Genomic DNA, 144,179 nt, shown 5'->3' with positions numbered 1-144,179 from the left:
AGTATTGTCTCTAGATCTAATTTCAGAGAATGAAGTGAAGAATGAGAGAAGGGAGACCAAGACTGATTACCCTAAGAGGAGGAATTTAATAGCTACCAGCTGGTATCTTTGTACCCACTGCCAAATAGTTGTGCACAGATGCATAAAACAAGAAAGGAAAGCTCCAAGGTTCCTCAATCTCCTTCCTATAGGAGGACACCTATGACTTAAGTAAAATGGTATGTGAAAATGCTGAACTAAAGGTTTCTCTTAAAGCTTCTCCAAATGATAATTGAGAATTGAAATTGTGGTTATTAAAAATCCAAAGAAGCTTCTCCTTAAACTCACGCCCACATATTAGCAACAGCACTAAAGACCCAAAGTCAAAAATAACACGTGTGTTTGGACCGGGAGAAGGGTTGAAGGTGTGGGTTGTATGAGCATTGTAACCATGCAACGTAATATCTCTCTCACATCTCCACCATCTCCTCTTTAATTCTTTTTGACATTTCTCTACACCCGATAATTAGCTGGTGGGTTAATTAATCTATTATGAGGGGGAAACCAGACAACACAGTGCAAAGCCTATGTGTCGAATGATGCTCCACATCAGCACCTCGTGAGGTAAGTTTCCAACCAGAATCCCTGGAGCCGTGAGGTAGTCGCATTTGCTGCCATTAACTGCTACATCTTTCTAACATTGTTTCAGTAAAAATATCTTTTAACAAACATGAACATTTATTTTTAAATGTACTAGAATAATTATTTTGAGGTTTCCAATGTTGTGAGTGAAGGAAAATGGAAAGGGAAGAAAAAAGAATGTGAAGGGATTTGGTAATTTTAACACAACCAGAGTAGCTAAAGGTGAAACATACTCGCTAGGGTGCAACATTATGTGCACAGTATGTCTGTGTCCCTATACTTGGCCAAGCTGATTTGGTCATTCACCTCAATCCAGACTGACAGTAATGCCAGAGACACAAGAGAATCTGCTGATGCTGGAAATCTTGACCAACACACACACGCAGTGCTGGAGGAACTCAGCAAGTCAGTCAGAATCTATGGAGAGGAATAAACTGTAAATGTTTTGGGCTGAGACCTTCATTTGAACTGGAAAGGAAGGGGGCAGAAGCCAGAATAAGTTGTGGTGAGGGGAAGGAGTGCAAGCTGGCAGGATCTGAGCTCTCTTATCAACTGCCAGTTTGTACTCATCACAGCTTTTTATTCTGGCACCAGACATCTTACTTTTGCATCCCTGTGAAGGATCTAAGTCCAAAATGTTGATTGTTTATTCCATAGATGCCGCCTCACATGCTGAGTTTCTCTGGCCTTTAGCGTGTACAGTATTGTAATGCCAGAGTTTGTGAATGGGATGCTGTTTGATTCTAAGATTATGCCTTTCATGACACTTCCTCAGATGTCTTTGTTCCTTTAGTATAAAATAAATGTTTTGCTCCTTTAATTTAGCCTTTAAAAAACCATGACAATGGAGCCTAGATTGAAATCTCCTTCTCAGCCTTGATCTCTGGACAGTACGTTTGTGGTCATCAGGAACTACTGTTAATTGGTTCTTGGAGTTTGTGTGGCAACACTTACAGATTGAAGGTTGCTCATTTGTTCGTCTGGTTCTCTAACATTATTCCATGTGGTCATGATGATTGATCTTAAATGACTTAGAGATACTCTCCACATCTAGCCACAATTATGCAGTATTACACAGTAACCTGCCATGTATATCATAGACAATAAGGCACTGTGAAAGCAAATAAATTTAAATTATTCCTCACTTCAGTCTCAGGAATCATGTGGAATAAATAAAATAGTAAATTACTTCAAGACTAAATCCCATTGTGAATAGGTTTATACAAAAACTACCTGGGAAAGTGAATTGCTAAGGGTATTATTAAGGGTATTATTTCATACTGGAAACATTCATGGCTTTTAATAGACTAATACATAGTTTTTTGTACAAGTCATCCAGAGGCATGTTCAAATAGTCATATAGCTAAATAAACCTGAATTTTTACTCAGTAAAGATGACCACAAAACCACTAGATGTTTTCTGAAATTCAAGCAGTGACCACTGCAGCTGAGTCTTGAGTGACGCCTCTGAACAGGGTGATAACAAAAATGAGCAGTGAAGATCTGACATGGACATTGACCTGAGGTCTGATTCTTAAAATAATTTCTGAGACAAATAGTAGACTATCATATTGACATTTTAATGGATCTAAAATGGAATGTCAGAGATAATAGACTTGATGATAGATGACAGATATGACATCCATGCACGTATTTGCTCTGAAAATGATGAAGAAACTGCAATAAATATTAGCATAAAACGAAAAGCTGCCAAAATGAACTCAAAAAGTCTTTCAGCTTGTGGCCTCATGGCAGTAAAGCCTTCCAATATGTTATAAAAGAACAGCTAGTTTGCTAATGGTCTTGACACAAGGGACTGGCTGTTCCCATCTGGAATTGCCTGGTTAATTCATAATGGAACCAGCAATTATTTAAAGACATAGGCTAACCAAGGAGGCAGAATCAATATAGCCTCGTCAGTTACAGCAACATATTGTAAACAGAAAAATTGTCCAGGGCTTCATAACTCAGATGAAATACTGCTGTCTACATCAATGTATGTGGCTATATGGACCATTACAGCCAGAATTAAGCAATGTTCCCCTGACTTTATGGTTACAGTTAATAGGTCTTCTATAATTCATCTCCTTTTGAATAGCATTCAACTTTATATTGGCACTAAATTGTATTTTTTTTATTTTGCATCACAGGAAAGAAAATGCAGTTATGAATAATGTTAGAATTGAAATTGCTTTGTTTTGCTCTTTGGTGCTTTATTACTGAAGTGCAAAGTGCATTAGTGAATTGAAAGAACAGGCAGGACTCAAATCACCTGAAGAATAGGCTCTGCTATTTTCCTGCGTGACTTTCAAACACCACCACAGATTTTGATAACTTTCACCTGTCACTGAGCAAGCTAACATGAAACAGAATACATCATAGTGCTTATAAAGGCCAGTATCTTTCTAATGCATGACATTTTGGCATATGGAATTCTTCAGGAGTTATAGCACCTTCTGATAAGGTGGGGCATTGTTTCATTTAATGGGGATGATTGAAAGAGAAGATCTTATCAGCACGATGTTATGTTCTTGTCTTTCCTCTTGCATCTCAGATCTTCTGATCAACTTCACAAAGGACAGACTTGTATATACAGAGATCAGGCAGTTCACTTTAGCACCATTGCTGTAGGCCGCACCAGAAACCAATCTCCAGATTGTGATATATTTAGACTCTGATATGACACTAACACTCGGGAGAACATCACTAATGGCAAAAAAAATACTGTGGCATAAAATGCAACTGCATTAGTCCCATGTCACGGTGCACAGAATGGTTCTTAAATGTGTTCCAGAGACGGTTGCAAAGACTATTCTGATGGGTCACATTTTAAGCACTAGTTCTTGAGGCTGCTGTTTGCCTCCCTCTGTTTTAACAGATTCTCCTTTCATCCACCATCCCCACACAGCATTCCGGCTGGCCAGTGACTGGAAGGCAGCACTGTGCACTCGCAGGAGGGAGGTTTCCTCATGGGGTGTTTCGGGAATTTTATGCTAGTTTGGAGGCCAGGATCAAGGTTGGAGGCAGAGAGGCAAGAACAACTGGTATTTGAATGGGGGGGGGGGCCTCAACCCACGAAGGAACAAAGAAGGGGAGAGAGGACAGTGGGAAGGGCAGAATGAAGAGGGGTGTGTAATGTATGGATCTCTTAGTGAAATGCCTCCCCTTAGCACTACTTATTGACTGATAACTTACCCATGTGCATTGACCTGTTGTTCTCTCTCTACAAAGTGAATATACCAGTTAACCTCACCTCCATGTGTGCTTTTATTTAATTGATATGCAGTTGTACAGACACAAAAAGGAGAGCAGTATTAACTGGTAAATGGGTGTAATGCCCTGGTTCACATCTTTAATGTTATGTTGTAGTGTAGTTCATAGAGCAGTTTGTCTGCTTTCAACCTGTTGTTGAAGATGAGGGATAAAGAGGAATGTGTGCCATCCAATTAGGATGGTGGGACTGGGGGGAGGCTTTTTTTGGTGAGGGACACTAAGGTTGGTCTTGGGTCTTTTATTCAGCAGGAGATGAAGAGTGAAGTTGCTGGGGGAGAACCAGTCATAGGGTGTGATCCAGTGGGAGACCGGTTTGTTTGACATGGATTGCAAACGACGTTCAGAAGGTGGTGTGCGCTTTCAAGTTGACCAAGGGGCCCAGCGTGTGAGTGACAGGTAAGTTCAAGATGAGCTTCAACTTGTGCACATTTGACTGTTTAATTAGAATGGGCCCTTTTTGTCTTTTCCTCACTAACCCTTCAGTTAAATAAGATTCCTTAAACCGTATGCTGTGTACTGTCTGGTATTTCTTAGCACTGAGTTGTAACAGGGTAGCAAATTACACATCATCAGGGTTTGGAGTGGGAGAGCATCCCAGTCTCACGAGTTCAGCGGGACCGGACTGTGTATTCCCTAGACTTACGCAGCCAAGGAAACCAGCGGCGTTTCATTTGTGGGGCTATCATCCCGGATTGATTTCATTGGGTGCTGTGTGATTGCCCTGAGCATTGATCTGGTGGGTTGTGTGTTTAAGCCTGTGTGAAACTATTGTCTGGTAAAATGATTACCTCTTCGTGGGTTGAGGGCCCCCATTCAAATACCAGTTGTTCTTGCCTCTCTGCCTCCAACCTTGATCCTGGCCTCCAAACTAGCATAAAATTCCCGAAACATCCCATGAGAAAACCTCCCTCCTGCGAGTGCACAGTGCTGCCTTCCAGTCACTGGCCAGCTGGAATGCTGTGTGGGGATGGATGCTGCAGAGGTTGAGCGGTGTTGCGAATCCATGGGGTTACCGGTAATGAATGCATGTGTATTGAGCGGGGTAGACATTTGTATTCCCAATGAATTGCTACTTCGGACTTTAAGTACCGTTAAAGCATTAGGAACAGTTACGATTAAGGAGAAGTTTGACAAAATAGTGGGCAAAGACTTAGTTTTAGTTCAGACTAGCGCTGATGTAACAACAGTGGATCTGCCTGGTACTGCTGGGGCCCCCAGGAGAGAGGAGGGCCATGGGCTGTCCATACTTTCCGGGAGGAGGGGAGTGTAGGTGAGCGTGCTGAATCAGAAGCAGAGTTTCCCGTAGCTGGGGCCGGAGACTTTAAAGACAAGTTGTTCTCATTTCTGTGGAGTGAGGGGAAGGAGTGGTCTGATGTGGAAGGTCGAATGAGTCCTCCAGCAAGGGGTGAGCATTCTGAGTTGGTAGCGACCATTGGCGCCACTCAGTGCGATAGAGATCTGGGGTCTTAGTACGGATGACTATCCATAATTTGGTCACTTGTCCTCGAAACTGGTGTTTTCAGAGGTAGCTGTGGGAGTAGCTAAGGTCCTTGGATACATTTCATGTTGGTTTGTCCAGACCCGGTTGAGAAGGCTGAAGCTTCAGTTCTTGTGGGGACAAATACTCCTATTGTGAGGAGGCTAGTGGGAGCCTGCAAGGAGAAAGTTGGAAAGAGCTTTCTGAAAACATTGTCCATTCACCCTGTGCTCCAAGCCACACTGGGCTGGATGATGAGCATAAACGAGGGACTGTGAGGTACACCAGTCCAAACTGGTCCTGTTATGCCCTGGGAAAGCAGCTAGAGTGACGGGAAACCCCAAATTTCCCAGAACGCTAGATGCCGAGGCCCTCTTAGTGGATGTTCCAGAAAACCACAAACAGGAGTCATGATTAGCTGCTGGGGTACTAGTGAGACCTCTTTCCAGTGACAGTAATGTCTGGTGTCCCTGTGAGACAAGCTGGGCGAAACTCTCTGAAAAAGGGAGAGTTAACTGCCAAGTCATTCAACGGGGTTTCATGGGATATGAAAGAGAGAGAACAAGGATGTAGAGGGGAAATCAGAGTGGGAATAAAGAGATGGGAAGGGAGCAGGCAAGAGCAGCAAGGAGAAATAAGATAAAACACATGGAAGGAGAAATGGTGTAAAGTAAAATAGACATTAAGAGGGAGTGGTTTAACAGAAAAAGGAACTCTGTGAATGTTTGTGCGCATGTGTGTGTGTGCTTGTGTGTTAGTGGATGTATTTATGCGGATATGTGCATGTGTTCATTCAGTGTTCATCTGTATGGAGATATGCCTACACTGCAGCTCTGATACCAGGAGCGTTCCCAATCGAACATTTGCCTTCTTCATACTTTCAATTTCCCTGTTCTGTTCCTACCAATCCTTAATGTCAATACCGATTTTTATTTAGACAGAGATCTGTAATACTAAATTGAACATCAAATGAAATCATCCCAAATAGCTTCAATGCTAAAATACCTGATCACATAATTAATACAATGAAAGGTATCAAAGCAATTGAAACATAGAATGTAGACATAGAACATATGAGATAGAGCATAGGACAGTACAGCACAGTATTGACCATTTGGCCCACAATGGTATACCAACCTTTCAACCTACTCGAAGATCAATCGAACCTTTCCCTCCCACATGGTACTTCATTTTTCTTTCATCCATGTCTACGAGTCTCTTAAATGTCCCTAGTTTATCTGCTTCTATCACCATCTCTACTACTTCTTGTGTAAAAAAAGCCTATAATCCATACTTCCCCTAAGTCACATTAAAATTATACACCTTTGCATTAGCTATTTCTGCCCTGGGGAAAAACGTCACTTTTTCATAGAGTACCTATGCCGCACATCACCTTGTACACCTGTCATCCTGAGTTGCTCTGAGAATACCCCTAGCTCACTCAATCTATCCCCATAATACACGCTCATTAATCCAGGCATCATCCTGGTAAATCTCCTCTGCACCATCTCCAAAGTTGCCACTTCCTTCTAAATCAGGTGATCAGAACTGAACACAATACTCCAAGTGTGGTCTAACTAAAGTTTTGCAGAACTGCAACATTACATCATGTATCTTGAACTCATTTCCAACTAATAAAGGCCAACACTCCGTGTGCCTTCATAAACACACTAACAATTTACACTATAACTTTGAAAGATCTATGGATGTGGACCCCAAGACCCTTCTGTTGCTCCACACTACTAAGAATCCTACCATTAACCTTGTACTTTGCCTTGAAGTTCAACCTTCCAAAGTGTGTCACTTCACACTTTTCCAGATTGAACTCCATCTGCCACTTCTCAGCCCAGCTCTGCATCCAGGTAACAAGTTAATGAAATAGTCCACCAAGACCAGGATTGAGATATCTCTCTCTCTCTCTCTCTCGGTGGACTATTTCATTAACTTGATATATATATATATATATATATATATATATATACACACACACACACACCTTAATGTGCGTGCACTATTGTGTGTTGTTTGGCAATATGCTAATCATTTCTCCTCACAGTGAGGAACTTACATCACTCGAGTAGTAATATAAGCTAAGATCATGCCCTCACAGTTCAAGAACAAAAAATGGAAGGTAGTCAGGAGTAAAACATGTACACAACTCAGCAATGAACATACACGCAATGAAAGCATCCGGATTTGAAAGGTGACCAAAATGTGATGAAAAATATCACATAAATCTATGACTGGACTCGATTTAGAGTGAGTGGAAGGATTATTAAGATACAGCAAAAGTGGTTAGGGATCATGTCAGAGAAATCTGTCTTGGATCTTACTTAGGGGCTAAGTTTAAGTTAGAGATCAGTTTGTGCCTTTGATCAGGATCAGAATTGAAGGAGGCCAATAAAGTCAAGGGAAGTTGGGAGGCAGATTCAGCCAGCAATGCATACATTTCCCTTGACATAGTTGGACTACTCAATGTTATTCTCTGTCTTTATTTGTGATTTTATATGAAATCTGGATGGAATAAGACTGCAGATACTGGAATTTGGAGCAGAAAGCAAATGTTATTCTCTGTCTTTATTTGTGATTTTATATGAAATCTGGATGGAATAAGACTGCAGATACTGGAATTTGGAGCAGAAAGCAAACTGCTAGAAGAATTCAGCAGATCAAGCAGAGGTAAAGGATCAGTCAATGATTTGTGATTGAGAGGCCAGTATGCAGATGTGAGAGGGAGGGGTGAAACAGATGCTGGTGTGGGATAAATAGAATGAGATGAAAGGGGTGATGGACACATGAGGAGGGAGAGGTGATGAGACAGAGGTTGGTTGGTGATAAGCGGAAACACATTGGGTGGGGGAGGAGATTAAACAGATATATAGTGGGTATCTTCCCTTTACACTCTCATTTCTGAAATAAGCTTAGCTTGCTGAATCATTTGACTTTCAAAGGATTTGAGAACTTCTTATTAAAAGTTTTAGGGTATGAGAGTGTAACACTAGTTTTAGCAAAAAAAAAGTAGTGGAAGGCCAAGCACATTAAATGCCATGGGCATACAAGCTGATTTAATTGCAGCAGATGATGTGGAATAGCTCAAGAGAAACTGCTAGTGACAGGGGAAATGGTAATAGATTACAGACATAGGATAATACAAAAATGAAGTGGGGAGAATAAGCAGGTATTTTTATACATGGTGAATTGCTATCATTAGAATCCATTGGTGAAAGGATGAAGAAAACAGCTTTCTAAAGAGAATTTGACCTACCTTCAAAGGGAGAAATTCAGGACAATGGAGAAAGAGTCAGGGAGACAGGGAATGAGATGAATTGGGTCACAAGTCCAATGCCCCATCATTCTGGTTGAGGAAAGCAATCTGGCTAATCAAAGAATTGAAGGATCCCACTGCAAAACTCTCAGCCAAGCATAGAATTTTTTGATATAATAATAGAGCTGAATACCAGAAAAGCTGTCAACTCTGAATTAATTATGTCTTTCAGAGAAGTTCTAGATTAGTACTTATCAAACCAGAACAGGCTGTCACAAATTATCTTCATCTTCTTAGACAATTTCTCTAAGGATTAACCATAACCTGCTTCCTTTCAGTTTTGTGACCTCTAAGGTGATAATGAGGCCAATGTAGGAACCGCAAACCCTTCCACAGATGGGGCAATTAGTGCTGGACAGAACTATCAAGTGGGTAGTTTGGAGCATTCATTCGACCCTTTGTGCTGTTCATCTCTGCATTACCGAGCATGGACTCAAGATTTCCATTCTCCTCCCAGATATTTAATCTCCATATTGAGTAGTCATGGGCTGGGATTCAATGGGAATGTTGCACTTTCTCAAGTTGGTTTTGAGAACAGCCTTGTACTTTTACCTCTATTATGTTGGCATTGCCTCCTGTGACAGATCTCGAAATAAAGTACGCATTTCGGGAGTCCAATGCCAAGTATGCAAACAACAGACCCTGCCCAACAAAGCCAATATTCAGGGCTCCACTGCTGGGAGCATTAACCTATGAGAAGGCACTGACATTACTCAATGGTAGGTTTCTCCTTGAAGTCTCCACAGGTATATTGACGATGGTTAATGAATTTCATCTTTTAATCTGGCTTTAATGAGTTGTGGCTCCAGATATACAGGACTTCTGTCTTGCAGGCTTTGAGTGTAAGGCTCCTGTTCATATAAACTTCAGAGATGGAATCAACAATGACTTGGGCTTATCAAGTACTTCAGTCTATATTAGTTTCATCAAGTACACATTGTGGATATGATGAATATCATATTGGGAGCAACACAAACCAATATAAAGGGAAACAACAGGAATTCTGCAGATGCTGGAAATTCAAGCAACACACATAAAAGTTGCTGGTGAACACAGCAGGCCAGGCAGCATCTCTAGGAAGAGGTGCAGTCGACGTTTCAGGCCGAGACCCTTCGTCAGGACTAACTGAAGGTCTCGACCTGAAACATCGACTGCACCTCTTCCTAGAGATGCTGCCTGGCCTGCTGCGTTCACCAATATAAAGGGCCTTTTTTGTCCTCACCAAATCCTTGATTCTGTCAGTTAAAACTGGCTGTCCACAGAAATTTGTCTCCATTTTATGTTTGCTTTGTAATGGCATGCCATGACTCTAACCAACAAGTCCGGGTTCCCAATGAAGACCAGCGTCACGCAGGTTTTGAGTTTCCAGCAGTAGGTCATAATATCATTCGGCTTCAAAACTTTACTCAGTCATTTTTATTGCTGCATCTCATCTCCAACAAACACTGCAGACGGGGAAACCAACTGACAGAACAAATAGAAAACTGTTCACGCATTGGCTCCTCAATTACTGATCCAACATCACCTCGAACTTAGTAGTAGAATTGCAGTACACAATCAGTGTGAATGAATATATCTGTCCGATTCGTATTGAATCTTGGAAATTAATGCTAAAATCTTAGGCCTGAGGAGGAGAGCTCTACCATTGAAATAGTCATGTATTGAATATGGATAGGATGTGCTTGTTAAGCTAAAAGTCATTTTTCGTTCCATCCTTTCTTAGTATCTCAAGGTTATATGAGTGAACATGAATTAAGCTAATTCAATATTATCTGAAGGTTTCCTTCATTCTATAATCAGGAATTGATCTGTTACCAGCTATTGTGAAACAAAATTATAGTCATAGTCAATGAGTCATAGAAGTGTACAGCACAGAAACAGACCCTTTGGTCCATCTAGTCCATGCCAAGCCATGAAAGCTGCCTACTCCCATCAACCTGCACTGTGACCATAGGCCTCCATACCCCTACAATCCATGTACTTATCCAAACTTCTCTCAAATATTGAAATTGAGTCTGCATGCATCACTTGTGCTGGCAGCCTGATTCACACTTTCACAACCCTCTGAGTGAAGGAGTTTCTCCTCATGTTCCCTTAATCCTTTCACCCTTAACCTCTAGTTGTAGTCCCACCCAACCTCAGTGGAAAAAGCCTGCTATCTATACCCCTCATAATTTTGTGTACCCCTATCAAATCTCCCCTCAATCTTCTATGTTCCAAGGAATAAAGTCCTAACCTATTCAATCTTCCCTTATAATTCAGGTCCTTCAGACCTGGCAACATCCTTGTAAATTTTTTTCTGTACTCTTTCAACCTTATTTACATCTTGTTGTAAGACTATTAGCAATGCAGCTTCACTTAAAATCTTAAAGGCTGGATCTTGGAGAACCATGTTGTATTTTTGGAGGAAGTTCAGTAAAAATCTTAGTGTCAAGATGTGCACTGATGCTGCAGAAATATAATTAGATATAAAGTCATCACTTACAAACATCACATGCTTCTCTTAATCAAAGCCTCTTTTGTTTTGCCAAAAAATGTGGTCCATTCAGGAAATGACACCAGGCCAAAAGCACCACCAAATGTCTGTGAGTTATTTACCTTTCTCTGATAATATAGTGGCAATGCAGGCTTTATTAGCTAATGAAATGTGAGCCTTTTAATACCATTCACTTTGGGGAAAATATCTAGTTTGCAAGCAATTAATGATTTAAAGGGACATCTCAATTTCCCTTTTCAAATCAATACACGTCTTTAAATTATCTGTAATTTCACGATTGTTGTATATGTTATGAAATTGCATCTCCCACTTTCTAATATTTGGTATGATCAAATAACACAGTGTTGTGTCAGACCTCCAGTGGTATGAATAATTCCATGCAATAACCCTGTACACAGTAACTCATAATACAATGATTATTAGAAAAAATGGAGTGGAATTCCACCCCACCCCATGTTTCAGGATGGAATGTCAAGGATCCTCTAAAGCAGGTTTAAAGCAAATTATAATTGAAGAATTCACCAAATATACAATGGATTCTGAAAAACTTAATAAAGATTAAATTCTGCGTTTATGATTTAATTTTTCAAGCATGTATCAGCTTTAACTTGAATAGGTAATATTTAATTACAAGAGATATAAATTACTGCTGGGTGGATTCAGAACTCAGCCATCAGCAAGGCAGTAGTTGGCAATGGGCCAGGAGGGCCTACAGGATGTTTAAAGCACTGATTTTTTAGAGTCAACATCATTTCCACGACGTGAAAGCTTTCTCAACCATTGTCAGGCCTGATATTGGCAACTTACCATTTGGTGAGATGGGTGGAACCATTAAATCATTTGCCAGACATCGGAAGACAAAGAAAAAAATGTGACCACACAAGGCTTTTGATTTTTTTTTTATTGTGTTTTACTTAATCAGTTCAGGTTAAAATATTGGCTGGCAAAATCTGTTTAGCACAATAATTTTAGCAGCAGAAAATCTTGAGCTTGATTTTTTTTTCTCCACCAGAATTGACTTTAAAGGCTATTTAGCTGACACTTTTCCTAAGTCTCAGTGAAAGGGAAAGTACAGAGTGGTGCTTTGGTTCTGTGGCGGCACAGCAAAAGTATTGAATTTCACACAGCAAATCATAATATCCCTCTGCTCCTTCATTAGGGGAGGCAGATCGCCTTAACAAAACAAAGGAATCAGCTATGTTTGCGCTGGAGATATTTGAACCATGTTAACTATTTTGTATATTTTGGAACATGCTTCTGCCTGGTTATTTCTGCTGCGATTCTGAAGTTAACAGTTTTGTTGCTGAGCCTCATAATCATGGCTCCAAGTTCAACACATGCTCAAAAGTCTAGAATGACATGCCAATGGCTTAAGTAGAAGAGTGCTGCGCCATCAGTGGTCTTTTAGATGAGGTGATACCAGGACACTGTCTTCCCTCTCATGTCGATGTGCATTATTTTATCGAACCATGCCAATGAAATGCCAAAATGTTTGGCCACTATTTAGCTTTTAACCAATGTCAGTAAAACAGGATATCTGCTCACCTTGTTGTTTGTGAGGCAAAATGTGTTGGTGTGGTTCAAATATCACAACTGAAACAAAACATGAAAGTTATTTAGTTACCTATAAAGATCTCAGAATGTCCTGAGATTTTTGAAGGTGCTGAATAAATAAATGGCCAACCTGTGGTGATGTTGATCACATTACTTATAATATTAGTTAGCTGAAAAAATTAATCTGTCTTTTAAATTCACAACAGATTGAGGACAAAGTAGTCATAGTGACCATATACTGCTTTATATAAGCCCCCTGTGACAGTTTTTATGCACTAATGGTCTGTCCACTTGGACCAGAATAGGGTTCTGAATCATAATGCCACTTACTTAAATGTAAGCAAACTACTTATTAATGATATTAACCTAAGTGTAAATGTTTGACAGCAGACCTTTTATGTTAAATTGCACACAATGAAGGCATTCTGTTCCTACTAAAGTTGCACAAAGAAGCTTGTATTTAAGCAATATGACTTCTGATTTTGCTGATGCATGCTCTTTCAATTTAAAGATTTTTCAACAAGGCTGAGCAGATTTTTATAAAGAGAATAAAACATTGCTATCAATTGAAGCAAAATTAGCCAGATTAAAATTGTTTGGTTTAGCAACATGGGGCTAAATTATTATAGATAGTGCGGGTGGAGAACTGAATAGAAATGGGAAGAGGGTGTCAAGGAATCTGAAAAATTGTACAAAAGTAAAGAATTAGAATAAATCATTAAATGATACATTAGTGAAATGCCTCAAGTTGAAAATAGTCTACTCTTCTTTCTCTGTTCCTGTAACTCGCAATAACCCACCCTCGCTTCACTGATTATGTCACTCATAACTTACTCACCTCTTTCCTATCACAAAGTCCAAACTTGCAAATACCCCTGTCACTGCTCACCCTATCTTCACTCAATACAATACTAAAATTTTAATGTTTTGATACTTGGAAGTGGAATGGGTGCAGAAAGGTTTCAGGAGAATGTTATAAGGACTGGAAGAATTAATTTTTTTCCCTTGCAGCAGAGGCAACTGAGGGGCAACCATAAAGAGGCATGTAAAATCTTGAAGGGTGGCCCTATAGAATTATGAGATGCTCAGTCTTTTTCCAGTGGAGTCTAAAACCAGAGGTCATAGATTTAAGGTGAGGGGGGAAGATTTAAAAGGGATCTGAGATGAAACTTTTGTACGTGGAGGGTGATGGGTATATGGAACAAGCTGCCAGAGGAAGCTGTAGAGGAGGGTACAATTGTAAAGTTTAAAAGACACTTCAACAAACACATGGATAGAAATAGTTTAGAGGGATATAGACACAAGCAAATGAGACCAGCTTGGATGGACATTGTGGTGGGCATGGTTGAAAGACCGGTTCCCATGCTGTATGGCTGTATGACTCTGTGAATCTAGATGCTATCCAAAATCCTTGCTGCAGCTACTGGGTCTATGAGCTTTAATAAATCAAGTACTGAGTAATGTTGTAAAGTAAGATATTTCAAAGGCAAAAAAAAAATTGGAAACAAATCTCACAAGAACCATTCAAATAGTTTTGAAAATAGTATGTAGCTAAGATTTCAGAACTGACTGCCTCTCCAAAGTTAAAACATCAGTGAAAGACCACACACAGATGGAATCAGAAATGGCACATGCACAGATAGCAATATATCATTAGAACACCTTTTGCACAACATTATGGATCATCTCAATTAAGTAGAGAAAGAGAACAGGAGTAGGAGAATTAGCGGTAGAGGATGATAGAATCATAAGAGAAATAAGGCGATTTTGAATATTTGATGCAGTTGGAGGCTGATGAAAATATGAGAAAATGATAGGGACAAGTCAATAGAAGGTCAACTTCCTCCACCTTCCTTAAGCAGGACACTCAGCCAGGATTTCTTCTGCTACTTTTATAAACTAAGTTCTGTTGACACAGGCATGTGTGGACAATAGATAACAATAGGATGAATGTATAGGGAACTCTGGATGTGGAGGGATCTCTAGGGTTAGATAAAGAGCAAAAGGGAAGTATATGGCAGCTGCAGAGAGCTAAGCACAGAGAATATAATCTGTAGAGGGGCATGCATAAAGGAAATTAGGAAGGCAAAGAGGTGTCACAGAATGGTACAAGAAGGCTGAATTATTGTCTGTGTTTTGTGAGTATACTTAGGGCAAAAGAATAAACAAGGGAGGAGTTGAGCCCATTAGCAATGTCAGGAGCAGCCTGCGCCCAGAGCCAGAAGACAGAGATGAGGCTCTAAATGAATTCTTTTCATCAGTATTCATAAAGGAAAACGACTTTGTAGTTGGATAATGCAGGGAAAGGGAAGGCGAAATTCCAATGTAACTCTCATAAGTAAAGAGGAGGTACTTGGTGCCATACTAGACTTAAAGGTGGATAAATCCTAGGGCCATATGGGATTAGTCCCAGGTTGCTATGAGGAACAAGGGAAGAAACTGCAGTTATAAGATCCATATAACTTTTATAAAGTTGCAACATTACCTTCCAACCGGGACCAGCAAAGGCAAGCATGACATGTACTTTTCTTATCTATCTGCATCTGTCGCTACTTTCAGGAACTATGGACTATTCCCTTTCTGACTTCCCAGAATGACTTCTCAAACTTATTGGGATCAGTACTCCATCAATTTTCTAACTGATCTGCTGCTTATTCTGCTGTAGGCTTAGATATCCTTCCACACAAAGCACAATACCAATTTTCATGACATCCACAAACTTCTGATGTTCAATTTATAACATTGATAGAGGCCTCTTATCCTGTCATATCTGTGCAAGTCAAATCGTAAAACCTTGCCAAATCCTATTGGGACTTCAAGGACATGTTCAAGTACTTTATAATTGTGATGAAAACAAGGACAGTAAAGGTGGGGAGAGCCAGCCTTGGATAACTAAGGAAATAAAAGAAGGCATCAACCTAAAAGCTCATGCATACAAAGTTGTCAAGAGTAGTGGGCAACTGGAAGACTGAGAAAACTTTAAAAAGCAACAAAGTACCACTAAGCGAGCAATAAAGAATGGGAAGCTAGATTATGAAAATAAACTAGCACGAAATATAAAAACGAATAGTAACAGTTTTTATAATTATATAAAGTGGAAAAGGGTGGCTAAAGTGAACGTAGGTCCCTTGGAGGACGAGAAGGGGGAATTGATATTGGGTAATGAGGAAATGGCCGAGGTTTCGAATGACTATTTTGTGTCGGTCTTCACAGTGTATGACACACCTAACATGACAAAGAGAGATATTATGGATGCAATGGGAGGTGAGGATTTTGATACAATAGCTATCACTAAAGAGATAGTGATAGGCAAACTTGTGGGCCTGATGATAGATAGGTCCCCTGGTCCTGATGGTATGCATCCCAGGGTACTGAAAAAAATGGCAGAAGTTATAGTAGAGGCTTTGGTGATAATTTACCAAAATTCTCTGGACTCTGGGCAGATCCCAGCAGATTGGGAGATGGTGAATGTCACACCACTGTTCAAAAAAGGATGTAGGCAAAAGGCCCGTTAGTTTAATACCTGTAGTCGGGAAAATGATTGAAGCTAATATTAAAGAAAAATAGCAAGGCACCTGGAAAGAAATGGATCCATCAGGCAGATGCAGCATGGATTCACCAAACTTGCTGAAGTTCTTTGAGGATATAAAGAGTGCAATGGATAAAGGAGAACAGATGGACGTTATTTACTTGGATTTCTAGAAGGCGTTCGATAAGGTGCCACATAAAAGACTTATCCATAAGATAAGGATGTATAGAGTTGAAGGTGATGTATTAGCATGGATGGAGGATTGTTTAACTAATAGAAAGCAGAGAGTTGAGATACAAGGGTGTTACTCTGGTCTCAGGTTGGCAATCAGTGGTGAGCGATGAGCCACAGGGGTCGGTGCTGGGCCCGCAACTGTTCACAATATACATTAATGATCTGGAAGAGGGGACCAAGCATAGAGTATCTATTTTGCTGATGATACTAAATGGGGTGGAAAAGCAATTAGTGCACAAGATACTGAGAGCCTGAAGAGAGATATAGATAAGTTAATGAGTGGGCAAGGGTCTGGCAGATGGAGTACAATTTTGGTAAGTGCGAGGTCACCCACTTTGGAAGGAAAAATGAAAGAGCAGATTATTATTTAAATAGTAAAAAATTGCAGCATGTTGCTGTGCAGAGGGACTTGGGAGTGTTTGTGCATGAATCACAAAAGATTGGTTTGCAGGTGCAGCAGGCCATCAAGAAGGTAAATGGAATGTTGACCTTCATTGCTAGAGGGATTGAAGTTAAGAGCAGGGTGGTTATGCTGCAACTGTACAGGGTACTTCTGAGGCCGCACCTGGAGTACTGCATGTAGTTCTGATCTCCTTACTGAGGAAGGATATACTGGCTTTGGAGGTGGTGCACAGGAGGTTCACCAGGTTGATTCCGGAGATTAGGTGGTTAGACTATGAGGAGAGATTGAATCGCCTAGGACTTTACTCACTGAAATTCAGAAGAATGAGAGGAGATCTTTAGAAACATATAAAATTATGAAAAAGATAGATAAGATAGAGCCAAGAAAGTTGTTTCCACTGGTAGATGAGACTAGAACATGGGGACATAGCCTCAAGATTCAGGGGAGTAGAGTTAGAGCACAGATGAGGGGGAACTGCTTTTCCCAGACAGTGATGAATCTGTGGAATTCTCTGCCCAATGAAGCAGTGGAGGCTACCTCAGTAAGTATATTTAAGACAACGTTGAATAGATTTTTGCATAGTAGGGGAATTAGGGGTTATGGGAAAAAGGCAGGTGGGTGGAGATCAGTCCATGGCCAGATCAGTCATGATCTTATTGAATGGCAGAGCAGGCTCGACAGGCCAGATAGCCTACTCCTGCTCCTATTTCTTATGTTCTTATGTTTCTGTCTCTGCCATCTCTTTAGGTAGTGAGTTCCAAACCTCATCCACTTCCTGGGTCAAAAAGACTTTCTTCATCTCCCCTCAGATACTTTAAGTCAATTCTCCACTCTGTTTGATCCTTCTGCTAATGGAAAGAGCTCCTTTCCATTAACTCTGTCAAGAGCCCTCATAATGTTGCATATTGTCTCCCCTTAGCCTTTCTTCTGTTGACTTTTTCTATATGCAGCCCTCAAACGGTTCAGAAAAGTGTTGAATAACATCCCCTTTCATAATTTTGTGCTTTATTTAATAAATGAAAGGCATCCTGCAAGCCTTTAGAATCACCTTATCAATCTGCAGTGCAACCTTGGAGGATATGCGAACAGTGCATTGTCTCTGTGTTCCTCCATGTATCCTCCCAATTATTCCCTTGCCTTGTTGCACCCCCCCCAAAGTAGATTACTTCATATTTCTCTGGATTAAATTTCATTTAAATTTTCAGACCAACCAAAAACTGGATCTCCAAGGCATAGTGCTGGTAAATTATTGGAGTAGAGATGGGTTAGAATGGACATGCTGGGCCAAAGGGCCTTTTGTGTTCTAATGTCTTCCTCCCATTATCAAACAAGTGGCTATTTTTGCATTATCTGCAAACTTCTTTATTATGTCCATTCATTTTGTCTAAATCATTAATATACTTAATGAACCAACTGGAAATATTCTTCCAGTCTCAAAGCATCCAGCAGCCTTTCCTCTTTGTTTCCTGCCAGTGAGCAAGTTTTAAATCAAATGTATCACTCTCCCTTGGATCCCTTGAACTTTAACCGTTTTGACTTTGTCAAAAGTTTTCCTAAACTCCAGTCATCATATTTACTCCCTTCATTTGTACTTGCTCAAGTTAATCAGACACGACTCCGCCTTAACAAATCCATGCTGACCCTAATTAATCTATGAATATCTAAATAAATGTAACAGCATCCCTCAGATTTGATTCAAACACACAAACCACCACCAAAGTTACTGCTTGTCCTTTCTTCCCTATCCAAACAACATTAGTGGTCTCCCAGTTCTCTGACCCCACGCCTGCCGCCATCGTAATTTGTTTCTATCATTTCCACCTTTGTCTCCTTGGTACAGCCAGGAATAAATCTTATCTGAACCTAGTTGGTTATCTGCTTTAAATGATGATAAACTGTCTAATACTCGCTCTCATACCAAGTTCAGGAATCAACATCCACACTCCTTCTCTCTAATTGTCTACAAACAAGAGAAAATCTACAGATGCAGGAAATCTAAGCAACACACACAAAAGGAACTCAGCAGGCCAAGCAGCAACTATGGAAAAGAGTAAACAGTCGACGTTTTGGGCTGAGACTCTTCATCAGGACTATTTTTTTAATATTCTTTTGTGATAACAACCACAGATTGTTGATTAAGAGCCTTACCCACAGCCTCGGCTACTACATTTAGATTAACGTCTTTCCCTAATTGGCCTTCCTCTTCCTTTCATTATCCTTTCACTATTTTGTTCATTATAAAACAGCATAATATTTTCTTTAATTTTAATCTCTAGTATTTTTTTGTAACTTATCCCTGCTTTTCTAATTTGATGTTTAATTTCAAACCTACACACTGTTTGCAGAAACTTCCATTTTGCACGGTGTTGTCGACAGTCCTCCTTGTCACCTTCTAATCTGGGCAGCGTTAAGTTTTTATCCTTGTGAGAGTAACTTGTAAGCCTCATCATTGTAGACCTTGATAGATCAAAAAGAAACAGCAGAGAAACGAGGTCTCCTGATCTCCTTCTGATCTACCTGGTCTTTCCTTCCAACCTTGCAACCCGTCCTCCACCAACACCCAGTTTCTTTCACTTCCCCCACCTACTCCATCTGCCTATTATTCGCAAAAACCTCCCACTGGGTCCCCTATTCCCTCCCTGTATTGTTTCCGTCCCTCTCTTGGTTGATTCATCATATGTAATCTTACCTTTTTATTAGGTTCCATAATCTACAGCTCTTTGTTGCCTCCACCTAACACTTCCCATTTCCACCCTTCCCTTCCTCTGGAAGGAGGATCATCAAAAGGGTTAATGAACTAAGGAGCTAACTTGCATTTTTATATTTGAACTTTGTAACCCAACGTCCTAAGCTGAGATCTGAAGACAGCAGATGGTCTTTCATAATCAAGATGCAGCATTGAGTGCAGATGGCCAAGAAACGGAACATGATTTAGTCACTTGCCTGTCTATGATTAAAAATACTTTCTGCTACAGATGTATTTCCTTGCATGCCAGTAGTCAAGAATATCCATCTGTTTAGATGTAGAAACATATAAAATTATGAAAGAGAAGGATAAGACAGAGGCGGGAAAGTTGTTTCCACCGGTAAGACCATGGGACATAGCCTCTTGATTCGGGGGAGTAAATTTAGGACAGAGGTGAGGAGGACTACTTTTCCTAGAGAGTTGTGAACCTGTGGCATTCTCTACCCACTGAAGCAGTGGAGACTACCTCAGTAATATATTTAAGACAAGATTGGATAGATACTTGGATAGTAGGGGAATTAAGGATTATAGGGAAAAGGCAGGTGGGTGGAGATCAGTCCATGGCCAGATCAGCCATGATCTTATTGAATGGCGGAGCAGGCTTGATGGGCCGGATGACCTACTCCTGCTCCTATTTCTTATTTCTTATATAAGTCTGATCTCTAAAGTCATTTTCTTCTACACTCCCGCCCCTGCCCTGACTCCATCTGTCTATCAGCTCTTCGGACAACTTTACACTACTCTTAGGTTGCCAATGTGTCATACTATGGAAGAGCAGTTACCATCATGTTACTTAAAGTCAAAACAGAATTAACTGTAGACAAAAAATAGCCAATTTTTGCTGAGCTGATGCCTTGCACAAAGATGGAACAGTTCCAGTAACCATCTGGACAGTTGGTAATCTAGGGTTCAACAAGACAGGTAAAAACCCCCACTGTGTGAACATTTACATCTGCATCCAATAATATCTTGGCAAAGAATCATCAATGCAGAGAAAAGAGGTTCTTATTCATCTCGTTCCACCAGGATTTAATATTTATTATTCACCAGTTGGATTGGGAGCAATTATGTCATTGAGATTCAAACCATCTGCTTGGAGGTGCTGTGAAAGCAAGTTTTCTGTTCTGTCCTTTTCTACCTACAAATGGGTGTAAGGTTACAATAGCATTTTCTCACACCATTATTTATCCTCACCTTTATGATTTTCATTGCATTGCACATGCCTGCCTTCCCAAAGGAATGCTTAGTCATATGTTGAACTGAAGGGAACTTCAGAAAAATTGCTTTGCTCACATCTGACTAAGATAAAAATATAAACCTAAAGATACTGCCGCAAATTGGTTAGACCCTATTAAGAAAGAGATTCACTTATTAATACTGAATTATACCAACTGCATATGAATAATATATTATTAGAACAAACTGATTTATTTTTATTTCTCTTTATGGACGGCAACATATGGGATTCTGTTGAGCTGGGTAGAACATCAGGGCCATTCTATCAGTGTGTGTGAGCTTCCGTGCTGGGGAAAAAGGGATATAAATTTAATACTGCAATTCCAAGGTAAAATAAGTTTTTATCCCCCACTTTTCAATTAGCAAATATATCACTGCATTAAAGCCCACATGTAATATAGCTAGTGATGATAGAGGGAAAGAATTCCTACTAGATCAGCTGGAGTTGTCAAGCTAAATCAATATGGTCAGTTTGAAACAATGAGCAAATTTTGTTAATTAAGCTTTTATGTGGATGGACGTAAGAGGAGAAGTAAGTCAAAGGCATAGAGTGATGGTCAAACGTTACAGAAACAGGTCCTCTGGCCCACCATGCTGATGTCAAATACCCATCTCTTCTCATTTGCTAGCACTTCGTCCCTATGACTTGGCAATTCAAATGCTCTTCAAGATAAATTTTGTGAGTCTCTGCCTCCACCAGCTCTAGATTCTAACCATATAATGGGTCAAAAAATATTTTCTCAAATGCTTTCGAAACCTCCACCAATGCCCTCATTTTTTAAATTGAACAGACAGAATCCGTCTCCAAAAAGGTAATTCCTGTCCTTCAGAATTTAGGGACATGAATCATTTCCCTACCATTGAAGTCAGACTCACATCTCTGTAGTTACCTGGCTTATCCCTGATACTCTTCTTAAGTAAAAGTAACATATTTGTTTCATCCCGTCATCTGCCACTTCTCTATAAAAAATATCTTACAACATCCCAGTAAACTCCTCTCTGGCCTCAAGTAGCAACCTGTGGGGTTATCCAATCTTCAATCTGCTAAGAATCTAATACCTCTTCCTTTTTAGTGGTAATCTGTTCTAGAATTTCACTGCTTCACCTCCAACTACAATGACCTTCTGTAAGGGCAGTGGCTCTTCCACCATGTGGCACTTTTCTCAAACTATTGGTTGTGCACCTGATCCGTGGATCAGAAATATTTAAATTGCCCTTTACTGTCCTTCTGGTAAGCAGCTGCTCTGTTTCACCATCATGTATGTTGGCCCAGTCCTATTGGAACATCTTTTCCTTTAATGAACCAGCTTCCTGCTTTGGAATAATGGCAAAATAATGACCACTTGGTTATGTAAAACATAAACCTTAAATTCCTCAAACACAAGGAAATCTGCAGATGCTAGAATTTCAAGCAACACACATAAGAGTTGCTGGTGAACGCAGCAGGCCAGGCAGCATCTATAGGAAGAGGTACAGTCGACGTTTCGGGCCGAGACCCTTCGTCAGGACTTACTGAAAGAAGAGCTAGTAAGAGATTAAATTTCTGCGGGTCACACAGTCAAAGAATCTAAGAGATATGCAGCAGAGTAACAGGCCACTTGACCACTAGGTCCATGTTAACCCTTTTGTCCATCTACACAAATCGCATTTGGCTGCATTAAGACAATGTCCTTCGATGCTCTGCCTATGTAAATGTCTGATGAAATACCTCTTAAACACAGTATTTGAACCTGATTTCACAATATTCTTTGGCACATTCCAGATATCAAAAACTCTCTGCATAAGAGACTTACCCCTATGATCCCCTGTAAAACTCATTGAACCTGTGCCTTCTTAGTTCAGGAAAAACAAGGATTTTGAGTATCTACAGGTGCTGCCTGACCTGCTGAATTCCTCCAGCATTTTGTGTGTGTTGCTCTGGAATTCCAGAATCTGCAGAACTTCTTGTGTTTTTGATTATGTACTCCATCTGTGCCTCTCATAATCTTATCCACTTCTATCAGATCACCCCTCAGCCTCTTTTACATCAGAGAAAACAACGCCATAACTAAGGTCCTCCAATTTCTGGTGGATTTTCTCTGCACTCTCTCCAGCACAATTACATTCTTCCAATAATATGGCAACCTGTGTTTTGTAAAGTTGAAACATGACATCCCAACTCTTACATTCCATGCTCTGGCCCTTGAAGACCGGCATGCCATATTCCCTTTACACTATCCTATCCACCTATGCTGCCACTTTCAGGGAACTATGGACGTGAGGAGTGCTGGATTCCAGGCTAATCTCGGTGTGCCTGGGACTGAACAGAACCAATACAACATCACCTCTCTGTAGTCTCTGTTCCTCTAATTCTGACTCAAGTCTCACTTATCCCTCACTAACTATACTGCTTTCATTTGCCAAGAGACCACATACTCTCCAAAAAGCCCTTTCCTTTTCTCCCTTTCCCTATTTATTTCATACACCTTCCTTGGGTATATAAATTGTTGAGAGTTGATAGTCAGAATCTGTTTTTTTCCCCCAGAAGGGAAAGGACAAATGCTAGAGGGCATAGATTTAAGTGAGAGGAGTAAAGTTTGATGGAGATGTGTGAGGCAAAGGGTTTTGCACAGAGAGCCTGGAACCCACTGCCAGAAATAGATACTATAGTGATGTGTAAGAGGCAATTAGGTAGACACACGAACAGGTAAGAAAGATACATTCTGTGTGTAGGTAGAAGAGATTAGTTTATATTGACACTATGGTCAGCACTCTATTGTCCAATGTTCCATGTTCTATAACCAGTCTTCAGAATCAGAATAAGAATCAGAATCAGGTTTATTATCACCGGCATGTGACGTGAAATTTGTTAACTTAGCAGCAGCTACTACTACTACTACGACGTCGACTCAGGCCTAGGGGGCCGGCGTTGGGCAGCAGCAGTTCAATGCAATACACATAACCTAGCAGAGAGAAAAAAATAAGAAGAAGAATAAAATAAAACATAATAATAAATAAACAAGTAAATCAATTACATATTTTGAATAGATTCAAAAAAACCATGCAAAAACAGAAATGTTGTATGTTAAAAAAAAGAAGTGAGGTAGTGTCCAAGCTTCAATGTCCATTTAGGAATCGGATGGCAGGGGGGGAAGAAGCTGTTCCTGAATTGCTGAGTGTGTGCCTTCAGGCTTCTGTATCTCCTACCTGATGGTAACAGTGAGAAAAGGGCATGCCCTGGGTGCTGGAAGTCCTTAATAACGGATGCTGCCTTTCTGAGACACTGCTCCCAAAAGATGTCCTGGGTCTTTTGATTATCTTTCATAGTATATCCATTCTTGAACTAAAGGGGCAAATTTCTCTTGCACTTTTGAAGACCACTAGACAGGTCTTTTCCCACATTAATCACATTGCACAGATCCAACCTAATGAAGGCTCTAGAATGTTTTACCACATTAAAGAGAAATTGCACATAAATAGTTGATTTTGTTATTGTCAATAACAGTAAGAACTTGCGGCAAAAACTAAAAACTGTTCTTGGGAATGATCTCCCTAGCAGTTAGAAGGAACTTTATCTCTCGGTTTGTAATAAAGAGAGACAGAAAAAGGAAGTTCACAATAAGAATGAGGATTGTACATCAATTGGGTGGGAATCCTTAATTGACAAGGAAAAGAGATGGGGCGACTCTCCAACAGGGTTCAAAGAGCTGGAGAAAGCCCAGCAATAGTAACTAGGCAATTGAGATACCTCAAGCCACTGACTGGAGGAAAAGATATTTGAATGCAAAGGAAATCCTTCACTTTTTCTGTTGTAACATATAAGAAATCTGATCCATATTTTCTTTTAGCTTACCACTCCTGGATCTGGTTTTGCCTGATGGGGAAGCTATCACTTGTAGGCACCACTCCCCAATGTTCAGACTTCTGGTTAGTGTTGCAGTTTAGTCCTGGATGACATCTATAACATTGATTTTCTTTTCATTACTAAGCTTTCACTGAGAAGTAAAGATGTCAGATTTCTTCTCCTGAAATGCATCTCTCTGAACAAGCTTTGACCAGATCAGCGCACACAAAATGCAGGAGGAACTCAGCAGGCCAGGCAGCATCTATGGAAATGAGTAAACAGTTGACATTTCGGGCCGAGACCCTTCATCAGGACTCAGCATGAAATGTCAACTGTTTACTCTTTTCCATAGGTGCTGCCTGGCCTGCTGAGTTCCTCCAACATTTTGTGTGTTTTGCTTGGATTTCCAGCATCTGTAGATTTTCTCATGTTTGTGAAGCTTTGACTAGAGTTTAGTAGTTTTGTGACCCTGACTCTAAATGACTCATTCTTATTAAAAGTCTGGTTTAATAAGTGATTTTAAGTTTTGCATTTCCATGCTAGGATTTCAACCTGAGTCTCTGGATTGTTTGTCCAGATCTCTTGACTGGGAATTTAACCATCACACCAAAAACAAAATGATCTGTGTATTTAAGGCAGAATTCCACTTCTTAACTGTGGCTGCCTGCTGAAGCAAATAGATTGGTTCAACATACTGCCAGAAAAGCAGCAAGGTCATGGTGGGTAATTGATGGGTTTATTTTAGCAGCCTCTGCCTGGCTTTCACCAGAATGGAAGAATTAAAACCAGATCACTCTCTGCACAAGGCACATGTAGCACATACAGAGAGCAGTAAATATACAATCACACAAAAAATATAATATAGCCCAAATCCCTGAGTGTCATGTCCTGTAGATAAATGGTGCATAGACATTGTCAGCAAGTATAAGCCAGCAGCAGCCCACAGACGAATTCTTGTATTCCACTGAGCAAACACTACAGAGCAGTGTCATTGGGAGGGACCAGTCCCAACACAGCTTGGATGCCATCTCACACCACTTCCAGCATCACCCCTTCTGGGCAGATGCAACAGGCGAGCCCATGGCATGAGGCCTAGTCTGAGGTACAACCAAGGCCATGCAGCTCCTCTGCCATCGGTCTTTCCAATTAACCAGTGAACCCAACTTGCAGTATTCTGCATTACCTATGCCCAACAGGGTCTTGCGATCACCAGAAAAATGTTGAAGACAATCACTCGCAGTTAGACCTCACACCGCCTTTATACATCGTCTCTAAGACCTTTCAGTAGCAAGCAGCAACACAGTCCGCATCAAATGCAGATCCTCTGCTGTCAAGCAACTTACTGATGGGGTAAACCTGCAGTAGTAGAAGGTTTTAATATCCAGCAGTGTATTGCAATCGTAAAAAGACATTTACAGAAGACAATAACACCTTTGGTTGAATGCAGAAAGGCCACTGCATTAGAGCATGCTGCTATTTTTCCAGATTCGTTTCTGCTTGGAATGACATTTGCCTTTCATTGCATCCGTCAGTGCCTTCAAATGACGAAGAAGATTTATCTCAGATGAGAGTAATTGCCTAAAAATATCTATCTGTCTTACCTTTGGGGAGTTTAACAAAAATGTAACCATTATCTCTCTCCAGCAGCTGTCAGAATCAGAATCAGGTTTATTGTCAATGACATATGTCATGAGGTTTGTTCTTTTGTGCATCAGTACAGTGCCAGACATAAAAACCACTAGAAGTTATGATAGAGAGATAAACAGATAGTGAAAAAGAGGAATAGTGAGGTACTGCTCATGGGTTCATGAAACATTCCAAAATCTGATGGCGGAGGGGTAAAGAGCTGTTCCTAAAACAGTGAGTGTGGATCTTCAAGTTCCTTTTCCACTTTCTTAAGGCACTGCCTTTTGATGATGTCCTCGATCGTGGGGAGGTGTCGTGCCCATAGTGAAGCTGTCTGAGCCCACAACCCTCCACAGCCTCTTTCAATCCCGGGTTTTAGAGCATCTGTACAAGGCAGTGATGCTGTCCACCATGCATCCATAGAAATCTGCAAGAGTCTTTGCTGACCAAATCTCTTCAAGTTCTTCATGAAGTATAGGCTTCAACCTTCACACTCTGCTCTCCCCGCCCCCCGCATTTTGTTCCATCTGCCACTCATATTTTTCTCTTAGTCTTCCTCCATCTAGTATTTGTTGCGATTGTCTCCCAACTCTACCCTACTTCCCCTCGCACATCTGTCATCTTACACCCCCTCCTCAGTCCACCAACCATCTGACACACCACTTCTCTTCACTTCTCTATACTGGCCATCTCACCTCACCACTTTGTCCTAATGCAGTGTTTTGGCTCGAAACATCAGAGATTCCTTTCCTCCCACAAGTGCTGCTCAAACTGCTGAATTCCTCCAGCAGGTTGCTGGTTGCTGCTATTCCATTATCGTTCAGGTCGACAGGGAGGAGAGATTCAGTCATCTCCACTCTGTTCAGGTGGAGGTCCGGCAAAGACTCAGCACGGTGCCCATGGTGGCGGCTATTAGGTGGTGAGCGAGGATGGGGAAATGAAGGCGCACAACCTGCAACAATTCCAAACAGAATAGGTCACAGAATTATTCATCCTTTGTTCTTAAGTTGCCTCACATATAGGATTTCATGGTTACAATGCTACATGCTGAAAGAATGCACACAAGGGAGATCATTAGATATCAGATCATGTCTACAGATGTCCAGTCTATGTTCAAGCAAAACTCCTCAGCATACTGTGAATTACCAGGGAAGAAATTTGCCATCTACATCCAAAGAGCAACATAGAAATTGTCTTATCAGTGGTTGCTATGGTCACCTTACACATGTGACTTATTTCTGACCAGCAATGTGATATCAGCTAACAAGCAAGCCACAGCTGGATGTAAGTGTCAATGTCGTCAGCACTTCCACTTTCTTTTGTAGTAAACAGCCGCCCTTTGTCATTGCATTGGACCCTTTCTCAAAATACCAGTGAATTTCAACAGCTGGTCTTTTCCCAACTAATCCTGTATGTCAGTAAATGAAAACATTTCCACTGCAATAATGCACGAAGCCAACGCAAGACATGAATGTCGCTTATCTGCTGATTATGAGACAGTAATAAGTTCATATGCGTGTGACTATTGATAGGGAAGATATTATGATACAACAATTCCAACATGAATTCTCAAGTTACTTATTCAATATATGTAATTTTGTCTAACTCCTTAAAGTGTGGCATTTTTTTTTCTTGCAGCTGTTCCCAAATGCTGCAGACAGTAAGGAAGCTATTCTGGAGTTTCAGACATTTTATGGAGGGAGAACTTCTATTCTATTGGCCACTAAATAGGAGTACAAGGAAGAATAACGATATATTTCCCTCATTTACCCTTGGACTCTATTTCATGCCTAGATGTTCAGTTTGCCATCCTTCCATCCTTTCTCACTTCATGTGCTAGAGTGAGGGAGTTCAGGTTTTGGCTCATTGGCAAGGAGAGGTGGAAGCTGTAGGTAGATTATTTCCATTTAATTTTTCTTTCTTTCTTATTGCCCAGATAGATCAGTGGTGATGCCAGGCAGTATAGTGGAATGCTCATTTTGTGCGATGTTGGAAGGCACGGTCCCTGACAACTACACCTGCGAGAAGGGCATCCAGCTGCAGCTTCTTTCACACCGTGTTAAGGAATTGGAGCTGGAGGAACTGGATGAACTCTGGATCATTTGGAAGGCTGAGGGGTTGATCAATAGGACAGACAGGGAGCTAGTTACACCCAAGGTACAGGACTAGGTAACTAAGTGACTGTCAGGAGAGGGAAAGGGGACAGGCAGCCAATGCAGAGTACCCTGGTGGCTGTTTCCCTTAACAACAGGTATACCATTTTGCATACTGTTGAGAGGGGGAATGGCCTAGCAGTCAAATGCCACAGTGATCAGGTCTCTGGCACTGAGTCTGGCTCTGTGACACAGAAGGAAAGGAGAGAGAAGGCATGGGTTGCAGTGATAGGGGATACGTTGGTTAGGGGAACAGACAGGAGGTTCTGTGGACAAGAATGAGACTCCTGGATGGTATGTTGCCTCCCAGGTGCCAGGGTCACCAACACCTTGAATTGAGCGCACAGCATTCTAAGGTGGGAGGGTGAGCAGCCAGAAGTCGAGGTTTTCATTGGTACCAACGACAAGGGTAGAAAGGGTTACGAGGCCCTGCAAAGCGAGTTTAGGGAGTTAGGTGCTGAGTTTAAAGGCAAAACCTCCAGGGTTGTGATCTCAGGATTGCTACCCATGCCATGTGCTGGTGCGGCCAGAAATGAGAAGATCATACAGTTTAATATGCGGCTAAGGGGCCAAAGAAGGAGGGAGGGCTTCAGATTTTTGGACCATTGGTCTCTTCTAGGGAAGATGGGACCTGTACACTTCAACTGGAGGGCTCTCCTTGCAGGAAGGTTTGCTGGTGCTTCATGGAGGAGTTTAAACTACAGTTGCAGGGGGGTGCGAACCAGAGCACTATGGAGTGGGTCATGGAGTGCGGTGGTTGCGGGGAAAAATTTTGTTAAGCTTCCATGCAAAGAGGTTTCGAAAGATTGAGCATGGTGGGACTGATGTTCTATGTATATTTCAATGCAAGGAGTATAGTAGGAAAGGCTGGTGAGCTTAGGACATGGATCAGCACATGGAATTGTGAAATTGCAGCCATTAGTGAAACCTGGTTGCAGGAGGGGCAGGATTGGCAGCTCAACATTCCAGGGTTCTGTTTTAGACACGATACAGCAGGAGAAATTAAAGGGAGAGGAGTGGCATTTCTAGCCAGGCAAAATGTCACGGCAGTGCTCAGACAGGACAGACTAGAGAGCTTGTCTACTGATGCTATATAGGTGGAACTCAGAAAAAAGGAAGGGATGACCACTCAACAGTTCATGGGAATTAGAGGAGCAAATCTGTAGAGAGGTCGCAGTCTGTTGCAAGAAACATAAGGCTATAATAGTAGATGATTTTAACTTTCCACATATTGACTGAGACACCCATACTGTAAAAGGGCTGAATGTCAATTGTATTCAGGAAACTTTCCTTAATCAGAACATAGAGGTCCCAACTAGAGAGAATGTGATCTTAGATCTTGTATTAGGGAATGAGACAGAAATTTGTGTAGGGGAGCACTCTGCATCCAGTAATCATGATGCCGTTAGCTCCAAGATAATTATCCAAGATAAGTCTGGTCCGCAGTTAGGATTCTAAATTGGAGAAAGGTAAATTTTGATGGTTCCAGAAAGGATCTGGCAAGTGCTGATGGGGACAAGTTGTTTTCTGCACAGATGTGAGAAAAGTGGGAGGCCTTCAAAAGTAAAATTTTGAGTGTACAGAGTTTGTAGGTATCTGTCAGAATAAAAGACAAGGATAACAGGAACCTTGGCTTTCAAGAGATGCATAGCAGAGATAGGCAAGCAGGAAGAAATGAGGTAATTTAGGAGTATAAGAAATGCAAGAGAACACTTACAGAAATCAGGAGGGCTAAAAGAAGACATGAGGTTGCTCTCGTAGACAAGGTGAAGAAGAATCCAAAGGGTTTTGACAAATATAGCAAAGGACAAAATTGCTCCCCTAGAAGATCAGAGTGGTAGTCTATGCATGGAGCCAAAAGAGATGGGGGAGACCTTAAAAGGGGATTTATGTGCATTTGTATTTACTTGGAAGATGGACATAACAGAATTGTGGCAAAGCAACAGTGAGGTCATGGACCCGATATGGTTTACAGAGGAGGGGGGGTGTATGTTGGCTTGAGACAAATTATGGTGGATTAATTCCCAGGGCCAGACAAGGTGTTCTCTTGGACCCTGTGGGAGGCGAGTGCAGAAATTATAGGGGAGCCTATCAGAGATAGTTAAAACGTCCTTTGCCACAGGTGAGGTGCTAGAGGATTGGAAGAGAGCTAATGTTATTCCATTGCTTAAGAAAGGCTCATAATGTAAACCAGAAAATTATACGCTGATGAGCCTGACATCAGTAGTGAGTAAGTTATTGGAAGGTATCCTAAGAGACTGGATATACAAGTATTAGGATAGATAAGGACTGAGAGTCAAAATGACTTTATGCATAATAAGTCATGTCTAGCCAATCTTATAAAGTTTTTCGAGGATATTATCAGGAATGTTGATGAAGGCAAGGCAGTGGATGTTGTCCACATGAATTTTAGCAAGGTCTTTAACAAGGTCCCTAACAAGGTCCCATATGGGGAGGTTGGTCAAGAAGGTTCAGTCGCATGGTGTTCAAAATGAGGTAGTAAATTGGATTAGACATCGGCTTCACAGGAGAAGACAAAGTGTGGTAGTAGATGGTTGTTTATCGGACTGGAGGCCCACAACTACTGGTGTGCCCCAGGGATCAGTGCTGGGTTCATTGTTTGTCATCTACATCAATGATCCAAATGATAATGTGATTAACTGGATCAGCAAATTCGCAGATGACATTAAGATTGGGCGTATAGTGAATAGTGAGGGAAACTATCAGAGCTTGCAACAGGATCTGGACCAGCTGGGAAAATGGGCTGAAAAATGACAGATGAAATTTAGTCCAGACAAGTGTGCAGCATTGCACTTTGGGAGGACCAACCAGGATAGGTCTTACACGCTGAGTGGTAGGACACTAAGGAGTATGGTAGAACAAAGGAATCTAGGAATACAGATCCATAGTTCCTTGGAAATAGTATTGATAGAGTCACAAAGACAGTTTTTGGCACATTGGCCTTCATAAACCAAAGCACCGAGTACAGGAGTTGGGATGTTATGTTGAAGTTGTAAAAGAGATTGGTGAGCCCTAATTTGGAGTATTGTGTGCATTTTGGTCACCTACCTATAGGAAAGCTGTCAATAAGATTGAAAGAGTACAAAGAAAATTTACAAGGAGGTTGTCAGAACTTGAGGACCTGAGTTATAGGGAAAAGTTGAATCAGTTGGGATTTTATACCCTAGAACATAAAAGTGATTGAGGGGGAGATTCGATAGAGGTATACAAAATTATGAGGGGTATAAATAGGGTAAATCCAAGCAGGCTTTTCCCACCCATGATGGGTGAGACTAGAATTAGAAGTCATGGGTGAAGGGTGAAAGGTGAAATGTTTAAGGGAAACATAAGGGGAAATCTCTTCACTAAGAAGACAGTGAGAGTGCGGAACGAACCACGACCAGAAGTGGAGGATGCGGGTTCGATTTCAACACCTAAGAGAAATTTAGATAGGTACATAGGTGGGAGGGGTATGGAGGGCTTTGGTCCAGATGCAGATCAATAGGTCTAGGCAGATCAATAGTTCCTCATGGACTAGTTGGGTCAAATAGCCTGTTCTGGTGCTGTAGTGTTCTATGACTCTCTGAAGACTTCCCCTGTTGAAGACTTTGCATTGGTTGCAAACTTTTTCAAATTAATTTTCGGGCCTTAGAAAAGGGAGCAGCTTCTCTAATCCTCGAAATGGGCCATTGGACTCATATGGGAGAAACCCTTCAATTATGAGCTGGAGTTCTTTAAGGACAAAAATTTCTTATCGTTAGGGTTCCTGATCTTGTGTTTTTTAAGGCTTAAGTTGCATTAGAATAATGATATTCAAAAGTTTTCCTCACTCTGTCAGGCTAACTGGAATGGCTTACCCTTGGGATAAGATGATGTTTTATGAGACGGAAATTATTCACATTTTTCTTTTCACATGCATTTTTTAATGTTGTTCCATTGGGATTTATATGATGTAGTAAATGTGACTGTTACTTCGGACGTGGGTTACATTTGCTGGATTTCTGACTGTCTAATCAAAGTAATTGAATATTAGACTTGGATACAATTCACCCATTTGTTTTATATATTGCTTCCATGTTGTACACATGCCTAAAATTCCTTTGATGATTATAGCAAAAATAAAATTACAATGTAGATAAAACATGAATTGTGCTCACACTGAGATTATCATTAAGTGAAATTTAATTTTCTATGTTCCCTCCCGAGTAACGCACAAAAAAGATAATTCTGCAAATGAAAGTATCTATAACACATCAATTGCACTTCAGTCATATTCTGAGCCACAAGATATGTTGTCAGACATAGGCAAGATTTATTAAACTGCCAGAGGCAATGTCAGATTGTAGTTTTGAATCTGACTGGTACTCAATATCTGAAAGTGGAAGTATACCAAGCAAATGTCCTATGAATGATGATTAAAACGTTGAAAATGGGCTATTGTTAATAAATAAGCCATACTTCTAACAAGTTTGTTGTGCCTTTTATATGACCATGAGTAGGGTTTCCTCAGCAAGTTTTGAAGTATTGACATGTTCCATGCTATGCAGAAAAAGATCAATATAGCATGTGTAACCTACATTAAATCCCTTGTCAGCAAGGCGATCGCATTTAAAATGACTAAGCCTTGAAACCAGAATACTTTCATGATGGAAGACTGAGTGAGTGAAGGAGAATATTTCCAACACAGTTTAATGAAGCATTATATTCATGTGAGGAATGAAAAAAAATAACCTGGAGTCTGGTAAAGCTTTTAGTAAAAAAGTAAATAAATCAGCCTTCATATGTCGTAACCAATTAGACATTTCTGATCCAATGATTTTTAGGATTACTTTGCAAAGCATCCTTGAAATTTAAAGATCTTACACAATATCACAAGGTCATCTCATTTACAGTCTGCTGGACTCGGACTTTGAAACCATTTTGAGAATAAAGATGGCAGCTGAGGACTTTCAATGAGCCTGTTGCTTTTTGCCACAGACACTTTCTGAGCAACAGAAGAGATAAGATTGAAATTTGTCCTTGATCCTTGTGCTAAATATACACTATGGTTGAGTTCAGTGGTGCAGAATTTTGTAAGCTGAGCTCAGTCTCCTGCATCTCTATATTGCACAGGATGAAATTACCTCCGTTACTTTTTTGTTGATGATTGTTGGCGCCTTGGTGGCGTAGTGGTCAGCACGGTGCTATTGCAGCTCAGTGCATCAGAGTTCGGAGTCCAATTCCAACGTCATCTGTAAGGAGTCTGTATATCTTCCCATGGAATGTGTGGATTTTCTCCAGGTGCTCTGGTTTCCTCCCACAGTCCAAAGATGTACTGGTTAGCAGGTTATCTGGTCATTGTAAATTATCCTGTGACTAGGCTCCGGTTAATTCACAGCAGCATGGCTTGAAGAGCCGGAAGGGCAAGTTCTGCACTATGTCTCAATAAATAAATAAGTCTGCCCTAGACAGTTACATGGCAATGTACACCTCCTTCCTCCTGGTGTATATCTAAGTTATGGACTGTGTCTGTTACCGTCCTCCTAGATTCAGGAGAAGTCAAACATTGAACAGATTTATGGTCTGTATTTCTTGCTATTATTTACTCTCAATGAGTTTGCTAGGGCCAATTTGTCACCGTGAATTGTAGGATGGAGGAGAGAAATGAATGAGATGGATACTGCTTACTTGCTGCACTGTTGGACAGTATATCAAACAGAGTCCATAATCCCTTTCAAACTAACCCTGAGTCTTAGGGTCAGAGTGCAATCCAGCATAAAAACAGACACTTCAACCCAACTAATCTTTGCCACCCAAAGTGCTGACCTAAGCTACTCCCATTTATATGCATGTAAGCAATAACTCTCGATAACTTTAAATGTCATTATTGTACTACTGTCACTAACAAATTTGTCAAATAAAATTAATTAAGTTAGGGTGGATAAATCCCCAGGGACTGAGATAAATCCAAGGAGATTGCTGGGTCTCTGACAGAGAATTTTGTACCAATATTAGACATGGATGAAGTCCCAGAAGACTGGAGGATGGCTGATGTTGTCCCCTTGTTCAAAAAGTGCAGTACAGATAAGCCTAGAAACTAGGGAGACTTATATCAGTGATATGGAAGCTATAGGAGAAGATCCTGAGGGACAGGATTCTTGTTCATTATAAAGTCACGCTGATTACGAAGAACCAGCATGGTTTTCTGCAGAAGAGATAGAGTCTCACAAATCTGACTGAATATCTTGTCAAATATCCTGCTAAAGTGCCTAACGTGGACTTTAATAGAGCTTTTGACAAAATCCTGCATGGAAGGCTGGTCCAGAAGGTTAACATACATGGCCAAGGTGTGCTGGTAAGCTGGATCCAAAATTGGGTGAGTAATAGGAAGCAAAAGCTACTGGTGGTTAGGTATTTTTCTACTGATGTACCACAGGAATCAGAGCTAAGACCTTCGTTGTTAGTAATATACAGTATATTAATAGAAACATAGAAAACCTACAGCACAATACCAGACCCCTCGGCCCACAAAGTTGTGCCGAACATGTCCCTACCTTAGAAATTACAAGGCTTACCCACAGCCCTCTATTTTTCTAAGCTCCATGTACCTATCCAAAAGTCTTCTCTTAAAAGCCCCTATCGTATCTGCCTCCACCACTGTTGCCGGCAGCCCATTCCACACACACACCACTCTCTGCATAAAAAAAAACTTACCCCTGACATCTCCTCTGTACCTACTCCCCAGCACCTTAAACCTGTGTCCTCTTGTGGCAACCATTTCAGCCCTGGGAAAAAGCCTCTGAATATCCACACGATCAATGCCTCTCATCTTCTTATACACCTCTATCAGGTCACCTCTCATCCTCCGTCGCTCCAAGGAGAAAAGGCCAAGTTCACTCAACTTATTCTCATAAGGTATGCTTCCCGATCCAGGCAACATCCTTGTAAATCTCCTCTGCACCCTTTCTATGGTTTCCACATCCTTTCTGTAGTGAGGCGACCAGAACTGAGCACAGTACTCCAAGTGGAGTCTGACCAGGGTCCTATATAGCTGCAACATTACCTCTCAGCTCCTAAATTCAATTCCACGATTCATGAAGGCCAATACACCTTATGCCTTCTTAGCCACAGAGTCAACCTGCGCAGCTGCTTTGAGCGTCCTATGGACTCAGACCCCAAGATCCCTCTGTTCCTCCACACTGCCAAGAGTATTACCATTAATACTATATTCTGCCATCATATTTGACCTAGCAAAATGAACTACTTCACACTTATCTGGGTTGAACTCCATCTGCCACTTCTCAACCCAGTTTTTCATCCTGTCAATGTCCGCTGTAGCCTCTGACAGCCCTCCACACTATCCACAACACCTCCAACCTTTGTGTCATCAGCAAACTTACTAACCCATCCCTCCACTTCCTCATCCAGGTCATTTATGAAAATCACGAACAGTAGGGGTCCCAGAACAGATCCCTGAGGCACACCACTGGTGACTGACCTCCATGCAGAATATAACCCGTCTACAACCACTCTTTGCCTTTTGTGGGCAAGCCAGTTCTGGATCCACAAAGCAATGTCCTATGCCTCCTTACTTTCTCAATAAGTCTTGTGTGGGGTATCTTATCAAATGCTTTGCTGAAATCCATATACACTACATCTACTGCTCTTCCTTCATTAATGTGTTTAGTCACATCCTCAAAAAATTCAATCAGGCTCGTAATGAATCCAACAATCTTATATAACACATATGAATGAATTGTATGAGATTTCTGTTGGTCTACTTAGTAAGCTTGAAAACGATATGAAAACTGATGGAGTTGCAGATAGTGAAACGTTTTGTCAAAAGGTTCAGTAGAACATGAATCAGCTGGAAATATGGGTGAAGTGTGGGCAGATGAAATTTAATCCCGACGAATGCAAGGGAATGCATTTCTGGTAGTCGATTTCTGACAGGTCATACAGTGTAAATGGCAGGGACTACAGGACCACTGATGTAAAAAGAAACCTTGGGGTACAAGTCCATAGCTTGCTGGAAGACATGACACAGGTGGATAGGATAGTGCAGAAGGCAGTTGATATGCTTGCCTTCATAACCAAGGCATTCAGTATAAGAGTTGGTTCAGCATGTTGCAATTATATGAAAAATTGATAAAAACCTCATTCGGGGTGTATAGTACAGTTCTGGTTGCCACACTACAGAGAGTATGTAGTAGTGATTAAGCGAGATTAAAGAGACAATTCATCAGGATGTTGTCTGGAATGGAGTGGTGTAGATATAAGGGGAGACTGAATACTTTGTTTTGTTTTCTTAGTAGATCATGGATGGCTGAGGATTAGCTTACAGAAGTTTATATAATATGAGGGGCATTTATCTCCCTGGCTTACACAATTTACCTGCCTTGTTGAAGTGCAATTGGCCTTACTTTTAGTGCTCACATAATAGACCCCACCATTACTGAGAATGGGCATATAATTTTCTTCCCTAGTTCATAGCTCGATGGGCTAGCACTGTGGCGTTTCAACTGATCCATTGGTTGTGAGAATGCTTCACTCTATCCTCTTTATTTCTCTTATTTACTGCACATGTATTACATCTTCATTAGACTGCCATCTCATTTTTAGGAATGCAGTTGTACGTTCCTAACTCAGGTTTGATCCCTACCTTGATAGTAATGCTAGACTTAGGGGACAAGTCAGGCCATGAAGTTAAAGATTGTGACGGTGTGCATTTCGGCGGCTGAATATGGTCCACACCACTTCATGGATGCCCAGTTCTGAAATGCCAGATCCGTTCTGAGTATGTCCTATTTGCCACAATTGTAGACCCTCCACACACCGCAATGGAGAGTATCTTCAGTGGGAAGATGAAATTGTGTGGTTGTCATTGGTATCAGTGCAATCATCAACAGATGAATTTGAAATAGGTTAGTTGATAAGGAGGAGGTCAAGCAGGCTTACCTGTCGTGTTGGTTCACTCACTATCTGCACAGACCCAGTCTGGTAGTTGCATCCTTTGGGTCTCTACCACCTCGCTTGGTATTGGTGCTATCAAGCCACTCTTGGTGATGGAGGTTGATGATCCACACCCAGAGTATATTCTGTACTGATGCTACTTCCAGTGATTCTTCCAAGTGGTGTTCAACATGGAGCAGCACTGTTTCATCTGATGAGGGAATTCTGTAGGTAACACTTAGTTCTACCCAATGGCAAGAGATTTCATGAAGTCTTGAGACAATGATACAAAAGCTTGAATGTATGTATCATCAAGCTCAAGGACAACTTCTAACCCACTGTTATAAGACTATTGAATAGTCCCTGAGTACAATAAGATGGGATTTGACCTCACAATCTACCTTGTTATGGCCTCACACCTTATTGTCTGTCTGTATTACACTTTTTTCTGTAACTAACACTAATTCTTCATTTCCCTTGTACTACCTCAGATGTAGAAGGGTTCTTCATTGTTGTTTCTGTAGCAATTTAATTTTACCAGTCAGGGTTGTCAGCCCTGAGCTGTAACCATAAACCCTGCGGGACCAGTGGTCCACTCTTATTCTGGCCTCGACCCTTTGACCTGTTTGGCATGGGTGACCCTACCAAGAGCCAAAGCACAAAGCCCTGACTCCAGATAACATAGCTCTCTGAGTCATTAAGGCACACAAGCCTCCTAACCATGACAAGGTTGTGGTCCCCTTGGAAGTCTCCAGACACCAGTACCTAGATATTTATAAGGAGGACCTTGCAAGGTCATCTGGCTGGGTGAGACTTTGCTGTGAACAAATACAGTTCCTGGTCAATGCCCAATACAATCTCTGATCTTGTCGTTATTTTCCCTACGCAGAATAATTTTATGGGAGGTAGGAGATTCTGACAAAATATCCACATTGCAGCCCTTCTCCAAATCACAGCCCCTCATGTTTATCCCATTGATACAACATGAATAAGTGCTGTTGATAACAATCTTCATAGAAGTTTGATTTTGGGAGAACTTATCAAATACACTTCTTTAATAGATGAAAAAGACAGAATAAAAGGAATAAGGTTGGCATGCAGTGACCCCACAAAGACATGCTTTCCTCCAGAAAGCAAAACTATTTTATTTGAAGAAAGACCTTTGTAAAACTCATGTGTTTTGTGAAAAAAATTTGGAAAATTTGTGATGGCCATATCTGAAAAACTCCAATAAAAAAAATTGAGTCATAATTAATACAAATCATTGGATAATGAATAGATGAGAAAGGGAATGGGGATAAATGCAAAACAATTTTGAGTACATGCACACAAATACCCAGAGCCTAGAAAATTATACTGATGAATTGCAGATACACATATGAACATGCATTGTGATTTAGCACTATCAGAATATGATATTCAAAGATACAGTCTGTTTGGTTTGAATGAAGGAACAACAGAGTTATTATGCTGCCTTGCACTATAACACCACTTCAAATTAAAGGCATGGCTATATGGACTCATAAATCCAAGTTATTTCAATCCCTTTGTGTAGAATGCTAAGAGCATTTCTTATTTCTGTCCTACCCAGGCTTCCTCTCTCACTTCTTGCCGTTTTACATTGATGCTTATTTTGTGCTATTTCTTGATCATGTAAAAAAAAACTTGTAAGTTTCATCAGCTTTCCATCCTGCTCTCACTTTCACCTGGTCTATTTGTAAACTCTTCCTTCCCTTTCTTAACTTTCATGTCTCCATTTCAGAGGATAGGTTAGCGATGAGTATTATACACAAGGTCACACACAAGAAGATAGCATAGGATTCAACTGCTCAGCCCCTCGTCTCTGCCTTGCCATTTAAAATGATCAAGGCTGATCTGCCCCTGACCTCAACTCTTCCTCTGTACCACTCCCCAATCTTTCAAAAAGTTATTTACTTCCTCTTTAAATACCTCATCATGTGATCCAGCTTCCATAACCCTCCAGTGTAGAGATTTCCAGAGATTCGACATCACAAGCCCACAGTCTTCTGGGATGCATTCCTCCAGAGATACTTTACCATCTTCATTCAACATCACCATCATCAGTCAGATATTTCCCCTTACTGGTCTCCACCCATTGCAGATCTTCCCATGTGTTCTCACTGTGACCCCCCCCCAACCCATTTTTCCTATGTTACTTAAAGCTTGCTTCCCCTTTCTGATGAAAGTTTATTAACCTGAAACATCAACTCTGTTTCTCTTTCCACAGATGCTGTCTGACTGGCTTTCAGCTATTTTTTTAAATTTACTCCAGATTTCTAACATCTGCAGTCCTCTGATGAGCGTTCACAATTAGTGATCACTCAAGCATTAAGTTTAGAGAAGTTACAAGAAATGACAGAGTAAAAAATCAAATGCAAGGATATTCAGTTGGGAAATGACTAATCTCAGTGAGTAAAAAACGGTGTAGCTCAGGTGGTTGGAGTCAATTTGTTTTGCTTAAAAGTTATTAAATTTCAGTTTTTCTGATGAAAAGTCATCAATCTGAAAGAGCAATTCCTTTTCCTCTTGTTCACAGGTAGTGCTTGGTCATGCCAGTGTTTTCTCTTTTTATTATGAAAAGCAATGGTGTTGAAGGCCTGCCAGCACTGTGATTTATTGACTTTAATTGCATACTCTGACTATCTTTAAATGGTGTATTATCATGTTCCTTGATTTTGGGGCATGTTGAAAGACAGGTTCACCAGTTATCGCATTGTCAGTCGATGCAAATGTGTTATGAATGATACTTCTTTTTAAAACGTATTTCAACAATATTTCATGTTAGACATTGATTAATCCGTGCTCCACAAATTTATTTTGCTAACAAGTTTCCCCAAAATAAATACACATAAAAGAGGATGATACCGCAGTTAATTACACAAATAATACTTAGCCTGTGAGCAGTGAAGATGCACAGACTGGGCTGGAGGATATAGCTGAAACTCTCTCTAGAGAACAAGCAGAAAGTGACATTTGAGAAGCAGCAGGCTAACTGGACAACTGGGTAGAATCCAAGCAAATATTCAAGATGGAATAAGTGTTCATTGTTCAAGAAGGGCTATGTATTCATTGCAAGGAAAATGGAGCTTTCCTTCCCCCATAACATACCTTAATCAGAGTTCCTCTTATGGAATCACTCTTTCCAATTGTTGAAAAAAAAAGCACCAGCCTGTTTCTGTTATGCTATGATTTTTAGATATTAAGAGAATCAAAAGATTTAGGTTTAGTTAAAAATTGAAGTGTTGTTAGGGTTAAAAATCATGACTTTGCTAAATGACAGAACAGACGCAGAGGGACAACTGGCTTCTATTTCTTATGCTTTCATGTGCTTACATTATATATTCAATAGATTGCAGCACTTTAACACAAGTTTATACTATTAGGATATACACCTCAATATTTCATTGCCATATTTGTTTAGCATTATTCTCAGATCACTATGATCTATGCTCACAATTTTGAATGCAGTTATTACTTACACTCACATGGCTGTTATGCACACTTAATTATTTCCACATGTCTCAAGCTCTCCTGCGCATGATGAAAGACGAGTGAAGGAGCACAGTGCCTGAGCTTTTGTGACATTGAAAGCAATAAGCTATGCATTATTTTGATTTGTCACAGGCAAAAGGAATAATTGCAAAAGAACAAAAGCAAAATTTAGAATAACTAAGTAATATAACTGAGAACTGGAGAAAGCTCAAAGTGACTTCCACCTAGTGTGTATGCCAATTTTTTTTTAAAATACAGTATACCTAAGATGAAGACGCAGACCCAAGATTATAGAGGACAAAAGAACACCCAAATAGGACTTAGCATAGGAACTATGGTATACAAACAGATGTAACCTCAATGTAAGTACATCTCACTTAATTCTAAGGATATGGATTTACTAGCAAACATTGTATTTAGTACAAACCTCTGAGGCAAGTGAATGATGATTGAGCCACCTTAATTAAAAGTCAGGCCATATCAGTGCAGAGGTTGGAATCGCACTTATCATTACAAAGATAGTCTGCTTTCTTCCCTTAAAGGACTTTAGAGAACCAAACTTTTTTAAACAATCCACCAACCCAACAATTACATTTTTGATATTAAGTGAATGAACAGTATTCAAGTTCCCAGTGTTTCATGGTGGACTTTGAGCTCATGTTCTCCACATTATAGTCAAAATTCTGGATAATTAGTCCATTAATATTGCCATTAAACTTGAAATGTTAATCACGCCTTGGCCAGTAACCCTCGAGCTATGGGTCAGTAGCCCTAGAGCACTTTGCAGGGATATGAGAGACTTCCTACATATTTACTGAAGGTTTGTGACCCCATCTGAGGCTGGGAAAAAGTATAACATAAGATCATAGGACTCATTGGTACCCTCTTGGAATTTAGTGAATTCTGAAAAATTGGTACCCTCTTGGAATTAAGTTAATAGATGAAGTACCTCTGCAGCCACTTCCTTACCAGCCCAATGTGCAGACTATTATATCCTGTTGAGTTGACTGCATTTGGTCCTGAGAGTTTTTCTAATCCTATTTCCCTCTGATTGGGATTTCTTTTACAAGCTCGTCCATGCTATTTGAAATTAGCATATTTGTTCAGGATATTTGCAGTGAAGACCTACTTGGTTAAAACATAGCTGCCATTTCCTTGTTTAGAACCATAGAACCATAGAACATTACAGCACAGAAAACAGGCCTTTTGGCCCTTCTTGGCTGTGCAGAACCATTTCTCTGCCTAGTCCCACTGACCTGCACCTGGACCATATCCCTCCATACACCTCTCATCCACGTACCTGTCCAAGTTTTTCTTAAATGTTAAAAGTGAGCCCACATTTACCACTTCGTCTGGCAGCTCATTCCACACACCCACCACTCTCTGAGTAAAGAAGCCCCCTAATGTTCCCCTTAAACTTTTCCCCCTTCACCCTTAACCCATGTCCTCTGGTTTTTTTCTCCCCTAGCCTCAGTGGAAAAAGCCTGCTTGCATTCACTCTATCTATACCCATCATAATTTTATATACCTCTATCAAATCTCCCCTCATCCTTCTACGCTCCAGGGAATAAAGTCCTAACCTATTCAACCTTTCTCTGTAACTCAGTTTCTCAAGTCCCGGCAATATCCTTGTAAACCTTCTCTGCACTCTTTCAACCTTATTTATATCCTTTCTGTAATTTGGTGACCAAAACTGAACACAATACTCCAGATTCGGCCTCACCAATGCCTTATACACCCTCATCATACCATTCCAGCTCTTATACTCAATGCTTCGATTAATAAAGGCCAATGTACCAAAAGCTCTCTTTACGATCCTATCTACCTGTGACGACACTTTCAGGGAATTTTGTATCTGTATTCCCAGATCCCTCTGTTCCACTGCACTCCTCAGTGCCCTACATACCTTGTATGTTCTACCTTGACTTGTCCTTCCAAAGTGCAACACCTCACACTTGTCTGTATTAAACTCCATCTGCCATTTTTCAGCCCATTTTTCCAGCGGGTCCAAATCCCTCTGTAAGCTTTGAAAACCTTCCTCACTGTCCACTACACCTCCAATCTTCGTATCATCAGCAAATTTGCTGATCCGATTTACCATATTATCATCCAGATCATTGATACAGATGACAAACAACAATGGACCCAGCACTGGTCCCTTTCTGAAGGTCTTCATAGAAACTTGAGCCGCTGTCTTCCTTAATATATATCCATAGAAACTTCTGGTCATTGTTTTAATATTACGTGCAAGTTGTCCTCTTCAGATCAATTCTCGCTTTTCTTGTAAGATTTTTAGTTTTTTGCTGCTGTTGTTGAAAAATCTCAGTCCTCTGGTCCACCTCTGTCTCTTACTACTTGTATGCCTCTTTTCCATTTGACTTTATCCCTGTTCTCCATCGATAGGCATGGATGATTCCTCTTTCTTATGGAATCCCTCTTTCCAATTGGGATAAATTTCTCCCTAGCATTATGAACTAGCTGTATAAATAGCTCCCACAGATTATCCAATGACCTAACTCTAGGTTTGTTTACCTAGTCCTCGCTAGTCATATCCATTTTCATGCCATTGAAATTGCCCTTAATTAAGTTGGGGACGCTGGTTTTGGACCTGAGGTATTCACCATCAAACTACAGTATTTCTACAATTCTGCCATGTTGTGGTTATTATTTCCTGAGGGAACCTTTAACCAAGAGATCTCTTATCAATCCTTTCTTAGTACAAGTTCAAGTCTAAAACAACCTGTAACAGATAGGTTCTATAATATGCTGCTCTAAGAAGCAATTGTGACATAGTTCACAAATTCTTCTATGATATCCTTGACAGTTTGGTTGGTTCAATTGATATGCAGATTACAATCTCCCATGATAATTGCTGTTCCTTCAATAGTTATCTACTTATGATTTCATGAATCAAAGCCTTAGAGACTGTCAGACTACTCTCACCCACGTCTTCTTTCCCTTGCTACCCAATATCTACACCCCAACTGATTTGACATTACTATTCACTTTTTTACATGTCAACCCAGCACCACTCTTGATTAATAATGGTACTCTATCCTCTTTTCCTTTTGGCCTATTCTTTGGGAGCACTATATGACCTGGAATATTTTGTATCCAGGCCTGGTCACACAGCTATCATGTATCCATACCAGCTATTAGATCACATTCATATCTTGGTATTTGTGCCGACGTTTCATCCAACTCATTACAAAAGTTATGTACATTCAAGTTAAGAGCCTTAAGCTTTGATTTTTTACACTAGTTACTTACCTCAGACAATTGGATCTTTCCACTACTACTCCAAATTATTCTCCCACTGAGAAGAAATATTTTTAACTCTGGCACTAGGCAGGCAACAGAGCTTTCTGGACTCTGTCTTTGCTGCAGAGAATGGTGTCTGCTCCAACTATGCTATCCCTTATACTGTAACTACTACATGTATTTTTCTCCCACAGTTGAATGCCCCCATTCCACAGCTATTTTCTGCAGTCCCTATCCTCGACCATACAAGGAGCAAGAACATCTTACCTGTTGGACAAGGATAAGGGTTCAAGGATTAATTTTCAGATCCATCTACCTACAGTCACACTGCCCTATGCCTGATCAGTCACAAAGTAGTTAATCTGAGGGGTGTTATTTCTCCTAGGATACTGTTTTCAGGTAGCTCTCCCTCTTTCTCCTTCTTCTTGGAGGTGCGTGTTTCATGATAAGCTCTTGGTGATGCTTCAATGTGGTGGTTTTGTCAAACTCATAACCCACAACCTTGAATACCTAATGGTCAGACGCCATCCATTCTGTTTACCTAGGCAGTTCTGCTGCATAATCCTGACTGCAGTTTACATACCAACAGTAGCAGACTATAATCAAGTGCTTGAGATGCTACATGATGCTGTTTCCAAACTAGAAACCATCCATCCTGATGCATTTCAAATCATACTCGGGAACTTCAACCCGTCTGGTATGAAGAAAACCCTGCCCAATTACCATCAGCATATAACCTGTAGCACCAGAGGTCCCAACACAATAGACAACTGTTGTACCAAGACGAGGAATGCCTGCCATCCCATGCCCGGATCACATTTCAGTAAATCAGATCACTTAGCAGTCCTTCTGCTACCTGCACAGAGGCCGATGCTAAAGAGCAAAGCTCCAGAGATCAGGACAACAAAGGAGTGTCCTAATCGTGGGAGGCAGAGGAGCGGATACTTGATTGCTTTGAGTCAATGGACTGGGCCATGTTCAAGGATTCATCTATAGATCTGAATGAATATACCACGGTTATCACAGACTTTATTAAAACAGTTGTAGATGAGAGCTCCCCCGTCCACACCCACAAAATCATTCAGAGTGTTTCCCAACCAGAAGCCCTAGATGAACCATGAGCTTCGCAGTTTGCTGAGGTGAGGGCCAGGTCAGAGACATCCAAATCTGGTAACCAAAAAAGTTACAAGAGGTCTATGTACAATCTCTGGAAAGACATCTCATGAGTGAAGTGGCAATTCTGGACTAAACTTGAATCAACAAAGGATGCTCAACAGTTGTGCAGGGTTTGAATGCATCACCTCTTATAAAGTTAAATCAAGTGACGCAGGCAGCAACAGGACTCTGCGTCCAGATGAGTTCAATGCCACCTATGTTTGTTTTGACCATCAAAACATGGAGGAACCATCACAAACTCCCACAGCCCCTAATGATCCTGCGATTTCAGTCTCTAAGGTCAATGTGTGAGCAGCCTTCAGGATAGTGAACCCACAAAAAGCACCTGGCCCAGATGGAGCAGCTGGCCAGGTATTAAATACCTGCGCTGATCAACTGGCTGGAGTGTGCAGTGAGATCTTTAAACTTCTGCTTCAGCAGTCTGAGATACCCACCTGCTTCAAGCATACTTCACTCATACAAGTGCCGAGGAATAATGTATTAAACTGAAACAAGAGAAATTCTGCAGATGCTGGAAATCCAAGCAACACACACAAAATGCTGGAGGAACTCAGCAGGCCAGGCAGCACCTATGGAAAAAAGTACTGTCGATAATTTGAGCCGAGACCCTTCGGTAGGACCCACATCCCCTAATATCCTGCTGAATGGTCTCAAATGTCGACTGTACTCTTTTCCATAGGTGCTGCCTGGCCTGCTGAGTTCCTCCAGCATTTTTTGTGTGTTGAGTGTATTAAAACTGGCTCAATAACTATCGACCAGTAGCACTTACATCCACAGTGATGAAGTGTTTTGAGAGGCTGGTGATAAAACACATCAACTCCTGTCTGAGAAGCCACTCGGATCCACTCCAATTTGCCTACCAGAGCAATAGGTCCACAGTAGATGCCACCTCATTGGTTCCTCGCACAACCCTGGAACATCTGGACAGCAAAGATGTATATATCAGGATACTCTTTATCGATTACAGCTCAGCATTCAATACCATCATCCCCTCAAAACCTTGGCCTCAATATATCCTTGTGCAATTGGATCCTTGATTTCCTCACTTGCAGACCGCAGTCAGTTCAGATTGGCAACAAAGTCTCCTCCACAATCTCCATCAGCACAGGTATCCCCTGCTCTACTTGCCTTACACTTACGACTGTGTGGCTAAGTACAGCTCCAATGCCATGTTCAAGTTTACCATCAACACCACTATCGTAGACTGAATCAGAGGTGATGATGAATCAGAGTACAAGAGGATATTGAAAATCTGGCTGAATGGTGTCATAACAACAACCACTTACTCAATGTCAGCAAGACCAAGGAGCTGATTATTGACTTCAAGAGGAGGAAATCAGAGGTCCATGAGCCAGTCCTTCTCAAAGGATCAGAAGAAGAAAGGGTCAGCAACTCTAAATTCCGCTGTTATTATTTCAGAGGACTTGACCAGCACATTAATGTAATTATGAAGGAAAAACAACAGTACCTCAACTTCCTTAGGAGTTTGAGAAAATTCTGCATGATATCTCAGACTCTGATAAACTTCTATAGGCGTGTGGTGAAGAGTATATTAACCGGCTGCATCACAACCTGGTATGGAAACACCAATACTCTTGTGTGGAAAATCCTACAAAAAGTAGTGGATACAGCCCGGTCCATCACAGATTAAGCCCTCCCTACTATTGACGGCATCTATATGAAGCGTTGTTGCAAGAAAGTAGCATCAGAGATCCTCACCACCCAGGTCATGTTCTTTTTTCACTGCTGCCATTGCGAAGAAGGTACATGAGTCTCAGGTCTCACACCACCAGCTTCAGGAACAGTTATCACCCCTCAACCATCAGGCTCTTGAACCAAAAGGGATAACTCTACTCAACTTCACTTGCCCCATTATTGAAATGTTCCCACAACCAACAGACTCACTTTCAAGGACTCTTCATCTCATGTTCTCACTATTTATTGCTTAATTATTGTTATTATTTATTTTCATATTTGCACAGTTTGTTGTCTTTTGTACAGAGGTTTAATGCAGTCCTTCATTGATTCTATTATGGATTTACTGAGCAGGCACTCAAGACAATGAATCTCAGGGTTGTATATGGTGACATATGTACTTTGATAATAAAGTTACTTTGAACTTTGAATATTTTCTTCTTGTAAAGTTTAACGGCAGTTGGCAGACCAACATGAGGTGCATTACCGCCACCTATTGAGATGAAGTGTGGAACAAAGGGACAAGAAGTATACCCACTAAATTCCCTCCCCTCCAAAAAAATTAAATAACATCAAGAAGTCTATTACTTTTCAGAAACGGAGTTATATACATTCTGAAGGCAATGATACCCTAACAAGTTTTCCATGTTAAGTATTGTCTGTCCAAAAAATCTCACTTCAGCAATTAGCTGTTACCTCTGCACTGCAAGGGAACTGCATTCAAACAATGCATGCTGCATTGTTTCTTGCCAAGTGCACTCCCTTCAAATGCCCATATCATCACATTAATTTTGAACAGGGAATTACCCAATTTAGTATGTCCAATCTGCAAACAAGTAAGTCTTCCTTTCTCATTTTATAGCCATCTCCCAGCCGAGTTCCCACCACCTCTGAATTTTATATAAAATGCCATCCTTTCTTTTCCTTATCCCAACTTTGTTGCCACAGTAATTTAATAGACTTCTTAATTTTGCCTTTCATCTCCACTTTATGCAAAACCATTATGACATATATCATTAATTTTAAGTGATTGCTTGGCAAGACTGTCTGTCATCTCGTTTCCTTCAACCCCAACATGGGCAGCAACCCATAAAAAATGTACTCATAGGTCTAGACCCTGCATCCTCAGTGGATGTTGTCCAATCTCAAGAAGAATGTCTGGCCTACAATTTGAAGTATCTGTTTTAATAGATGTCAAGACCAAGAATGAATAAGAGCGCAGAAGTAGATAATCAGGGTGTACTTCTTCGATCCAATCCAAGGCTAAAGTGATAGCAAACACCTCAGGTGTGAATACTGATACTTCGTCTGATAACTTTTTTTAAAAAAAATAGTCATCTGAAACTTGAAACATTAACAGAACACCTGAACGTTCTTTTGAACCATCTGTGTAGATATGCAAGAAGCCTTAATATCTGCCTTGCACTTATTGCTGAACTTCCTGTGCCATTGATAAATAATCACTCCTCATCTTGATCTTTTCCTAAAGGCCCAAATCAACTACAGGTAAAGGGAAAAACCTGGAGAGGTGACAGAAGGTAGTGGGACCATCATTCATATTAAACAACCCAAAATCTGTGCCCACTTATTTCTCATCCACTCAGAACTGGAGACCTTATGAATACAGTGCTCTCCTATTATGCCAATATTGAATGACCAACTTTATGTCCTCTTACGTTAACCCAATAAACAATTGCCAACTGTAACCTGCGTAGATGGAAAGGTACTTCACCCATTTCTACCAGTAATGCTGAAATTGGGGATGATTTAATAGCACCATAACATAATCTCAATGCTTAAGCTTGAATTTTATCTAGGGGCTTTAAAACCACTGGTGAGTCAGGCCCATAAGCAACACATCTATAATCAAAGACAGATCTGAATAAAGCAATAGACATTTGATTATGTGGCCTCCTACTTGCACCCCAATCACACCCAACTAAGCATTTCTCTAGAACTTTATCACGTGTACCTTCTATTTTTGTCTTGTATACACCAACATGCCTAGAAACTTTACTGCTGACTTTTGTTTAAGGGATTTTCCTTATGACTTGTGATCAATTGTGGGTGTAATGTTCCTATTGGAAAAACAAATAACTTGGATCTTTGCAACAGAAAATTTAAACCCCTACAAATGTACTACTCCTCTACTTCATTAATAGCTGCCTGCATTTTTTATAATTAACTATTATATATTATAACTATTATATATAGTTAACTATATAATTTATATTCCTGCCTTCCTTCTACACTGCCCCATCATCAGCATATAATGATTTGCAAACGTCTGGGTCAACATTTAAGAAAATATCATTTATCATTATACAGTATTGAAAAGGAGTGGGCTACACAGACACCCTGTGGAGTCCCATTCTCTATCTCATACTCCTTAGAGAATGTTGTTCCCACCCTAACTTGTAACATCCTATAACATAAAAAATCTTGAATCCAAATGAAAATTCTGCCGATTCCACATCTTTTCCAGTTTAAGCAGCAACCCTCGTGTCCATAACTAATCATAAGCTTTCTCTACATCAAAGAAAACTGCTACTACTGATTCTTTATTAACTTGAGCCTTATGAATATCAGATTCCAGACTTAATACTGAGTCCATGGTCATTCTCCCTTTACAAAATCCAGATTGCTATACAGATAATGTTCCACTACTTTTCACAAAAATTTCAATGTAAGGATAACAACCATTCATTTCCAGGAAGCAGGAAGTCACCCTTCAACCCATATTGTATTTTAGAATTTCAAAACAAATATAAGTTTCAAATCTGAAATAAACATATTATGACAAATATCATCTTTCCCAGGTGATGTCTGACCAGCACCATTAGCAGCCTGCTTAAGCTCAGGCAATGTAAATTCAACATCCAAGCAGGAACTGGAACATTCTTTTTTCTCAGCAATCTGGGCACTGCTTGCCAAAACTGTATCTCTACAAGACTTCTTTTCTTTACTAAATTGGCCAAGCTATGTACATGGACATACGTTTTTGCTAATAATCTTGCTTTTTCAGAGTCAGTAACTGCAACCACCGTACAAAACCAGTAATGCATCCAGTTTTCTAATTCCCATTTTATCATACCCCAAATGTCCCCTGCTCAGTTCTTTTGCCCAAAGTTATCATAGTACATTCTCCAATACATTTTCTTTGTCCTTCTCACTACTTTTCTAACTATAGCTTGAACTATTTTATATTGTATGAAAGATGAATAGGAGTAACACTAACTTACCTAAAAGCTTTATTCCACTCCTTCCTGGCTCGTTTACATTCATTCGTCCAAAGAGAAACAGCTTTCCTTTTATTATCTCCAATGATCTGGGAATTGATCATTGAGATGATTGCAGAGCACAAAGTATTAGTACTCAACTCGAAATCCTCTGAACCATGTGAAATCTGCTTACACATAAATCATCAAATCCATCCTCATTTGCCTATTTTAAATTCCATCTGGGGATTTGAGATCCTTTCCTCTGATACATATCTATTCCCATTGTACAGATAATGGGGAAGTGATCACTCCCCATTGTTGTATTATTATACACTTCCCAGTTATACATATTTGCTATATTCTCAAATACCAGAGTAAGGTCTACAGCAGAAACGGTGTTATTGGGCTTATCCTTGTATTCCCACCATCATTCAAGTACCTTCAACACTTCTCCTACAGCAAATCTTCCACCACCATCCCATTCACATCAATGTTAATACAACCCTAAATAGTATTCAGAGCATTAATTATTCCACACCTTACAATCTTATTTTTCCCCATTCCCACCCACACATTCCAATATATCAGGTATTAACCTTTAACAGGGATTATAAAATGTATTATCTGTAATTTACTATTTTTCCCCAAATTCCAATCACAATTGACTCACAAACAACTGCAATCCCCCAAACAATTTGTGCTATCCCACTTTTGACTCCTCCTTCGTTTCCCATTTTCTGATCACGTCTTATATCAACATAACTTTGTATCTTAATGCAGACCAGATTTCAGCTAGCTTTCCTGTACACATATAACATCAGGTTTATTTGGTAAATCTTCAATAAATTGCTTAAAATCTTGACCATTAGCTAACAGGCTTCTAGCATTCCACTGTAAGATTAGAAAAAGCATAACCCTTCTTTGAAGTCTGAACATTATTTACTCCTCCTTGTAAGGCATCATAAATAACATCTAAGTCTTTCATCTCTAAGTTTTTCTGCAGCTTTTAATATAATTTTAATTTTTCTGTCAAAATTTTAGTTATGCAGTACAATTTACCACATCTGCTTTGAAAGTGACAAACTTTAGTTTATCAACAATCAGAGAATCCTTTGTAATACAATCATGCATTTTACACACAGCCTTTAAACTATCTGTTTTCTAGATATTAATAGATCCCATTCACACGGACTTCTGTTCATTCTGAAGAGCCTCTGCATATGATATGCCCATTTCCACCCAAACACACTGCACTTCCACAGCTTTCATATATACAGGACACCCTGCAAAAGCAAAGCTATGGGCCTCTCCACAGTGGCTACATTTTAGCCTAACATCTTCCCCACAATTGCTTACTCATGTTCTCTACCACTGGGCAGGCTCAATGGGCTGGATGGCCTACTCCTGTTCTTATTTCTTATCTACCACACTGCTTTTTACCCTTACACACACCTGCTACATGACTATATGTCTGGCATTGAAAACATCTCAGAGGGGGTGGCACATAGACTCAACCCATACAACTCATATATCCTAAATTAACCATATTCGGCAACTTTTTTCGATCAAACTTAATCAACAACGATAAGCTTTTTGTTCTAACTCCACCACGAAACTCTTTTAAACACTTAGCATCCTTAAATTTTCCCTGACTAGGTTATTTTTAATTTGGTCTGTGGATATACCTAGAAGCACTCCAGAGATTACTCCCCAAAGCCATTGTCGTTCAATATAATTTCTTAGTGTTACTTTCATTTCTCCCACAGCTTTCAACCCTAAAGTTTTCTCACATTACTTACTATCTTTACAAAACACTAAAAGTGCCCATCTTTTAAAGGTGTTGTGCCCACAATATTTCTTAATGCCTTTTTGTCATATTAGATTGATATCACAAACAGGTCCAGATTCAAAACTCAACAAAACCTCAAACTTTTCCTTTCTTCTTTTATTTAAATCCTGTCTGCTGCATTCATCACTGGACGATTAGCCACTGTAATCATCAATCAGCCACTTATTTTTCCATTTCCCAGAAACCTGCCATTCACCTTCCTCCATACAACTCCTATCACCTAATACCACCTCCCATTGTTTCCTCCATCTCTAACCACACCCCCCTGCCTGAGAGAAAACTCACAACAGGCTCAGTCCTTTGATCCAACCACAATCAATAGCTTCCCCATAACTTGCTCATAGCAATGTGTCAATTTGTCTTATTCTTGGACTCCGTCACATTACCCAAGCTGAGATTCCTTCAGCCAGCCAATGCTTGCTCAGATATAGTTGCTGTTAACCACAATCAGTTCCTGTCTATTGTAATTACATGTCACCTGTCAAGCCATCAATATTCTAGTTAATTAGTTGGATTAGTTTAATTAATTTGGATTGGATTTCACTCCTTATCAATAATAATGTCCTATTTTGAATCACTAATCCAATTAGTAGTGATTGAGAAAAATATTTCATACAATGTCTTAACCACCAATAATCATAAATGTGCAGTTGGCTTATCTAGTGTGCCTACACTCAGCTTATCAGTTAAGTACAGTGAATAAAGTTCAAAGTTCAAAGTAATTTTATTATCGAAGTACACAAATGTCACCATATATAACCCCTGAGAGCTCATTTTCTCACAGGCATACTCGGTAAATCCATCATAGAATAATAACCATAATCGATCCAATCAAAGACTGCACCAAATGGATAGTCAACCGTGTGCAAAAGACAACAAACTCTGCAAATTCAAAAAGAAAAAAAATAATAATAATAAATAAATGAGCAATAAATATCAAGAACATGAAATGAGGAATCATTGAAAGCGAGTCCATAGGTTGAGGGAACATTTTGTGAAGATGAGTGAAGTTATCCCCTCTGGTTCAAGAGCCTGATGGCTGAGGGGTAATAACTGTTCTTGAATCTGGTGGTGTGGGTCCTGAAGCTCCTGTACCTTCTTCCTGATGGCAGCAGCGAGAAGAAAGCATAACATGGGTAATGGGGGGGTCCCTGATGATAGGTGCTGCTTTCCTGCGATGATGCTCCATGTGGATGCGCTCAGTGGTGGGGAGGGGTTTTCCCATGATGGATTGGGCCATATCCACTACTACTTGTAGGATTTCCTAGTCAAGGGCTTTAGTGTTTCCATACCACGTGGTGATACAGCCAGTCAATTTACTCTCTGTCACACATCTATAAAAGTTTTAGATGTCATGCCAAATCTTCACAAACTCCGAAGGAGGTAGAGGCGAAGCTATGCTTGCTTCATAATGGCACTTCAGTGCTGGGCCGAGAACAGCTACTCTGAATTGATAACACTGAGGAATTTACAGCTGCTGACCCTCTCCTCCTCTGATCTTTCGATGAGGATTGGCTCATAGATCTCTGGTTTCCTCCTTCTGAAGTCAATATTCAGCTCCTTGGTTTTGCTAAAATTGAGAAAGGGGTTGTTTGTGTGGCACTACTCAGCCAGATTTTCAATCACCCTCCTATATGCTGATTCATCCTAAGACAGTGTTGTAGTCAGCAAATTCGAATATAAGACTATACGACACAGGAGCAGAATCAGGCCATCTGGCCCATTGAGTCTGCTCAACCGTTCAATCATGGCTGATTCTTTTTTCTATCTCCTCCTCAACCCCAGTTCCCGGCCTCCTCCCCGTAACCTTCCATGCCATGTCCAATCAAGAACCTATCAACCTCTGCCTTAAATACACCCAGCGACCTGGCCTCCACTGTTGCTTGTGGCAACAAATTCCATAAATTCACCCCCTTCGGCTAAACAAATTTCCCCACATCTCTGATTTGAAAGGGCACCCCTCTGTCCTGAGGCTGTGCCCTCTTGTCCTAGACTCTCCCACCATGGGAAACATCCCTTCCACATCTACTCTGTCTAAGCCATTCAACATTCGAAAGGTTTCAATGAGATCTCCACTCATCCTTCTGAATTCCAGTGAGTACAGACCCAGAGCTATCAAACTTTTCTGGTATGATAGCCCTTTCATTCCTGGAATCATCCTTGTGAACTTCCTCTGGAACCTCTCCAATGCCAGCACATCTTTTCTAAGATAAGGGGCCCAAAACTGTTCACAATACTCGAGGTGAGGCCTCACCAGTGCCTTATAAAGCCTCAGCATCACATCCCTGCTCTTGTATTCTAGACTATGGCAATGGTGCTGTGTTTTGCGCAAAATCTTAAGTATAAATCAAGTAGAACAGGGGCTAAGCATGAAGCCTTGCAGTGCACCTATGATAATGAAGATTGTGGAGGAGATATTGTTGCCAGTCTGAACTGACTGGGGTCTGTAAGTGAGGAAATCAAGGATCCAATTGCACAAGGAGGTATTGAGGTATTGATTAGTTTTGAGAGGATGTTGGTATTGAAATCTGAGCTGTAGTTGATAAAGAACATTGTGATGAATGCATCTTTGCTGTCCAAATGTTCCAGGATTGAGTGAAGTGCCAATGATATGGTATCTGCTGTGGTCCTGTTGTGCTGGTAGGCAAATTGGAGTGGATCTATGTTGCTTCTCAGGCAGGAGTTGATATGTTTCATCACCAACCTTCCAAGACACTTCATCACTGTGGATGTAAGTGCTTCTGGACGATAGGCATTGAGACAGGTTACCACGTTCTTCTTAAGCGTGGTAATAATGGGTATAATTAAAGCTTGCTTGAAGCAGCTGGGTGCCTCAGACTGCCAAAGCAAGGAGTTAAGGATCTCAGTGAGCAATCCAGCCAGTTGATCAGCACAGATCTTTGGTATTTGGCTAGATACCCTGTCCTGAGCTGGATTCTTTTCATGCGTTCACCCTTTTGAAGGATGCTCGCATGTTGGCCTCTGTGACTGAAATCACAGGGTCTTCAGGGCTGTGGGAGTTCGTGATGGATCCTTCATGTTATGACAAACAAAGCAAGTGTAGAAGGCATTGAGTTTATCTGGAAGTGAAGCTTGATATAGTCCTTGGCATCAAGGTTGGATTAGCATTGTTTCTATTGTGTAATGTGAATAATGTCTCAGTTTGGAGCACCTGCATCTATAAATATCTATCAATGAGTCAAATATGAATGTAGGAGGAAGAATTGTTAAATCTGCAGATGACAAAAGTTGGTTTTATTGTGGATTATGAGAAAGTTTGTCTTAGGTCACAGATGTAGGATATAAATCAGATAAAACATTGAGCAGAGTGTTAGCAGATGGAATTTAATTCCAACAAGTGAGAGATGATACAGTTTAGAAAGTCATATAGGGGTAGGGCATATGCAGTAAATAAAGGGAGCTAGGGAATGTTGATGAACAGAGGGTCCATTGTTCATTGAAAGTGGCAAATTAATGGACGGGGTGGTGGAGGAGGCAGGAAGCATGCTTGCCTCCATTGATCAAGGTCATAAAATATAAAATTGTATATTGCAACTTTGTAAAATGCTAGTTAGACAACACTTAGAATACTACAGTTCGTACAGTTTACAATGCCTCCTGAGACGGTGATATGCCTCTCATGTGAGATGTGGCAGTCTTGGGGGAACGCCCCTCTCCCGCAGAGTCACATCTGTCAGAAGTGCATACGGCTGGGTGAGCTGGAAGACCACGTTAGAAATCTGGAGCAGCAGCTGGATGACTTTCGACTCGTCAGGGAGAATGAGGCAGTCATAGATGAGAGCTACAGGGAGGTAGTCACACCTAGGCTGTCGGAAGCAGGTCGTTGGGTGACAGTCAGAGGGGGTAAAGCGAAGGTGAGCAGACAGGTAGTGCAGAGCACCCCTGTAGCCATTCCCCTGAATAATAAGTTTACCGTCCTGGATACTGTTGGCGGGGACGACTGACTAGGTGTGAGCCACGGTGGCAGGGCCTCTGGCACTGGGTCTGTCTCTGTGGTGTAGAAGGGTGGGACAGAGAAGAAAGCTGTTGTCATTGGAGATTCTATCGTCAGGGGAGCAGACAGGAGATTTTGTGGACGTGAGAAGGACACCCGCATGGTTTGTTGCCTCCCGGGTGCCAGGGTCCGGGATGTCTCTGACTGGGTGCAAAACATCCTGGTACAAGAGGGAAAGCAACCAGAAGTCATGATACATGTTGGTACCAACGACATAGGCAGGAAGAGGGATGAGGTCCTGAAGTGTGAGTTTTGGGACCTAGGCAGAAGGCTGAAGAACAGGACCTCAAGGGTGACGTTCTCAGGATTGCTGCCAGTGCTACGTGACAGTGATGGTAAGAATTGGAAGAGATGGCAGTTGAATGTGTGGCTGAGGAGTTGGTGCAGGGAGAATGGTTTTAGATTTTTGAATCATTGGGATCTCTTCTGGGGAAGGTGGGACCCGTACAGATTGGATGGGTTGCCCCTGAACTCGAGGGGGAGAAATATCCTTGCAGGTAGGTTTGCTAGCATGGTTCGGGAGGGTTTAAACTAATTTGCAAGGGGGATGGGACCCAGAGCGATAGAGCAGTGAAAGAAGTGCATGGAGTAAAGCCAGATCTAACATATAGAGAGGCTTTGAGGAAAGAGAAGCAGAATAAAGGGTGTAAAGGTAGGAAGGTAGAAGGGCTGAAGTGTGTGTACTTCAATGCAAGAAGCATCAGGAACAAAGGTGATGAACTGAGAGCTTGGATACATACATGGAATTATGATGTAGTGGCCATTACAGAGACTTGGCTGGCACCAGGGCAGGAATGGATTCTCAATATTCCTGGATTTCAGTGCTTTAAAAGGGATAGAGAGGGGGGAGAAAGGGGAGGAGGGGTGGTTAGGGATACTATTACAGCTACAGAAGGGGTGGGTAATGTAGCAGGATTCTCTTTTGAGTCAGTATGGGTGGAAGTCAGGAACAGGAAGGGAACAGTTACTCTATTGGGGGTATTCTATGAGCCCCCTGGTGGCAGTAGAGATACAGAGGAGCAGATTGGGAGGCAGATTTTGGAAAGGTGCTAAAATAACAGGGTTGTTATCATGGGTGACTTTAACTTCCCTAATATTGATTGGCACCTGATTAGTTCCAAGTGTTTAGATGGGGCAGAATTTCTTAAGTGTGTCCAGGACGGATTCCTGTCACAGTATGTGGACAGGCCGACCAGGGGGAATGCCATACTAGATCTAGTACTAGGTAATGAACTGGGTCAGGTCACAGATCTCTCAGTGGGTGAGCATCTGGGGGACAGTGACCACCGCTCCCTGGCCTTTAGCATTATCATGGGAAAGGATAGAATCAGAGAGGACTGGAAATTTTTTAACTGGGGAAGGGCAAATTATGAGGCTATATGGCAGGTGTGAATTGGGATGATATTTTTGCAGGGAAATGTACTATGGATATGTGGTCGATATTTAGAGATCTCTTGTAGGATATTAGGGATAAATTTATCCTGGTGAGGAAGATAAAGAATGGTAGGGTGAAGGAACCATGGGTGACAAGTGAGGTGGAAAATCTAGTCAGGTGGAAGAAGGCAGCATACATGAGGTTTAGGAAGCGAGGATCAGATGAGTCTATTGAGGAATATAGGGAAGCAAGAAAGGAGCTTAAGAAGGGGCTGAGAAGAGCAAGAAGGGGGCATGAGAAGGCCTTGGCAAGTAGGGTAAAGGAAAACCCCAAGGTTTTCTTGAATTATGTGAACAAAAAAAAGGATGACAGGAGTGAAGGTAGGGCCAATTGGAGATAAAGGTGGGAAGATGTGCCTGGAAGCTGTGGAAGTGAGCGAGGTCCTCAATAAATACTTCTCTTCGGTATTCACAAATGAGAGGGAACTTGATGATGGTGAGGACAATATGAGTGAGGTTGATTTTTATTAACGAGCTGGATAGGGGGGTAGAAGGGTGGGTTGGAAAGTTTGCAGACGACACAAAGGTTGGTGGTGTTGTAGATAGTGTAGAGGATTGTCAAAGATTGCAGAGAGACATTGATAGAATGCAGAAGTGGGCTGAGAAGTGGCAGATGGAGTTCCACCCGGAGAAGTGTGAGGTGGTACACTTTGGAAGGACAAACTCCAAGGCAGAGTACAAAGTAAATGGCAGGATACTTGGTAGTGTGGAGGAGCAGAGGGATCTCGGGGTACATGTCCACAGATCCCTGAAAGTTGCCTCACAGGTAGATAGGGTAGTTAAGAAAGCTTATGGGGTGTTAGCTTTCATAAGTCGAGGGCTAGAGTTTAAGAGTTGTGATGTAATGATGCAGCTCTATAAAACTCTGGTTAGGCCACAATTGGAGTACTGTGTCCAGTTCTGGTCACCTCACTATAGGAAGGACGTGGACGCATTGGAAAGGGTACAGACGAAATTTACCAGGATGCTGCCTCGTTTAGAGAGTGTGCATTATGATCAGAAATTAAGGGAGCTAGGGCTTTACTCTTTGGAGAGAAGGAGGATGAGAGGAGACATGATAGAGGTGTACAAGATAATAAGAGGAATAGATAGAGTGGATAGCCAGCGCCTCTTCCCCAGGGCACCACTGCTCAATACAAGAGGACATGGTTTTAAGGTAAGTGGTGGGAAGTTCAAGGGGGATATTAGAGGAAGGTTTTTTACTCAGAGAGTGGTTGGTGCGTGGAATGCACTGCCTGAGTCAGTGGTGGAGGCAGATACACTATTGAAGTTTAAGAGACTACCAGAAAGGTATATGGAGGAGTTTAAGGTGGGGGGTTATATGGGAGGCAGGGTTTGAGGGTCAGCACAACATTCTGGGCCGAAGGGCCTGTAATGTGCTGTACTATTCTATGTTTTATGTTCTTATCAACACACTATAGAATGGATGTGATTGCACTGCGGAAAGTGCACGAGAATGTTGCCTGGACTTGTGGTGAGAGCTTGGTTAAACTGGGCTTGTTTTCCTTGGAATAACAGAGGCCAACAGTCACCTGACAGAGGAATATAAAATTATGAGTTTTAAAGTGCATTTGAGGGAAAGACCTTTACACAGACAGTGGTTGATGTCAGGAAAGCTCTGCCAGATGAGATGGTGGAATTAGACATAATTGCCATGTTTAAGAAGCATTTTGACAGGGACTTGAACAGACTCTCTGTCAAAGGATATGCAGCTAATTCAGGCAAAGGGGATTCATATAGATATGTAAAATGCTTGGCATGAATGTGATGGACTTAAGGGCCTGATTCTGTACCATATGACTCTATAATTCAATGATTCTGTAAGTTGTACATTCAAATCCTGCTCCAGAGATCTGACACTGGACTGGTGCTTCTGCGCAACAATGAGGAAGTTTTAATCTGTGGTGGAGACAAGTGCTATGCTGTCATCCCTTAATTTTGCCATTAAGCAAAAACCTGTTTAATACACTGGATCCACATGAGAGTTCCATTGGCACAATATTTTTCAGGAGCAGAGGAGCTCTCCCTGATGTCCTGATCAGTATTTATTCCTCTGTTAGAAACAACAAAACAGATGATCTTTGCTATTGCAAACTAGCTGTGTCCAAACTGGCTTCCACATTTCAACAGCAGATTATATCATGTGAAATACGCAAGTGATCCCTATGTTTGTGAAGGATATAAGTGCATCTATTTTTTCAAAATTAATGATTCAGTAAAAGAATAAAAGTTACATAAAAATAATCATTCCTACCAGAATATGTAACATATCACAGAATAATGAGGATAATCCCAATCTCAAACTGCAGCTGAACTTTACAAAATGCTTTACTTATGTCATCTACGTATCTCACTTAAATCACATCTTGCTAATTCAGTTCCACCTATTTATTACCTTGTGAGAATTTGTAGATGTTATTTTTTAGGATGTGAAATGTAATCATCAGTTACTGTACAGTTTTAGTACCATGTTAGCCAGACTGAAACAGAAAGTTAAATTCCCTGTGGAAGAAGGGATCAAGTGTTTGGTCATTTGTTCCTTTTCATCTGAATCTCAGTTATACTAACAGCCATAAAGAGAATAGTTAATTCATCTTGCTGTTTCTTATGGTTAAATTTAACATTTATTTTGTGTGCTGTGCAAAGCAGAACACGGTGAAGTTGCACCAGTATTTTAGATTTTTCTGCAATGCAGTTCACAATGCACAGTGCTGTGTTACTCTCAGTCCAAAAAACACATTTTAATATGATTCCAGAATGCAGAAAATTAATCCTTAAATGGGAGAGCTTTTCACTCTCCATTTGGAGTTAAACTCCAGTGCCATAGAGATTTACTACACAAAAGGAAGTCTGTCCAGTTCTGTCTCTGCAATCCTGTGTCTGCCACGGCTTTGAAATTTTCCCTTGAAAAATACAATTGTTTCTGTTTCAACCATTCCATACATTCCATGCTTCAACAATTGTCTCCAGTTGTTCCTTAGGGGTTATGTTTAATTGATGTTTGAGGCAAAATAGTCTTTTCCTATTCAATGAAGTGTTTTATAATATTAAAAACCCTATCACAACCACCTGTCTTGTCTATATCTCAGTTCTCCCAGTACACTCCTGTTATTGTCTGGTGGACTTAATCCCCATGCTCCTGATACTTCCCATGACCTTTTATAAAGGGATGCTAGAGCAGGGTACAATATTCTTAACTATGGGCTCATTGATGTATTTTATAAGTACACATGATGTAAATTATAAGTTTTTGTTAATTGGTTGTATACACTTTGGGCTCTTTTGGAACAGCAATGTGAGTATTCAGCAGTGACTCCATCATTCTGAGCAATAGTGTCATGTTCATGGAGGTGGTCACTCATCCCTGACCTGACGGAGTGAACTGCATGGTGTGCCACAAAGTCCCAACACAGCTTGGAATTGGAGTCCTCTGTGTACCGTGGCGTGGCACACATAATCTTGTTGGCAGGCTTCCCAGTGTCTAACAATTCCAGGTCTGAGCCAATTGATCTGTCTATCATGTTCTTGGATCTCAAAAGGAGTCCCAAACAGAGGAGCCGGTTTAACATCTTCCTTCTAACAAAAGGTGATGGATTGGGAGTGAGAAGGTAGGGAAGGTTCCCTACTCCTATCTCCACATGCACATCCCAACTGATTCAGCTGGAAAGACTTCTCCATTCTACCTTTCTAAGTGCCCATCTCTGAGCTGGTGTTGTTAGTTTCAGAGGCAGAGAAGGTTCCCTACTCCTATCTCCACACGCACATCCCAACTGATTCAGCTGGAAAGACTTCTCCTCCAGTCTACCTTCCTAAGCGCCCATCTCTGAGCTGGTGTTATTAGTTTCAGAGGCAGAGAAGGTTCCCTACTCCTATCTCCACACGCACATCCCAACTGATTCAGCTGGAAAGATTTCTCCTCCAGTCTACCTTCCTAAGTGCCCATCTCTGAGCTGGTGTTGTTAGTTTCATACCAAGAGTATTTTGGCCTATTGCCAATATAGCCTTTCATTCCCCCCTTCCTTATCAAGCATCTATTTACCTGTGCCTTAAAACTGTTCCAACAATCTGCTTTCGGTGCCTTTTGAAACCCTACAGGAGAAAAAAAGTGCCCCCCCTCTCAGTCATAAATGGGTGAGCCCATTTTAAACAGGGAACGAGAGAGAAAGAAGTTTCTGGTGAAACTTCATTTTTTTATACTATGCGTGAATGGTCAGGTAAAAGTACAAGATAAACGTGTAAAAAAACACGTATAACCTCTAGAGTGCAGACTTGATGGGCCAAATGGCCTAATTCTGCTCCTATGTCTTATGGTTTTATGGTCTACCATTGCTACTCACTGTGGCTCTAATCCTCCACTGCTGAAGATAGTCATTAAGTTCATTTCATAGGAAAGAAGATACAAAAGTGGACTCAGCCAACTCTAGTGGCAACTCATGGCAATTTCCTGATGGAGGTTGTGTGCATTTGTGCGAGAATCCTTGTAGCCAGTCTGGTTGAGCAGTTAATACGTGATAAGTTGTCAGCTCTGGCGACATTAGCATTACAACAGGATTAAATATTTGAGTACAAGGAGAAGGATGCAAAATGAAGAGCAGTGGACTTATCACAAGAGAGTGAAAGGAAGGCTGCCTGAACTTGGTGGTCAGTCAGGTTGGAGACAGCGAATATCTGTGCAGAGGGCAAGCTTCCCTTGACAGCCCTAATGCGGTCATTTAATACTACAGACACGTGCTGCTGGTCACATCCCACAGAAACCAAAGCTTTGTTTCCACCTCACTGGTAAATGGTTTCCTTTCATTTGCTTGTTATTTGATAAAATATGACATCTGACAAGCTGGATAACTTGGTATTCAGCTAGGTTGCACCCTCACCTTGAAAAAACAACTGCCTCTCTTTAGCAACAAAATGAAAAGTAATATTGTGGTCCCTCCCCTTGCCAAGCAACAGTCCCAGACGACCCATCAGTGCTGTCTGTAGGAGCTTGCATGATGTTCCTCTGACATTATAGTTTTTCCCTTGATCCGGTTTCCTCAAAAACCACAAAGACATGCCGATAGGTTAATCAGCTCTGTAAGTCAAAGATTTAAAATGCATTTATTATCAAAGAATGTATAAATTATACAACCTTGAGATTTGTTTGCTTAACAAGCAGTCACAAAGCAAGGAACTTGAAAGAACCCAATTTAAAAAAATTAAGTCCAACCCCAAGTTCTCACAGAGAAAGAGAGAAAAATAAACAAAACAAATCATGCAAACAATAGAAGCAAGCAACATCAACAGCTTTCCAAACTAAATTTAGTCTTTTGATCCAAATTCCTGGGGTAGGCCCAAAGCCATAGTATTCAGTTCATTATATTAGCGGGGCAAGTCACCACAAAGTTCGCAGACACAAAGCACAGCAGCCAGGGACAATCTCACATCCTTAGTATTGTGGAGAGAGGAGCCCCCAATCTATCTGGGCTGGCATTTAAATCGTCCAAACCTCACACTAGGACCCAGGCCCGCTGCAACAAATCACTCCAGGGCCTAGATTCTGCTGTTGGAGAAGCTATTCTCAACCTCTCCAAATTGGCTCAGCACTTAGAATGATCCAACCTCACCTGACTCTCAACACCCTGCCTTTCCGGTCTACCTGGGCTGACATTTAGATTGTCCAAACAGCAGAGTGTACCTTGCATTAGGACCTGGGCCTTGCCGTGGTGAATCGCTCCGGGCCTAGAACACACAGCCTAGCAATTTGTTTCGGATCTGGATTTTGCTGCTGGAGAAGCTGTTCTTGACCTCTTCAAATTGATTCAGTGCTTAGTGTGAACCTCCCTCACACCTGGGTTAATAGAAACGTGGAAAACCTATAGCACAATACAGGCCCTTCAGCCCATAATGCTGTGCCAAACATGTTACTCACTTTAGGAATTACCTCAAGTTACCCATAGCCCTCTATTTTTCTAAGCTCCATGTACCTGTCCAGGAGTCTTTTAAAAGACCTGATCATTTCCGCCTCCACCACTGTCGCCGGCAGCCCATTCCATGCACGCACCACTCTCTGCGTAAAAAACTTACCCCTGACATCTCCTCTGTACCTGCTAACAAGCCTGATAGAGCTCTTTGAGGAGGTGACCAGGCATATAGATGAGGGTAGTGCAGTGGATGTGATCTATATGGATTTTAGTAAGGCATTTGACAAGGTTCCACACGGTAGGCTTATTCAGAAAGTTAGAAGGTATGGGATCCAGGGAAGTTTGGCCAGGTGGATTCAGAATTGGCTTGCCTGCAGAAGGCAGAGGGTGGTGGTGGAGGGAGTACATTCAGATTGGAGGATTGTGACTAGTGGTGTCCCACAAGGATCTGTTCTGGGACCTCTACTTTTCGTGATTTTTATTAACGACCTGGATGTGGGGGTAGAAGGGTGGGTTGGCAAGTTTGCAGACGACACAAAGGTTGGTGGTGTTGTAGATAGTGTAGAGGATTGTCAAAGATTGCAGAGCGACATCGATAGGATGCAGAAGTGGGCTGAGAAGTGGCAGATGGAATTCAACCCGGAGAAGTGTGAGGTGGTACACTTTGGAAGGACAAACTCCAAGGCAGAGTACAAAGTAAATGGCAGGATATTTGGTAGTGTGGAGGAGCAGAGAGATCTCGGGGTACATGTCCACAGATCCCTGAAAGTTGCCTCACAGGTGAATAGGGTAGTTAAGAAAGCTTATGGGGTGTTAGCTTTCATAAGTCGAGAGATAGAGTTTAAGAGTCGTGACGTAATGATGCAGCTCTATAAAACTCTGGTTAGGCCACACTTGGAGTATTGTGTCCAGTTCTGGTCACCTCACTATAGGAAGAATGTGGAAGCATTGGAAAGGGTACAAAGGAGATTTACCAGGATGCTGTCTGGTTTAGAAAGTATGCATTATGATCAGAGATTAAGGGAGCTAGGGCTTTACTCTTTGAAGAGAAGGAGGATGAGAGGAGACATGATAGAGGTGTACAAGATAATAAGAGGAATAGAAAGACTGGATAGCCAGCGCCTCTTCCCCAGGGCATCACTGCTCAATACAAGAGGACATGGCTTTAAGGTAAGGGGTGGGAAGTTCAAGGGGGATATTAGAGGAAGGTTTTTTTTCTAGTGAGTGGTTGGTGCGTGGAATGCACTGCCTGAGTCAGTGGTGGAGGCAGATACACTAGTGAAGTTTAAGAGACTACTAGACAGGTATATGGAGGAATCTAAGGTGGGGGCTTATATGGGAGGCAGGATTTGAGGGTCGGCACAACATTGTGGGCCGAAGGGCCTGTAATGTGCTGTACTATTCTATGTTCTATGTTCTATAAGCACCTTAAAACTGTGCCCTCTCGTGCTAGCCATTTCAGCCCTGGGAAAAAGCCTCTGACTATCCACACAATCAATGCCTCTCATCATCTTATACACCTCTATCAGGTCACGTCTCATACTTCGATGTAACCATGTAAGTTACTCCATATGAAAATGAATGGTTGTAGAATTGGTGTGGGGGTGAGGGGGATGAAATAAGAAACGGGGAGGTGATAAGTGGAAGAATAAAGAGCTGAATAAGAAGGAATCTGATAGGAGAAGGGAGTGGACCATGGAAGAAAGGAAAGGAGAAGGGGCCCCGGAGGGAGGTGATAGGCAGAAGAGGAAAAGAAAAGAGGGAGCCAAAATGGAGAATGGAAAAGGAGAAAGGGGGAATGGGGATAAATTACCAGAGGTTAATGAAATCGATGTCCATGTCATCAGGTTGGAGGCTGCCCAAATGTAATATGAAATGTTGTTCCTCCATCCTGAGTGTGGACTCATTGTGGTAGTAGTGGAAACCATGCACCAGCATATCAGAATGGGAATGGGAGGTTGAGTTGAAATGAGTACGCATGCATTACTAAATGACAATAAATGAGGACTACGTGTCCTCATAATCTAAATCTAATCTAATCTAATCTAATCTAATCTAAATGAGTAGGAGTCGGGGAATTCTGCCTCCTGCGACCGACAGAGCAAAGATACTCGGTGAAGTAGTCCCACAATTTACATCGAGTCTCCATCCAGAAGCAACGGTTACAGTAGGTGATCCCAGCAGACTAACAGGTGAAATTTTGCCTCACCTGGAATGACTGAAGAGTGGTGAGGGAGGAGGTGAATGAGTAGGTGAGGCACTTCTGCAGCTTGCAAGGTAAGTGCGAGGTGGGAAGTCAGCGCGGAGAGACTAGGTGACAAAGGAGTATCCTAAGTGCTGCGGAAAGTGGAGTGAGGTGGGGCAGGGAAAGATGTGCTTTGTTATAGATGGCAGAAGTTATGGAAGATAATGTGCAGGACATGGAGGATTGTGGAGTGGTAGAAAAAGACAAGGGGAACCCTATCCTTGTTGTGGTGACAGGAGGATGGGGTGAGGGCAGGTGTGTGAGAAATTGCGAAGATACAAGTGAGGGCAGCATTGATAATGGTGGAAGGGAACCCCTGGTGTTTGAAAAAGAGGCCATTTCAGATGTTCTTGAATGGAACAGATGCAGCAAATATGAAGGAACTGAGAAAAGGGAATAGCATTTTTACAAGTGACAAGGTGGGAAGTGTTATCTTCAAGATGGCTATGAGAGTCAGTCGGGGTATAAAGTCTACAGCAGGGGTTCCCAACCTGGGGTCCACATATCCCTTGCTTAAAGATATTAGTCCATAGCGTAAAAAAGATTGGGAACCCCTGGACTAGAGATCTGCAGAGTCTGCCTCCATTAATGGAGTCAGAGAGATCGAGAAAAGGGAGAGGAGTGTCAGAAATAGACCAAGTAAATTTGAAGGCAGGGTGGGAGTTCAATACAATTCAATTTTAATTGTCATTCGACCATACATGAAATTCCATAAATACAGCCAAACAAAACAGTGTTACTCTGGGGCCAAGGTGCAAAACATAGTAACACACAGCACGAAGCACGTATAGCAGATACAAAACAGCAAGCACATGTAAGACATCAGTAAAGTACAGCCACGCAAAAAAAAAATAATCCAGACCCTGAGTCCATGAATGCCATAGAAGTCCGCAGTCAACCACAATACAACTTGTCTTCTGCCAAGCAAACACTAGGGGGCAGCACCAACTCCAGCACCACCCCTGGTGGAGCGCACTGGCTCTGATGCCTTTCTCCTGCAGCTGTAAACAGGCGACACTGCGGCTTGAGGCCCAGCCGTCGTTATGTCTGGCCACGTAGCTCCCCTGCCATCCACCAATAAATCAGTGAATCAGACTTGCAGCATTCCACATTAACAATGTCCAGAAGGGTCTTGTGACTAAGATGGTTACTCAGTATAAGACTGCACACCTCCTTCATGCACCAACTCCTCTGAAGCCTCGCTGACGCAAGCAGCAGCAGATCTATACCAAGTCCAGCTCCTTCAGTTTCTCCACCAACGAGCAACTCACCGATGGGATAGATCTGCAGTACTTTAAGTTCTTATTGTCTAACAGGATCTTGTGATCATAAAAAATGTTTAAAAAGGACAGTACCACCCTTTGGAGGCAAAGTTGATGAAACAGATGAGCTCATCATGGAGCAGGAAGCAGTGCCAATACAATTATCGATATAGCGTAGAAAGAGACAGTGAGCATTGCCAGTATAAGCTTGGAACATAGACTGTCCCACATAGCAAATTAAAAGGCAGGGCAAAGCTGGAACCCATACCTACACTTTGGGTTTGGAGAAAGTGGGAGGAGACGATACTGAGGGTGAGAACCAGTTTCACCAGATGGAGGAGGGTGGAGGTGAAGGGAAACTAGTTAGATCTGTTGTCCAGAAAGGATATAGAAGACATAGACTGATAAAATTGGTTTGAAATCTGGTTTTGTTTAACCAAATGCTCTCCCCCTACATTGCTCTGAAAGCCTTTAACTTAAGATTCAAACTCAGAACAGAATGATGTCAGACTCGTGTCATTTTTCAGCATATTAACGTAGTTTTTGACAGTGAAGATCTCCTATTTCACAGTGATGTAAACATATTGTTATTGGCTTTAATTAAACATCCCACTCCAACCATGATGTCTCATCCATTACCAACGTAGCTCAAGGTAAGCTTGGAGAACAGAACTTTATTTTCCTACTAAGGTACGACAGGCTGGATTCAGGATTGAGTTTTACAATGCTAAAGAGCATTTCAGTAACTTAGTAAGTAGAACTTAGGACACTACAGCACAGGAACAGGCCCTTCAGCCCACAATGTGGTGCCAGACTAATTAAACTAGTAATCAAATGGCCAAGTAAACAAATCTTAGGCACAACATCCTGCAGATGCTGCAAATCTTGAGCAACACACACCAAGTGCTGGAGCACCTGGGCTGATGCTGGAGTTGGTGCTGCCCCCTAGTGTTCACTTGGCAGAAGACAAGTTGTATTGTGGTTGACTGCAGCCTTTTATGGCATTCATGGACTCAGGGTCTGGACTGTATTTTTTCTTTTGTGTGGCTGTATTTTACATATGCTTGCTGTTTTGTATCTGTTATATGTGCTTTGTGCTGTGTGTGACTGTTGGTACTATATTTTGCACCTTGGCCCTGGAGTAAGACAGGCAGTAGCATTGAACTTCTCCCTCCTTCCTTTCCAATCCTGATGAAGGGCCTCAGCCCAAAACATTGACTGTTTGTTCCCCTCCGTAGATGCTGCCTGACTTGATGAGATCCAATAGCCATATCCTTCCATTCCCTGCACATTCATGGGCTTATCTAAGAGCCTCTTGAACACCTCTTTTGTATTTTTTTCCACCACCACATACTGTGCATTCCAGTCCCCAACCACCCTCTGTGTAGAAAACTTGCCCCAGACATGTCTTTTGAATTTTACCCTCCACCCCCCACCTTAAATGCATGGCCTCTGGTATCAAACATTTCAACCCTGGAGAGAAAGATACTGACTACCTATGCATGCTTCTCATGATCTTATAAACCTCTTTCAGATCTCCCCTTGGCATCCACTGCTCCAGAGAAAACAACTCAGATTTCTCCAACCTCTCCTTATGCATGTGTCTCTAATCCAGGTATCGTCCTTCTTAACCACTTCTGTCCAACATGATTTCCTGACCCTTGAAACTCATTGTTAAACTAATAAAGGTACGTCTCACTGATGCCTTCTTTACCGTCCTATCAGCCTGTGTACCCACTTTCAGGGATTTATGGAACTGGACTCCATGATCCTGTGGCATCTCAACATTTTTAAGGGTCTTGCTATTAACAGTGTTTTGTCTCTTTACATTTGATCTCCCAAAGGGCAACACTTCACATTTAGCCAGTTTAAACTCCCTCTACCATTTGTGCCCCCATATCTGCATTGCTATCTCTCTCACTCTCGATGACTTTGCTGTCGATTCTCATGTTGGAGAATTTGAAATAAGAAGTGATGCCTCAGACTGTGACTGTAACATCGAAACAGCGACTGTTTGTCTCCCCTCTCACTATGGAAGGAGTGATTATTGCCTCTCCCTTGTTAGTGAGAGAGAGAGAGAGAGAGAAAGAGCGTGAGGGATGACGAATTGTTGGAATGACCGTTAGTTTTGATGGGCTGTAGATCATGGTCTCTCTTTGGGGGCTTTGCTGTTGCTTGTATGGTGGGTGGTGAGAATGCTGATGCTTTCTGCTAGAATAAGTGGGAGAAGGGGAGGGGATGCTGTTTGCTGCTGCTTGTCCGTAGGAGTGGGACAGGGGGCTTTGGAGTTCCTATGTTTTTTTTCTGTCATTGACTCTTTGGGGTTTCTCTTCTGTTTTGAGGATGTCTGTGGAGAGTAAGAATTTTAGGTTGTATATTGTATACTTTCTCTGATATTAAAAGGAACTATTGGACCATTAAACTATATCCAATTATACCTTTGCCAGTCTTCAACACTATCCAACAACATCATCAATCTTCATATCATCTGCAAACTTACTAACCCACCCATCTACATTTTCATGCAGATCATTTAAACTGTAGCACAGACAGCAGTGGTCCCTGTACAGATTCCTCTGGAACACCACTAGTCACACAACTCCAGCTCCTAAGTTCACAGTAAATTTATTTTCCAAGTACATATATGTCACCATATACAACCCTGAAATTCATTTTCTTGCAGGCATATTAAATAAATCTACAGAATAATAACCATAACAGAATCAATGAAAGAGCACATCAACTTGGATATTCAACCACTGTGCAAAAGACAACAAATTGTGCAAATACAAAAAGAAAGAAATGATAATAATAATAATAATAATAATAATAATAATAATAGTAAATAAGTAGTAAATATCACCATGAGATGAAGGGTCCTTGAAAGTGAGTCCATTGGTTGTGGGAACATTTCACTGATGGGACAAGTGAAGTTGAGTACAGTTATCCCCTTTGGTTTAAGAGCCTGACAGTTGAAAGGAAATAACTGTCTGTTTCTGGACCTGGTGGTTTGAGTTCTGAGGCTCCTGTACCTTCTTCTTGATGGCAACAGCGAGAAGAGAATATATCCTGGGTGACATGTGATGGATGCTGCTTTCCTGCAACAGCATTTCATGTAGATGTGCTCAATGTGGGGAGGACTTTACCCATGATGGACTAAGCCACATCCATTACTTCTTGTAGGATTTTCCATTTAAGGGCATTGGTATTTCCTTACCAGACTGTGATACAACCAGTCAGTATACTCTCTACCACACACCTATAGAAGTTTGTCAAAGTATTAGATATCATGCCAAATCTTCGCAAACTGCTAAGGAAGTAGAGGTGCTGCTCTGCTTTCTTTGTAATTGTACTTAAGAGCTTGGCCTATGACAGACCCTCTGAAATAATAACTCCTAGGAACTTAAAGCTGCTGACCTTCTCCACTTCTGATCTTCTGACAAGGTCCTTTGGTTTCCTTCTCCAGAATAATCAGTTCCTTGGTCTTGCTGATGTTGAGTAAAAGGTCACTAGTAGTACGTTTATGTTATAATTTCAAATAAATTTAATTTGACCCTTTCACTGCGTATAACTTCTGATTCTTTCTTTCTCCAGTTTTTATTTCTTTCCCCCTGCAAATTTACCATTTTTGCCATTTTGTCTCTCTTCCTTTCCTCACTCATCCTCCATTTTAAACTTCCTCATCTAAAAATATAAGTTATTTCTGATGAAAGTTAGTGAACTGAAAGGTTTTGCCTGGCCTTCTGAAAATTCCCGGCAGACTGTGTTTATTTAGAGGTTTAAATTTTCAAAACACATTAATGCCTGACCGTGTGCAACAATCAAAATCTATCTTTTTATAGGTCTAGAAAGGCAATTTTTTTTACTCTCCAGCAGAAAATTGCAGTAATCTGACCTCACAAATGAACTTGAGTATCAGATATCAGGCAACATTTATGCAATAAAAAGAGGTCTTAGTTCAATCGAAATCTTTCATAGTAAGATCCTCAAACACGAGAAAACCTGCAGATGCTGGAAATGCAAGCAACACACACAAAATGCTGGTGGAACGCAGCAGGCCAGGCAGCATCTATAGGAAGAAGTACAGTACTGACGAAGGGTCTCGGCCTGAAATGTCGACTGTACTTCTTCCTACAGATGCTGCCTGGCCTGCTGCGTTCCACCAGCATTTTGTGTAGTAAAGTCCTGTTTGTCACAACAAAATATGATTCACTGGCAGATTTGCTTAATCAGTGGCTATCTAACTGAAGGTTGCTGACAGGTATTTTGATGAAACAGAAAAAGCAAGAGTATTATTTACAGTAAATACATCAGCTGAAAATTGTTGCATTTTGTACTGAACTTAAACACATGCTTCAATTTTTAATTCTTCAGACAATGAGACTACTCCAAAAGTGAAATTAAAGGATTCTAATCTTGAGATGATTATCTACATTTTAGTTCATTTTAATTATAATAAACATTTTAAGGTATTATACTAATTAAGATTCTCAGTCAATATACAATGTTTTGTAAGAGCTTCTTTTGTTCTGAGGAATGAAATAATGGAAATGACATTTTACCACAGATGTGTGACTTTATTTAGCTCAACACTATTAGTAGGTTTTACTTTGGTTTGCTCTACTTTTTTTGTCTGGGGTGTCGTGTGTGTGTGTGTGTGTGTGTGTGTGTGTGTGTGGGGGGGGGGGGGGGAGTAACTCAAGATCTAAAAAAACAGAATGTGTGAAATCTTTAGATATGAGTAATTATGTACCATTTAATTTAGCAGGAGACAGTCATGATTATAGGGTAAAACAGAGACAGCTGTTACATCTGTTACAGAGGCTTTGTGATAGTGAATGGTTCCTACAAGGAGTAAAGGGGTCAAAACAACTGGCTAACAGAAAATAAACTACCTGGAATGCAAATGGACATATACGAAGACATTAGATTTAGATTCATTTACTTATCCCATGTACAACAAAGCACACAGTGAAACGTTTGTTTTTGCATCAACAACCAACACAAGCTGAGGATGTGCTAGGGGTAGCAAACAAATGTCGCCACAATTTCTGGTGCGAAGTGGCATGTCCACAATTTTCAGCAGAACAACATAAGCAGCAACAACAGCAACAAAATACCAGCAATAAAACAAGCTCTTTTCCTCCTTCCCACCAACTTACACACACACAAACAGTCCTCCAACCACAGGCTGCCTCCTGGCCTCCAGTAGACTCACAGACTCATCAGCACTGGGCTCTGACTTACCCTTGTCTATTGCCGTCACTGGCAGATATTTCACATACACCAGGCCAGGGCTGATAAGAGGGTTTTCAGTGATGACTGATTAAATTCTGCTTGGCTGGTCAAATTTTAAAAGGGTACACACATATGACATTCTGAGCCATATAACATAACTGGATAAACATAACATTTCAGTACTCTGAGGCAGGTTGTCATGCCTAGTTTAGTGCTGGTCAGTATACTCTTCATTCTCATAAAGGTGTCTTTTGCCATCCCTAGCAACACACACAAAAAATGCTGGTGGAATGCAGCAGGCCAGGCAGCATCTATAGGAAGTACAGTCGACATTTCGGGCCGGGACCCTTCATCACTGTACTTCTTCCTATAGATGCTGCCTGGCCTGCTGTGTTCACCAGCATTTTTTTGTGTGTGTTGCTTGATTTTCCAGCATCTGTAGACTTCCTCGTGTCTGAGTTTTGCCATCCCTATCCTTCTTTTGATGTCCATGTCGCATCTGCCATCTGACGAATTGTAGCAGCAGAGGTGTGGTTTTTGAGGAGGATGCAAAGAATATCATGGACGAAATGAGTATCTAATGAGGATGTCATGAACAGAGCAAGCACAAAAAGAGAAATAATGTATGAGATCATGAAAAGGCAACGTAACTTCATTAGACATGTGATTAGGAAAGAGGAGTTAGGATGCACAGTAATTATGGGAAAGATTGAAGGGAAGAAAACAAGAGGAAGACAAAGACAAATGATGATGAAGACAGCAGCCAGAGAACCGGAAATGAATACCAATGGATTGATCCACCTGACCTGAAACAGGAGTGTGTGGGCCATGGCAGTCAAAGCTCAAACTGGGCACGGCACCTGATGATGGTGATGACACACATACAAAGGTGAGTAGTTTTACATTAAGACAAATAGTCCATACAATTTGAATCTAGTGGTAATTCGGCAAAGGAAAAGTAGGCATCCATTGACTCTGGCTATTCTTTTGAACTTGTGCTTAATGGAAGTGCCCTCCAAAGTGGGGTTATGATAAGTGAGGTCTATGATATGTAGATATGCAGATATCAGTAATGCAGTCCAAAATAATGGGTATAAAACAGAAAGCTCTCTGATTAAATGTGGATTTAGGTTAGGTATGTATTGTATGGAGTAGTTTTCAATTTTAGGCTTTTATAAAATAAATAAAGAAATAAAAATCCAAGAAGTGTAGGAACAGCTGCTGTTTCTGTGCAATGTTTCCTCTTCTACTGGGAAAAACAAGTCTAGACTGGGTGAATGAAATCTGCCTGTGGAACACTTCAGCCCTTTAGGCTGAGCAACTTCAGACCTCAGCTGCCTCTCTCAATTTCCTGACAAATTGTCCTTTTCACATTGAGTTCCACTCTATTCCACTTTGAAGCTGTTTTACATTTTGTAGCCTGGGAAAAATACACACTTGGGACAACAAATACATTTTCGGGTCTTTAATTCCTTTATCTGTTTTAGATGTTTTAATGCAGAAAGAGGGTATTGTAGCGGTGTGCTACACACAGCGCTAAAATTATCACACATAGTCGGTGAGTTAGAGTTGAGATAAAAGAGATTTATTCAAACTTCACGGCCTGCTTTAAAGCCTTCCCGTTCCTGCCCTCCCTGGGTGGGACTGCTGTGGGGAAAGCATAATCCCAGACCCTTTCCGCACGCGGGATTCTCCCCCTGCTGGTGAAGATGACCTGGCGCCCTTTTTGGGGCCGGCGTCTCTGCCGGTGCGCGCCGGTTCGTGTGTGCTAGAAAGTGGGTCGCCACAGTATCAAAATAAAAACAACTATATGAATTTTAAAAATACACAGTTCCTGCTGTTACAATCTCAGCTTACTTTCGGTCCACACACTAGTGTCTCAATGAGTCAAATATACAGAACCAAAATGGTAGTGGCAATTCTAAAAAAAAATACAAACATTAGAATCTCACTAACCCCATACCGTATACACAACAGCAAAAATATAAATGAATGCATCTCAACTTAACTAAAAGATATACTCATTTCACACACACGTGCTTAACTTCCAAACACATATAGGGTAGACCCTGCACCAATTTGAGGGAACACACATCAAAGTTGCTGGTGAACACAGCAGGCCAAGCAGCATCTCTAGGAAGAGATACAGTGGACGTTTCAGGCCGAGACTCTTCGTCAGGAAATACTTCATGTTTGTACTCTGTTTGTTGTGTAAATAAACTTCTATAGTTCTGTAAAAAAAATGATATTTTTGTATCCATTGTTAGACTAGTGCAATGAAATGACTCAGAATTTTGTAATTCTTCATCATTAACCTCATGAGAAATGTCTGTAGGCCTAGGTCTAGGCCTAGAACCCTCCTCTTCAAAATTTGCCACATTGGACTGTCATTAGAATGAAAATTTCATTCCGATTTTCTAGTACACTGGTAGTTTGTGTGTTCCCATAAGTCAGACGGTAGGGGGAAGTATAGAGGTGGTAATTCAGGAAGGAGAGGCTGATATCTAGGGTTGCCAACTTTCTTACTCCCAAATAAAGGACAAAAGTAGCAGTCAAATACGGGACACTTGTGTTTACCCCGAGAAAGACTACCAAGACCATGAAGCCTTGCGTGGGCACCTGTGTGCGCATGCGTGACGTGCGCATATGTGACATGCGCATGCGTGTACGTGCCGATTTTTTTTCCACAAATCAGTTTTGCCTTAATCTTCCCGACTACACTGTACATACATTATTTCTACTTTATATAGGCTGTGTATTCATCATATCATTCCTGCTTTTACTATATGTTAGTGTTATTTTAGCTTTTATGTGTTATTTGGTATGATTTGGTAGGTTATTTTTTGGGTCCGGGAACGCTCAAAAATTTTTCCCATATAAATTAATGGTAATTGCTTCTTTGCTTTACGCCATTTCGGCACGAAAGGTTTCATAGGAACGCTGTACCTTAGCGGGGGAAATACAGGACAAGGGCGGTCCCGTATGGGACAAACTAATTTAGCCCAATATACAGGATGTCCCAGCTAATATGGGACAGCTGGGAACCCTACTGACATCCCAGCCCAAGTTGGGCAAGTCCATTTGATGTTTGGAAAAAGCACCTCACTCTCCTCAACAGCCTACAGTCCTCCCCTCCATGCAATACAGCACTCACCAATTATCAACAGCCTCCCCGAAGTCGCGTCAAAACTGAGAATAGACTCAAGCAAGTGTAAGGGGGTTTCGATTTTTATGTTACTGTGGAGGCTAATTAAAATGGCGTTTTTGTTATGTTAATCTGGGGAATGCGGCTTTGTTGTGCTTTAACGCTGAGAAAGTTTGCGCTAGCAGCTTATTGTGGTTTAGAGGGTGATAAGAGGGTGCTATTAACCAATTGGGATAGTTGTTATGGTTTTGGTGTATTTGAAGATACTGTTTGCGCGGGGTTTTGGGGCAGAAGGCGGGAGAGCGAGACAGAGGATGGACCAGGTGCTGTGAGTCCGCTAACGGGGTTGGACCCCGAGCGGGACGTTCGGCAAGGAGACGGAGACGGACTCGTGGAGTGTCTGGTCGACCACCGTTGTTGGTCCCAGGCGGCCGGTCGAGGTGGTCCGAGGGGTCACAGGGTGAAGAAGAAGGTCCTTGAGCTCCAACGGTTTTTGCGCACGAAGAGATTGAACTTTGATAAGTGTGGTGCCTTTTATTTTCCTTTTATATTTTATTCTCTTTTAATTATATAGTTCCAGTAATATCTATAAACTGTAAATCATTTAATTGCATCTGGTGTAATGTCTGTTATTTGGGCGGGGTGGGGTACCTCACACAGCATCCACACAAACGAATTACCCAGTTTGGCGGGGCCGAGGCTGTTTCCCTAGACGACAGCGAGCAGAGCGACCCTGAGGGTGGCCGGGGGGCTGCATTGTGGGGGCTCGTCCGGGATGCTTGAGTCTGTTGGTATGCTGTGTGGGTGCCCTGATTAAATCTGTAATGTGTGTCTCTGTGGGTTATTTGCTGTTGATTGCTGTATGCATTGTGGGTGCGGTCTTTGTTCGAGTTCAGACTAGCATTGACGAGTTAGAGGTGGCACTCGAGGCTGTCCATGCAGTTGGGAGAGAGAGGAAAGAGTGGTCTGATTTGGAGGTAGAGTCTGCGAATAAATGTTCTAGCTCTGGCAGGCTCCGCCTGGCACTGGGGCTAGTGTCCACCCCAGGAGGGGCGGAGACGTGTGAGACGTGGGCGGAGCGGATCTCTCAGTTGTTAGATGAGTGGCAGTGCTTGGTTGAGGGAGAGCGACAGGGATTGGTTGAAAGTTTGAGTAGGCGGGCTGGTGACGGTGTTAGAGCTGTCAGGTTCACTTACACTGTAGTGACAGCTGTCAGTAATTTGAAAGAGGGGGGAACGTTTTCAGTGTGTCTTCTCTGGCGAGGAGGGCGGCTAAATTGCTTGTAGTGCCAGGGGGATCATTTCAGGGGATCAGTTGTTCAGCTGATCAGAGAGGTGTCGGGAAACTTAGTGGAGGCCCAGTGGGGGAACGGCCTGCGGTCTCTGGGGAAGCACGTTCCTAGCAATGTACCACTGAACTTCCGCAAGGAAAAGACCCTATTCCTGAAGGCTTAGAGGGACCACGCCCCAGGGTGTCATTATGAATAGAGGGAAGCGATGCTAAAGGTATCCTCGACCCCGGGGCACAGATCAAGTTGTTGTACAGTTCGTTTTACAACCGGTGTCTGAAGCATTTACCCTTGACAACTGCAAGGGCACCGGAGACTTTGGGTACCAGTGCCGGTAATTATCCAGAAGACGATGATTGGTTAATGACCCTGGAGTTCATGGAGGCATTTTCTGGGCACCCAGCGTGTCGAGTTGCTTCTGAGGACGTGTGTAGCAGCCTTGAGCCAGTACCGAATTTAAACGAGACCCAGCGGTGGTACGGCTTGGGGAAAGTAGCTGAGGGTGAGACCCTCTTAGTAGATGCTCCAAACCACCATGAGGGAGGGGAGTTGACCGCTGAAGACACCTAAGTGAGAGAGAGGTCACGGCAAATGTACCCTAGCGGCGTGGAAGATGAAGGCAGCGTGTGTGTGGATGATGCGACGTGGTTTAATGTGCTGCATCTGAGGGGTGGATGTTGCCAGATCCTGAGGAGTGCGGCTGTTGAGCCGAAGATGGCCTTTACTATTTCCCTAGGATTCTTCCGATCCGAAAAGATGCCCAAGGGCATATCCGGAGCCCCTGCCTCCTTCCCGCGGGGCATGAGGAAAACCATGGGGGAAGTGAAGGTGTGTGGAGTTTTGACGTATGTGGATGACTGCCTAGAGCTTGGATTCGCCTGGGGGGACTATGAGGCGAGGCGAGTGGCTGAGCCCGGGCGACCGAAGCGAAGTGTCAAATGTGGAGGAGTTTTTGGCCGGAGGAGTTTGGTGCAATGTGAGGAAAATGACCCGACATACCAGTTGAACTTCCTGGTGTTGGGACAGACGGTGGTGGACCGGGGGATGGAAACCCAGGTCGTCAATCTGAATGAGGCACAGGGAAGAGAGGGGATTTGCACCGCACTGCGGTCATATACTGACGAATTAATCCAGCGAGAAGAAACAATGACCCACCTTCGAAGGGATCAGCAGAAACTCAAGACGTCCATTCAGAACAGATTGGAAGATTTACAAATTGGGGAAGATCAAGGAAGTGTTCTGACTAAGGTCAACAGAAAACCGAGAGCCCAGGGAGGGGAGTTTGACTACACTCCCGAGGAGGTAAAGAAATGGAGGACAGATCTCGGAAAAGGGAGGCGGACGCTTGAAAGGAACTTGAAGATGACTATCGCGAGTTTAAATGAAGTGGAAAAACTGAAAGTTGACCTGGAAGACGCCCTCAGGAAGAAACAACCGGAGGCTGAACATCCTTTAACTGCTGCTTTTCAGGTCAGGGAGGAAGAAGCTGGTGGGGTAAATGCGTCCCAGGTTGAGATGGCCAGGAACCCTGAGTCAGAACTGCTGAGGCTGTGGCGAGAGTTGAAGGAGTCCCCGAAGAAGCTGACGTCTCGACTGCAGGAGGCTGAAGGGGTAGCCCCGGCTAAATGTTTCAGTTTGGAGAAACTTAACCAGCAGCTATCGATCGAGGGAATGAGGAAGGATACGGATTCGAAGGATGATGTGCTGCACATGTGGTACATGCTGTCTTTCGCTAACTTCCTCGTGATTGAGGAAGAGACCCTTGGTCCTTCTCCCACTGAGTCAGGTGTAGTGGGGAGGGCTAGCTGTGGGCAGTCTGAGTTGCGGCAGGATTGGGAAGGAGGAGAGGCGGGGCCCCAGACACGGGACAGGGGGCTCCGAACTGTAGTGGTGGCCTGAGTGAGAGAGGAGTTGGCAAGCAGGCCCGAGGTATCCCTAGTAGTATCTGAGCCTTTTGGGTTTAGGTGAGGGGGTACGGAGGTCTCGGAGGGTTAAGAAGCTCCCAGATAGGTTGGCCTATTTAGCGCCTGTGGGACGGGAGTAAGGTCCACTATTTGGGGAGCACTGTCACTGTGTGTATCTGTGTATGTGTGTGTTGTGTGTCTGTAGGACTGGGTGGCGAGTTATTTAGAAGTCATGAGGACATGACTTTATTTGGTGGGGGGAGAGTGTAAGGGGGTTTCGATTTTTATGTTTCTGCGGAGGCTAATTAAAATGGCGTTTTTGTTATGTTAATCTGGGGAATGCGGCTTTGTTGTGCTTTAACGCTGAGAAAGTTTGCGCTAGCAGCTTATTGTGGTTTAGAGGGTGATAAGAGGGTGCTATTAACCAATTGGGATAGTTGTTATGGTTTTGGTGTATTTGAAGATACTGTTTGCGAGGGGGTTTGGGGGCAGAAGGCGGGAGAGCGAGACAGAGGATGGGCCAGGTGCTGTGAGTCCGCTAACGGGGTCGGACCCCGAGCGGGACGTTCGGCAAGGAGACGGAGACGGACTCGTGTGGAGCGTCTGTTCGACCACCGTTGTTGGTCCCAGGCGGCCGGTCGAGGTGGTCCGAGGGGGTCGCAGGGTGAAGAAGAAGGTCCTTGAGCTCCAACGGTTTTTGTGCACGAAGAGATTGAACTTTGATAAGTGTGGCGCCTTTTATTTTCCTTTTATATTTTATTCTCTTTTAATTATATAGTTCCAGTAATATCTATAAACTGTAAATCATTTAATTGCATCTGGTGTAATGTCTGTTATTTGGGCGGGGTGGGGTACCTCACACAGCATCCACACAAACGAATTACCCAGTTTGGCGGGGCCGAGGCTGTTTCCCTAGACGACAGCGAGCTGAGCGACCCTGAGGGTGGCCGGGGGGCTGCACAAATAAACACGGTCCTACAGCACACTTCCATAGTGGACTGAGAGACCTCTAACGAGATTACTAAAAGGGACTGCTCACTCACTGACCACCACTGTGAGTGCTAGCATCGCACATTGTGCAAAGTTCAAAATTAAGATTTTTTTTTTTATTAACGACAATCTCTTGAGGAACCCCTAGCGACCTCTCAAGGAACCCTGTTGAGAAACCCTGTTCTACTCCGTATGTGCATAATAAAGTCAGCATTTTCTCTTAAAGGCACAGGCAGCTATTTTAATATTACCAGGGTGAATACATATGTGCACTTTAGCAAAAAAAATTGTAGTCAGCAATGGCCTGGTTTGATTTCTTCCCCACATAAAGTTAAGTGTCCTCGATTACTTGCTCACTGCAAAGAAACTTTAACCTCTGCTGGTAAAGAATGGCATCAAGTCAGTAGAAAGATGTGACATAGGATTGGAAGATTTTGAGTCCTTGTAGATTGAGTTAAGGAACTGCAAGGGTAAAAGGATCCTGATGGCAGTAACATACAGGCCTTACAACAGTTGCTGGGACATGGACCACAGATTACAATGGGAAGTAGAAAAGGTATGTCAAAAGGGCAATGTTATAATAGTCATGGGAGATTTCAATATGCATGTCAATTGTGAAAATCAGGTTGGTAATGGATCTCAAGAGAGTGAGTTTGTTGAATGCCCATGGGATGGCTTTTTAGAGCAGTTTGTCGTTGAGCCTACTAGGGGATCAGCTATACTGAATTGAGTGTTATGTAATGAACTGGAGGTGATTAGGGAGCTTAAGGTTAAAGAACCCTTAGGAGGCAGTGATCAAATATGATTGAGTTCAACTTGAAATTTGATAGGGAGAAAGCAAAGTCTGACATAGCAGTATTTCAGTGGAGTAAGGGAAATTACAGTGCTTTGAGAGAGGAGTCGGCCAGAGTAAATTGGAAGGAGATGCTGACAAGTATGACTGCAGAGCAGCAATGGCATGAGTTCAGAGAAAAATGAGGAGAGTGCAGGATAGGTATATTCCAAAAATAAAGAAATACTCAAATGGCAAAATAGTACAACCGTAGCCTTCAAGGGAAGTGAAAACTTTTGTAAAAGCATAAGAGAGGGCATACAACAAAGTAAAAATTAATGGGAAGACAGAGGATCGGGAAGCTTTTAAAAACCTACAGAGAGCAACAAAAAGAATCATTAGGATGGAAAAAATGAAATATGAAAGCAAGCTAGTAAACAATATCAAAGTGGATAGTAAAAGCTTTATCAAGTATGTAAAAATAAAAGAGAGATGAGAGTGGATATAGGACCACTAGAAAATGAGGCCAGAGAAATAATAGCAGGGGACAAAGAGGTGGCAGATGAACTAAATGAGTATTTTGCATGAGTCTTCACTGTGGAAGACACTAGCAATGTACCAGATATTGAAGGGTGTGAAGGAAGAGAAGTGAGTCCAGTTATGTGTACAAGGGAAAAGGTGTTCAAAAAGCTGAAAGACCCAAGTCACCTGGGCCTGATAATCTGCACCCTAGGGTTCTGAAAGAGATAGTGGTAGAGATTGTGGTGGCATTAGAAATGATCTTTCAAAAACCAATGGACTCTGTCATGGTGCCAGAGGATCAGAAAACTGCAAATGTCACTCCACTCTTTAAGAAAGGAGGAAGGTAGAAGAAAGGAAAGTATAGACCAGTTAGCCTGACCTCAGTGGTTGGGAAGACATTGGAGTCAATTGTTAAGGATGACGTTATGGAGTATTTGGTGACACAGGACAAGATAGGACAAAGTTTCCTTAAGGGAAAATCTTGCCTGACAAACCTGTTGGAATTCTTTGAGGAGAATACAAGTAGGATAGATAAAGGGGATGCAGTGGATGTTTTACATTTGGACTTTCAGAAGGCCTTTGACAAGGTGCCACACATGAGGCTGCTTACCAGGTTAAGAGTCCATGGCATTACAGGGAAGTTACTGGCATGGCTAGAGCATTGGCTGATTGGTAGGATGCAGCGAGTGGGAATAAAAGGATCCTTGTCTGGTTAGCTGCCAGTGACTAGTGGGGGTTCCGCAGTGGTTGGTGTTGGGACCGCTTCTTTTATGCTGTATATCAATGATCTAGATGATGGAATAGATGACTTTGTTGCCAAGTTTGCAGATGATATGAAAATTGGTGTAGAGGCAGGTAGTGTTGAGGAAACAGGTAGGCTGCAGAAGGACCTAGGCAGATTAGTAGAATGAGCAAGAAAGTGGCAAATGAAATACAATGTTGGAAAATGCATGGTCATGCACTTTGGTAGAAGAAATAAATGTGCAGACTATTTTCTAAATTGGGAGAAAATCCAAAAATCTGAGATGCAAAGGGACTTGGGAGTCCTTGTGCAGAAAACCCTAAAGGTAAACTTGCAAGTAGAGTCGGTGGTAATGAAGGCAATGTCCACATTCATTTCAAGAGGCCTTGAATACAAGAGCAGGAACATGATGCTGAGGCTTTATAAGGCACTGTGGAGGGGAAAAAAGGATCAGTCGTGATGGCGGAGCAGACTCAATGGGCCAAAGGACCTAATGTCTTATGGTCTTTAACATGGCATGTGTAGGAGTTCATATTGACCAAACAGGGTCCTCTGCCCATCACACTCCTCTACCAGCACTGGTGGAAACCACTCTCAAAGTCTATTTTTTGAGAAAAATTGTGCTCCCTGCAGAGCATCAAAACTCTCATCAGTACAGGGGAGCAGGAATGCGTCCTTTTTAGTCTTATGATTCAGTCTCCGATAATCTACACAGTCTTATGCTACGATCAGCCTTCCATACCAACACTACAGGTGAATCACACCCTTCTTCAACAACTTCACTGTACTGATTGGGTAGAATGTGACAGTATGGCTGTGAAACGGGCTCATCATCAATTAGCTGAATTTCATCTTCGACTGTAAAGATATCCAGGTACAGCTAGTAAAGTTCTTAGCTGAGCTTGCTGTTCTTCACTACCCCCAATGTCGAGTCTGTCTAGAATTGACTTTAACTTGGGGTTTCTACCCTCCTCCTTTACACCAACAGTCACTTGTTCAATGCCAGCTGAGACCCGCTGAAATCTTACAGCACGTTGCTGATCACTGTCTACGCATTCTACCTTTGACAGTATACCCAGGTGAGAGCCATACATCCTCTCCAGAGAGGTTTAAAACCTGTACTGGCAGTGTACGACTACGAGAGTCAACAAGCATGGGAATAACTACAAGACCACCGGATAGAGAAGTGTTATGTGGCTCAAGTAACATCTTATGGTCAGTCCCAGCATCTCCGGAGGCCTCCCTAGCCACAATGGTAACTGCAGATTCAGCAGGTATGTGCTCAGTATCTTTTCCCGATACTCGGAATACTGCTTTCTTTTCGGTAGTGTGCATCTGCACTTTCTGGAAAACATCTCCCCAATCAGACTCCAACTTTCCTTCTATGGTTGTGTCAAATTCTATGTAGACAAGTTGTCTACACTGGCAACTAATGTTCATGCCTACAATGCATGGGACAGGTTGTTCAGTGATAACAGGATCCCTGACGACTGTACTAGAAAGCCCAACTTAGCAACTGTTAACCTAAGCCAGCCAGGAATGGTCAACATATCCTTATTCTCTCCATTCAAGTGTTCTTAAAAGAACTACTCAGTCATGGTGCTCACTTGACCATCTATGTCTAACAGACAATGGACGGCACCTGATATCTTAAGCTCAATGACAGGACATGTCCCTATTGCAGCAACTGGTCACAGGATGGCTGTACATCATCTGAGTCTGTGAGGTTCTCCCGAATTGCCCAACTCACAACCTGAGGACTGGAGGATTCGGGCTCTACATCTCTTGCACTTTGCTTCTGTGGGCAATTCTTGGCCATGTGCTCTCCCATCTGACACTTGAAACATATTGGTTGCCCATCCTCTGAGACCCTAGGCTGTAACTTAGGTCTAATACTAGTAGCATGTGCAACACCCCTCTGTACAGCAAGATCTTTCATTGCTTGAATCAACTCACTAACGGTTTTGCCCTGCTCTGCAACTACTTTAAGGACATCGTCTAGAGTGACAGACTTAGATTCCTGAGCTTTGAGAGTTGAGCACTGTGCCCGGCTACTGCTACACTTTGACTTTACAGTCTTTGCATTTCCTGAGGGCTCTTCTGAAAACCACAGACAAACCTCCTCTCGCACTTCTATCATTGAGGACTCGGGGTTGTTCCGCACGTACCTTTGGAGCTTGCTTCTAAGGGAAAGATCACTGATGCTCCCTATAAATTGATTTCTTAGCACCACCCTCTTGGCCACAGCACCAAGGGAACGCTTCAGTAGCAAGTTGAGAGCTTGGGCTAGGGCATGTGAAAATTCTCTTATGTCTTCACCCTCACGCTGTTTGTGACTATAGAAGCTATGCAACAGCTGGGGTGCACTGTGGTTGTCACTAAAAGCTTCCCTGAGATAGGTGAACAAGTCAGCAGCCTGGTCTTCCTCAGCATCACTGCACATACGTGCTTCATCTCGGGCTGCCTCCCCGAGCAGTGACATAACAAAATCATACTGATCCTGGTTAGACTGATTTCTAGCACAAAGCACCCATTCATTTTCTTCAATAAAATCATCAACAGGCCTCCTATCTTTCTCAACATCTCCGTAAATGTTGCAATGTGTCCTTCCCTTGAAACATATACATAGGACCTTTGCCTAATTTATCTATAGTTACCATGGCTTCCTCATGCCTACTACACAATTCTCTAATTTGTTCATTCAAATCAGGTCCAGTTTGCTCATCCTCTGAGTGTAATATTTTGAAAACTCAAGTCTTTAAAGTCTCTCCAACAAGCCTGAAAAAGGGGTTGCTGACATCTCCTGCAGAAGACACGATGACTTCACAGCCACAGTTGCTCTGGGTCACCATCACAGTTCTACATCTTGGCATCAGTTCCAGATGTCCCAGCCCAGTCTCAAGGCTCTACCATGGTCTCCACATGACAACAGGCTCTCCTTCCGTTTCACAGGAAGGTGTACCCTGTTCTTCACCACCACTGTATAACGTATTGTATATTGTACTGCATACAAAAATCAAAAACCCTCTAAAATAGCATGGAATTACCCCACTCCTGGTACCAAATTTTGTAGCCTGGGAAAAATACACATTCAGGATAACAAATACTCTTTCCGGTCTTTAATTTCTTTATCTGTTTTAGATGTTTAAATACAGAAAGAGGGTAACAAAATAAAAACAACTAAATGATTTTTTAAAAAAAACAATTCCTGCTGTTACAATCTCAGCTTAATTTCAGTCCATAAATTTGTGTATCAACTAGTTACGTATGCAGTATGAAAATAAATAAAACAAAATATACAGAAACAACACAGTAGTGACAATTCTAAAACAATACAAACAACATTAGAATCCCACCAACCCTGTACCATATACACTTCATCAAAAATATAAATAAGTACATCTCAACTTAACTAAAAATTATACTCACTTTGGCACACACATGCTTAACTTCCAAACACATATAGGCTAGACCCTGAAATCAATTCTCCTTGCTCACACCATGTGAACAGAGATTAACCCACTTGGTCATGAAACAATAAAGTAAGACAAAAATAAACTTTTACAATATATTGCCTTGTAGTTCAATCACTAGAAAAACTAACTTACTAGGCCAATAAGGACCTTTACACAACCACACTACCCAGTGCCAGTACCTTACTCACGAAAATCTAAAGCATCCACATGTAAAACATGTCAAATTACCGATATTCTAGATTTACAAACAAGTATAAACAAATTTACATGGATTTAATCAAATATTATTCACCTTTCCTCACCATATGACCAGTACTTCTCAGGGGAGAAGTACAGCTCCCAGTACTTGATGCTCGTCTTTCTAGAACATTGTAACCCTTCTTTCTACTCCGCACGTGCATAATGACGTCACTGTTTCCTCGTAAAGGCACAGGCAGCTATTTTAGCATTACCTGGTGAATACACAAGTCCACTTTAACAATAAAAAATAATATTCAGCGGTCACATATACATGCCTTTGCCTAGAGTTTCCATAGGGGTTCCCATGATCTTCTAATATGACTGCTGGAGGAGTGGTTAAAGTGACTGTTTTAGCCATTTGGACAGGGTTTTCACTAACTCTGACCAAATTCATAGCAAGAGATCAACAGAACCCCTTTCTGTTCTGAGGCCAAAATATTAACCAACCTTTTCCTCTCGTCAGCTGTTAGTGTACCTGGTGTCTTCTTGTGCAACATCTGTTAATGCAGTATTTCAGTTTCAGCATTTTTATTTGAGTTTTCTCTGCTTATCTACATCCCTTTGGATTTTCCCCCAGGTGGGTAATTCCAATCTGCAAGCAACAATTATACCAGTGCCTAAGAAGAATAATATGAGCTGCCTTAATGACTATCACCCAATGCCACTCACATCTACAGTGATGAAATGCTTTGAGAGGTTGGTTATGACTAGGCTGAACTCCTGCCTCAGCAAGGATCTGAACCCATTGCAATTTGCCTATCGCCACAATAGGTCAATGGTAGACACAATCTCTATGGGTCTTCACACAGTCTGAGACCACCTAGAGAGAGGACAGGAAAATTTTTGTTAGACATGATTAAAAGATTTTTAATTGGGGAAAGGCAAATTATGAGGCTATAAGGCTAGAACTTGCGGGTGTGAATTGGGATGATGTTTTTGCAGGGAAATGTACTACGGACATGTGGTCGATGTTTAGAGATCTCTTGCAGGATGTAAGGGATAAATTTGTCCCGGTGAGGAAGATAAAGAATGGTAGGGTGAAGGAACCATGGGTGACAAGTGAGGTGGAAAATCTAGTCAGGTGGATGAAGGCAGCATACAGGAGGTTTAGGAAGCAAGGATCAGATGGGTCTATTGAGAAATATAGAGAAGCAAGAAAGGAGCTTAAGAAGGAGCTGAGAAGAGCAAGAAGGGGACATGAGAAGGCCTTGGCAAGTAGGGTAAAGGAAGACCCCAAGGCATTCTTCAATTATGTGAAGAAAAAAAGGATGACAGAAGTGAAGGTAGGACCAATTAGAGATAAAGGTGGGAAGATGTGCCTGAAGGCTGTGGAAGTGAGCGAGGTCCTCAATGAATACTTCTCTTCAGTATTCACCAATGAGAGGGAACTTGATGATGCTGAGGACAATATGAGTGAGGTTGATGTTCTGGAGCATGTTGATATTAAGAGAGAGGAGGTGTTGAAGTTGTTAAAGTACATTAAGACAGATAAGTCCCCGGAACCTGACGGAATATTCCCAAGGCTGCTCCACGAGGTGAGAGAAGAGATTGCTGAGCCTGTGGCTAGGATCTTTATGTCCTCGTTGTCCACGAGAATGGTACCGGAGGATTGGAGGGAGGCGAATGTTGTCCCCTTGTTCAAAAAAGGTAGTAGGGATAGTCCGGGTAATTATAGACCAGTGAGCCTTACGTCTGTGGTGGGAAAGCTGTTGGAAAAGATTCTTAGAGATAGGATCTATAGGCATTTAGAGAATCATGGTCTGATCAGGGACAGTCAGCATGGCTTTGTGAAGGGCAGATCGTGTCTAACAAGCCTGATAGAGTTCTTTGAGGAGGTGACCAGGCATATAGATGAGGGTAGTGCAGTGGATATGATCTATATGGATTTTAGTAAGGCATTTGACAAGGTTCCACACGGTAGGCTTATTCAGAAAGTTAGAAGGCATGGGATCCAGGGAAGTTTGGCCAGGTGGATTCAGAATTGGCTTGCCTGCAGAAGGCAGAGGGTGGTGGTGGAGGGAGTACATTCAGATTGGAGGATTGTGACTAGTGGTGTCCCACAAGGATCTGTTCTGGGACCTCCACTTTTCGTGATTTTTATTAACAACCTGGATATGGGGGTAGAAGGGTAGGTTGGCAAGTTTGCAGACGACACAAAGGTTGGTGGTGCTGTAGATAGTGTAGAGGATTATCAAAGATTGCAGAGAGACATCGATAGGATGCAGAAGTGGGCTGAGAAGTGGCAGATGGAGTTCAACCCGGAGAAGTGTGAGGTGGTACACTTTGGAAGGACAAACTCCAAGGCAGAGTACAAAGTAAATGGCAGGGTACTTGGTAGTGTAGAGGAGCAGACGGATCTCGGGGTATATGTCCACAGATCCCTGAAAGTTGCCTCACAGGTGGATAGGGTAGTTAAGAAAGCTTATGGGGTAACACACATCAAAGTTGCTGGTGAATGCAGCAGGCCAGGCAGCATCTGTAGGAAGAGGTGACTGCACCTCTTCCTACAGATGCTGCCTGGCCTGCTGCGTTCACCAGCAACTTTGATGTGTGTTGCTTGAATTTCCAGCATCTGCTGAATTCCTGTTGTTTAAGCTTATGGGGTGTTAGCTTTCATAAGTCGAGGGATAGAGTTTAAGAGTCGTGAGGTAATGATGCAGCTCTATAAAACTCTGGTTAGGCCACACTTGGAGTACTGTGTCCAGTTCTGGTCACCTCACTATAGGAAGGATGTGGAAGCATTGGAAAGGGTACAGAGGGGATTTACCAGGATGCTACCTGGTTTAGAGAGTATGGATTATGATCAGAGATTAAGGGAGCTAGGGCTTTACTCTTTGGAGAGAAGGAGAATGAGAGGAGACATGATAGAGGTGTACAAGATAATTAGAGGAATAGATAGAGTGGATAGCCAGCGCCTCTTCCCCAGGGCACCACTGCTCAATACAAGAGGACATGGCTTTAATGTAAGGGGTGGGAAGTTCAAGGGGGATATTAGAGGAAGGTTTTTTACTCAGAGAGTGGTTGGTGCGTGGAATGCACTGCCTGAGTCAGTGGTGGAGGCAGATACACTAGTGAAGTTTAAGAGACTACCAGACAGGTATACGGAGGAATTTAAGGTGGGGGGGTTATATGGGAGGCAGGGTTTGAGGGTCGGCACTACATTGTGGGCCGAAGGGCCTGTACTGTGCTGTTAAAAAAAAAAGAAAATACAAACACCTATGTCAGGATGCTGTTCATCAACTGTAGCCCAGCATTTAACACCGTCATTCCCACAATCCCGAATGAGAAGTTACAGACTCTGGGCCCCTGTACCTCTCCCTGCAATTAGATCCTCAACTTCCTCACTGGAAGACCACAATCTGTGCAGATTGGTGATAATATCTCCTCCTTACTGAGGATCAACACGGGTGCAGCTCAGGGTGTGTGCTGAGCCCACTGCTCTACTCTCTCTATACCCATGACTGTGTAGCTAGGCATAGCTCAAATACCATTAATAAATTTGCTGATGATAGAATCATTGTTGGTAGAATCTCAGGTGGTGATGAGAGAGTGTACAGGAGTGAGATATGCCAACTAGTGGAGTGGTGTCACAGCAACAACCTGGCACTCAACATCAGAGCTGTTTGTGGACGTCAGGAAGGGTAAGACGAAGGAACACATACCAACCTACACTGAGGGATCAGGAGTGGAGAGAGTGAACAGCTTCAGGTTTCTGGGTATCAAAATCTCTGAGGACCTAACCTGGTCCCATCATATTGATGCAACTATAAAGGCAAGACAGCGACTATACTTCATTAGGAGTTTGAAGAAATTTGGTATGTCAACAAATACCCTCAAAAACTTCTATAGATATACTGTGGAGAGCATTCTGATTGGCTGCATCATTGTTTGGTTATTGGGGGGGCTACTGCACAGAACTAAAACAAGCTACAGAGGGTCATAAATTTAGTTGGCTGCATCTTGGGTACTAGCTTACAAAGTACCCAGGACATCTTCAAGGATCTGTGTCTCAGAAAGCAGCGTCCATTATTAAGGACCTCCAGCACCCAGGGCATGCCCTTTTCTCACTGTTATCATCAGGTAGGAGGTACAGGAGCCTGAAGGCACACACTCAGCAATTCAGGAACAGCTTCTTCCTCTCTGCCATCCGATTCCTAAATGGACATTGAACCCTTGAACACTACCTCACTTTTTTAAATACATGTTGTTTTTGTTTTTGCACAACTTTTTATCTGTTCAATATTGATATACTGTCATCGATTTACTTACTTATTTATTTTTCTTCTATTTCATGTATTCCATTGAACTGCTGCTGCTAAGTTAACAAATTTCACGACACATGCCAATGATAAAAAACCTGCTTCTGAACATAACCCGCAGGAACTTTTATAATTCCTCTATCACTCCTGCCCCGTTCTTTCTCCTGCAATGCATCTGCATAGCGTTTTTATCTGAGCCGCAGACAAGCACTCTATTGTATCGCATCCATGCTTGGCTTTCCTATTCACCAGTGTTGCTAATGTGTTAACAGATTTCCTTCCACCTAGAAAAGGAACGATTGAAGAATTCTGAGACAGTTTATTATCCACAACCAGCAGCCTTTCTTTTAGTAATGGTAGTGCTTCATACACAGTCAGCTCCATCTTCTCCCTCAGATCATCATTTCATCTGCTGCCTGTTGCAATTAAAGCAGTTTAATGTGTTGTGGGGTGTCAATAGTGAGCATGTTCAATATTCACAAATGAGAGGAAATCTGCAGATGCCGGAAATCTGAGCAACACACACAAAATATTGTGTGCAGTTTTGGTATTGTGTGCAGTTTTGGTCCCCTAATCTGAGGAAAGGCATTCTTGCCATACAGGGAGTACAAAGAAGGTTCACCAGATTGATTCCTGGGATGGCAGAACTTTCATATGATGAAAGACTGGATCGACTAGGCTTGTACTCTCTGGAATTTAGAAGATTGAGGGGGGATCTGATTGAAACGTATAAAATTCTAAAGGGATTGGACAGGCTTGATGCAGGAAGATTGTTCCCAATGTTGGGGAAGTCCAGAACGAGGGGTCACAATCTGAGGATAAAGGGGAAGCCTTTTAGGACCAAGATAAGGAAAAACTTCTTCACACAAAGAGAGGTGAGTCTGTGGAATTCTCTGCCACAGGAGACAGTTGAGGCCAGTTCCTTGGCTATATTTAAGAGGGAGTTAGATATGGTCCTTGTGGCTAAAGGGACCAGGGGTATGGAGAGAAGGCAGGTACAGGGTTCTGAGTTGGATGATCAGCCATGATCGTACTGAATGGCGGTGCAGGCTCGAAGGGCCGAATGGCCTACTCCTGCACCTATTTTCTATATTTCTATGTTTCTAAAAAGCTGGAGGAACTCAGCAGGCCAGGCAGCATCAGTGGAAAAGAGTGCAGTCGACGTTTTGGGCTGAAACTGTACTTTTTTCCATAGATGCTGCCTGGTCTGCTGAGTTCCTCCAGCATTTTGTGTGTGCTGTTCAATATTTAATTTAAGTTTCAAGAGGTTAAAAAAATCAATGAACTATTGTATTTTATCAGCAAGAAAAGCCATCATAAACATAATAATGCATGGAGAAGACCTAGAGGTTGCAATCATATCGAAGAAATTCAGAAGTAATATTAGTTCTATACATATATTTTAATCAAATCTTATGCTGTCTATTCAATCTAGTGTAATTATTTGTTATTTAATGAATAAAATGATTCAACAGGGTACAATATCAGAAGTATACTTTTAATAGAAAGATTCTCCCTCATCTTAAGCTAATACAAACCAATTTCAGAATACATTAAGTTTCAAACATGAAACACATATGTTAGAGAAATAAATATTTGAATAATTCTTCCAGATAACAGAGGGGAAAAAGCTCTTTAAAAATATAACTACAATGGCAGAGAAAGGTTGTAGACACAAGAGATTCTACAGATGCTGGAAATCTTGAGCAACGCACGCAAAACGCTCGAACAATTTACCAAGTTGGACAGTGTCTATGGAGGGGAATAAACAGGGCTATAAACAGCATAAAATGTCAACTGTTTATTCCCCTCCATAGATGTTGCCTGACTTCCTTAATTCTTTCAGCATTTTGTGCGAATAAGGTCAAAATTCAAGGATTTGAAAGCCTTGTTTTTACTTTGACCATTCTTAGTTTGACTGGCATTAAGCTGACTTGAATTGTACAAAAGGAAGTGGAAGTGGATACACGTACAGTGGTGGAATCACTAAATTCAGAGAATCATTCCCTTTCTTCCTGCTTTGTGCTTCATATAGGTTTGTTTTCTGCTACTGAGCTCTCTCACTTTATAAACAAAGCAAGGTAAATAATGTTTTAATAGGAAAGCCAGTTTTGGATCTGTTTCTCTTATTACCAAACTATCACCTTTTGGATTTGAGAGATAAAAGGGCCTTGTCCTAAAGTGTAAGGTAAAAATATACTGCAGATGCTGGAAATCTAAAATAAAAATAGAAAATACTAGGAATACTCCAAGCGTGTCGGTGAAGAGAGAAGCAGAGTTATGTGTCATGTTGATGACCTTTTGCAAGAACTAGGGACATGTTCGGCACAGCTTTGTGGGCCGAATGACCTGTATTGTGCTGTAGGTTTTCTATGTTCTATGTTCTAACTACTGGAGATAAAAGGAGTTTGTGCTTCTGAGAAAGATGGGGAAGGAGCAAACGGATAGAATGGAGATCAGGAAAGACTGAGTGTCACTGAAGGAAGGAGAGGAATAGCAGAAAGCAAATAAAGTCTGAAATAGCAGAGGGGAACCACCTTCAGCACTCTCACATCCTTGCTATTTCTTGATGACCAGAAATGCATGCAGTACTCTAGCTGAGGTCTGACCAAGGGTTTATAAAGTTGAAGCATAACCTCCCTACTTCCTTTATTCAATGCATCACCTAATAAAGACATGTATCCTGTTATCTACCTGTGTTGCTACCATTGAGGAGCTATGGATTTGCACTGAGATCTCTCTTTGTTTCTCAATACACCCCAGGTTCCCACAATTCACGATATATGTCCAAACCTCATTAGTGCTCTCAAAGTACATCAACTCACAAGAGCCAGATTAAACTCCATCTACCATTTGTCAGCACAATTCATCAAAATGCTGATATTGCTCAGCAACCCAAGACTAAGTTGCACACTATCAACAACTTAGTTCCGTCCATGAAGATATTGATCTTGTCTCTCACACCCATATCCAAGTTACTTATATGTATAACAAACAGCAAGTGTCCCAGCACTGATCTTTATTGGACACTACTAGTCCCAGGAATTCATCAAACAAACAACCCTCTACCATCACCCTCTGTTGCTTACTGCCAAATCAAGTTCCAAATCGGTTTGTCAATGTGCTGCAGATCCCATGGGCCCTAACCTTTTGAACTAGTCTCCCATGCGGGACCATGACAAATAAGTTATTAAAAACAAGAGAAAATCTGCAGATGCTGGAAATCCAAGCAACACACAGAAAATGCTGAAGGAGCTCAGCAGGACAGTCCACATCTATAGAAAAGAGTACAGTCGATGTGCTGGGCCAAGAGCTTTCGTCAGGTCCTGATGAGGGGTCTCGGCCTGAAATGCCAACCATTTACTCTTTTCCATAGATGCTGCCTGGTCTGCTGAGCTCCTCCGGCATTTTGTGTGTGTTGCTTGAATACGTTATGAAAGTCCATTTAAATCACAAATCCAACTCTGTCCTCATCAATACACAATTACCTCTTCAAAGAATTCAATCATAAGACCACAAGACATAGGAGATGAATTGGGTTATTCGGATATCAGAGCCTACTCCACCATACCAACATGGTGCCTCTATTCTGAGGTTGTGCCCTCTGGTCCTAGACTCCCCAACTCCACCTGGCACATAATTAAATTAGCTTGTTTATTTCAGCTTTTTTCTTAAAGATGTGCTGAGTGCGTTCCAGCTACCACTGCTTTCTTCACGACAATGTATTGGTCCGCAGCCCGGAGGTTGGGGATCACTGCTCTGCACATCCACTCTATCTAGGCCTTTCACTATTCGATAAGATTCAATGAGATCCCACCTCATTCTTCTAAACACCAGTGAGTACAGGCCCAGAGCCATCAAACACTCCTCATATGTTAAGCATTTTACTTCAGGAATCATTCTCAGGAACCTCCTCTGGACTCTCTCCAATGCGAGCACTTCCTTTCTTAGATTAGGGGCCGAAACATCTCATAACATTCCAAATATGGTCTGACCAATGCCTTCACATTCTAGTCCTCTTGAAATGAGTGCAGACATTGCACTTGATTTCATTACCACTGACTCAATCTGCAAGTTAACCTTTAGGAAATCCAGCATGAGGACTCCCAAAAGCCTTTGCACCTTTGATTTCTGAATTTTCCCCCATTTAGAAAATGAGCTATGCCTTTATTCCTTCTACCAAAGTGCATAACCATACACTTCCCGAGACTATATTCTATCTACCACTTCCTTGCCCATTCTTCTAATCTGTCTGAGTTCTTTAGCAGACTCCATGCTATCTCAACATAACCTGCCCCTCCAACCATCTTCATATCGTCAGCAAACTTGGCCACAAAACCATTAGTTCCATCATCCAAGTCATTGACAAACAGTATAACGTGAAAATATGCAGTCCCAAAACTAGCTCCTATGGAACGCCACTTGAAACCAGCAGCCAACTAGAAAAGGCCTATCACCTACCACCCCACTAGCATTCCATGTCCAGCACATAATTCTCCATAACTCCCACCATACCCAATGGGATCCTGCCACCAAACACATCTTTTCTCCTCCCTACTCTCCGCTTTCTGCAGGGATCGTTCCCTACATGATTCCATGTCCACTCATCCCTCCCCACTAATCTCCCTCCTAGCACTTAACCTTGCAAGCACAAGTTCCACACCTCCTCCCTTACTACCATTCAGGGCCCCAAACAGTCCTTCCAGCTGAGACAACACTTCCCCTGTGAGTCTATTGGGGGGCATCTACTGTATCTGGTGCTCCCAGGGTGGCCTCCTGTATATTAGTGAGACCTGACACAGATTGGGAGACCACTTTGTTGAGCACCTCTACACCATCCACCACAAAAAGCAGGATCTCCCAGTGGCCACACTTCCCAACATGTCAGTCCATGGCCTCCTCTACTGCCGCGATGAGGCCACACTCAGGTTCGAGGAGCAACACCTTATATTCCATCTGGTTGGCCTCCAACCCGATGGCATGAACATCAATTTCTCAAACTTCCTGCAATTGCCCCCTCCATTCTCTCTCACCATTCCCCATTCCTGTTTCCCTCTCTCACCTTATCTCCTTACCTGTCCATCACCTACCACATGCTCCTTCCCTTCCCTTTCTTCCACGTTCTTCTACCCTCTCCTATCAGATTACCCATTCTTCAGCCCTTTACCTCTTACCAATCAACCCCAGCTCTTTACTTCACCCCCTCCACCTCTCCCAGTTTCACCTATCACCTACCACCTTGTACTTCTTCCTCCCCTCCCCCCACCTTCTTACTGACTTCTCCTCTAATTTTTTTTTCCGGTCCTAATGAGAGATCTCAGACCAAAACATCTACTGTTTACTCTTTTCCATAGATGCTGCCTAGCCTGCTGAGTTCCTACAGCATTTTTGTGTGTGTTGCTTTGGATTTCCAGCATCTGCAGATTTTTTCATATTTACTACCAGAGAAAGCTCCCTTTATTCCACTCTTGACCTTAAGCTCCCTAATCAAATCTGATTCATTACATGACACTCTGTCCAGATTTGCCTGTTCCCTAGTGGGCTCAACCATAAACTGTTCTATCAAACAATCTTGTAGGCATTCTAAGAATTTCCTCCCTTGAAATCCAGCACCAATCTGATTTTCAAGATCTACCTGCATATTGAAATCCCCCATGATTATCAGAACATTGCTCTTTTAACATGTCTTTTCTACCTCCTGTGGAATTTTTACCCTACATGCTGGCTATTGTTTGAAGGCCTGTATGTAACTCCCATCAGGATCTTTTTACCCTCGCAGCTTCTTTAACGTTACAACATTTTTTTTGGAGGCTCAGAAATAAAGCTAAATATCAACCAAGTTTGTTTTCCTGAATGATAATGCTATTTTTCTGGGGGTATTGTTGTTTTTCTATTAACTTGGCTATCTCTCAGATGTGAGAATGGGAAAAATACTAACATAGACAATTATATGTTGCCATCACGAGGAATTCTGCAGATGCTGGAAATTCAAGCAACACACATAAAAGTTGCTGGCTGGCCTATATGTTGCCATATAGTCTTGTGTAAGATTGTGAAATGCCTGAACCCTCTCTAGAAGAAACAAGCTTTCATATTGAGATAAAATAACATTGTCTTAAGCTGTTGGCAGGCTTATAAATCTGAGGATATAGTACAAATCTGATAATTAACCACTTGCTCATCTTAATGTCACAGAAATGTTATTTCAGAAAATGCAACATATGGAAAAATCCACGTTGCTATTGTTCACGTGTATTGGTAAGGAACCTTGTGCTGTTTAAGCTGGGGAACTGGCATTGTCTAAATTTTTCTGTAGCTTGGTTTGTGAGTTGGATTGGTCCCCTCCATAGATAGGCATCCCTGAAATGCAAACTTCTAATGATTGTGAAACAGTATAAATACCAAAAATCAAAAAATGTAATTAGCAGAGAGGTCTATGAAACTGTCGCCATCACTGAGACAGGTTTGAGGGACAGGCAGCAACCAGCAACTCAGTATCCCAGGGTGTAGAATTTTCAGTCTGGACAGAGAAACCATTAAAAGGGGAATAGGTGTTGCACTATTTGTCAAAAGTTGCATTACTTCAGTATTGACTGAGGATATCCACAAAAGGCTCCTCAAATGTGGAGGGAAGGGAAAAGATTAAAAACAAAAAAGGTGTTATCTCTACTAGGGTGTATTACAGACTTCCCAACTGTCAAAAAGAGACCAAGGAACAGATTGGCAGGTAAACAGCAGAGAAATGTAATAAAAAAAAAGGTTATTTCAACTTCCATAGTCATAGTCATAGTCATAGTCATACTTTATTGATCCCGGGGGAAATTGGTTTTCATTATAGTTGCACCATAAATAATTAAATATTAATAGAACCATAAATAGTTAAATAGTAATATGCAAATTATGCCAGGAAATAAGTCCAGGACCAGCCTATTGGCTCAGGGTGTCTGACCCTCCAAGGGAGGAGTTGTAAAGTTTGTTGGCCACAGGCAGGAATGACTTCCTATGATGCTCTGTGTTGCATCTCGGTGGAATGAGTCTCTGGCTGAATGTACTCCTGTGCCCAACCAGTACATTATGTAGTGGATGGGAGACATTGTCCAAGATGGCATGCAACTTGGACAGCATCCTCTTTTCAGACACCACCGTCAGAGAGTCCAGTTCCATCCCCACAACATCACTGGCCTTACGAATGAGTTTGTTGATCCTGTTGGTGTCTGCTACCCTCAGCCTGCTGCCCCAGAACACAACAGCAAACATGATAGCACTGGCCACCACAGACTCGTAGAACATCCTCAGCATCGTCCGGCAGAAGCTAAAGGACCTCAGTCGCCTCAGGAAATAGAGACGGCTCTGACCCTTCTTGTAGACAGCCTCAGTGTTCTTTGACCAGTCCAGTTTATTGTCAATTCGTATTCCCAGGTATTTGTAGTCCTCCACCACGTCCACGCTGACCCCCTGGATGGAAACAGGGGTCACCGGTACCTTAGCTCTCCTCAGGTCTACCACCAGCTCCTTAGTCTTTTTCACATTAAACTGCAGATAATTCTGCTCACACCCTGTGACAAAGTTTCCTACCGTAGCCCTGTACTCAGCCTCATATCCCTTGCTGATGTATCCAACTATGGCAGAGTCATCAGAAAACTTCTGAAGATGACAAGACTCTGTGCAGTAGTTGAAGTCCGAAGTGTAAATGGTGAAGAGAAAGGGAGACAAGACAGTCCCCTGTGGAGCCCCAGTGCTGCTGATCACTCTGTCGGACACACAGTGTTGCAAGCACACGTACTGTGGTCTGCCAGTCAGGTAATCAAGAATCCATGACACAAGGAAAGCATCCACCTGCATCGCTGTCAGCTTCTCCCCAGCAGATGGTGTTGAACGCACTGGAGAAGTAAAAAAACATGACCCTCACAGTGCTCGCTGGCTTGTCCAGGTGGGCGTAGACACGGTTCAGCAGGTAGACGATAGCATCCTCAACTCCTAGTCGGGGCTGGTAAGCGAACTGGAGGGGGTCTAAGTGTGGCCTGACTGTAGGCCGGAGCAGCTCCAGAACAAGTCTCTCCAGGGTCTTCATGATGTGGGAGGTCAATGCCACTGGTCTGTAGTCATTGAGGCCTCTGGGGCACAGCGTCTTCGGCACAGGGACAAAGCAGGATGTCTGCCACAGCACAGGAACCCTCCGGAGCCTCAGGTATTAACTGAGGTTCCCGAGTATTAACTGAGATTACCTTAGTGTTAAAGGCTCAGAGGAGGCAAAATTTTTGAGCTGTGTACAGGAGAGGTTTTTGATGAAGTACATAGTTAGGCCAGTGATGGAAGGAACATTACTAGATCTTCTGGAGAAATGAGCTGGTCAGTTGGAGTGTCAATAGGGGAATATCTTGGAGATGTGATCAGAACTCTTGTTTATCTTAAAATGGTTATACAGAAGGTGAATCTGTAGAATTCATTGTCACGGACAGCTGTGGGGGCCAAGTCACTGGGTATATTTAAAGCAGTGATTGATATGTTCTTGATTATTCAGGATGTCAAACACTACGGAGGAAAAGCAGGAGCATGAGGTTGAGAGGGAAAAGAAATCAGACATGATGGAATGGGTGGAAGAGACTCGAGGAGCTGAATGGCTTAATTCTACTCCTGTGTCTTAGGGTGTTATGGTTTATCTGCATAATGGAAAGTGCTAGAGTTAGGACTAACTAATTACAGTGGAAGCCGGGGTAACAAAAACAGGGAACCTTGGATGTCAAGGGCTATTGAGGGTTGGATAAAGCAAACAGAGGAAGCATATAGGAAACTAATGTCAGGGGAGGCTTGTAAAGAGAATAAAATGTGTAGGGAGACACTTAAAAACTAATCAGGAAGGCAAAGAGGAGTCATGCGAAACTGCTGGCAGACAGAAAACATCCAAAGGCATTTTACAAGTATGTTAAGGGCATGAGAATGGGGTCCAATCATGGACAATCTGCATGTGGAGATTGAAGATACAGGTGAGGCCCTACAGTAATTCATTGGTGTTTGCAAAGGAAATGGTCTTCGTACAATTCAGGGAAAGGGCAGGTAAAGGTCTACTACAGGTCTCCATAAATAAAGAGATATTAGAGGTAATTGATAGCTTAGCAGGCTTAAAGTGAATATGCTGTAGATTCCTAGAATAAATGGAATTTATCCATGGTGCTCCCAAAGGCAACCAAACAGGTTGCGCTGGCTCTGGCTGAGATTATTAAATCTTCACTGTTCACAGGTAAGGTACCAGATAACTGGAGCACAACAGATGTGTTCCCCCTTCATAAGAAAGGCAGCAGAATAAAGCCTGATTACTATAGATCTGTTGGTGCAACAACAGCATTAGGGAAGGTACTGGGAAAAAAAGTTCTGAGGGAGGGGATGAATGACTACTTGGAAAGTTACAGACAAATCAGACAGTGAACAAGGCTTTGTAAAGGGCAGATCCTATTTGACCAATTTGATTGGGAGAGGGTGAACAGCAGAAATCTTGGTACATATTGGTGCTAATGACATAGGTAGGAAATGGGATGAGGCCCTGAAGAGAGAATACAGGGAGTTGGGTAGAAGGCTGAAAAGAAGGACCTCAAGAATAGTAATCTCTGGATTGCTGCCTGTGCCACGTGCCAGTGAGAGTCAGAATAATGATGATTTTGCAGGTGAATGTGTGGCTGAGGAACTGGTGCAGGGGGCAGGGTTTCAGATTTCTGGATCATTGGGATCTCTTTCGGAGAACAGATGACCTGTACTAAAGGGACGGGTTACACCTGAACCTGAGGGGCACCAATATCCTTGCAGGCAGGTTTGGTAGAGCTGTTGGGGAGGGTTCAAACTAATTTGGCAGGGGGGATGGGAACCAGAGTTATTGGGCTGAGGATGGGGCAGTTGGTACATAATTAGATGTAGTGTGTAATAAGACTGTGAAGAAGGAAAGGCAGATTATAGAGCAAAAGTGCAGTCAGTGAGATGAGTTGAAGTGTAACATGGGGGCAAAATCAAAAAAGGTGATGAAAGAGGAGTGAAAGTGTTATATAGGATTTGAAAGCATGCAGTATACAGAATAAGGAAGATGATCTTGTAGCGCAGTTAGAGATTGGCAGGTATGACGTTCTGGCTGAAAGAAGATCAAAGTTCGGAGCTTAACATCCAATGTTATGCATTGTATTGAAATGGTAGGCAGGGAGGCAGAGGGGTTGGGATGGCTCCATCGGTATAAATGACATCGAATCCACTGAAGGAGGTGACATAGGATCAGAAAATAAGATCATAAGTCATAGGAGCAGAATTAGACCATTCGACCAAGTCTGCTCCGCCATTCCATCATGGCTGATCTATTATCCCTCCGAACCCCATTCTCCTGCCTTCTCCCCATAACCTTTGATGCCCTGACTTATCAAGAACTTATCAACACCTGCTTTAAATATACTCAATGACCTGGCCTGCACAGCCGTATGTGGAAAAGAATTCCACAGATTCACCACCCTCTGGCTAGAAAAAATTCTTCTCATCTCTGTTCTAAGGGGTCAATCCTTTATTCTGAGGCTGTACCTGCTGTATTTTTTGGGATGAATAGTTCAGTAAACATTTCATCTCACATGTCACTGACATTAATTCTGTTTCTCTCTCCACAAACACTGCCTGATTTTTGAGTATTTCTAATCAGTTTTCATTTCATCTCATCGTTTATAGATAATTATTTGCAGATAGAGTTTCTCAGACAGCAATTTTTTAAAAGAGGGAAAGAAATTTGTTTGGTATTTTCATGTATGAACCACAGAAGGAAATAGGTATCCTCACTGTGTGCAGTTCAGTAGGTATTTATCATTGATAGTTCAATGGATAATTGGTACAAAGCATTTCCTCCAAGTCAAAGTCTTTGAATGTTTAGTATCTGAGCCCATGGTGTTCTACTTCCATATCAACGAATTAAAATCAGGTTTATCATCTTTCTGGTGATTAAAGTTAACTTAATGAACCCAGTCTTTGCTTCCATACTGTCCAGAAGTTTCATGTATCGATAATTCATTTGTGAAGATATCTACAATTTACCATATTAAATTAGAAAATAGAAGTTCCAGAACATTTGGTAGTGTCCGTGAAGAGAGAAACAGTTCTATGACATTTTTTCACTTTCTGTTTTTACTTCAGAATTTCAATATCTGCACATCTTTGTTTTATTGTCTTTTACTAATTTCGGCCTGTGTTCTCCCTTGTTACAGTTTAAGGAGTGATTTCCAATTTATCTGTTCCATCTTTTTAAAAGTTCTTTTGAATACAGGTAATGTTGAAGCTGACAACTGCTCAGCACTAGTTGCTTTGAGAATGTTCTAACAGGCATTCTCTAAGTGGTAATGGTGCCTGTAAAAGGGTCACAAAAGGCAAGCCAGTCTGTTTGATTTGATATTCCACTGCTGCTTGACAGGGACAACACAGCCTGTAAGTCTGTTCAAGATGGTGTTTATACATCATGACTTATTTTTGAAGTGGTTCAGTATGCTATAGCAAATTACTACTCTTTACAGGAAATCTTTAAAATAACTACTTTTGGGTGATACTTACAGCTGAAAGAAACATTTGAATAAATCTGTGAGAAATATAGAACTAATATGCATTTTTGCCAATGAATCTACTTTTCAAATGCATCAAACTCTTCTGAAAACATTAGCTTTCTCTTAAAATTAAATTTCAGAATCTGGGCACTACTGTCAAGGCCAGCATTTGTAGCTCATACCTAATTGCTCTTGAAAAGGTAATGGTAATCTACATCTTGAACCACTATCATTCTGGTAAAGCTACTCCCACAGTGCTGTTGGGTTGGGAGTTTCAGAAATCAAACCCAGCAGTAATGGTAATCCGTGAATAAATATCCACATCTGGTATACATGGTAATATTGAGAAAAAGCATTTTATTTGTAGTGATGAGGTTTGCAATGTTTGTAACTATGAAACATCTCTCCAGCCTCATAAACATAAATTGGAAGTATTTTAATGGTAAAAAAAATTATTTTATCATTATACTTATGGTTGTCCCAGGCAGGTTTTAACAAGTTTTATCTTTAATTGTGGCACTTAGTTATTTGTTGATTCAAGACATATGGATGATTTAAAAAAATGGAGAGCTATGTAGGAGAGAAGGGTTAAATTGAGCTTAGAGCAGGTTCAAAAGTTGGCACAATATCATGGGCCAAAGGATCTGTACTGTGCCGTAATGTTATGTGTTCTGTGTTTGATGCTCTGGGTTCTAACAACAAAATGAACTGCGAAGTTTTTTTAAAGTGGCGTTTAGTCGAAAGTCTGGAAAATATTCTTCCATCATCAAAGTCATTCAAACAGTTAAACACAGCAACAGAATATAAGGAAGAGTGAAAAGATATTTTTAGTGTTTAATTATCAGAATATGATACACCAGACAAAAACAAAATATTATTCTGAAAGTGTTAACTGAAAGGGGAAAACCAACACCAAGGCTGTTTATGAGAAGGGGATGAGCAGAATCTATTTTCTAAGGAAGCTGAGATCCTTCAATGTGTGCAGCAGGATGGTGGAGATCTCTTACTAGTCTGTTGTGCAAGTGCAGTCTTCTTTGCGGCTTTATGTTGGGGGAGTAGCTTTGGTGCTGGTGATGCAAAAGGACTAAATAAACTCATCAAAAAGGCTGGATCCATCCTTGGCTACAACCTGGACTCTCTTGAGTTAATGTTGGAGAGGAGGTCACTAAACAAACTGTTATACATGATGGACAATATGGCACATCCTCTCTGTGTCCTACTGAATAAGCAGTGAAGCACCTTATCAAACAGACTCATTCAGCTCCACTGTCACAAGGATCATTACAGAAAATCTTTCCTACCAAATGCAATAAGCATAGGCAACAGTTCATCTCTATGCAGCAGGAGAGCACACATCATAGCACAATAGTCTCTGTTTTATTTTTCTGTACTTTACTATTGTGTATATTATTATTCTGTACTTCATTATTGGTTAAGTCTGGACACTGCTAAGTGTGTTTTTAAATGTTCATGCTGTAATGAAAGAATGGAAGCAGAGCACACAAACTGTATTACAATGCTGAACTGATAGAAAGTAAAACAGAAAATGATTTAAGTTCTCAGCAAGCCAGACATCTGTAGTAAGAATAAGGTGAATGTTTCAAGCCAATGATCTACAATCAAAAATGGGAAAATTGGAGGTAAAACATGGTTCAAAATATATAGAATCAAGTTAAGAGAGAGAGAAAAAAATATTAGAAAGGTCTCTGCTAGGATCAAAGGCAGAAGAGCTGCAACAAATGTTGGAGCTGGCCGGAGAAGATGGTAAAGGTATCAAAGTAAATGCGAATTAATGGGAATGCTTAGCATACAAAGAATAATTATCGTGAGGGAAATAAAACAGTTGTTCAACTAGTAAAAGATGCTTCTACTGCAGTATATGCTAAGATGTTGTTTTCCCTTAGTTCTCAATCCAGGGTTATAAACCTTCCAGTTGTCAGACCTTGTAAACCCCTTGGGCTAAAGCATTTACTTGCTCCTCTAGGACATGGAACAATGAGATAAAGGCATCTTGGAACACTGAGTATAAGATTATAACTGAAATAGCCAAAAATTCCAGGTGCCAAAATGCAGACATCACTCAAATTATAAAACAAAGCATGTAAAGAGTTGGGTAATCAACATGAGGGAGCACATTAAAAAGAGTTACCTTTCAATCAAGTCCCTTTCAATCGGGATTTAAAAGACAGAGTTTCGCGGCAGTTTCTCTGAGTTGGGCGGCAACCTGTCAATGAGAGGGATTCATTAGAAAGGGCCAATAAAAATCACTAAAGTGCAAACAAGGTAGTCATTCTTTTGAGTGTGTCAGTTTTAGAGCGGCTTTGGCTCATCAGGCTTGGGTGAGTTAAAGTATCTGGTAAGTTTCTCTCTTTCTGTTCTTATTTGTTCATCTTTTGTCTGTTAAGGCATTGTAGTGTAGTGAGGATGGTTCCAAGGCAGTGTTTTGTACAGTGTGTGGGATGTTCAAAGACTGGAAAAACCTCCAGTCTCCTGGATAAACAGATCTGCACCAGAAGCACTGAGTTGCAGCTCCTGAGATAACGTAAGGAACTGGAACTTCAGCTGACCTATGAATCATAAGGGAGAATGAGGAGGTGATAGGCAGGAGCTACAGGGAGGTAGTTGCCCCTAGATTGCAGGAGACAGGTAACTGGGTGACTGTCAGAAGGAGGGAAAATGCACATCCAGTACAGATTACACCCATGGCCGTTCCCCTCAATAATAGATAAACAACTTTAGATACAATTGAGGAGGATGACCTAACAGGAGTGAGCCACCCTCTCCAGGTCTCCAGCACTGAATCTGGTGCTGTGGCTCAAAAGAGCAGAGAGGTGAAGAGGACTGCAGTGTTGATAAGAGGTTCCACAGACAGAGGGACAGAGATGAGATTCTGTGGCACGGTAGAGACACCCAGATGGTATATTGCCTCCCTGGTGCCAGGATCAGAGATGTCTTGGATCGGGTCCATGGCACTGTCAAGGGTGAGGGTGAGCAGCCAGGTCTTCATGCATTTTTGCACCAATGACATAGGTAGACAAAGTGAGGAGGTCCTGAAGAGTGATTTGATAGAGCTAGGTATAAAGATGAAAAACAGAACCTCTAGGGTAGTAATCTCTGGATTTCTGCCTGTGCCATATGTCAGTGTGAATAAGAATAGAATGACTTGGCAAGTGAATACGTGGCTGAGGAACAGGTGCAGAGAAATTTATGGATCATTGGGATCTCTCCAGGGGAGGATACAACTTGTACAAAAGGGGATTCAAACTCTTTGTGGGCAGGTTAGCTGGAGTTGATCAGGTGGGTTTAATCTAATTTGGCAGAGGGATGGGAACTAGAGTGATAATGCTGAAGGTGAGGTAATACAGGACAGAAGGTGTTATGTTTGAATGCACGCACTTTACAGAAGAAGGTAGATGAACTTGTAGCTCAGATTGGCATGTATGATGTTGGAGGCATCACTGAATCATGGTTGTAAGAAGATTCTGGCTGGGAGCTTAATATTGAAGAATACACAGTGTATCGAAAGGACAGGCAGAAAGGCGGAAGAGGTGGTGTGGCTCTGTTGGTAAACAATGAAAGCAAATTATTAGAAAGAGTCAACATAGGGTCAGAAGGTGTTGAATTGTTGTGGGTTGAGTTAAGGGACTGCAAGAGTAAAAAGATGCTGATGAGAGTTCTATACAGAACCACCCCCCCCCAAACAGGAGTAAGGATGTGGTCTACAAATTACAATGGGAGATAGAAATGCATGCAAAAAGGGCAATGTTATAATAGTCATGGGGGATTTCAATATACAGGTATATTGGGAAAATCAGGTTGTGTGGGATTTGAAGAGTGGAAATTTCTAGAATGCCTACGGATGACTTTTTAGAGCACCTTGTTGTTGAGCCCACTAGGGGATCAGCTATTCCAGATTGGATGTTGTGCAATGATCTGGAATTGATTAGAGAGCTTAAGGTAAAAGAACCTTAGGAGTAAGTGATCATAATATGATTGAATTTATCCTGAAATTTGAGAAGTAAAGCTAAAGTCAGGTGTATTAGTGTTACAGTGGAGTAACGGGAATTACAGAGACATGAGAGAGGACCTGGCCAAAATTGATTGGAAAAGAAAACTGGCAGGGATATCAGCAGAGCAGCACAGGATATATACATCTCAAAGAAGAAGTAGTATTCTAAAGGCAAGATGACACAATCGTGGCTAACAAGAGAAGTCAAAGCCAACATAAAAGCCAAAGAGAAGGCATAAAATAGAGCAATAATTAGTGAGGTGGAGGATTGGGAAGCTTTTAAAAACCAACAGAAGACAACTAAAAAAATCATTAAGAAGGAAAAGGTGGAATACGTACTAAAGTAAGCTATCCAATAATATTAAAGAGGATAACAAAATGTTTCTTCAAATACATAAAGTGTAAAAGGGAGACAAGAGTGGATATTGGACCACTGGAACAAGATGCTGGAGAGGTAGTAATGTGAACAAGGAAATGGCTGATGAACTAAATGAGTATTTTGTATCAGTCTTCACTGCAGAAGAATCTAGCAGTATGGTGGAAGTTCCAGAGTGTAAAGAGTCAGCAGTATGTGAAGTTGCCATTACTAGAGAGAAGGCTCTTGGAAAACTGAAAGGTCTGAAGGTAAATAAGTCACCTGTATCAGATAGTGTGCACCCTTGGGTTCTGAAAGAGCTGGCTGAAGAGATTGTGGAGGCTTTAGTAATGATCTTTCTAGAATCAATTGATTCTGGCATGGTTCTGGATGACTGGCAAATTGTAAATGTCACTCCAGTCTTCAAGAAGGGAGAGAAGCAGAAGGAAATTATAGGCCAGTTAGTCTGAGCTCAAATGTTGGGAAGGTATTGGAGTCGATTGTTAAGGATGTTGTTTTGGTGTACTTGGAGGCACATGATAAAATAGGCCATAGTCAGCATGGCTTCCTCAAGAGAAAATCTTGCCTGACAAATCTGTTAGAATTCTTCGAAGAAATAAGAAGCAGGATAGACAAATCAATTGATGTTGTGTATTTGGATTTTCAAAAGGCCTTTGACAAGGTGCCACACATGACACTACTTAACAAGTTAAGAGCTTATGGTATTACAGAAAAGATACTAGCATAGATAAAGCAGTGGCTGATTGACAGGAAGCAAGAGTAGGAATAAAGGGAGCCTTTTCTGGTTGGCTGCCAGTGACTAGTGGTGTTCCGCAGGGGTCTGTGTTGGGACCAATTCTTTCTACATTATGTGTGACTGACTTGGATGAAGGAGTTGATGGCTTTGTTGCAAATTTTGCAGATGATACAAAGATTTGTTGACGGGCAGGTAGTTTTGAGGAAGTAGAGAAAGAACAGAAGACAGATTAGGGGAATGGGCAAAGAAGTGGCAAATGGAATACACTGTCGGGAAACATTGGTCATGCACTTTGGTAGGATAAATAAAAGATCTGACTATTTTCTAAATGGGAGAAAACACAAAAACCTGAGGTGCATAGGAATTTGGGAGTCCTCATGCAGAATCCCCTAAAGGTTAATTTGCAGTTTGGGTCTGTGGTGAGGAAGGGAAATGAAATGTTAGCATTCATTTCAAAAGGACCAGAATATAAAAGCAAGGATGTAATGTTTAAGAGTTTATAAAGCAATGGTGAGGCCTCGTGGATTATCATGAGAAGTTTTGGGCCCTTTATCTTAGAAAAGATGTGCTGACACTGGAGAGGGCTCAAAGGAAGTTCATGAAAGTGCTTCCAGGATTGAGCAGCTTGACTTACGAAGAGCATTTGATGGCATTAGGCCTGCTTTCACTAGGATTGAGAAGAAAGAGGGGTGACCTACTTGAAACCTATCCAATGGTGGATGTGGAGAGAATATTTTCTGTGGTGAGAGAGTCCTCAGAATAGAGGGGTGTCCTTTTAGAATGGAGATGAGGAGCAATCCCTTTACTCAGAGAATGGTGAACCTGTGTAATTCTTTGCACAGGCAGCTGTGGAGGGCAAGTTTTTATGTATATTTAAGGCAGACATTGATAGATTCTTCATTGGTCAGGGCAAGAAAGGATACGGAGAGAATGCAGGAGGTTGGTGCTGAGAGGAAAAATGGATCAGCCATGATGAAACGGCAGAGCAGACTCAATGGGTCAAATCTGCTTCTGTATCTTATGGTCTTATGGTAATTCAACAATCAATCTGCTCATTTAAATCTTCATATGGCATGGATACACCTCCCATCATTCCTGTAACCAACTGTTGTGTATTTAATATTTCAGTAATACTTGAGTAATATTGTAAATATATTGTTTGATTAAACATTCTTTGTTCTTTACAGAATTCAATACAGGTCATATGTAAAGTATGTGAAGGCATATGTCATAAATGAACGTCTCGCTAAAAGTAAAAATAAAACTAAGACATGTTCTCCTGGGCTCCCATCATCTCCATTCAATTAGTTTTATATTTTGGAGTTACAAAACATAATAACCACATGTGTCAAATTAGCTGTTGCAGTCTGGATTGCTGATAGCCAACATAAGGACCTGATGCCTTTGTGTCAAAGCAGAGGATGATGCCTTAGCTTCATAACAGAGGCCCTGTGGCATTAATGGGAAGCCAATCAGAATACGTAATCCCCATTTGCTCATCTTTGGAAAAGGAAAGCCTTTCAGTGGCAGCAGTTATGGAAATAACGTCTGGTCATCTATCAGAAGATACATCCCTTTATATTGCTTAACGTCCAATTTTGTTTAGCATGCACAGCTTGAAGTATCTTGGGAAGTTTGCTACATTAAACTAACTTTGTTAATATGATTTATTGCTGTTACCAATAGACGTTGTTAATATCTAAAATGATATCCCAGTGGCCACATATTTTGAAATATATATTTAATAATAGATGAAATAATGTCTAATTAAAACCCCTAAGTGTTTATCTATTAATATCACCAAAAACAGCCACTCATAGTACAGTTGTAAGATTCCGTAAATTGTCAAAAGAATTCAACAAGTCATCCCTAAATACAACCGAAAACACTATTGGTTGCTAAGTGAAATTGGAAGAACAGCAACTAATAATGTTTAAAATTCAAAGCATTCTATGAAAGTCATGACAGCCCTCAATAATGGCAAGTTGAAAGTCCATCAGAAAAGTAATTTTGGGTCATATTTTAAAAACGCAAACAACAGGAATTCTGCAGATGCTGGAAATTCAAGCAACACACATCAAATTTGCTGGTGAACGCAGCAGGCCAGGCAGCATCTCTAGGAAGAGGTACAGTCGACGTTTCAGGCCGAGATCATGAGTATTTTGGGGAATAAAGTCTGAGATCACATCATGAAACACATTTTCTTTACACTCAAATGCAGAATAAGTGGACTATTTACCTACTTATTGAAAGTACACCCAGGCAGTATTTTATTCAGTTATTGTTTTTGCATTAAGTGTTTGAAATGTGTGGCCATGTTAAATGTTCAGATCATTTATTGAATAGTTTATTTTTTACATAATAAATATATGGTAGGGAAAATTATTGTTTAACTGCCTATAAGTATTAATTAGGCATAGAATATCTTGAAAGGATTAAAATGATTACATGATTAAAAACACCACTGGGTGTGAGGCTGAGCTTTACTTAGAATCATTCTCTCCTCTCAGCTTACATCCTGCCCAACACCAACATCAACAGTTCACAAAGATGAACTACATATTGACTGAGTGAGTAATGAAAACTTCACTCTTGACTTTTAAGAACATAATTTAGGGCAAAATGGGATTTTTTTTAAAAATCCTTCAAGCCTGCTGTGCTATTTAATATCATGGCTAATCTGATCTTGACATCAGCACCTTCCTGTCTCTAGTCCAAAACACTAGACTCCCACATAATCTAAAAATCTGTCTACCTCTGTTTTGAATACAGCTGAGGAACCTTTCTGGGGTAGGGAGTTACAAAGATTCATGATTCTATGGGAGAGGAAATTTGTCCTTACGTACAACTCAAGTGGACAACATTTATCCTGAAACTCTGCTTCTTAATTCTAGAAATCCCCACACAGGAAAACAATTTTAAAATCTGCACCTTTTCAAGCCCCCTATTCTCTTATAAGTTTTTCTCTTCTAAACTTGCAAAATTATAGACCAAACCTGCTGAACTGTCATTATTAGGTAATACCCTCATTCCAGAAGACTTTCTGAATGGCTTCCAGTGTGAAAATTTCCCTCTTTATAAGGAGAACAGAACGTACAGCAAAGCAGGTGTGGTCTCACAAACACCCTGTAAGTTTAATCAAGATTTGCCTGCTTGTATATTCCATCCTTCTTGCAATAAAGGCGAATATTTTATTTGTTTTCCTAAATGTTCGATCTATTCTTATGCTAAGTTTCTCAACCTCATGTACAAAGAATGCAGTGATTCTTGCTGTGTGGTACAAGTAAAGTTTATTGGCTTAGTAGATTAGCACATACTGTACTTTAAATTTTATATTGTATGATTATGAGCAAGTAACAGTGTCATTTTAAATGAATTATGAAGAAAGCGGTTCTTGTTGAATTGTGCAGAAAAACCCACTAAGCATTTTTGAAGTCCACATTAAGTAACAGTTATGGCAATCCAAAATTCTACTTTATTTCATCTCCACTGTAATCCTTTGCTTTACTAAGTTGCCTTGACAATAAAAACAGAATAAAGTTAAAACGTAATGCCTAGTTGTTTGAGTTAACCTATAAAAGATATTAATCTATTGGTAATTACCAAAATTTATGATATGCATAGTAATGTTAAGTTTCACTTGAAAATAATTGCTTCATTTTTTAATTTTCATTCCTAGCTAACTTATGGTGCTTGTTCCAGAGAAAAGTTAAAGCAGAGACAATGCCACGGACACTCCTTTAAGAACGTAATGCTTATTAAAACTGCTGGATCCGAGAAGCCCAGGATTCCATTTGCCCAATGGGTGTTTCCCTGCTTTGAATTGACAAAGTAGCTTGGGGTTGAGCCCACCAACATAGAATGAAGACTCAAAGGTAGTTGAAGTAAATTAATGGTTTCCCTTTTTACAGCAATTAAATACAACAAAGTAAAGATGTTTTAGTAGTGCCATTCAGTTTTTTTAACGCTTGAATATTCGTCATAATTTGTTTCTGCTTTTAATTTTTGCTTTATATTTCCAATTAAATGCAAGATTTATTATTAGTATACACATATTAACCTGGACACGAAGTTAATTTGCTTGAATAATTAAAAGGAATGAATATATTTCAGTTGACAGTGCAAAATGTGTTATACAATAGTAGTACCACACTATACTTTATTATATATGCATTTTTGTTGTGAATGATAATTGTCGCTTTGGGGCCCTTACTTCTTTAAGATGGTATTAGATGATCAACTACCCCCTTGGTTCCAATAAGGCTCATTCTGCAAGGAATTTTGAAAAAATAATACAGACCTTGCTTTGAGTTCTTTGTGTTTTGTGTATCTTTCAGCACATATTACAAATAGACTATTGGAAGTTGGAGAACAAATGTCCCAACATCTATACTTCCAACTTTCAAAACCAAACTCCCACTCATCGTTTAGCATGACTGTCTAGGGATGAATTTCATTTGACAGTTTTCTTCACCTTTCTGCCTACTCAACAGAAATTTTAAATTCTTCTTCTCTACGCAGTTTTTTTCTGCCTCTGTTAATCAAGATTAGACCATAAAATCACAAGATGTAGGAGCAGAATCAGGCCATTCAGCCCATCGAATCTACACTGCCAATTCCATCATGGCTGATCCCGGAACCCACTCAATCCCATACACCTGACCTCTCGCCATGCCCTTTGATGCCCTGACCAATCAGGAAACTATCAACTTCCACCTTAAACATACCCACGGACTTGGCCTCCACTGCATTCTGTGGCAGAGCATCCCACAGATTCACTACCCTCTAGCGAAAAAAATTCATCCTTCCCACTGTTCTCAAAGGACACCCCTCTATTTTGAGTCTGTGCCCTCTAGTTCTAGATACCCCCACCATAGGAAACATCCTCTCCACATCCACCCTGTATAGTCCTTTCAACATTCAGTAGGTTTCGATGAGATCCCCCCACATTCTTCTAAATTCCAGCTGCTAAATGCTCCCTTCATTCCTGGAATCATCCTTGTGAACTTCCTCTGGACTCTCTCCAATGACAACACATCCTTTCTGAGATATGGGGCCCAAAACTGTTGACAATACTCTAAGTGCAGCCCAACTAGTGTCTTGTAAAGATTCAGCATTATCTCCTTGCTTTTATGTTCTATTCCCCTTGAAATCAATGTCAACATTTCATTTGCCTTCTTTACCACAGACTCAACCTGTAAATTAACCTTCTGGGAGTCTTGCACAGGGACTCCTAAGTGCCTCTGCACCTCTGATATTTGAGTCTTCTCCCCATTTAGATAATAGTCTGCACTATTATTCCTTTTACCAAAATGCATTCTCATACATTTCCCAACACTATATTCCATCTGCCAATTTTTTGCCCATTCTTCCAATTTGTCTGAGACCTGCTGCATTCACATTACTTCCTCAGCACCACCTACCTCTCCACCTATCTTCATGTCATCCACAAACTTTGCCACAAAGCCATCAATTCCATGATCTAAATCATTGACAAACAATGTGAAAAGTAGCGGTCCAATACTGACCCCTGAGAAACACCATTAGTCACTGGCGGCCAAACAGAAAAGGCCCCTTTTATTCCCACTCACTGCCTCCTGCCTATTAGTCATTCCTCTATCCATGCCAGTATCTTTCCTGTAACACCATAGGATTTTAACTTGTTAAGCAGCCTCATGTGTGGCATCTTATCAAATGCTTTCTGAAAATCCAAGTAAATGACATCCACTCCCTCTCCTTTATCCACTCTGCTTGTTACTTCCTTGAAGAACTCAAAAAGATTTATCAGGCAAGATTTCCCTTTACAGAAGCCATGCTGACTTTGACTTATTTCCTCCCTCAGCTTGCCATCTCAACAAGAGTGGAAGTAAAAGGGATGGGGGGGGGGGGGAGGGGAGGAGGGGTAGCATTACTGGTCAGGGATACTATTACAGCTACAGAAAGGGTGGGTAATGTAGCAGGATCCTCTTTTGAGTCAGTATGGGTAGAAGTCAGGAACAGGAAGGGAGCAGTTACTCTATTGGGAGTATCCTATAGGCCCCCTGGTGGCAACAGAGATACCAAGGAACAGATTGGGAGGCAGTTTTTGGAAAGATGCAAAAATAACAGGGTTGTTATCATGGGTGACTTTAACTTCCCTAATATTGATTGGCACCTGATTAGTTCCAATGGTTTAGATGGGGCAGAGTTTGTTAAGTGTGTCCAGGACAGATTATTAGGTAACGAACCAGGTCAGGTCACAGATCTCTCAGTGGGTGAGCATCTGGGGGACAGTGACAACCGCTCCCTGGCCTTTAACATTATCATGGAAAAGAATAGAATCAGAGAGGACAGGAAAATTTTTAGTTGGAGAGGGGCAAATTATGAGGCCATAAGGCCATAAAACTTACAAAACTAAAGAAACAAAAACCTGAACAATCCCTTGCAATTAATTAAAGAAGAAAACTTAAGACAAAAATTTACAATTAAAGTAAGGAAGATTTCAAAGTCTAGAAATACTTTGTAGAATCTGTTGAAGATGCTAGCAATCATGTAGAAATGAAATTTAACTCTCTAAAGGATGCTTTGGTAGAATCAGCAAAGTCAGTGATTCCTAAAAAAGAAAAAAATGCAAAGAATAAATGGATGACAGATGAAATCAAAAATCTAATGGAAGAAAGGAAACGGAAGAAAGCAAATCCTATAGAATATAAGTCCTTAGAGAAAAAGTTAAAAGCTTATGTCAAAAAGTCAAAGAAGAATGGTTAAACCGGGAATGTGAGCAAATAGAAGGAATCCCTATTACTGATCCAAAAAGGTTACATCAACAAATCAAGAATATCACTGGTAAAAAGCTCCTCTGTTAGTCAGGTGGATGTTTGAAAGCAAAGGACGGTACCATTATCATGGAAAAGGATGAGATTATGAACAGATGGACTGAGTATATTCAGGAATTGTTTGAAGACGATCGAAGCGAAAAACCAGAAATTAAGAAAAACATTAAAGGTCCAAGTATTTTAAAATCTGAGGTTCGTAATACAATAAATAAGATGAAGAAAGGAAAGGCAGCAAGTCCTGATGAATCAGTAATAGAACAAATTATCGCCCTTGAAGATTATGGAATTGAAAAACTTACTGATTTAATCAATGACATTTATGAGACTGGAATAATACCATACGAGATGAAAAAAGTATTTATCACTCTTCCTAAGAAAGCTGGAGCAATAGAATGTGAATTGCATACAACCATAAGTTTAATGAGTCATATCACCAAGATACCTTTAAGAATTTTGATAATAAGAGCTAAAAGTAAGATACAAGCTGAAAAAGGCAAAGAGCAATGTGGTTTTGTGAAAGACAAAGGTACAAGAAACGCAATATGGATGTTAAGGATACTATCAGAATGAGGTATTCAAGTGCAAAAAGATTTGTTTGTTTATTTTATCGAATACACAAAAGCATTTGATAAAGTGAAGCACTATAAGTTATTTGAAATATTACAGAAAACTCTAGATCTAGATCGAAAGACCTCCAACTAATCAGAAATCTGTACTGGGAACAAACTGCCGCTGTAAGAATAGATGGAGAAGTGAGTCCGTTTATGAAAATCAAGAGAGGCGTTAGACAAGGGTGTGTTTTCTGGCCTGATTTATTTAATATGTACAGTGAAACAATATTACAAAATATTAGAGACATCTTGGGAATCAAAGTTGGCGGTGAAAACATCAATAATTTCAGATATGCAGATGACACTGTGTTAATCGCAGGTACAGAGGAAGAACTACAAAACTTAATTGATATAATTGTTGAAGAAAGTGCAAAAATGGGTCTATCTATCAATTGCAAAAAGACAGAATGTATGGTGATATTCAAAAAGGAGAATCCTATCTGCAGGCTGAAAATAAACAGGGAAGACATAAAACAAGTACAGAACTTTTGCTACTTAGGAAGCTGGGTGACATCAGATGACAGGTGCGACTTGGATATTAAAAGAAGAATAGGGATGGCAAAAGACACCTTTACGAGAATGAAGAGTATACTGACCAATACTAAACTAGGCATGACAACCCACCTCAGAGTACTGAAATGTTAGATTTATCCAGTTATGTTATATGGCTCTGAATGTTGGACAATATCTAGTAACATGAAGAAACGAATTGAAGCAGCAGAGATGTGGTTTTTGAGGAAGATGCAAAGAATATCATGAACGAAACGAATATCTAACGAGGATGTCATGAACAGAGCAAAAGCAAAAAGAGAAATAATGTATGAGATCATGAAAAGGCAACGTAACTTCATTAGACATGTGATTAGGAAAGAGGAGTTAGAATGCACGGTAATTATGGGAAAGATTGAAGGGAAGAAAGCAAGAGGAAGACAAAGACAAATGATGATGGAGACAGCAGCCAGAGAACTGGAAATGAATACCAATGAATTCATCCACTTGACTCGAAACAGGAGTGTGTGGGCCATGGCAGTCAAAGCTCAAACTGGGCATGGCACCTGATGATGATGATGATAAGGCTAGAACTTGCGGGTGTGAATTGGGATGATGTTTTTGCAGGGAAATGTACTCTGGACATGTGGTCGATGTTTAGAGATCTCTTGCAGGATGTAAGGGATAAATTTGTCCCAATGAGGAAGATAAAGAATGGTAGGGTGAAGGAACCATAGGTGACAAGTGAGGTGGAGAATCTAGTCAGGTGGAAGAAGGCAGCATACAGGAGGTTTAGGAAGCAAGGATCAGATGGGTCGATTGAGGAATATAGGGTAGCAAGAAAGGAGCTTAAGAAGGGGCTGAGAAGAGCAAGAAGGGGGCATGAAAAGGCCTTGGCGAGTAGGGTAAAGGAAAACCCCAAGGCATTCTTCAATTATGTGAAGAACAAAAGGATGACAGGAGTGAAGGTAGGACCAATTAGAGATAAAGATGGGAAGATGTGCTTGGAGGCTGTGGAAGTGAACGAGGTCCTCAATGAATACTTCTCTTCGGTATTCAACAATGAGAGGGAACTTGATGACAGTGAGGACAATATGAGTGAGGTTGATATTCTGGAGCATGTTGATATTAAGGGAGAGGAGCTGTTGGAGTTGTTAAAATACATTAGGATGGATAAGTCCCCGGGGCCTGAAGGAATATTCCCCAGGCTGCTCCACAAGGCAAGTGAAGAGATTGCTGAGCCTCTGGCTAGGATCTTTATGTCCTCGTTGTCCTCAGGAATGGTACCGGAGGATTGGAGGGAGGCGAATGTTGTCCCCTTGTTCAAAAAAGGTAGTAGGGATAGTCCAGGTAATCATAGACCAGTGAGCCTTACGTCTGTGGTGGGAAAGCTGTTGGAAAAGATTCTTTGAGATAGGATCTATGGGCATTTAGAGAATCATGTTCTGATCAGGGACAGTCAGCATGGCTTTGTGAAGGGCAGATCGTGTCTAACAAGCCTGATAGAGTTCTTTGAGGTGGTGACCAGGCATATAGACCATAAGACAAAGGAGCGGAATTCAACCATTCAGCCCATCGAGTCTGCTCCACCATACAGATGAGGGTAGTGCAGTGGATGTGATCTACATGGATTTTAGTAAGGCATTTGATAAGGTTCCACACAGTAGGCTTATTCAGAAAGTCAGAAGGCATGGGCTCCAGGGAAGTTTGGCCAGGTGGATTCAGAATTGGCTTGCCTGCAGAAAGCAGAGGGTCGTGGTGAAGGGAGTACATTTGGATTGGAGGGTTGTGACTTGTGGTGTCCCACAAGGATCGGTTCTGGGACCTCTACTTTTCATGATTTTTATTAACAACCTGGATGTGGGGGTAGAAGGGTGGGTTGGCAAGTTTGCAGACGACACAAAGTTTGGTGGTGTTGCGGATAGTGTAGAGGATTGTCGAAGATTGCAGAGAGATATTGATACAATGCAGAAGTGGGCTGAGAAGTGGCAGATGGAGTTCAACCCAGAGAAGTGTGAGGTGATACGCTTTGGAAGGACAAACTCTAAGGTAGAGTACAAAGTAAATGGCAGGATACTTGGAAGTGTGGAGGAGCAGAGGGATCTGGGGGTACATGTCAACAGATCCCTGGAAGTTGCCTCACAGGTGGATAGGGTAGTTAAGAAAGCTTATGGGGTGTTAGCTTTCATAAGTCGAGGGATAGAGTTTAAGAGTCGCGATGTAATGATACAGCTCTATAAAACTCTGGTTAGGCCACAATTGGAGTACTGTGTCCAGTTCTAGTCGCCTCACTATTGGAAGGATGTGGAAGCATTGGAAAGGGTACAGAGGAGATATACCAGGATGCTGCCTGGTTTAGAGAGTACGGATTATGATCAGAGATTAAGGGAGCTAGGGCTTTACTCTCTAGAGAGAAGGAGGGTGAGAGGAGAAATGATAGAGGTATACAACATATTAAGAGGAATAGATAGAATGGACAGCCAGCACCTCTTCCCCAGGGCACCACTGCTCAATACAAGAGGACATGGCTTTAAGGTAAGGAGTGAGAAGTTCAGGGGGGATATTAGAGGAAGGTTTTTGTACTCAGAGAGTGGTTGGTGCATGGAATGCACTGCCTGTGTCAGTGGTGAAGGCAGATACACGAGTGAAATTTAAGAGACTACTAGGCAGGTACCGTATATGGAGGAATTTAAGGTGGGGGGGTTATATGGGAGGCAGGGTTTAAAGGTCAGCACAACATTGTGGGCTAAAGGGCCTGTACTGTGTTGTACTGTTCTATGTTCAATGTTCTATGTTCTAATCCTCTTGGAACAAGAGATATCCAAACCTCCATCAAGATCTCCATAAAAGGCACACTCATTTCCATGGTAAAATGGATTCACATTTCCTCAATCACTATGTGAAGCAAATGAAAATGTTTTACAACAGATATTGGATTAGTTTAGAACTTTTCAACTAGAGAGGCGGAGGTTTTTATGTGAAATAAAAGCTGAAATATTGTAAATACTCAGCAGGTTGGCTACCATCTGTGAACAACTAACATTTCAGCTGATGGCTTCTCATAGGTTAGAAGAACCTAAAAATTAAGTTTCAAGGAAAGGGAAGGGCAGCGAAATCAAAGGAATGTCCGTGACAAAGTGATGGTGCTGGCTGAGAGAATGGTACTCTCTGTGGGAGGTGTAAGGATAGCAAGAGAGGTAACAACAAAATACTATTCTTTTTTTCTGTAAAGATATTCTTTTTTGCTGTAAATCTAAAAGCTAAATAAAAAGTAACATGTTTTGGATTTAAACAGGCACATAACTTCAGTACTTGTCAGAGATTAAACACCATCTGCCAAGTACAAGATGGGGAGGATTCTACGAGCTAGAACCTAGTATATAGAATATTACCCCACAAAGCAGACCTTCAGCCCATTATGTCAGGTACTGACCATGATGCCAATCTAACTAATCCTATCTACCTGCACAAGATCTAAGCTCCTCTATCCACGGTCTCTTTATATGTTTGTCTAAATGCTTCTAAACTTTGCTATCATATCTGCTTCTTTCACTTTTACTGACACGACAGTATATTCCAGGCACCTACCAAACTCTGTATTAAAAAAAAAATCACCCTACGCATCTGTTTTCTTCCCTGTCTGATCTTAAAAACATGTCTTCTAGTTCTTGACACGTCTACCAGGGAAAAGAATTCTGACCATTTACCGTATCTATTCTCATAATTTTATATACTCACTCTCCAATGCTCTTGAGAAGATAATACAACTTGGTCCAGCCTGCCTTTTAGCTAATACTCCCCAATCCAGGAAATGACCTGGTGGACCTCTTTTACATCCTTGACGTAATGTAGTGAACAGAAATGCACACGGTACTCCAAATATGGCCTAACCACAGATTTATACCGAGGCAACATGACTTACCTACCATTATCCTCAATGACCTGACCAATAAAAAAAGGATGCTGTATGCCTTCTTTACCATCCTATTCACTTGTGTTATCACTTTCAGGAATCAATGGATTTGCACCCTACATAAATGCTCCTAAAGGTCCTGCCTTTTACTGCATACTTCCTTCTTGGATTTGATCTCCTAAAATGCACCACACTTGTCCAGATTAAAGACCATCTACCATTTCTCCACCCAAGTCTCCAACTGATTTATGTCCTCCTCTGACAACCTTCCTCACTATCCACAGTTCTGCTAATGTTTATGTAATCTCTATGAGACCACCCACACACAAGAGACTGCAGAACTGGGGCAACAAGCAAGATGCTGGAGGAACTCAGCGCATCAGGCACCGTCTGTGGAGGGAAACTGACAGTGGATGCTTCAGGTCCAGGCTTTTCATCTGAACTGAAAAATAGAAGGGCGATAGACAATATTAAAAGATGGAGGGAGGCGTGGGACAAGATCTGGCAGGAGATCCAGGTCAAGACAGGTGGTAGACAGAGAGGGCAGGAGAAAATGGAAATCATGACAGAGATTGAGAAGTATTAGGTTGGGGAGAGGTAGTGAGGGAAGAAAAGTGTGGGTGATGGTCAGATGCAGTGGGATGAGGAAGGGAAAGAGGCAGGGCATTGGGACCTGGGGTTGGTGTAGGAGAAACTAGATAGATCAGGAGGAGAGAGAAAAAGGACAAAGAGTGAGCAGTTTACCTGAAATTGGGGAATTTGATATTCATGCCATCAGGTTGTAGACAACCAAGTTGGAATATCAGATAAAGTTCTGCCACACGTTCCATCTTCCCATCACCATTTTGTCTGGCATTGATACTGATGATCACAGATCTCAGGAAGAGAGGTGGAGTAAAAATACAGAGGAGGAATCCTTTAATTGAAAGGCAGAATAGGCTCAAGGGGATGGATAACTTGTGCTGGTTCCTAAATCAATAGCTATTATATTTTTCAGCTAAAACTACTAACACATACACTCAAACAACAAGCAACACACATCAAAGTTGCTGGTGAACGCAGCAGGCCAGGCAGCATCTCTAGGAAGAGGTACAGTCGACGTTTCAGGCCGAGACCCTTCGTCAGGACACATACACATACACCCAGTGATCTCTTTATTAGGTGCACCCCTACAAAAATCTAATCAACCAATCATGTAGCAACAACTCAATGCATAAAAGCATGCCGATATGGTCAAGAGGTTCAGTTGTCATTCAGACTAAGCATTAGAATGGGGAAGAAATGTGATCTGAGTAACTTTGACCATGGAATGATTATTGGTTCCAGATGGGGTGGTTGGAGTATCCCAGAAGCTGCTGATTTTCTAATGTTTTCATTCACAACAGTCTCTAGAATTTACAGAAAATAATGCAAAAAACAAAAATCAGCCTTTAGTACAGCGAGGAGCTGAGAAAATGTTGCGGGGAAGTGAACATAACCGGCCTGACCCTTTCCTCCAGTCCCGACACCTGGCCCTTTCAAACCATTCAGCCTGGTATGTAAAATATCTAAACATCAGGTCGTTCCTTGGTCTCAGATCCAGGCCCTGTTGCATTTATACACTCTGGGCCTGGATCAGTTACATACACAGAGATCACAGAATCAGAACAAGGTTTAACATCATCAGCACATGTTGTGAAACTTGTTAGCTTAGCGGCAGCAGTACAACGCAGTACATGATCATGTATAGAGAAGAAATAAATGAACTACTGTAAGTATATTTATGTATATTAAATAGTTAAATTTTAAATAGTGCAAAAACAGAAATAATATATATATTTAAAAACTGAGTTAGTGTTCATGTGTTCAATGTCCATTTAGGAATTGGATGACAGAGGGGAAGAAGCTGTTCCTGAATCACTGAGTGTGTGCCTTCAGGCTTCTGTACCTCCTACCTGATCGTAGCAGTGAGAAAAGGGCATGCCCTGGGTGGTGGGGGTCCTTAATAATGGACGCTGCCTTTCTGAGACACCGCTCCTTGAAGCTGTCTGGATACTGCAGAGGCTAGTACCCATGTTAGAGCTGAGTAATTTTACAACTTTCTGTAACTTATTTCAATCCTGTGCAGTTGCACCACCCCCACCCCACCCCCCCCAACCAGACAGTGATGCAGCCAGTCAGAATGCTCTCCATAGAGGGTGAAAATTCATGCCCCAATTCATTTATTTATCATATGTACATTGAAACATACGGTGAAATGTGTCATTTGCGGGAACAACTAACACACCCTAAGGACGTGCTGACAGCAGCCCGTAAGTCTTACCACACACTCCAGCACCAGCATACCATTCCCACAATGTTTAACGGAACAACACAAGACAACCATAGCAACAAAACAAAATAGCAACAGCAAAACGAGCCCCTTTCCTCCTTCTCACCTACACACTCACACACTCTCTCACACACAAAAACAGGCCTCCAGCCCCAGGAAAGGCTACCTCCAGGTTTCCAACCTCCAGTCCCTGGCCTGAACTAGCAGACTCACAGACATAAGGCCTCCAACTTCCAGACACACAAACTTGGGGCTTCGACCATCAGGCCTCAGCTTCCAGACTTGCTGATTTTTGCCTTTGACCTTTGAGCCCCAGCCTTCATTATTGACCCCAGGACTTGCCAATCACAGGACTTTGAAGGGTGTTGCTACATTGGCCAGAGGCAGAAAGCTTTACTGTAAAGTTCATTAAATTGGTGTATAACATTATGGATGCAAAAATATGGTGTAATACTGGCATAAGTAACACAAATTTCCTCAATCTGAAAATTCAGCATAATGCCACTGCAAATTTTGAATAATTCTAAAGGATATTACAAATGCAGCCCAGAGCTTATTCATTATTCATGCACAATTTAAGAAACATTTTCTGGACAGTGACGATTGCCACACAATGGCTTGTTAACTCAGTGGTATAATAGCTTGAGATCTAGTTCAGGATACCCCGCATTGTACTTCTGGCGTTGTAATGGAGACATGCAAAAGTCAACTGCTATCTGCAAATGGAAATCAACTCCAAGGACTGTGCAAATTGCCTTCTCAATTTCGGCATGTATTGATTCTTGTTTATGTCAATATTTTAAATAAACATTACTGCTGAAAGAGAACTAGAGGCCAATGCCAACACACCAACTACGTCTGTGAAGCAGCTTCTAATCAGTAATGTACCGCTAAGCTTAAATGGCCAATCATGTCTTCTACCAGACCGAAGCAGCTGTCAAAACAGTCAGTAGACTGCATATGTAATTGGTACCTACAAACATTCAGAACTGTTACAGATTAATATGAACTAAATATAATTGAGAATGCTAACTAGAGAACTAACTCAAAAATGTGAATGACGTGGAATGACAACATTCCTCTGAGCTGCTCCTGTCCATTGAAATGAATGGAGTGCCTGAGCTATGCCAGGTTTAATGTGGTGCATAGTCAATCTTCATTACTTTAGGATCTGTTCTGTTCTTTCTTTTGCTCCTCCCTGTTTTTGAAAACTTCTCTTTGCCTGAGTGCTCCAGTATACTGGTCTCCTCCAGTTTTGAAGTAGTGACGACCTTAATTTAACTGCCCACCTCTGGGGCCAAGCCCACAGCTGCCAACATTTAAGATCCAAAATTCCATCCCATTCCTTGAAACCTACCATCCTAACCAAGGTTTAAGTCACCTGTCCACCTATCTCCTTATATGGGTTGTTTGATAATGACCCCATCAATCACCCTGGAAGACTTAACAGAAGTTTTTGCTTAGTATTGTTCATTATGTCAATATTCCAACTGGATCATTACAAAGTCTAGGCAACACACACAGAATGCTGGAGGAACTTAGCAATCCAAGCAGCATTAATGGAAAAGAGTACAGTCGATGTTTCAGGCTGAGACCCTTCAAATTACAAAGTTACTTATTTTTTTTCTCAAATAAAGCCTATTTAACTATATTCTTTTCCTAACATCCTCCCTAACTGGTATCATAATTCACATGCAGATTCAGGATGTCATCTAAAACTGACCGACTTCTACAGGTGCACAATGGAGAGTATCATGACTGAATGAATCATTGGTGTGGAAGCACCAGCGCCCATCAACAGAAAAGCCTATATAATGTAATTGATCCATCCCAGTTCATCACAGCTAAAGCTCTCCCCACCACTGAGAACCTCTAAAAGGAGCACTGCCACAAGAAAGCAGCATCCATCATCAAGGACTCCTCCGTCCAGGCCAGCATCCATTTGTATATGTATTTGCACTGCTTGTCTTATTTTGCACTTTGGTTATTTTTCAGTCTTTGTTCGTGTGCGGTTTTTCATTGACCCTATTGTATTTCTTTGTCCTACTGTAAATGCCTGCAAGAAGATGAATGGTGACAGATACTTACCTTGATAATAAATTTACTTTGAATTTTGAACTTTCATGCATGTCCTCAGTTAATGGACAGCAATATCCTTCCTGTGACTGGATGACAAATATTCTACACAGTACATTGGAAGAGAATGCTTTGACAGTTTAATGCAGTAACAACTTCTTTTAATTTATTGTCATTAAATTCACGTTATAAGTGACATGTTTATTTTAATTATCATTATTAAATGATTATATAATTCCTAGCTCCTCATCAGTTATTGCTGAAATATGATTTGTGACATGCAGCACTTTCATCAAAAGATATGATACAAAGTATCTATTGAATGAGAAAAGACTTCTTTTGTCAAGTACATTCCACATCTTTAGGAAGCCCCAGAACATTTTATTATCAATGAGTTATTTTTGAAGTGTGGACACCGTTTCACTTTAATCACTGGCCACCTTTCTTGTACATTAGATTCCTGAGTTCTATTTTGGCATGGAGCATTGTTTTCATACACTTTGTATGCAAGTTGTAATTCATTTTCTACTTGGGAGCAATTGGTAGCAAACAGGAAATGCCTAAAAAGAGTTTTTACCTTTAAACGGGGAAATATCAAACCCTAGAGGGCAGAGTTTTAGGGTGTAAAGTTTATAAGAGATTTTTGAGGGAAGTTTTGAACTCAGTCGTAGGTGTCTGCAATGCACTGCTGGGGGAGGTAACGACTGCAACATTTAAGAAACATTTAAATAGTCATATGAAGAGACAGGGAAATGATGGATATTAACCATATGCAGGCAGATGGAATTAGTTTAATTTGGCATCATAGTTGTCACAGATATGCAGAGCCTGTTCCTCTGTTGTACTGTTCCGTGTTCCATGGTCGAAAGCTATTGGAAACAAAATCCAACTGTGGTTTGGGAGCTATAACTATCAGGTCAGAGGCAGGGATGGATGACTATAATTCTAAAATCAAGGTACATTAATACCTTTATCTACTCTAGATCTACAACTCTCCACAAAGTTAGCGTAGAGCAACATCTACCTTACTATTAGCCACTGTGGTGAAAATGTTAATTGACAATGCTACCCTACAGGAAAGATGTCAACAAGGCTGAAGGAGTACAGAGAAAGTTTACAAGGATGTTGCTGGGACTGGAGGACCTGAGTTATAAGAACGGATTGAGTAGGTTAGGACCTTATTCCTTTAACGTAGAAGATTGAGAGGAGATTTGATAGAGGTATACAAAAGTATGAGTATAGATAGGGTAAATGCAAGCAGCCTTTTTTCACTGAGGTTGGATGGGACTACAACCAAAGGTCATGGCTTGAGGGTGAAAGGTGAGAGGTTTAAGGGGAACATAAGGAGAAACTCCTTCACTCAGAGGGTCATGAGATTGTGGAATGAGCAGCCAGCCCAATGGTGCATGTGAGCTCAATTTCAATGTCTAAGAGAAATTTAGATAGGTACATTGATAATAAAGATATGGAGGGCTATGGTCTGGTGCAGGTCAATGGGAGTGGCAGTTTAAATGGTTTCAGCATGCACTAGATGGGCCAAAGGGCCTGTTTCTGTGCTGTACTTCTCTATGACTCTATGACTTTAATGTACAGATTTATTCACATTCACTTTGCGATGTTTTTTTTTATCTTGCCTGTTCTTTTCAGTTCTCTTTACAAAAAGAATGAATTATGTTTCTTTCCTCTGTTGCCAGAGACCAGCTGGTGAAGAAAGTATGTGGCTTCAGGATGAATGCAGATTTTCTCATAGCCACAGGGAATGGGGAGACTCTCCTGAAACATGGTAAGAGGACAGTGAAGCAGACTGTCAAAGTGGTTGGTCTCAGGAGAAACGATCGGAGATTCAATGTGCAGTTCTGTCGGGATCATGACTGTACCTCAATAACCACATGCTCCTGCTTATGCGCCGAATGACTCTTTGACCCTATTGCAGACTGTATCCCAGTCACATTGCATAAACTTGTGCTCCTGGATAGTCCTGGTGCATTGGTTACAGCAGAAATTAAAGAAAAATAAGTTTATTTATATAGTATCACCCATTTCAAAGGTCAGACAGGGCCCTTGGGAATTATAATGTATGCAGGAAAGAGCTTAGAAAGGACTTGGGAGGGCCAGAAGGAGACATGAGAAGGCCTTGGTGTGTAGAAAACCCCAAGGTCTTCTATAATGTATGTGAAGAGCAGAAGGATGATTAGAGTGATGGTAGGAATGATCAGGGATAAAAGAGGAAACAAATGCCTGGAGTCAGAAGAGGTAGGGGAGGTCCTTAATGAATACTTTGTTTCAGTATCCACCACTGAGAGGAACCTTGAAGAACATGAGGTCAGCCTAGAACAGGCCAATGTGCTAGAACATGTCATCATTAAGAAAGAGGATGTAATGAAACTTCTGAAAAACATTAGGTCAGATAAGTCCGTGGGGTGTCAGACTGGATATACCCCAGGTCACTGTGGAACGTGAAGAAAGAGATTGCTATGCCATTGGCAATTATTGTTATGCCCTCATAGTCTACAGGAGATTGAAGGATGGCATATTCCTGTTCATGAAAGGTAATGGGAATAATCTTAGGTATTATAGACCAGTGAGTCTTACACCAGTGGAGACAACTTATAGCAGAGGATCCTTGGAGACAGGATTTCTGAGCACTTGGAGAAACATGGTCTGAGTAGGGATAAATAGCATGGCTTTGAGGGGCAGGTCATGCCTCATGAGCCTGATTGAATTATTTAAGGAAGTGACAAAATAAATTGATGAAGGTAGAGCAGTGGGTGTAGTGTAGATGGATTTTATTATGGTGGTCTACAAGGTTTCCCATGGTAGGCTCATTCAGAAAGTCAGGAGGCATGGGATCCAGGGAAACCTGGCTGTGTGGATCCAGAATCGGTTTGCCTACTGAAGGACAAGGAACTGGGAACTAGGAGCCTGGGCTTGGACTCCGAGCCGGAGACTGGATAAGGACCCAGAACCTGGGTCTTGACTCGGGCTCAGACCCAGAAACTAGGCGAGGACATGACCTGGCTACAGGACATGGCGAGGCTTGGGTTCCCCAAGGTGAGGACATGGCCAGCCTTGGGTTCAGACTCCAAGGACGAGGACGCAGAACCTGGGTCTTGACTCCGGTTCGGACTCTGGAACTAGGCAAAGACATGATGTGGTCTTGGGAGACAGGACTAGGCGAGGCTACAAGACAGAACGAGAGACCCCTGGGCAAGATGAGGGAACTCCAGTACAGGACAAGGGAACTCCAGCACAGGACAAAGCACATGGACAGGACAAGAACATGAAGCCTTGACTTGGTACTCAGCAACAGCCGAGCCTTGAACTTGGGACAACAGGAACCTTGGAACCTTGGACTTGGGACAGCAGGAATGCAGAAGACAGAGCCTTGGTCTTGGGGAGGACAGGAACACAGAGCCTTGGACTTGAGAGACAGGAACATAGAGACAAGAAACACAGAGCTGGGACCCCCCTTTGGGAACAGGACTTGGGGCCAGGGCTCTACACAGAGTCAGGACAACTCCTAAGGAGCAGGACATAGGGCCAGGACTCATTACAGAACACAGAGAGACAGTTCCCAACACTAGGTAGCGGCAAACAGCCGGACCTACCCAGCGAAGGCATGGACACAGAGACAGTTCCCAACACTAGGTAGCGGCAAACAGCCGGACCTACCCAGCGAAGGCATGGACACAGAGACAGTTCCCAACACTAGGTAGCGGCAAACAGCCGGACCTACCCAGCGAAGGCATGGACACAGAGACAGTTCCCAACACTAGGTAGCGGCAAACAGCCGGACCTACCCAGCGAAGGCATGGACACAGAGACAGTTCCCAACACTAGGTAGCGGCAAACAGCCGGACCTACCCAGCGAAGGCATGGACACAGAGACAGTTCCCAACACTAGGTAGCGGCAAACAGCCGGACCTACCCAGCGAAGGCATGGACACAGAGACAGTTCCCAACACTAGGTAGCGGCAAACAGCCGGACCTACCCAGCGAAGGCATGGACACAGAGACAGTTCCCAACACTAGGTAGCGGCGCGGCGCGGCAAGGCAAGGCAAGGCAAGGCAAGGCAAGGCAAGGCAAGGCAAGGCAAGGCAAGGCTTCAGGAAGCAGGGGCAGAGAAGGGATTCAGACAGGGGGTTGGGACAGGAGCAATCCAGCAGCCAAGCCCTAGTCTCCGGAGGTACTTATGTGTCTGCCCAAACGAGAATCATGTGCCTCGATTAGAGCACCCAACAGGACAAAAGAAAACCAGAAAACCTGGAATAAGGATTGATGGACTGGTCTGTGAACGGGAATGCGGACTTCACGGACCGGACCATGACAGGCAAAGGTATTTAAAACTACCTTAGCTACGGGTAATCTGCTGGAGGGCTGGAGGATGTTCAAAATTCAAAGTAAATTTATTATCAAAGTGCATATACATGTCACCATATACAACCATGAGATTTGTTTGCTTGCAGGCATACTGAGTAAAGCCAAGAAACATAATAAAATCAATGAAAGACCACACCCAACAGGACGGACAAACAAACAATGTGCAAAAGACAACAAACTGCAAGTACAAAAGAAGGAAAAAAAGAAATCACAATAATAAATAAATCAGCAATAAATACCAAGAACACTGGATGAAGAGTCCCTTGTTCCCTTGTTCCCTTATTCAAGAAAGGGAGTAGAGATAGCTCAGGAAATTATAGACCAGTGAGTCTTACCTCAGTGGTTGGTAAGTTGATGGAGAAGATCCTGAGAGGCAGGATTTATGAACCTTTGGAGAGGTATAATATGATTAGGAATAGTCAGCATGGCTTTGTCAAAGGCAGGTCGTGCCTTACGAACCTGATTGAATTTTTTGAGGCTGTGACTAGACACATTGATGAAGGTAGAGCAGTAGATGTAGTATATATGGACTTCAGCAGGACATTTGACAAGGTACCCCATGCAAGGCTTATTGAGAAAGTAAGGAGGCATGGGATCCAAGGAGGCATTGCTTTGTGGATCCAGAACTGGCTTGCCCACAGAAGGCAAAGAATAGTTGTAGACGGGTTATATTCTGCATGGAGTCTGGTGACCAGTGGTGTGCCTCAGGGACCCCTACTCTTCGTGATTTTTATAAATGACCTGGATGAGGAAGTGGAGGGATGAGTTAGTAAATTTGCTGATGACACAAAGTTTGGAGGTGTTGTGGATAGTGTGGAAGACTGTCAGAGGTTAAAATGGGACATGAATAGGATGTAAAACTGGGCTGAGAAGTGACAGATGGCGTTCAACCCAGATAAGTGTGAGGTGATTCATTTTGGTAGGTCAAATATGATGGCAGAATATGGTGAGACTCTTGGCAGTATGGAGGATAAGAGAGATCTTGGGGTCCGAGTCCATAGGACACTCAAAACTGCTGCACAGGTTGACTCTGTGGTTAAGAAGGCATACGGTGTATTGGCCTTCATCAATTGTGAGATTGAGTTTAGGAGCTGAGAGGTAATGTTGCAGCTAGATAGGACCCTGGTCAGACCTCACTTGGAGAACTGTGCTCAGTTCTGGTCACCTCACTACAGAAAGGATGTGGAAACCATAGAAAGGGCGCAGTGGAGATTTACAAGGATGTTGCCTGGATTGGGGAGCATGCCTTATGAGAATAGGTTGAGTGAACTCGGCCTTTTCTCCTTGGAGCGACGGAGGATGAGAGGTGACCTGATAGAGGTGTATAAGATGATTAGAGGCATTGACCATGTGGATAGCCAGAGGCTTTTTCCCGGGGCTGAAATGGCTAGCATGAGAGGGTATAGTTTTAAGGTGCTTGGAAGTAGGTACAGAGGAGATGTCAGGGGTAAGTTTTTTACACAGAGAGTGGTGCTTACGTGGAATGGGCTGCCAGTGACGGTGGTAGAGGCGGATACGATAGAGTCTTTTAAGAGACTCTTGGATAGGTACATGGAGCTTAGAAAAATAGAGGGCTATGGGTGACCCTAGGTAATTTCTAAAGTAAGGACATGTTCAGCACAGCTTTGTGGGCTGAAGGGCCTGTATTGTGCTGTAGGTTTTCTATGTTTCTATATTTTAAGAGTCCTTGAACGTGAGTCTATTCGTTGTGGGATCAGCTTAGTGAAGAGGCAAGTGAAGTTGTCACCTCTGGTTCAAAAGCCAGATGGTTTAGGGGTACTTACTGTTCCTGAACCTGGTAGTGTGGGTCCTGAGGCCCCTGTACCTTTTCCCTGATGGCAGCAGTGGGAAGAGAGCATGGCCTGGCTGGTGGTGGTCCTGAATGACAGATGCTGCTTACCGGGGACAGCGTTCCATGTAGATGTGCTCAATGGTGGGGGTTGAGCTGTATCCACTGCTTTTTGTAGGGTTTGCCATTTAAGGCCATTGGTGTTTCCATACCAGGCCATGATGCAACCAGTCTATATACTCTCCACCACTCATCTATAAAAGTTTGTCAAAGTTTTAGTTGTCATGCCAAATGTTTTCAAACTTCTAAGGAAGTAAAGGTGCTGCTATATTTCTTCATAATTGCTGTAACATGCTGAATGTTGTTGCTTTGCTCAACAAAAGCTCTAAGAATAAGCTGAGAAATTAAAGGCCAGTGAGCCTGACATCAGTGTGGGTAAATTATTGCAAGGTCCTGGACATTTTTCTTGTGATGACAAGACCCTGTTGGACATTAGTAATGTAGAATACTGCAAGTCCTGTTCATTGATTCACTGGCAGGACTGGCGTAGGGGTGGCCGCGTGGCCTCAGTTGTGGTACGGATCAGGCTCTCGTGCCACGGTGTCTCCTGTTGCAGCCACACAGGGGAGGAGGGACCAGAGTCAGTGTGGGAGAGGGCAGAGGTGCAATGGGAGGGCTGGCTAAGCCCATCAGTGCTGCCCTCTATTGTTCACTTGGTGGAAGACAAGCAGATTGCATCGTCTGTGGCTGTGCTAGCCAGTGATGAGGAACTGCTGCATTCTTCTTGCAGAAACATCCAGGATAACATCCCATGCACCATCAATCTACAGGCCATGCCACTCAGAGAACCAGGCTAATATTATATTTTTGTGACTGTATGTAGGGTTGCCAACTTTCTCACTCCCAAATAAGGGACAAAAGTAGCAGTCAAATACGGGACACTTGTGTTTACCCCGAGAAAGACAACCATGACCATGAAGCCTTGTGCGGGCACCTGTGTGTGCATGCGTGACGTGCACATACATAACGTGCTGATTTTTTTCTACAAATTGGTTTTGGCGATTCTGCTCAGTGAAACTACACTGTACATACATTATTTCTACTTTATATAGACTGTGTATTTATCATGTCATTCCCGCTTTTACTATATGTTAGTGTTATTTTAGGTTTTATGTGTTATTTGGTAGGTTATATTTTGGGTCTGGGAACTCTCAAAAAATTTTCCCATATAAATTAATGGTAATTGCTTCTTCACTTTACACCATTTCGGCATGAAAGGTTTCATAGGAACACTCTACCTTAGCAGGGGAAATACGGGACAAGGGCGGTCAAGTATGGGACAAACCAATTTAGCCCAATATACGGGATGTCCCGGCTAATATGGGACAGTTGGCAACCCTAACTGCATATGCTATCGTAATTCTATATGCTATGTGCTATGAGCTGCATGTGACCATATGCACTGTATTTTGTAACTTGGCCCTAGAGGAACACTGAGTTGTTTAGCATGTGTATGGTTGAATGACGAGTAAACTTGAACTTGGACTAAGGGACCAGATTCCAGTAAGATGGTGACATGGGCAAATACAGCAGCCTCTTGGGGGCCAACCAAAGGTGCTTTTATCTTTGTAAAACTTGTTTTGTACAATCCAAAGACAATTCTACTCCAAGAACGTCAGGTCCCGCAGGGCTGCTCCATCAGTGAGCTGCTCGTTGATCAGAGTAACTGGACTGGTGTCAGCATTGGAGCCAGCCGAAGGATCGAAGGGGTTGGCCGAGATGTCAAAGGGGTCAGTCGGGATATCACTGTTGTGCCAGAGGAGTCAGTTTGGGTACAGAGGAATTGACCTGGCTACAGACCATGTTGATACTCACTACTCAGAAGCATCAGAGTTGGTGCAGCATAAACGTGGGAGACTGTCTCGGACATTTCACTTGTTATCGCAAGACTCTGTTGGACAGTGACAATGTAAGTTGCTGCAGGCCTGTTACCCTTGTCTGGTGAAGGGACAATTGACATGGGAGCTGTGCAGCCTCAGTTGTAGTGAGAACTAGGCCTCCAGCCTCAAGCCTGCCTTCTGCTGCAGACCAGGTGAGAGACATGGAAGAGCTACAGCCTGCTGAGCTCAGATGGGGCCTGGCCTCACCCATCAGTGCTGCCCTCCTGTGTTCAAGCAGTGTAATGACAGGCTGGGTTGCGTGCATCTGTACACTGCCAGGAGAATGTGCCATCGATTGCTGGACATTGTGGCTCGGGGCTTGACCTATATTTTTTTTCGAGTAAATATGTTTCTTTGCTCGATATTTTGAATTATATTACTCACTAGTTTTGAAAGCTTGCTTGCTATTTGAATGCTTTGCACCTTGGCCGCAGAGGAACGCTCTCTCATCAGTTGTATCTATCAGAAACAAGAGAAAATCTACAGATGCTGGAAGTAACACACACAAAATGCTGGAGGAACTCAGCAGGTCAAGCACCATCTATGGAAAAGAGTACAGTCGATGTTTTGGACCAAGACCCTTTATCAGGAGAAAATAAGATGAGGAGTAAAGTTAAAAGGTGGGAGGAGGCGAGGGAGAATCACAAGGTGATAGGTGAAACCAGGAGAGGGAAGGGTGAAGTGAAGAGCTGAGAACTTGATTGGTGAAAGAGATGCAGGGCTGGAGAAGGGGGAATCTGATAGGAGAGGACAGAAGACCATGGAAGAAAGAAAGGGGGGGAGGAGCACCAGAGGGAGGCGATGGGCAGGCAAGGAGATAAGGTGAGAGAGGGAAAAGGGGATGAGGAATGGTGAAGGAGAGAGGGAGGGAGACGATTACTGGAAGATTGAGAAATCAATGTTCATGCCATCATGTTGGAGCCTACCTAGATGGAATATAAAGTGTTGTTCCTTCAACTTGAGTGTGGCCTCATCGCAACAGTAGAGGACGCCAATGGATTGACATGTCGGAATGGGAATAGAAAGTGGAATTAAAATAGGTGACCACTGGGAGATCCTGCTTTTTTTGACAAATGGAACATAAGTGTTCAGTGAAGCAGTCTCCCAATCTACGTTGGGTCTCATTGATACACAGGAGGCCACATCGGGAGTACTGGAGACAGCAAGTGTCCCCAGTAGACTCACAGGTGAAGTGTTGCCTCAACTTGAAGAGCTGTTTAGGGCCCTCGATGGTAGTGAGGGAGGAGGTGTAGGGGCAGGTGTAGCACTTGTTCCACTTGCAAGGATAAGTGCCAGCAGGGAGATCAGTGGGGAGGAGGGATGAATAGACAAGGGAGTCGTGTAGGGAGTGATCCCTGTGGAAAGCAGAAAGTGGGGGTGAGGGAAAAATGTGCTTGGTGGTGGGCTCCTGTTGGAGATGGTGGAAGTTGCAGAGAATTATGAGCTGGACATGGAGGCTGGTGGGGTGGTAGGTAAGGACAAGAGGAACCCTATCCCTGGTAGGCTGCTGGGAGGATGGGATGAGAGCAAATGTGCGTGAAATGGAAGAGAAGCAGTTCAGGGCAGCATTAATGGTGGTGGAAGAGACACCCCTTTCTTTGAAGAAGGAAGGCATTTCCTTCGTTCTGGAATAAAAAGCCTCATCCTGAGAGCAGATGCGGCAGAGACAGAGGAATTGAGAGAAGGGGATGCCGTTTTTACAAGTAACAGGATGGGAAGAGATATAGTCCAGGTACCTGTGAGAGTCTGTGGGTTTATAATAGGCATCAAGCTGTCTCCAGAGATAGAGACAGATCCACGGCCTCCTCTCCGGTCACGATGAGGCCACACTCAGGTTGGAGGAATAACATCTTATATTCCATCTGGGTAGCCTCCAACCTGATGGCATGAACATCGATTTCTCGAACTTCCAGTAATGCCCCCCCTTCACCATTCCCCTTCCTCTTTTCCCTCTCTCACCTTATCTCCTTGCCTGTCCATCACCCCCCGTGGGTGCTACTCCCCCCTTTTCTTTCTTCCATGGTCTTCTATCACCTCCTATTAGAGCCCCCTTTCTCCAATTCTGGATCTCTTTCGCCAATCAACTTCCCAGCTCTTTACTTCACCCCTCCCCCTCCCGGTTTCACCTATTGCCTTGTGTTTCTCCCTCCTCTCCCCCATCTTTTAACTCTACTCCTCATCTTTTTTCCTCCAGTCCTGCTGAAAGTTCTCGGCCCAAAACATCAACAGTTTACTCTTTTCCATAGATGCTGCCTGTCCTGCTGAGTTTCTCCAGTATTTTGTGTGTGTCAGCTGTATCTATGTATGGTTTGAATGATAATTAAACTTGATTTAATAAGTATTTGGATAGACGGGGCCTGATTAGGGATAGTCAACATGGCTTTCTGTGTGGTAGGTCGAGTCTGACCAGTCAGAGTTTTTCAAGGAGGTTACCAGGAAGGTTGATAAAGGGCAGACAGTTGACATTGTCAACATTGACCTAGCATGGCCTTTGACATAGTCTCACATTTGAGGCTGATCTAGTCATTTGGCATTCAGGATGTAGAAGGAAATTGAATTCAAGATTAGCTGAGCAGGAGAAGCCAGAGAATGTTAGTAGATGTTTGCCTCTGGAGGCCTGTGTGTGGTGGTGTACTGCAGGGACTGGTGCTGGGTCTGTTGTTCTTTGTCATATATATTAATGATTTGGTTAATAATACTGGATCAGCAAATTTGTGGATGACACCAAGATTGGTGGAACAGTGAACAGTAAGGAAGATTATCAAAGCTTGCTGCGGGATATGGACCAGCAGAAAAAATGGCTGAAAAATGGCAGACGGAATTTAATTCAATCAAGTGTGAGGTGTTGCATTTTGAGAGGACAAGTCAGGGTAGGACTTAGACAGTGAATGGTAGGACACTGAGGAGTGCAGTAGAAGATGTAGATCATAATTTCTTGAAAGTGGTGCCACAGGTAGACAGGATCCCAAAAACAGGTTTGGGCACATTGACTTTCGTAAATCAGAGTACTGAATACAGAAGTTAGGATGTTACGTCAAAGTTGTATAAGACATTGGTGAGGCCAAATATGAAGTATTGTGTGCAATTCTGGCCACATACCTACAGGAAAAATGTCAATATATTGAAAGAGTACAGAGAAAATTTACAAGGATGTTCCTGGGACTTGAGGACCTGAGTAATAGGGAAAGGTTGAAAAGTTATGAATTTATTCCCTGAAGTGTAGGACAATGGGGGAAGATTTGATAGAGTGTACAAAATGATGAGGGGTATAGATAGGGTAAATAAAAGAAAGTTTTTTCCACAGAGATTGGGTGAGACTAGAACCAGAGGTCATAGGTTAAGGATGAAAGGTGAAATATTTAAAGGGAACCTGAAGGGAAACTTTTTCACACAGAGGGTAGTGAGAGTATGGAACGAGCTACTAATGGAAGCGGTGGATGTGGTGGACATATTAAGGAACAGGAGTTAAAGCTCAATGATCTTTGACTCATACAGGAGAATGAGGGAGTGATAGACAGGAGCTACAGAGAGGAAGTCATCCCTAGGTTGCAGGAGACAGGTAACTGGGTGACTGTCAGGAGAAGGAGGGGAAATGCACAGCCAGTGCAGTGTATACCTGTGGCAGTTCCCCTCAGTAATAGATATACAATTTTAGATACTAGTGAAGGGGGTTGATGTACCCGGGAGCCTCAGTGACCGGGTCTCTGGCACTGAGTCTGGTGCTGTGACTCAGAAGAACAGAGAGGTGAAGAGGACTGCAGGGTTGATAGGAGATTATTTAGTCAGAGGAACAGAGATGAGGTTCTGTAGGCACGATAGAGACATCTGAATGGTATGTTGCCTCCTTGGTGCCAGGATCAGGGACGTCTCGGATCATGTCCATGGCATTCTCAAGGGGGACGGAGAGCTGCCAGAAGTCTTGGTACGTATTGACACCAATGACATAAGTAGACAAGGTGAGGAGGTCCTGAAGAGAGATTTTAGGAAGCGAGGTAGAAAGCTGAGAAACAGGACCTCCAGGATTACTGCCTGAGCCATGTGCCAGTGAGGGTAATAAGATGATTTCGCAGGTGAATACGTGACTGAGGGACTAGTGCAGAGGGACAGGGTTCAGATTTATGGAACAGTGGGATCTCTTCTGGGGAAGGTATGACCTGTACAAAAGGGAGATTACACCTGAACCCAAGGGGGTCCAATATCCTTCTGGGCATGTTGGCTAGAGTTGTTTGGGTGGATTTAAACTAATTTGACAGGGGGATGGGAACCGGAGTGACAGTGCTGAAGATGAGGTAGTTGGTTTACAAACAGAGGCAATGGGTAGTGAGACACTGAGCAAGGAGAGGCTGGTGATAGGGCAAAATTGCAGTCAACAGGATGAGTTGCAAGGTAAAAGGCAGACAAAATTGAAAAGGGTGAATACAGGACTGAAGGTGTCATATATGAATGCGCGTAGTATGCGGAACAAGGTAGATGAATTTGTGGCACAATTACAGATTGGTATGTATGGTATTGTAGGCATTACTGAATCACGGCTGAAAGAAGATTATGGGTGGGAGCTTAATGACCAAGAGTATACGTCGTATTAAATGAACAGGCAGGAAGGCAGAGGGGAGTGACGTTGCTCTGTTGTTAAAAAATGAAATGAAATTATTAGAAAGAGGTGACATAGGGTCAGAAGGTGTTGAATCATTGTGGATAGATGGCATCCATTAGTCTCGCGAGACCATGGATCTGCACCTGGAAAGTCTTGCTTCAGTCTCTCCAAGGCACAGGCCTGGGCAAGGTTGTATGGAAGACCGGCAGTTGCCCATAAAGCAAGTCTCCCCTCTCCACGACCGATACAGCTTGGCACCAGTGACGTCGCAGGAGTTGCCAGAACGAGGTTGAAGGTAACGTCGGACTGCTTTAGGGAATCCAGCTCCGGATTTGTCCTCAGGGTTTACTCCTGAAGCCTTTCCCATGAGTGGGTATGGCCACAAGGCAGCGGAGGTGTGAAATCAAAATCTTCCCTCTCTTAGATGGACTGCCTTCCCAGGCTAACAAGCTCCATCTACCCGAAGCACTGGTTTTAAGGCGCCAGGATCCGCCTTCACCTCTTTTCCGGTCAGTAGAAACAGTTCCGCCGGGCTTAAAGGCTAAGCCACACGAGAAGGCCAGGAGTTGGACTTGATTGTCAGAGGCTATTTGAGGTGCATGCCGTGAGGAGCACTTTTAGGTAGTGGGAGCTTGTCCCCACTACCACTCCTTGGCTTGACAACCTTGGAACTGCAAGGGTAAAAAGACCCTATCCATGACAATTATAATGGTCTACGTTATGACAGGATACAGAAAATTCATGCCAAAAAGGCAATGTTACAATTATCAAGGGGTATTTCAACATGCAGGTAGATTGGGAAAATAATGTTGGTGCTGGATTTCAAGAGGGGGAATTTGGAAAACGATGCCTGGAGAGGTAGAAATGGGGGACAAGGAAAGAGCAAGTGAACTGAGTAAGTATTTTGCATGTCTTCGCTGTAGAAGACACTGCAGTGTGGTGGAAGTCCAGACATCAGGGATCATAAAGTGTGGGAAGTTACCATTACTAGGGAGGATGTTCTTGGGAAACTGAAAGGTCTGAAGGTAGATATGTCACGGGGACCAGTTGGTGTACAACCACGGTTCTAAAAGAGGTAGCTGAAGAGATTGTGTAGAGGTATTAGTAATGATCTTTCAAGAATCAATAGATTCTGGAATAGTTCAGGAAAGCTGGAAAATTGCTAATGTCACTCCAGTCTTCAAGAAGGACGAGAGGTAGAAGAAGGGAAATTATAGGCCAGTTAGTCTGACCTCAGTTTTTGGGAAGATGTTGGAGTCGATTGCTAAGGATGTGATTTTGGGGTACTTGGAAGTAGATGATAAAATGGACTGTAGTCAGGTTGGTTTCCTCAGGAGAAAACCTTGCCTGACAAATCTGTTGGAATTCTTTGAAGAAGTAACAAGCAGAATGGGCAAAGGAGAATCAGCTGATGTTGCGTACTTAGATTTTCAGAAGGCCTTTGACAAGGTGCCACACATGAAGCTGCTGAACAAGTATGAGCCCATGGTATTGCAGGAAAGACTCTAGTATGGATAAAGCCGTGGCTGATTGGCAGGAGGCAAAGAGTGAAAATAAAGGGAGCCTTTTCTGGATGGCTGCCAGTGACCAGTGCGGTTCCGCGTTGGGACTGATTCTTTTTACATTATATGCTAATGATTTGGATAATGATTTGATGGTTTTGTTGAAAAGTTTGCAGATAATACCAAGATAGGTGGAGGGGCAGGTAGATTTGAGGAAGTAGAGAGGCTACAGAAGGACTTAGACAGATTGGGAGAATGGGCAAAGAAATGGCAAATAGAATGGTCAGTAAGTGTATGGTCATACACTTTAATAGAAGAAATGAAAGAGTTGACTATTTTCTGAATGGGAGAAAATACAAAAATCTAAGGCACAAAGCGAGTTGGGAGTGCTTGTGCAGGATTCCCTAAAGGTTAATGCGCAGGTTGAGTCTGTGGTGAGGAAGGCAAATGCAATGTTAGCATTCATTTGAAGAGGACTAGAACATAAAAGCAAAGGTATGATGTTGAGACTTTATAAAGCCCCGGTGAGGCCTCACTTGGAGTATTGTGAACAGTTTTGGGCCCCTTATCCTAGAAAAAAATGTGCTCAAACTGGAGAGGGTTCAAAGGAGTTTTATGAGATGATTCCAGGATTGAATGTCAAGTTATATAAAGACAAGAACTTGCTGGCTCTGGGGCTGTATTCACTGGAATTCAAAAGAATGAGGGGGGACTTAATTGAAATCTATCAAATGGCGAAAACTTCAACAGAGTGGATGTGGAGAGGATGTTTCCTATGGTGGGAGTGTCTAAGACCAGAGGACACAGCCTCAGAATAGAGGGGCATCCTTTTAGAAAGGAGGTGAGGAGGAATTTCTTCAGCCAGAGAGTGGTGAACTGGGACTAGGCAAAAGCGTTGGGCATGGACTAAATGATCCAAAGGGTCTATCTCTGTGCTGTATTGATATGATCAATGTGCTATATAGGTAAGTTTGCAGTGAAGCAGAATTGAGACCTGATTGATAAATGTGATGGGGTAAGACTGATAGGGACTTCAGGCAACTAGAACAGCAGCTTGAATACATTATTTGAAGGTGTATTCAATGATGTTGGTTATCAATGTGTAATCACAGAACCTGACAGGATTTCATGCAGAATCTCAGATTTTGACTCCTTAACCCAACCATTTTGACAATCTGCTCCAATGTCCTTCCAGCATGCCTCTGGAGGGGCTCCTCATCCCCCATGGATATAGACCATTTCTTTCTGAATCCTTCCTCCACTAAATCAGTAATTCCAATGTCTTCTCATAATTTTGATGATTCACGTTCTCTCACACTGTCAAAATCTCCACTTTTTCCCAAATCAAAATCAGATCTGCAAGACTGTCAGCAGGTGCAACAGAACCATCCACTATACTTTAAAAAGGGCAAGCTGTCTTTAACTTGCGAACACCAGCTTTAATAGAAGTATTGCCATTTACAGTGCTGGCTTCTCCTGTAGAACTCAGGCAATGAACTCCACAATAAACACCGAATGGATGATAAAATCATCTATACGAGCAGGCATCATGAATTAGGCAGGCTGGCTTTAATACAGTCAATGGACATGGGGTTAATTGGTGACAGCACCCCAAAACTTGCTTCCAGGGGTTATCAAATCTGGTCTCAACAACCAGCTGTCATTAGCGTTGTCGTCGGAGTTAAATATCTTGAATTGCTCTGTAGGTGCCGTGCATCTGTTCTCTATCTGCATTGTATTCTATGTTGTGAGTTTATTATGTCTATTACGGTAACTAGTTATGTGAGTGGGGGTGTGGAAAAAGTGAAGGGAATAAGTCATGTATCCTTGCCTTGTTCATTGCAATTTGTAGTGGATGTCATATATTTTGCTGACTGCTGAATCAGGCTCAGTTAAACTTGGCTTACACTTGGGTATGCTTAATTTTCATCGCTTCAAGATTATATGTTTGCTAATTACTAATAAGGGATCGAATACAATCCTCGACTTCTGGAGCGATCACTTTTGGAGTGAGGGCACGTCATGCAAGCAGGGTTGCCAGCAGCGGCAATTGTTTTGGTTTTGGTTTGGCCATTACATGCTCCTTTTCGTTTATCACAGAGCCAACACGGACACATTTCAGAATGAGTTCCATCTGTATTGAGAACCTTTATGTTTCGTTCTTACTTTATTTCTTGTTATTTCTGGCACTGAGGATATGTCGCTGGCTTACTTTTAGTCAAAGTTTCCAATTTTTCCTTGAAGTACATTAATTAATCAGCATTGTTATTCTTCATATTTTGGCAACTAAACAATTCAACTTCATAATTTTCCACAATAAATCTCCATTTTTTTAAAAGGACAATTACCAGAACATAAATTCACTAATTGACAATAAGTGTGTGTGATTGATACTTATTTATATATGTTTTTTATTTATCGGCTAATTTTCAATGTGCAATTATTTACTTAGACTTTAATAAGTCAAGTCTGTTTTCGTTATTTCAGCTGTTTTTAATCACTGAAATATTAAAACATTCATCTCACTTAAATCCTTCAACACTTTCTAAATGAGAGGAGAGATCTATATTCATTCTCCATATGCAACATCACTCTAAATGTCCTGATTTAAGAAGAAGAGAGCATAAGGAATTGAAGCTTATGAAATTGAGCTTATGGAAGCATAAGGAATTGAGCAAAAGGAATTCAGCACTTTGTGGTTGCTCTGCCAAACCATGATCAACATTTTACGTCAGGGCCTCATTCCTGCATTGACCCTGTATCCTTCAATTACCTTACTATATAAATGTTCCTGATTTACAAATACTGAGCAACTGAGTCTCCACATGCCACTGGGGTGAAGAATTCCAAAGATTCACTCTGTTCTTCTCATTTCTGTCCTCAATGGCTGACCCTAATTTTGAGGCTGTAATCTCCGCTTCTAGATCCCCAACCAGAGGAAACATCAAATCAGGGTCTACTTGTTAAGCTCTAAAATCTGTTGCAAGTTTCAATGAAACCGCCTCTCATTCTTTTAATCGCAAAAGCATAAAATGTGTCTCTACATTTATACTTGATCCTCTTTTCAACATCGTTTTCCTGTCTAACTTCTTGCTATAGTCCTATCATAACCTTCAGTAATTTATGTACAGGGATACCCAGGTCCCTCTGAACATCGAAATCTTACAAGCTCTCACTGTTTAAGAAGGTACTTGTTCTACCAAAGTAGACCTCACCAGGCATGAATATAAAACAACTGTACTTCCAGTAAATGCAATGAAAAATGCACATATTAAACTTAATTTCTTCTTTTTTACTGTGCTCATTTATATCTGGTAATTCTTTAACTTTCCTTCATAATTAACTTTGTTTAGCCCAGTGGAATTAGATTCTAATGTAAACACACAACCTCTAATATAAAAACAGAAAACTGCTGAGAAAAAATATCAGCAGGTCAGGTAGTATTTGGTGAATGGAAAGAGATTTGTTATTCAGGTCCAAAATCCTTTGAGATTCTGTTTAATACTCCTTTAGTTTTCCCAGATCCTACCTGACCAGTGTAGTGTTTCCAGTATATTCTGTTCAGATTTATTGTACTTTTGGAAAATCAAACCCAGGTATAACTTTCACAGTGCACGGCAGGGCCCTTGGAGGACAAGTACACGTAATGGAAGTAGTGTCAGAGTTAGGTAGGGTGATGAAGAAGGCTTTTGGCATGCTCTCAGGGCACGGAGTATAAAAGTTGAGTGGCCGTGGTGTGGTTGTACAGGATGTTGGTGAAGCCACACTTGTGTTAAGTTTTGTCACCCTGCTATAGGAAAGACGTTATTAAACTGGAAAGAGTGCAGACAAGATTTATAAGGGTGTTGCCAGGATTGAAGTATTGAATTATAGGGAGGGGTTGGACAGGCTAGGACTTTATTCCTTGTATCATAGCTGACTGAGAGATGATCCTATAGGGACAGAAAAAAGGTGAACACACTCAGTCTTTTATCCCAGGGTGGGGAATCAATAACTAGAGGACTAATCAATAAAATGAGATGGGAAAGAGTGGTGTGCATGAGCAATGAACTGTCAGGAGAAGTGGTTGAGGTAGGTACAATAACGATTTTTAAAGAAATTAGTTGCATAAATTGGAAAGATTTCAACTGTTATGAAGCAAATGCTAGCAAATGGGAGTAGTTGAATGGAACATCTTAGTTGGCATAGACCAGATGGGCAAAGTGTCTGTTCCCATGCAGTATATTTTGTATCTGAAGTTTTTTTTTTATTTTATTAGAACTTCTAGTGATGGGTTCCCACTTAGAGTGATTCACTTTGAGTTGATTTTAGTCTGAAAGATCTGCCATTGAGGTTCTAGTTTCCTCAGATGCAAATTTTGTACTTGCTTTTGGACAGATTTCTGGTCCTTGCTTGTACTTCAGCAACAGAACAACATCAGTAAAGATAAGGTTAATTCTGTTGCTCTCTGTAGATACTGCCTGGCCTGCTGAGAACTTCCAGCTATTGTTACTATGGCAGCAGTATAGAACTGCAATACTATATAAACTATAAATCGTACCTCTTTTTAGTCAGCATTGACAACTCGAACGATCTGAACTGCCAGATATTCAAAGGAAGGTGGTGATGTGCACTACAGCTTCCTTGTCTCAGTAGGTTTGTGAAGCCAGATTATTTAACTTAATGAGTCTGTGTGATCCATAATTCAAATTCATGAGAGTTAGTGCGAGCCATAATATATCAGTTAAAGCATGGTGTCACCCAGTAAGAACTGAGATGAGGAGAAATATCGTCATTAACCTGCAGCAAAACTATGAAATTCTCTACTACAGTCCTTAGACCTGTGCACACAGAAACCTAGTGAGTATGCTACAAAGAGTGCATCTCCTCCTATACTACCCCCTCTGTAGACCACTCATTGGTCTCACAGAAACATTAAAAATAAGCACAGAAGGTTGAGGCCTTTAAGATTCCTCTGCCATTCGATTTCTTAATACCATATATGTTCAGAAACTTTGCCCCTCCTTCAATTGACAGTGGAGGGCAAAGTTTCTGAACATAGTCAAGAAGAAAATCCAGATATTTCTGGACAAAGGTAACAACCTGGTACAAGGAGAGTGCAGGTATATGATATTAAGTTGTCGAATGGCAGGGGAAGGGTCATCAGTCAGAATTTCCCAGAAGTTGGGGAGGGTACTACCTTTTCTCAAGGAGACCTTTGAATCATTTCCCCTGTACTGATTGTTGTTGATCTTAGCAATTCTTTAGGAGATATCACATAGTGAAGTTCATATCAATTTGTTGTCTTAGCCATTAGGAGGAAACAACTCAGTAGGACCATTGTGATTAGACCTTGTCTATGATTACCTTAAATAAATTACTATTTTTAACCTTTCCCTTTAAGGACACACTGGTAATTTCTCTATAAATACAGAGACTAAGCAATCTCAAGAAGTGAATTACATAATGGAGAAGGACTGACAATGAGGAAGTGGAGGGATGGGTTAGTAAATTTGCTGATGACACAAAGGTTGAGGGTGTTGTGGATAGTGTGGAAGGCTGTTAGAGATTACAGTGGGACATTGATAGGATACAAAACTGGGCTGAGAAGTGGCAGATGGAGTTCAACCCAGATAAGTGTGAGGTGGTTCATTTTGGTAGGTCAAATAAGATGGCAGAATATAGTATTAATTGTAAGACACTTGGCAGTGTGGATGATCAGAGGGATCTTGGGGTCCGAGTCCATAGGACATTCAAAGCTGCTACACAGGTTGACTCTGTGGTTAAGAAGGCATACAGTGCATTGGCCTTCATCAATTGTGGGATTGAGTTTAAGAGCCGAGAGGTAATGTTGCAGCTATATAGCATTCTGGTCAGACCCCACTTGGAGTACTGTGCTCAGTTCTGGTCGCCTCACTACAGGAAGGATGTGGAAATTATAGAAAGGGTGCAGAGGAGATTTACAAGGATGCTGCATGGATTGGGGAGCATGCCTTATGAGAATGGGTTGAGTGAACTCGGCCTTTTCTCCTTGGAGCGACAGAGGATGAGAGGTGACCTAATAGAGGTGTATAAGATGATGAGAGGCATTGAATGTGTGGATAGTCAGAGGCTTTTTCCCAAAGCTGAAATGGCTATCACGAGAGGACACAGTTTTAAGGTGCTTGGAAATAGGTGCAGAGGAGATGTCAGGGGTAAGTTTTTTACGCAGAGAGTGGTGAGTGAGTGGAATGGGCTGCCAGTGACGGTAGTGGAGGCGGATAGGATAGGATCTTTTAAGAGACTCCTGGATAGTTACATGGAGCTTAGAAAAATAGAGGGTTATGGGTAACCCTAGGTAATTTCTAAAGTAAGTACATGTTCGGCACAGCATTGTGGGCTGTTGGGCCTGTATTGTGCTGTATATTTCTAACTTTCTTGGGTCAGTTTATTAATTTTCCATTGGAGAAGACATTGGCACAAATCCTATACAAGATGAATATAATCCTCTGGGATGCCCAAAATTAAACACAGCTCTTTTAAAAGGATGTATAATAATTTTACAATGGCATGCAGTTAAGTAAAAAGCAGTGCTCAATGTTCTTAACTAACAGTCATTTTAAATACCTATTCATCTTTTTTCACTATTTTTCAAAAATATTAATCATAAAATAGATTGTTCTTCCATCAGACACACATTAGGACATCCCACGCTGCCAGAAAATAAGATGCCATAATATTACTGAGGTCGACCCATATGTTTTCCTCAAGGAAATTAACATCAGGATGCACAACCACTGCTCCCTCCCCATAATCCTCAACGCAGGTGTTCCCCCCCCCTGCCCCCCAGGGCTCTACGCTGAGCCCACTGCTACAGCCTCTGCTCACACACATCTACACAACCAAACACCCAAATAATCACATTGTTAAGTTCACCGTTGACACCACAGTGATGGAGCTGATCACCAACAAAGCTAAGATGGTCTACAGAGAGGATGTGGAAGAGAATGAGGCTTGGTGCCAGGTAAATAACCTCTTTGTCAATGTCAACAAGACAAAGGAAATGGTTATCGGCTTCAGGAGAACTTGAACCATTCACACCTCTCTTTACGTCAGCGGCACGGCAGTGGAATCTGAGAGCAGTTTCAAACTCCTGGGAGTGCACATCTCGCACAACTCCCAGAACACATCCGACACCATCAAGAAAGCTCACAAACGCCTCTATTTTCTGGACTATGTACAACCTTCTACTGATGCACTGTGGAGAGCATCCTAACAGGCTCATCACTGCACTGTGCAGAAATTACACTGTGCAGACAGGAAGGCTTTAGCAAAGTAGTCAAAACTGCCCAAAACACCATCGAGGCCAGCCTACCTGCCATCGAGGTCATACAGTACATACAGAAAGATACCAGAAAAAGCTCAGCAGCATTATGAAGGATCCCACCTACCCAGCTCATTGACTGTTTGTCCCACTTCAGAGAGGAGGCTACGTAGCATTCATGCCAGGACCACCAGACCCAAAAACAGTTACTTTCCCCAAAGGTAAGCCTGATCA

At 41.9% G+C, this 144,179-nt stretch overlaps 1 long non-coding RNA gene across 1 annotated transcript; it reads right to left on the bottom strand.

Moving 5' to 3' along the window:
• Window positions 1–23,661: 23,661 nt before the first annotated feature.
• On the bottom strand, window positions 23,662–120,077 carry LOC140194757 (uncharacterized). The gene is made up of 3 exons (XR_011885288.1): window positions 120,005–120,077; window positions 103,271–103,345; window positions 23,662–23,837 (listed from the first exon to the last, which is right to left on the bottom strand). It is a non-coding gene; the product is annotated as an uncharacterized lncRNA (long non-coding RNA).
• Between the last annotated feature and the right edge of the window lie 24,102 nt (window positions 120,078–144,179).

Source organism: Mobula birostris, chromosome 3 (genome assembly GCF_030028105.1).
Source record: "Mobula birostris isolate sMobBir1 chromosome 3, sMobBir1.hap1, whole genome shotgun sequence".
Taxonomy (NCBI): domain Eukaryota; kingdom Metazoa; phylum Chordata; class Chondrichthyes; order Myliobatiformes; family Myliobatidae; genus Mobula; species Mobula birostris.
The sequence above is the reverse complement of the archived record's forward strand: the minus strand, read 5'-3'. Positions and strand labels throughout refer to the sequence as shown.